The sequence below is a fragment of the Nelusetta ayraudi genome, unplaced genomic scaffold (assembly GCF_046127955.1).
Source record: "Nelusetta ayraudi isolate G7.1 ecotype Tasmania unplaced genomic scaffold, CSIRO-AGI_Nayr_v1 ptg000090l, whole genome shotgun sequence".
NCBI classification, from domain to species: Eukaryota; Metazoa; Chordata; class Actinopteri; order Tetraodontiformes; family Monacanthidae; genus Nelusetta; species Nelusetta ayraudi.
Window position 1 is genome coordinate 1,341,496 of NW_027466140.1, and position 122,638 is coordinate 1,464,133.

Consider the following 122,638-nt stretch of genomic DNA (forward strand, 5'->3'; position numbering starts at 1 on the left):
TCTGGAGCAAAAAAAAATGTTTTGTCAGTTATTTGGGGTGAAAGGTGATACCTTTGAGGAAACTGACCAAAACCTGAATAGAAATTCTACCTGCCAACCCACTGTGGGCTTGCAGATCAGGACTATTACCATGACCATATGCAATGCAGTTTTTGAGGCAAGGGCTTGAAGGGCCTCATCAAACAGCCACAAATGTGCAGCACATGTTGGCTGTCCACCCTGGCACATTTACGAGCCTCTGGGGTCGCTTACTACTAAAGCAGCTGAGCTGTTCTGACAGAGTCCCCTGTCAGTAAACACAGCAATACTTTGCAGTTTTCCTCCCCGGTTTGGGGATGCATTGGGGATGCTGTGGGGATGTCCTTGTGCGATGTGGCCAGCCCTCTAATGAGCTGTCAAATGGTGTGGGATTGCATGGTTAGAGTGCTGCAGGAGGGGCGCGGGGAGCCAGGGGGGGCTTTTTTTTCACCTGCTGACAGACAGATCGACTGTCCGGCTTCAGAACCACACCCCACGGCGACAGGCAAGAGGCTGCTGCTGCTGCTGCCTCTCCCGCTGCTACTGCAGCAACAGCATCCTCCAGCCCCAGAGGTCGGGTGTCCTTGCCCACGCTAATCTGTTGATTATTTCGCTCGTAAACTGCCGTCATGTTGCATCCGCACCATGCAAGCCCTCAAGTCAATATTCCGTCATGACCACTAGCTAGGAAGGAGACGCGGGGAGGGTCCACCGGCAACGGCTCGGATGGAGCGTCGAGAGCTTGGTGTGAGAAGCTGAACATGCATCGCTTCCGTTTTGGGCAGAAGAGAGAACAGGTTGTCGATGCTGAAAATGAAATAACAAGAGAGCAAAAACTACACCGCTGTCTGGCTTCAGCGCGTGCAGCGCCCTCCGTCTCCCCTGATGCTAGCCAACTCACAGCGAGGCTACCGAACCGCTTCGTTAGGGAGGCGAGAGGAGAGCCGAGGGCGTCGAAGCTCGTGTCACTCAGCCCAGTGGGTCTATATGTCCGTCTGGAAATTGTCAGCGTTGACTCTCATTGAGAACGTCGAGCGGGTGTCGAGCTGACGTAGAAACGTACCTGCAGCCGGGAAGCGGAGAGATGTTGAAACGTCGCCGCCTTAAACGTTGCTTCACATCCAGGAAGGGAGGCTGAGCTTCGGCGGCGCTTGGGAGGGTGGGTGGGGGGAGCCGTGAGAACCAGTCTCCTCCAGCGACTAGGAAAAGATGAAGAGCCCCGGCAAACTGGAAGCCGCGTCCCTCTGCTCTACTCAGCCTCGGTCGTTACGCGCATTTTCCGGTAGTTTGAAACAGCGGCTCTGGTCGTGTTTCCGCTCACATTATCCCCCCCACCTGACTGGCGCTACGACCGAAATTCTGCTGCGGGCAAACGCCGCTCTCGCGCCGCACGTTGACACTTTGCTCCACGCACGCACGCACGCAAGCACACACACACACACACACACACACACACACACACACACACACACACACACACACACACACACACACACACACAATCGTGGTGCTCGCGGAGCGACGTCATTCGTTCCTATTCAATTTGTCGTGCTTAATTAAAAAATAAAAAATAAATGTAAGTAAAAGTATTGTTGTGCTTACGTTGGTTCTACTTCATAATTTTTTTAATTATGTATTATATGTCTACATTTTTTGCTTTGGTCGCCGGTGTCATGCCGAAATCTGCATGCATGTCGCGGGAGCGCGCACCGCCTTGGTTTCACTTGGTTTCAAAGACAGATCAGTAAAACACATCACCAAAATACTGTTATAGATATTGTTTTCTTTGTTGGTATCTAAACATTTAACACTCTGTCACAATATTAGGCACCTTAGCTGAACAATGTGAAATGCAGTGACATTTCTGAGGTCGACGTTTCAAACATGATCTGGCATAAAATAAAGCATATGCCGTCTCATCACTGCGTGTCTCTTTGTGTTTTGAAGTGTCCTTAGTGTTGGAATTAAGAAGTTAAGTAGGCCGGTGGGCGTCAAACTTTCTGTGTCCACTCAGAAGTGCACAAAACACTAGCCACAAACAGCTTTTCACGATAAAATACTTCCACTAAACAACAAGGGGTGCATGCATTTCTGCATGTATTTCTGCATGCATTGCATTCATAAGTGATTATGAGTCTGCCAAGAAAAGCATGCACCCCTAACTGGGCTTATGACTCACTAGACACAGAAAGTTTTATGCCTGCCTACCTACCTAATTATTTATTTCTACCATTAACAGTCAGTAAGGACCAAAGGCATCTCAAAGTGCTTTGCCCAAAGAGAAAACCTACTGATCTCTCCAGAGCAAGGATGATGTAACAAGTCAGGAAAAGCTAAAAACCTGGAGCAGACCCCGACTCTGGAGGGCGGCCATCTACTTTGACCGGTTGTGATGGAAAGGAATTACAAAAACAAATTAAGCAACAGAAATAGAAACAGGGAGGGAAATAGTGGCAGAGTGGCAGACCCTAACCCTAAAATCAGCATGTCTTTTTTATGACAGCTCATAACAGATCACATTCAAACATCAAAATCATTGTTGCGTATTGTCGCTCGATGATCGTGATCAACTATGTTTAGTAATTGCCAGCAAAATAAAAGATAAGGTATTCAACTATGTCTGTCCGTAACGTCTCTAAAGGGATACAAAGCCCCAGCGGTGCACGCTCCCGCGAGGTGCATGCGACTTTCGGTAGGGAGGGCAGGATTCAGCGTGACACCGGCAGCGTGATCGAAGCGCGACACCTGACTGCGTGTTCACGGATGACACCGCGCACATCAAATACGTGCGTACGCAGCCGGTGCGGGAGAAGCTTACGTCAGGGCGTACGCCACGGCCAGAGATTAATTAATTAATAAAAAATAAAAATAAATAAAATAAATAAATAAATAAAAAATCTGTAGGATGACGGCTAATTCAAACGTTGTTTGTGGAACATATACATGTAAAAAAAAAAAATAATAATAATAATAATAATAATAATAATAAAATAAAATAAAATAAACAGAAAATAAACATCAACTCGTTCGACGGAGTAGATGAAACAAAAAGTGAAAAGTGAATGAATGAGGTTCTGAGATTTGGTTTTGCATTGATTGTGCGATTTTTCATACGTTCTTCGCAGCAACTCGATAATTGTAACTAAAACTCTCCAATTCATTCACATGTGTAGCCATATGTGACCGGGACAACATGACTCGCCGAATCATCCAGCTAGGTGAGATGATCTGACAACACGAGTGTGTGGCGTGATTGTGACCCAGATTCAGCAAGGACGCATTACTTACGCGCAGCTGCGCGCCGCCGCCTCTCCTCTACTGCGCCTGATTGTCTGACTGGCATCCACAAGCGGCACCACATCCTCGCAGTCGCAGCCCTCCGTGGCTGCAGCATATGCAGCGCATTGCTGCGGGCCAGCGAGAGCCACAGGAAGTGCAAGAGGGGGAGCGGGGTTAGCTTTCCGTTCACTGCCTCATTAAAGTCGTGCGGTTTACTCGCTTATCCAAAATTGGGGGTGGGTATTTTTTCCAAGTTGTGGCCTCAGATGAAGCAGAAAAACAAAGTGGTTCCTGTTTAAGAGCTGTGGCTTTTATTTGGCCTCGTCAGATTCTTTGGGAGGCCAGCAAGGATTTCAAAAAAGTCCCCAGATGAAGTGAAACAATGAAAACGCTTATTATAGAAGCCACTTGGCTGTGAAAGCAGGGAAAGTGTTTGTGTTGCTTTATTGTTTTGGATTTATTGTCATCTGTGTGTCAGCGACTAGTTATTTAGTGCACTTTCTCCCAGTACTATCTGTTCTGATCACTAAAATATTGTGTTTCAAAGAAAGGACTGACTACAGGCGGAACAGGAGAGATATATATGCATCATTTTATGCAAAAAGGAATCTGATTCATTAGCGGTGAAAACAGTAGTTCTTGTCTTTCACCTTGATTGGTTCTCATGCGTCTAACATTAAGTTCACGAATGTCAGGAGGTCCTGTTTATATTAGCATAATTAACTTTGGGTTTTTGCCATGTCTGTGGGTGCTGTCCATAATAAGCTTAACATATCCATGGCAGCAGAGAGATTACATTTATTTAAGTGACAGCCTTTGATATTCCAGGCAGACCAGATAAAGAAAACACCTTTTATTGTATATACAACAGTCGGTTCAAACACAGGCATTGAAAACGTGAAACACCTTTGTAGTTCTAAAACTAGCCATCCAAACTGACCTATTTTCCATTACTTAAACTTAAGTCCCCAGTCTGATGAGCCTTTGGTGATGTAAGACTTTCATATGAAGGCAGTTAAGGTTTCTGGGTATGAGTCACCACTTTTACCCACAAAAAAAGGGGGAAAAAAGAATTCTACGGTGTTCTACGGTCCTTCACAAAAGCTTTTAATGCATAACATGAACGAGACAAGATGATTTAGTGAAAAAATGTGTTTACTTGGTTTCTTTAGTTTTTGGACAGATTTATTCCAGTTCTGGTCTTCTGGTTACATATGAGTTCCTAAATGGAAAGGCTGTTTTTAAATGTTCCATTATATTGTCCAGTGTGTGGACGACCTAATAGAATCACTTCCCACAGCTCTAATACGAGGTGCTCCTTGTATCCACAGAGTAAGTATGACCTAAGGACAGTTAGACCACCTTTCAATGGTTTTCATTGTAGATTTATTACTTTCAATCAGTAGTAGAATTTTCTTTGTAGATATTATGCGTTAACTTATTAGGAAAAATGTATTAGGGGAGATGTAGAAGCTACATTTTTTTACCATATTTGACAATGACAACTTAAAGTATAGTGAACATTTAACAACAACATAGCACGATTCCTGTCCAGACTGCATGTTAAATTCTACATGAGACATTCTAGTTCAAATACTTAGAATTTTCCTCTTTCCCTTCCTCCTCCACTCAGACCTGAAAATAGCAACAAATCAATACAACCATGGTTGACATAATGAAGGGCCATGACCTACAGGAAGGATGGGAGTTTTCCTCATTAGGAAAGTACAAGAAGTGACAATAATGTGAGAATAGAATGGATGCACACGTTTGCAGATCCATCAACCAATGGACCATATTGCAAAATAATTAGTCCGTGGCATAACCTTAAAGCTCATGCATAATAAATTGTTGTAAAATAGAAATAGTAGAAATAGAAATAGACATATTTGCATGGCTACATAAAATTACATATCTTAAACTCATTAAAGTATTGACACAACTGCACAGCTCCCTTCAGAGAGGATCTTCCAAGTTTAGGGAAGTCTTTTAATTGCAGCTGTTCACTTGTTGCTATAGCGACAAACCATAGGTCTGCGCCCCATCCCCATCAAGACCTTTACATGTGAGAAAAGATACTATGTATGTGAAGGAAGACAGTGGACTACCTTCATGCATATGGGTAGAGAGTGTGCTCTGATAACCTTGTGTGACTGAGTTTTAAATGTTTTGACAACGTGGTAAAAAATGTAAACTTTCTAACTACTCTGTAACTCATATGTGGAATGTGACCAATAATTATGCACATTTCATTGGAAATGAAAAAATAAAATGCATTGTAAATAATCATGCCCTTGCAGACAGCTTCTTAAGTGCATGTTCCACAAAGCCTGTTTGAAATACAACTTGCCTAATGTAGATTGAAGGTGCACACGTGCAAGAACAAAACTGGACAAGGCTCCTGCTTATCCTCTCAACTGGATTGAGTTAATCTACTAATCAAGAGCCATTTACATAACTGCTTCAATGCAGCTGCAATTACAGCGTTCACTTCCTTTCCCCCTCACCACAATGTGGTATCCATACAGTTCCATTCCCACATTCACCGACAGTCTTTCTCTTGGGAAATGTTGCTTACTCTTTTCACAAGTTTATAGGCTGCTCTCCTTCCGTTACACCTTGGTCCTTTGTTTCCGATTGTAATATCTGGTTTTGTATGAATTTTTACGTATTTTTATCATTAGAATCTATTCCATTACGATGAACAAATTCAATTCATCTTTGCGCGGTCAAATGGAGATAAAGGTTAATCATATTAGGAGAATTATTTAAAGAGCTCAATGTTGCTTTCAACCCCTCATGTCAGGCAGATTAAATTACCCAAAATCCATTTTCTTTATGTGCTTTGTCAGGTAAATCATGTAATTATGCAGAGCTGTTGAGTAAACATAAAATCCGCAAGAAAATCACATTATGTTGGGATCATGCCCACTGTGCAGGTTTTATCAGCACAAAAGGGCAAGAAAAATGAGTCCGAGTTGGATTGTAATTTTTTTCTTTTTCAGAGCCTTAATGTACCTGATGTTTGATGCATCTCATATGTTTATGTACTCTGTTTTTATTATTTTATTATTTTTTCCCCCGTGTGGTCTAAGTTTATATGATGTGGCCTTGGCCTACTATCTTAGTCTGTGGGGTAGTACTCGCGAGTTAAGCATAAAAGCTTGTTCTGGGGGGGGGGGGGGGGGGGGGGGGGGAGAGAATCTGTACAATTAAACCTGATTTTTAGATTGCAGGATTGTGAAAGACAAATAGAATTCCTGTTCTTAAGGAACAATGTAATTCTTATTCTTAATGAACTAGTTTTTTCGTGATGTGCTACCCTCCCATGGTGAAAGAGATGTATTACAGTGTTCTAAGTTTCTTAAAAAAGAAAAGAAAAAAAAGGGAAATATGACGTAATGTTTAGCCGCTGCTCGGTTTACTTTGAAACGTTTTATTTTAATAATAAAGCTCTATTTTTGAATGTTTATTACATACATGTAATCTGTACATTTATGTTTATTACATACAGTATAGGAACCATGGGTCAATCGCCATCATCTGTTCGACTATTGACTTGTTTTGCCTGAGAGAAGTTATGACAACGTTCTCCTTTTTAACCAATGGAAACACACTTTCACAACCCCGGTGTTCATTTTGTCCAATCGCCACACGACTTCTGGGGGGGTGGGCGTATGCTTCATGTGGACAACACTGTGAGGAAGGTCTGGAATTTGTTCACTCAGAGCCAAGTAACACCGAGCGGTCAGTTAGCTTCGAGAAAAGCAAAAGTGTAGAATGAATATTGACGCCGCAAAACAAAGACACTAAGAGTTGCGTCGATGCACGAGTGAAGTGGATTTTTAAATCCCTTGAAGGTGAGCCGTAAAATAGATGTCTGTGGGGGTCATGCGGGTTAGCATTAGCTGGAAAAACTATGGGTTATTTTTATCGTCATCCATATTGTGTACATAAACACCAGCATTGTGTGATGTTTTCTCCTTTTTTTTTTCCTTCTTTTTTTCCTCCTTTTTTTTTTAAAACCGCTTTCTAGTCTCTGGTTTCAGTTACGTTTGAACTACTGTGTTGTATGTTGTATCTGTGTCATGAGATGCGTATAACGCTGTCAAAGGGGGTTTCCCCTGAATGGCAACACGATCCATCACGATTCTAGAGGGGACACTAAAGATGTGTCCTTCCCAGTTTAGCTGACAGGCTTTACATAGTTTCCAGTGTAGACGGCAGGTCACTAAACACTTTCGCTAATGGAGAAAGGAGGTTACGACAGGACGGCAACGCTTGAACACTTTGTTATCTTTTGACACGGGAGTTCTTGTGGATGACACATGATGATGATGATGATGATGATGATGATGATGATGATGATGATGATGATGACGATGCCTTCGTAGCCGGTCAAGTAAACTTGGACTACAAATTCCCTTAAAAGCTGTCATGTATTTTCTTTTCATGCTTTCCCCCCTTTCAGTTGTCGTGCCTTGAACGTGTTAACATCACAAATTTTTGTACCATTTCAGCAATGGACCGACAGCTGACACCAAAGCCCTCGCCCTCACCATCACCAACCCTGAGGCCTGACCTCTCCCTGCAGGGCTCGCCAGCATCTTCCCGGGTGGCGTCCGGCTCGGACCACTCGAAGCCTAAACTCAAAATGCCGACACCTCCGGCCATGCCGTCGTCTTCTCCCTCCACTGCCTCCCCGCGGACTCCTTCCGCTCTCTTCTCCCGCTCCTCCTCTCTGTCCACGCCGCCTGCCTCCCCTCTCCGGCAGCCCATCAGGACCCCCTCCCAGGTTGGCAGATCTCAGCTGAACGCAGCTCCGGAAAGTCCTTCGTCTGACTTCGCAGCTGCTGCACAGCCTCCTCCCGCACCTCAGCCCGGTGAGAATTTAACTCTTTGCACTTGTGGTCACTAAATCGTCGTGGCAGTCTTTCACTTTCCTTTCCACCAATCACAGCAGCACACCAGTCACCCGGTAGCTACCTTGTTTGCTGCTGCGTCTCCATGGCAGCCATGAACTTTACCACTACATGTAAATCGAGCAGCCCATCCCACTCTGCTGTCTTCACCAGCAAAAGATGACTCAGCCTTATCTCAAGCTAAACCTGCCGCGTAGAGTTTACACACAAGATAAGGACCGGTGGGGATATCAGGTTTTAAATTGTTGCTTGGCTCTGCAGAGCTCCCAGATATTCATCATTGGTGAAACTGGAAAGTGTGAAATATAACACCTCAGCCCTTTTTCCCTCCAGACTCCCATTTCTTTGAGAAGACTTGTGAAAGTCGTTATAACGTAGTTACTTTCGATAAAAGGCTGTGACAGAAGACCCTGAGCATGTGTGTGCACATTTTCAAAGCTAGCAGCTGCTGCTGACTGTGCTAAGCAAACACTTATTTTAGAGGCAGCGGATTGTGGGTGGGATCTAAATTGCAGGAGAATCAAGAGGCATCACGTGGATCAGACTTATCAGCTTCCAGAGGAGTCAGGCCCAGGCAGAGCAGCACATGAAACACCAGTGTCATTTACAGGCTGTGGAGATGCTGAGTGCCAAAAAGTGTTTCCACGATTAAACTCTGAATAATTTCCTTCAATACGTGAACATTTCCTTTTCATCCATTTTATTTTTATTTTTGAGTAAATGCTATGTTTAGATAAGCTTCACCGAGGTCCCTTGAAATTTGAGTGTCAGACTAGTAAGTTGGCATAAGGCAACAGAGCAATCTAAACAACATTTCCATCAGAGCAGAAGCTGTTTCTGGGAAGGGTCTGACTCATGCTCTTACTTTGGATTCCCTTCCTTGACTGTCTGCTCTCTGAACAGGACTTCTTCCATCAGCCTGTGTGCACTTCGACAAACTGTCTGTGCCAGTTTCAGTCAAATAGTATTTGAGGGATAATTCACATTTTCAGCAAACAATCTACTGCATCTTTCGCTGTCATGCTGAACTTAGTTTTTCCCTCTGAAGAGCCCGAGGAGGAGGTCAGCTTCGAGGACATCGAGGAGAGAGCCAAGTCAGGAGATGCAAAATCGCAAACCAAGGTCAGTGTCAGCGAACAGATTGCAAACGCTGTCGACCTGAACAAACATATGGCGGCTCTACAGCGGCCCCCGCTAAATGCTGGCGACTGTCAAACGGGCTTATTGCGGCGAGGGGCAGAAGCAGAGTCAAGCAAGTCTCAGAAGTGCTTCCATTGCAGTCCTGAAGTGTTTGTGCTTGCGTGTGTGTGTGTGTCTAGATGGGGCGTTACTTCCTCGCTCTGGCTAAAGAACAAGACGAGGAGCTAAATAACTGCACGGCGGTCACGTGGCTCATCCAGGCCGCTAAACAGGGACGGAGAGACGGCGTCAAGCTGCTGCAGCAGTGCTTGTCCTCCAGAAAAGGTGCAAGAAGGCCTGCAAGAACTCTCACTTCGGTGTGTTTCTGTTCACAAAGAGCAGCACATAAAATGTTAACGTTCCTGCGTTGCAGGCATCACCCTGGAGAACGTGGAGGAGGTGAAGAAGTTGTGCATGGAGACCACCTTCGAGAGGGGAGTCCGCAAGGCGGCTCTGCTCATGTACTGGAAGTTGAACCCAGAGAGGAAGAAGTCGGTGGCTGTTTCCGAGATGCTGGACAATGTTGAACACGTGCACGCAGAGCCAGGTATCTGAAGGCACACATCTAAAAAATCAACAAAGTCAAACTATCCAACTTAACAATAACTTTGTGTTTTCTTGAACACGTCACAACAGGCAAACCAGCGTCTCCAGGACCTCTGAACAGCTCAGCCAAGAAACAGAGGAGAATCCTGGAGACGATGGTCACCAGTGAAGGTGCGCGTGGCTCAAATCAAGGCCATTTAATCATCCGGTGCTGTGTGTGTGTGTGTGTTTCAAGTTTCTTCTCACTGTCCCGTGCGTCCCTGCAGCCAGCTCCCATGTCGGCCTGGACGACTTCGTGGAGATGACCAAGAAGTACGCGCAGGGCGTCGCGCCCCCGCCAGTCATGGCCACAGCCGGAGACGACGACGACGACGACGACGACGACGTAGTGGTGAAGAACCCCGACGAGCTGCCGCTCCAGCAAAAGGTCGGTGGTGGCGTCTTCGCCCGGCCGCTGGAGTCCCACTGGGTTGAGTCCCACTGGATGACAGATGTCTCGTCTCATGTCTCCGTCCTCCCTCCAGCTGCTCAAGTTCCCTCTGCACGCCCTGCTGGAGATCAAGGAGCACCTCATCGACTGGGCCTCGCGCGCCGGCATGCAGTGGCTCAGCGCCCTCATCCCCACGCACCACGTCAACGCCCTCATCTTCTTCTTCATCATCTCCAACCTCACCATCGAGTTCTTCATCTGCGTCATCCCCCTGCTGGTGTTCTACCTCTCCTTCTTCTCCATGGTCATCTGCACCCTGCGGGTGTTTCAGGCAAGTGCACGTGGAGGCATTTTTCTTTCTCCCTGTTTGCTTTGTTTTGTCTTTCTTTGTGTGTTTTGTATTTGCTGTTGGGCTGGAGACACGCCTGTAAAGTAAATGATCTTTTTCCTGCAGAATTCAAAAGCCTGGGATAATTACCGAGCTCTGACAGACCTGCTGAGCCATTTTGAGCCTAAGTTAGATCTGGAGCAGGCAGAGACTAACTTTGGATGGACGCACCTTGAGCCATATCTGTGAGTACATCTTTATAAAAAAAATATATTCTTTGTAAAAGTCTGCTGTTTAGCGTTTTAGTTTATTGCTGTCTTGTAGATGGGATGTTTGCCTGGTTAGGCACTTTATTAGTAAGTAGAAGTCATATGTTTAATGTTATTATAGTCTAGAAAGGGACAAGTTTTAGTGTAACACCCTCAACCTGTAAGCTGAAGAAAGGGGAGGAGTTAAGTATAGAGTCCAGGCCCCCAGAGTCCAAGATGGCGGTCCATTCATTTCAATGAAGTTCCTCACACAGCACACATGCCAAAATAGTTTTTGACTTCCTTGACTTCAGTAGTGTCACGTCCCATCACGCCTCTCTGTAACTCACATGATGGATTTGGCCAATCAGAACGAGCTGAGACACCAGCAGCACGTACGACGTGGTGATGTCACGCTGGGAATAAACTATTTTCTGGTGATTTTCTGGCCTTTATTTGTTGCCGTCTATGGGGAAAAATGCTTTTTGGGCCCATGGGATTTTCTTTGCTGCAGTACCTCAGGTGGCCACTGGGGAAAATCGGCACGCCGCCATATTGCCAGTCCGGTATCCACTTCTTATAATACATCCATGAGTCAACCCTAACAAGGGATACATGGGACGTTTGAGCTTCCTTCGCGAGACCCAACCCAGCCTGTTCCCTCGTCTCTCCAGCTACTTCCTGCTCTCCGTGGCCTTCGTGGTTTTCTCCTTCCCCGTGGCGGACAAATCCTGGATCCCCTGCGCCGAGTTTGCCGCCGTGGGCGTCTTCTTCACCGTCACCGCCTTCCTCAGCCTCCACGCCACGGCTCAGCTCTTCGCCCGGAAGGCCCTCCTGACGGAGGTCCTCTCGGGGGCGTGCTCCCTCACGCCGCTGCTGCCCGACTCCCTGCGCCTGCTGCGGGTCTTCGGGATGACGTTCGTCACCGTGCCGCTGGGGGACGCGCTGACGCTCAACCTGAGCGTGCCCTGCCTCCTGTACGGCCACCTCTTCTACCTCCTGTTCCGCATGGCCCAGCTGAGGGGCTTCAAGGGGACGTACCTGTGCCTGGTGCCCTACCTGGTCTGCTTCACCTGGTGCGAGCTCACCCTCGTCTTCCTCCACAACTCCTCCGCGATAGGCCTCATCCGCACCTCGGTGGGCTACTTCCTCTTCCTCTTCGCCCTGCCCGTGCTCTCCCTGGGCCTGGCCGCCATCCTCCTCATCCAGCTGCTGCAGTGGTTCGTGGCGCTGGAGGTGACCAAGATGGCGGTGACGCTGACGGTGTGCTTCGTGCCGGTCGTGCTGCGCCTGTGGACCCGCTTCAGCCTCAACCCCGTCGCCGTCTTGCGCTCGCTGTCGCGCAGCAGCGTCGTCAAGCTCATCCTGGTGTGGCTCAGCGTGGTGGCGCTCTTCTGCTGGTTGTACATCTACCGGTCGGAGGGCATGAAGGTGTACAACTCCACCCTGACCTGGCCGCAGTACAGCCAGCTGTGCGGGCCGCAGGCGTGGAAGGAGTCCAACATGGCGCAGACGCAGATCCTGTGCTCGCACCTGGAGGGCCACCGCGTCACCTGGACCGGCCGCTTCAAGTACGTGCGCGTGACCGACATCGAGAACGGGCCGCACTCGGTCATCAACCTGCTGCCCGTGGTGCTGGGCAACTGGATGCGCTGCCTGTACGGCGAGCCGTACCCTCTGTGCCAGGAGGCCGAGGAGGCGGCGGGGGCGGAGCCAGGGCCTCTGCCCGCCCCGGCCCCGCCCCCGCGGGACCCCCTGTGCAAGCTGAAGGAGCTGGCCAAGCACGAGTGCCACATCAAGCGCTTCGACCGCTACAAGTTCGAGGTGACGATGGGCATGCCGCTGGAGAGGAAGAGCCGGAACGGCACGGTGGTGGAGGACGAGGACGCCACCAAGGACATCGTGCTGAGGGCCAGCAACGAGTTCCAGGCGGTGCTGCTGCACCTGCAGACGGGCAGCCTCGTGGAGTTCAGCACCATCCTGGAGGGCCGCCTGGGCTCCAAGTGGCCCGTGTTCGAGCTGAAGGCCATCCACTGCCTGTCGTGCGGCGACGCCCCGGCGCCCAACCGCCGGCAGCACAAGATCGAGCAGGACTGGCGGCTGACCACGCAGCGAGCCCTGCAGTTCAGCTTCGACTTCTTCTTCAACCCCGTCCTCACGGCCCAGCTGGTGCAGCACGAGGAGGCCGAAGTGGCCGAGGTGGCCGAGACGCCGCAGCAGGAAGCGGCATAGAGGGCGACGCTGCCCGACAACACAAGATGCAGTAATAATAATATTATGACTTCTTTTGTTTTTTTTTCTTCATTCGAAGAACGCAAGTTTGCTGAATGTCATTGCAAAACCGACGATCAATTAGTACTGTAGGAGGGCAGGTTTGGAATTCCTGTGGCTAAACTCCTGAGTGTGAGAGTGCGATTTGCATACTTTGCAGCTTTTGTGCCAAAATCTGTCCAAGTCGATCATTTCATGAAGTCTGAACGTGGGAGAAACAATGAGTCATTATTCAGCCTCTGAAACACAAGGAAAGAATTCTGAACTCCTTCAGGAGAGGTCAGCGGTGGTTTTTGCAGTCTGCCACCGATTTCATGTGATTTTGTTTGTGTGGGACATGGTTTTGTAGGAAATATCATTGATATCCTAACTGGACACTGTCTCAGTCAAACTAACTGTGCAACCTGGTCGTGCCTGTTTTCAACCTTTGTACAACGTGAAAGTTTATTGTTTTGAACAAAATGTTGCAATCATGATGTGAACACTAAGGGGTTTGCTTTTCAAGTCAGCGTCCAGCCTTCTATTATACTTTATGTAAGAAGAATTCAATATTTAAATAAGTGCCTAATAAGACATTAATAATATTGATTCATGATATTTCTTCACAGACACTGCAAAAATGCTGTTTTAATTACCTTTACAGAAGAAGAAGAAGGGTACATTTGTGATTTTATTTATTACAGTCCAGTTATTAGCATTACGGGGATTGGTATTTAATATTTGTCCTGCTTTTTTTCACCTCCCTGGTTCATCTCCATCTCTGCTGTGCAGAGATTTAATTATATGGAGTCTCTACAGATCCTGAGTGATAATGTGTTTTAAATTATGGCATCGTTGCTGCTTGACTGTGAACCATAAACGCAGTGAAAACACAAATTTGTTTGTTTGTTTTTTAATTTTATAAACCGTGAAGCACAAAGGAAGTGTTTTTCATTCTTGGCAAATAATTTAAGCTTATTTCCAGCTCCACGTTATTTTCAGTTCTACGTTTCCAATGTTGCGCTTTTGTTGCTACAAGAAGAAAATGATCTTCTGAAAGTGCTTTATGTACATTTACATTTCACCTGTAATTCGAGTGTTGTGTAAATATATATATATACACTACCAGTGAAAAGTTTGGACATGCCCCATGAATTGAATGTCTTTTCTTTCATTATCAACTATTGACTTTGCAGTTTCTCACTGAAGGCATCAAAACTACGTATGAACACACATGGAATTATGTGGGAATCAATAAAATTGTAAAACAACTCAAACGGGTTTTATATTTAAATTCTTCAAAATAGGCGCATTTCATAAAAAGCATATTTAGAGTTATTGAATGTGTTTTTCTTTGATTTGTTAATTACATATATCTTGCTCATATATTTGATGTCTTGTAGAAAGTTGTAAAGATAAAAAAAAAAAAAAAAAGAAATGCCTGAGAAGGTGTCCAAACTTTTGTCTGGTAGAGTATTTTTAAAATTCAATGAACTATTCACAAAGAGAAGATCGGCAGAAAAGCATTTAAGTGCGTTTTGAGTCGTTTTGAGTTGTTTTCAAGGTGCAATAATCGTGATTTAGCAGTAGATGGCGCGTCAGACCACGTAACAGAACTGGGATAACGGAAACGTGAACGACGTGCTTATAACGTGATCCTTCCATGGCACCTGTTCTCACAATCACACTCAAGATTATCACGCCGCAGTAAAAACGTCCAAGATAAACCCTCATTGGATGCAATTTTGTTGAAATCTTTATTCAGAAAAAAACCAAAAACATATGAACATTATTTATAACTGACAATATTGTCAACAAACATGGAAACGTGGAACAGCAGTAAATCAGTGGGGGTGTGTGTGTGAAGAAGTATCTGAGAAATGCTTTCCAAAAAACAGATTAAAAGAATAAACTGTCTCTAAAAAATAAAAGCTTCTGCACATCAGGAGAAACAATTAGTGAGGAAGGCCAGAGAGGCGGCGCCTCTCCGCTGCAGCTTTGGAAACAATCATCAGTACAAATGACTGAGTCCAGGTCGGGTTTTCAAATGTGAAGAAAAACATGTCAAAAAAACAGCTTATATTTACAGACACATTGTAGGCCCTTGGATTTTTTTTTCTTTCTTCTTTTTAGACCATGACACTAACGAAAACTTTCCCCCCCCACCCCCCATTACTTCCTGGTTCTCAGCTGAAGCTGAGCGGAAACTGAATGTTTTTTTGGGGGGGCGGCTTCATTCAAAATGCACATTGAAGTGTATGAACCGAACACTAGTAAACATGCCTCAGCGTCCGCGGACACTGACAAATAAGGGCAGAAGCGCTCGGTCACCTACAAACCGCCGCTGCACGGCCCACCCCCCACTGAGGCCCCTGAAGCCTTTGTACAGCCGGGTCTGAATATATAGGAAGGCAGCCAAGTCAGTCAGTCAGACAGTCGGTCAGTCAGTCAAGTTATAAACATCTATACTAAGTTGGTTTTACATGCAGCATCTTTCTGTGCGAGTCTGGAAAGTATTTCATAGATTCTTTTTTTTTTTTAAATCTATTTCTTTTTGCTTGACTTTTGGAGATGAACTGAATGAACGAAGACGCAGGCGACCTGCCCGGCAATGGGAGACGTGGCGGGTGGAGGTCTGCTGTCGCAGAGGAGCGTGGATGAGGGGCCGATGAGCGATGAGCGTTTGACCTCGTCCGTTCCCAGCGTTCGGTGTCGGGTGAGGAGCTGAAAACATCGCACCTTGCTGTTGCAGAGTCTCCCTTCTGATGACACTTTCCGCAGTTTGCGTCTTTCGACAGGAGGTTAGAGAGCAGACAGGCGGCGGGTTAGCCGATCTCACATCAAACAGCCTGTTACGTAAACGGGGCGCTTTGATAAAAAAGAGCATTTTCAGCAGTGCCGCTGGTTGACAGCCACGGAAGGTTTTCGTTACACAGAACAGTGGGCAGGGAATAAGAATAGACTTTACTCGAGCACACGAACACCGAGGGGAGAGGAGGAGGAGGAGGAGGAGGTGGAAGAAGCTGTGAATGCAAAAAAAAAAAAAAAAAAAGACAATCCAGAGACACTTTGAAAGAAAAAAAACATCATAAGAATGCAAAGGTTTTCAATGTCTGGTACTTTTCCCACTCGAGAGTCAAGCCGAAAGCAATCAAAACACGCTGTGGAGCAAATTCCCCGGGGTTGACAATCAAAAAAATCCACAATTGTACAATCCGTAATCCGTTGTGTAATCCAGCCTGTTCCCTCTCGAAGCCCTTTAAGGTCCTTTCAGTTCTGGATGGCTGGGGAGGAGGTGGTGAAGGAGGAGGAGGAGGAGGAGGAGGTGAAGCAGTGTGTTAAAGATTAGACGGTGCGTGAAGTTTATTAGGCATATTCCTGTGGGTGTGCGTCCTGGAAGAAAAAACAACCAAACAACTAAAAAAAAAAAAAAAAAAGAGTGTACATTCTGCCATAGTGGTGCGACGGGGTGTAAACTCATCGACGTCGGGGGGGGGGGGGCCCTCAGTGCATCTCGGAGTTGAGCTTGTCCTGGAAGATGTACAGGTTGTTGGTGGCGGCGATGGCGATGATGTTCTCGTTGGGGTGCCACGCCGTGTGCAGGATCTTCTTGGCGAAGTCCAGGCTGTCCACGCTGATGTCGTCCTTGCGCCGCTTGCCGCCGGCGGCGCACACCCGGCGCGGCTTCAGCACGGCCCGCGGTTTGCTGCTCTCCCGCGACGCCTCCAGCGTGACGTCGCGCTTGGTGTTGCGGTCGAACATGCGGAAGAAGTTGTTGTAGGCTCCCGTCATGATCACGCTGAGGACGAGGCAAAAAAAAGAACTCACTTAAGTTTCAGCGACTTCGCCCCCGGCTCCGAGCGACTGATGAATGAAATTTGCAGAGGATCAGCAACAACAACATAATTGATTACTAAATTGATTCCAGGGGCCGCTCTCGACATCATGCTGTGTCATCAAAAAAAAGTTGTTTGGAAAAATTAATCCAAGGTGCCCAGAGAAGTAGGAAGCGCCTTCATAGACTCAACACGTTGGGAAAAGCACATTAGCGGTGAAATGTTGAATATTGGATCTAAAAATCAGAATCACTGAGTTTACAGAGACACATTGCACTCAGCAGCCACTTCATCTGCCACACCTTGCTGCTGGGTTGAAGTCCCGTCTGTCTTCCGAACTGCCAGGGTATTTTGTGGCATAAATTCAACAAGATGCTGGAAACACTTCTCAGATATTTTTGGGTCGGTATTGACATGAGTTACTGCAGCTTTGTCGACCATGTGACTCAACCAAGTCCCAAAAGTTGACATATTGTCGACTGTGGAGGTCTTCAAGGTTAGGAGTGCATAATTTGTGCATTTCCAATAAAATATCTGACTAAGTTGGGTTAAAGAAGTATAGCATAAAAACACATTTTTTTTAAAACAGTATATAGCAGAAGGTTAATATTGTTAATATTTGTGTATTTAATTCTTACAAGAAAATTCTTCCACGCAGACACACACACACACACACACACACACACACACACATCAAGCAGAAACTTGTACCTGTCTGAGCCGTTCCAGGCACACTCAAACTTGTCGAAGATGCAGTCGTTTTCATACAGGGAACACAACTTGCTTCGGAGGTAATCGTGTACCTGGAGAGAAAAAAAACCCACCACAAATACAAATACACACAATTAAAACAGAGTCCGCGTCTACTTCGCCCTCAGGTATGAATAGTAAACAGAGAGTTAAACAAGGGAAAACACACGATGCTCCGCTCAGGCATGACCCATTAGCAATACGCAAAGGTCGTCTTCTTCAAGGCGAGTCTAACGAGGGGGGAACAACATTCAGACCTCAGCAGCACAGGAGCCCGGCGTAGATTTTAATCAAAGTGTCTGTTTGGATCTCACTCCACCCAAGAACACCCAGACTCACCCAGGGCACATATTCACTTCCTGACTAATAACTCCCCCCACCCCCGGTTCTACTGCCAGCGCTGCTACCAGGGATGCTTCCCTCTCGGGATGATGCAATGGGTGGTAACCGACCCCTTCCTCCAGCGGCCCTGCTCTGCACTGAGCCGCCCAGCTTTGAGCAGAGTCAGCAGCTGCGCGATCGATAGACGGCGAGGCCGACGCACGGCTGTACGTCAAAGCAGGCCGCATTTCACTTCCTCCTCCCGCTGCTCGGGGTGGAATGATACAAAGCCAGTCGGTGGATGAACCCATAATCTGCTCTTTCTCCCTCTTCAGCGCGCGTTGTTTCTGATTTAGATTACAGTCGCATCGCTTGCGGATGGCTGCATTTACAGACGCAGCGGTTTAGAATCTCTTTTTCCGATGGCAGTTTCTCCAAACCTTCCACAGCGGCTGCATCGCTCAGAAGTGTTTTCACTCATTAGACCAGTGTGTCTCAAAGTCAACTGGCGTCACAGCACCCAGGAGTAATTGATGATCACTGGAATTTTTCTAAGTGATAATTAATGGATTATTACACATGAAGTACAAAGACTTGTTGAGACATTCATTAACCAAACTAGATGGATTGCCTTGCTACATGTCTCAGGGGAAATAAATAGACCGGGCAAAACGTGTCGACTCTAGTCTGGGGTTGGAGGAACCTGGAGAAGCGTTTGATTTATTCCTTTTTTTTTCTTTTTTTTTATAGTTTTGCTACTTCATAAAACAGGCACGCCAATAGCAGTGCCTTGCCGCTGACATGTCTTCCCCTCTGAGCAAGACGCAGGAGCACAATGAGCGCTCAATCAATGTTTACATGTAATAGTGTTAGGACAGTGATAGAAGGGAGGGATATACAAAACAGCCACATGTAAGAGTAAATTATGTCATAAATAGAAGCTGAGGAGAGTTCAAAATTTTAAAAACGTACTTTAGGGGTGCCACAAATAACAAAAATCTATAAGGGTCTTGATCCATAAAAGTTGTAGAACCACCAACCACTGGATTCCCCAACTACCACCCTGTTTCCTCAAGACCAGACCAACATTGGAGTGGAATCTCTCCTGCAAGACTCCAAAAAACAGGAAAGCAGCCGAGACTCCAGAGGAGTGAAGACTGAAGGAAACCCTGGACAGGAAGCAGAGGACAGTCTAGCAGACGCTGCTGTCGAGAAACTCTTCTCTGGACATTTCATAACCAGTCTGACTGCACCAATAAGGAGCCTTGAGCTGCGGCCACCTGCTTAAACTGCCAGTGAAACGTGGCCCACTTGAGTTTGACGGACAGGAGCTGTTCGTACAGAACACTTTCTGCCGACTCTTCACCAGATGGCTGTGGGAGACGTGTCCAAACTACGTCGAAGGCGTTTCATCTGGCGTGCCAGGTTACGCTTCTCCATATCTGATCTCTCTCACTGTCTTTCTCTCTCCTCCACTAATCCCTCCATCCACACAGCCCCATCCTAAACCCTCCCTCACCTCTCTCTCTCCCTCTCTGCCTCCCTCACTCCTGCATTGCAGGTCTGGTGTCGGCATATGTGTGTGTGTGTGTGTGTGTGTGTGTGTGTGTGTGTGTAAGGTATCCCCTCCTTCCCCTTCCTTCTTGTGAGTGGAGGCTCAGCAGCCTATAAATAGCTCCAGTGCATCTTCAGCCGCCCACTGCCGGCTGCCTCATGGGTGCTCTCATGTCAAACACACATGTTCACCCACATGCCCACGGCAGGAATACTGAACACATACTGCAGGGCGGACGGACGGACGGTCGGACGGCGTCGACAAACCTGTGCACGGAGGCATAAACACAATCTCACCTGTTGTAAACACCTCAAGGTGACACAACAGACAAAGTGAGTGTGAATGTCTGAAATAAACAGCTTGAAGCTGCTTCAGCTGGTAAAGTACTTCTATTTGTTTCCATGTTTACACAGTGCTTACTTTATTTATATCCTTCTGACACAGTGTTATGATACTTCACTGCTTCTCTGTTTCATGTATTAATCTGCCAAACACAGAGCTGCCTCTAAAGACTGCATTATGAAATCTGGAAAAAAAAAAAAAAACACAGCAAGAGGTTTCCAGAAATTCAGCAAAAATGAATGTAAGCGCATCTTTGTTGTCAAAATAATCAGCAAGTACAATGACAAACAACGTTTTAAAAGTAAACTGTCTATTGACTAATAATTAATTCAAAGCAAGATTACACTGGACTTGCCTTGAACACCTTGCAACGATTGTATTACCACATTATGCAAATATCACTTCACTGCTGATTTAGAATAATAATATGGGCCTGTAGAATGTCATTAAACTCCCTGGGAATAAAAAAAAAATTCCCCCTTTACTCATTTTTCTTTCTGCTCCACTCGGAGAATTTCTGGAACTCGGGCTCCTGCGGAGTCTCTGCAGGCAGCAATGCCTCTCTCAGGATGGTGACAACACAGGTGTTTATTCTGCCGTCTCCGGCGGCCACGCAGTCGTCTCATTTTTTTATGCTCCTGCCAGCACAGCTCCAGCAAAACAAATACACGGAAGGTACAACAAAGCATCGGTTCTCCGAGGAAGCTACGAGGGAGCGTCAAGGGTGGAATATTACTGTGGTTTGAGTTTGAGGGGGTGTGAAAATGAAATAGATTGATAGAAAGATAGATCGTTTTTTGACAGAAAATGTAATATTTAGCTGTCGGGGTAAAAATCAAGTTGCTACAGAAGGCAAATTTTGATATCATCATTATGTAAACTGATAAAAATCAGAATTTAAAAAAACAAAACAAGAGTCAAGTCTTTGATGGTTGAAGCGAGAACAAACCAAACAGCTAACAGCACCTCACACGCAGCCCCATGTTTCCCCCAAGTTGGGAAACATCTGAGCAGCTGAGCACCTGTGAATGACTATGATTTAGCGAAGGGTCGCCGCACGCTGGTGGGACACACACCTGGTACGTCTCCAGGGGTTTGCTCTCCATGTTGAGGTCCCACACTTTGGCGGTCAGGTAGTCTCTGGTGAGCAGGTAACGGCCACTGTGGCTGAACTTGACGTCCGACACCGAGGAGATGATCTCGGAGAAGAAGGAGCGAGCGCTGGGGTCCTCGGGCTCCTCGAACACTGGAGGAGGGTGCGAGAGGGAGGGAGGCAGAGGAGAGCGACAGCCGTTTTAGCCCAGCGGTGGCACACAGGAACAGAGCCTCCGAGACGACGGGGGTGCAACTCACATTTGGAGTGTCTGTCACACAGCGCCGCCTCCCTCATGTCACAGAGGCGCAGGGTGCCTTTGCTGCTACTATAGACAAACAGGTTGCAGTGGTGGGGGTGGAACTCGGCCGCTGTGATCACCTCCGTCAGGTCCTCCATGTTGGTCGGCTTGATGTCCACGATGTCTGGGAGGGAGGCAGCCGCTCAGGCAAACAACAAAAAGCTCAGAGGTTTACCTGCTGGGACTCTGAAATACAGTGCTGTACATATGAATCCAGTTAGCGGCGTCGCTGATCATCGACTGTATGGTGAAACTAATGAGAATGGCCAGCGAAAATCCCAACGGAAAAGCCCCCACGGATCCCCGTGTAAAATCAGATTTAAGCAAATGTAAATGTGACACAATCTAAATAATTTACAGAAGAAATAAAGCCGACCAATCTAAATGCATCCCGCGGGGATTGTTGGAGACTAAAGTAATTCCACATTCAAATAAATTGTAATATCATAAATCCAGTTCAGGGTCAAAGCTATGACTGTACTGCGTCCTATTGAGTGGGATTATAACTCAGAGAAGGGCTGAAAATTTTATGCAGCCTTTGAATTATTCATTAAGCTACATTTTCACTCCTCAAGAATAATATCCCCCTCCCCCAACGCCGGGTCTTTACACAACAAGATGGGATTGGCATTGTGTGTGTGTGTATGCGCGTGTAGGCAGAGACTGATTACGGAGCATGTGCACGCATCCTTATTCCAATGCGTGCATTTATTACAACTATCCTAAGGCTTCAATAAATCTCCTCCTGCTTTAAGGCGCCAACACAGCGTGCAGGTTCTCTCTGCGCCGGCTCGCAAATAGATCTGTGAGAGGATACTGAAGCTGCGGTCGGTGATGTCCAGGTGCCAGAGGTTGATCCGAAGGTCGTCAGCCGACATGTAGGTCTCGTAGTCCGAGTTGACGGAGATGGAGTTGACGTGGTAGGTGTGGGCGTTGGCGAACACTCGGCGTGGGCTCACCTCCACCATCAGGTCCATCGGTTTCAGCACGGGCACCTGGGAAACGGCAGATCAGTTGATAAGAAGGCTGATAACTCGCTTTCTACTGAGTCCGAAATCATTTGTATTATGTCATAAACGCATATCTAATACATCCATTGAGAATGATTATACAGTACAGGAGAACTCTGCACTTGAAGATCAGCCCTGCGCCTCGACTTACAGCTTGTTCAGCTGTATTTTCATATTTTGACATTTGCATCGACTCTGGATTTTATTGTCGGTGCCTGATTTACATTTCTTTACGGGGCTTAAATGTGTGTAATCATTTGCATAGTGCGCAGTCGGGGCTCCATTACCATACACTGTCCTCCGCAGAGAAAGACATACCAGGTCAGACAAATGTACCACAGTGTGCTGCTGCCGCTGCTGCATTTAGATTAGCAATTAAATGACCAACAATAATATTCTAACTAATTTGGATTTTGTGCAGATGTTGTGCATCTGCTGTGCAGCGCTGGGAGATTTCTCCACACACACACACACACACACACACACACACACACACACACACACACACACACACACACACACTGGCACATGTGCTGTTGTGCCAGTGACCCATTTTTGCACACGCAAACACATCTCTGCACCTACTGACCCACTTCTGTAGCGCTCGTGACAGCATGAATGATGTAGTAAGTGAGATAAGAGAAGATAGCAGAGGGTTGCAAGATAGATAGATAGACAGACAGACAGATAGATAGACAGATAGATAGATAGATAGATAGATAGATAGATAGATAGATAGATAGATAGATAGACATATAGATAGATAGATAGATAGATGGATAGATAGACAGAGTACCTGTAGGGAGGTGACAGTGGAGATGTCCTTGATGCGACCCTCCTCATCCTTCAGGTTGTATCCTTCTGGCCGTTTGTCTCTTTCACTCACCTTCCACAATTTGATTGTTTTATCTGAGCGGAAAAGCAGAGAGAAAATTGAAGCGTTAGACAGAAAATGAAAAATATAGACAAAGAAGGAAGGCACTTGCAGAGGGGGTATCTGGTAAACTAAATAAGCAGTACATTCAAAACACCATTTGCACAGCTTGGAGACGCATACAAAATAAAATCCATTCCAAAAATGGTGCTGAAGCATCAAAAATAAAATCAATTTAGAAAATGTGCTATGTTAGACTTTTACCATTAAGACAAAACAAACTGAGAAGCACATAAAGAAATAATGGGAGGGATTAACAGTCACACGTTGGTTTATTACCACTGGAAGAAATGGGCTAAATGGAGTGGACTAAAACACACAATAAGCAATCAGTGGGGTTTTTGTTGCAGCGGCACAGACAAAGTCAGCCTCTGTGACGGCGACGAAGCAAATAACGGCGAGCGCTGCAGAGGCAGCGGCGCCCAACTGCTTGAGGCGCATCCTCCATTTTTTATACACCTCTGTCATAAATAATAAAGCATTTAAATAAATCAATAGTGGCGCGCACGTGGAAAATCTATAGGTCTTCCAATTTAGCTGTTAAACTGATGATGGCACCTCTTATCTAAGACTGAGTAAGTCCTCCGGCACTTCCTCTTCACGGCCGAGAAGAAATCTGCTAATTTGATTTAGCATTTCAGTCGTGCCTTGTAATAAACAGAAGAAATTGTAAAAGTGTAATAATCTAAAACGTGTCCAGCAGAGTGTTTTGTGTTTTGTGTGTGTGTGTGTGCGTGGACTCGAGAGCCCTCACCATTGGTGGAGAGGAGGAAGTGTGCAGCGTTCTGCTGAGGCAGCCATCGGATCTTATTGATCTTCTCCTCAATCTCCAGACTCTTAAGGTAGTCAAACTCGGGCTCGTGGCTCTGGAATGTGCTGTAGACATTGTACTCTCCCTGAGCGAAAGGCTCAGTCTTGCTCTGCGGGGAGGGAAAAGAAGAGAGTAGACTGAGGAGAGAATGACAGACTCATCTACATCTGAAATATTATACTGAGAGATCTAGCAGGCGGCTAGTGTGGCTAGTGTGCCAAGAATCACCAAGAATCGGAGCAACAATAAAGACAGATTATGTGTGTGTGTGTGTGTGTGTGTGTGTGTGTGTGTATGGGGACATGGGGGGTGGTGGTGCTGTGTGTTTACCTCAGGCTCCCGCTGAAAGATGACCACTCGGCCTCCTTTGTCCCCTGTGGCCAGGAGCTCGCCAGTGTGGTTGAACTCAACAGTGGAGATTATATCAGCTGAGGAGGAGAGAAGGGCACAGATGGGGCCAGAGAGAGAGAGAGAGAGAGAGGGAGAGGGAGAGAGAGGGGGAGAGAGAGAGAGACAGAGAGAGAGAGAGAGAGAGAGAGAGACAGAATTGATCCGTTAGGTAACTGACCGCATCAGTCATCCGGCATAATCTGTTTATCCGCCACTAAATAATAAACAGTCGCCGGTCGAAAAAAACGGTAACACAATTAGGAGGATTGCATTTGCATACGGTTGCGAGGAATAAGTGATATGAATTGCGAGCTCAAAATGTTGCCAGCGCTGCACCAGTGTGCGACCCACCAGAGGAAATGCAAACCCAGTGCGGCCGCGCTGCAACCAAAGACAAAACGTACACGTGTGCCGCACACAGCCGCGGGCGTCATCCGAGCTTCGGCTTGACACACACGCACGCGCGCGCGCATGCAGTGACGCACACTATGACACTGCGCTGCGTTGACACTCGAGTCCATTGTGCGCACTCACACTTGTTTTCTAATTTCTAATTAGTGAATGGGAATTATGCCAATATTGTTTTTTTCTGACAATCTTTTGCGCGTTTGCATCAGCGTCCTCCTCACGAGGCCTCGTGTGACACCAAACAGCGTCGCCGTCTGACTCAGTGGCAGGGTCTGACACAGAGAGTGAGCGCACGTGCACTGCCCCGCTGCTCCCAGGGGATCCTCCTACACCAAATCATATGCGATATGTGAAACATTAAGCGCTTGTTGGAAATGACAGAGAGCCGGTGTGGCAGATAAAGCATGAGTTTGATTTAATGTGGCACATTATCGCTCCCTCCTCCCGTCCCTTTGTCACTGTATTACAGAGTGGCTCTACTCTGGTAGGTTTGCACTGAAAGAGATGCTCAGTTTATCTCAGCGCTGAGGCTTTATTTTTTACCTTTTTGATGGTTAAAAAAACAAAATACAAAAGGTTGAAAACTCTTTCCATCACTCGCTTTGTTTGGTTTAAATAAACACTCATGTTTAAATCTCATCTCTTCACTTGGAGACAGAGCCAAGTGTCAGAGGCATGTGCTGAAAAACATGTATGTAGGTGTGTTTGCTGGCTAGTAGTTAAATGAACATTACAAATTTCTTTCAAGACATTTCAAACAAGCGAGTTTTAAAGCACAAGACAACAACAAAGTTCAATTGAACTTGGTTCTTCTTATTATTATTACAGCTAACACCGGACGCATTGAGCCCCGACCCAAACTAGAACATTTTCATGAAGTAAAACTGATTTAATTCTGCCAATTTTGTTTTTTCATTTCCTATTTTGCGGCGGCCAGCGGGGGGACAGAGATTTTTATGATGAGGGGAGACAGGGACCGCCATCCTCCGGCAGCACAACCTTAATCACTCTGATCCCGACATGTCGCCTGTTGTATATATGAAGTGTGTTTTTGCCGCCACCGCTGTGCCTCAACAGCAACAGTTTCATTATAATTTCCGGTTCAATTCTTCTCTCATCTCCCTCTCAGCTTGGTTTCACGGTTTCTCTTTGCCCCATTTCACTCGTTTCCCATGTCGTTCATTTCACTCTCCCATTTCCTTTTCTTGGTTGTCGGCGCACATTTAGCTCAGCCTCTCATCCCCACCCCCAACCCCTCCCCCTCTCGGCGGGCGCCCCGTCGCCTGGCTGCAGGTTTGGCGCGCACACGGCGACGCTCGTGTTTGGAGGGAAGTAGGTGGAGGCGAGGGATGCCGGGGCGGAGGCGGTGGGGTCCCTCGGCAAGCAAGGGGGGGTTGCCATGGTAACAGGCCGAGCCAACCAGTGGCAGCGGTACTCATTAGCCGCGAGTCGCACGAGGCATCCTGGCGAAGGTGGGGGGGGGGTAAGATTCATCGACGCGACCCTGGCGGGCAGGAAGGAACGAATGGTGGCCAAACAAGTGGAGCGCTGCATTTTTTTGGGGGGGGCCCAAATGATACTCAGGGAGACGAGGAAGCCGCCAAAGCCCAAATTAAAAAAGTGCACAAAACACACAACTCAATTTCAGACACACGGTCACGTCACAATGTGCGGCAAACGTGCATTTGGGTTTGATGCCACGTTTTCAAGCGACCGTGTCGACACTCAGGATGCAGGAAGAGCAAAAAAAGGAAGATAGCTGAGTAAAACGCAGCATTGCTGAATAAAATATGGAGCCCACACTCTCTCATCTCCTGCTCTCAACCAGAGGCCCCTTTATCTCTCTGTGATTCTCTTGTTCTGTCTTACCAATAGACACACACACACACACGCGCGCGCGCGCACGGCCCACCACCATCTGGCTCTCCAACGCCCTTCAAGCGCGGCTCCACCAGAACACAAACAACTGCAGGAGAACCGCAGGAGGAACCGTTGCGAGGCGGCGCTGCCGCAGCAGCTCCTGTGCCCCCCGGAGGAACCTCTGGGCCGTTGCGTAACGCGGGTGACTGTCTCGTAGCTCCCCGCGCTGCGAGTCCGTCTCTTATTGTGTGTAACAGTATAGCGAGCTGGCTGTGCGTGTCTCCCACAGACCGGTCCATTAGCATCAGCGGGGCCGATCTGACTCATCGCCACACGCTACAGGAGGAGGCCGGGGAGGGTAACGCACGGTGGCTGCGAGTGCCCACACACACGCACACTGAACAACTGCCACGACGCACACTGAATGAACCCTTTGACGCAGAGAGGCGATGAAATCGAGCGCTCGAGATACATAAAGGCCGAGCGCTCTAACACACACAACATAATACGACGGGCCGTGACAGTGACAGTGACAGAAGCCACTGGATGATCAAACCGGGAAGTGCAGGAAACAAACCGGTTGACCCACGACAAGTAAAACCGCGACTTTAAACAGCTTTCCAAATCGCTGCTGTCCTGTGTGTTGCACTCATGAATCAATGCGATCTGTAAAAATGAAAGGAGCAGGGAGAGGAGGTGGAGAGCAGACGTCCTATAGTCCCAATTATAGATATCTTATGTCTGGGTAAACACTCGCCATTAAAGCCCAGCCAAAAACACACACTGCCTAAAAGCAAGGACAAGGGACCACTCAGCGGGAGACCAGTGTGTGTGTGTGTGTGTGTGTGTGTGTTGTGCGCGCATGCTGAGGCTCAAGTGTTCCGCATTTCCTGTGTCCGTGCTCACGGGTGTGTGTATACAATTACCCCGTAGAGAAATAAATGGGCTGGAGGCAGAGAGGGAGAGTGAGAGGAGAGGGGGAGGGAGGCAGGAGGGGGGGTGAGCAACAGCCGGGGGGGGGGGGGGTGTTAAATTGATCTGTGTCCTGCAGTTTGGGAGTTATCCTGGGATGAAGTAAGGAAGAAAAAAAAACAACCTTGTGTGTGTGTCGGTGTGAGCCACACACATGTTGAGAGGAACTGTTTCTGTGCTGCACAGCGGGGAACCTGCCATTTGTCCAAAACACACATCAGCTCGGTGGAGCAGAGCTGCTTTGAGGGGGACGGTCGAGAGCGCAAACAAGTCGCACACTGAGCCGGCGTTCGATCCGTGTTTTACAAACCCTCTGACCCTAGGACAACAATCCACTAGAACAAAGCCTAATGACTTTTTTTTTTTTAAAGCATTGATAGGAGATGGGATGTCGCCTGGTCAAACTATTTAGAGAAGTCAGTCACACACTCAGCCAGACTTCAGCAGGCACGCCGGGATGAAAATAAAGAGGCAGGGGCTAAAAATAGAAGTAGAAAAAAAAGGAGGAGGCAGACGGCTCGAGACAAAGCGACTTTTTGAGATATTTTTAACACCCAGACTCGCACAGACATTCACCTCACTCCAACATCTCAGCCACTCACAGTCGATGACGCGCGAGGTCTCTCGCATCCGACGTACAATCAGGTTGCGTACACACACACAGGCATGCACACCTCACGCTGGGGGGGGGGGGTCATGTGGCACAACTGTGTGAGACAGACGTGTCCCCGGTGCGAGACGAGATGAGAGAGAGCAGCACACACCTTCGGTGTAAGAGGCAAACGGCTCGGGCTCCAGAGAAAGGGTAGTGATGTCGGAGCACAGGACCTGGATGGGGCTCAACATCATGGGAGAGGACTCCAGGGTGGAGAGGGGTGGACAGGATGGGCGGAGCTCTTCAGGCTATAGCCAGGAGCAGCCCTGCAAGAGGAGCAAGGATGGAGAGGAGGGGAGGGGGGCAACAAAAGGGAGCAGAGGGGGAGGAAAGAATGTACTGGGTGAAAAGGTGGTGGTGGTGGTGGTGGTGGGGGGTTGTTCATGAAAAGGGACCGATTTACTGTACCAACACATGAGGCTAGTGAGCGCGACGGCAGAGAAAACAGCAGCACTGTTCACATTTGGAGTGTTGGAGTCTCACTGGGTGGAGGACACTGACAACTGGGGCTGAGAGACTTTAACTGCTAACACACGCAGATGTGGTGACTAAATTAGTTCCTATTGATTTCGCTGTCACTTCCGCATGACGCTGTAGTTGTCTACACCCAAATCCATCCCTTTAAAGTTGGTGGCAGCGGTCCAACAACGACTCCCAACACAGGCTGCTGAGGTGATGGCAAAGAAGGACAAGCGTGTAAGTGACGGACGGTGAATTTACAACTATATTTCTTTCTAATATGATCCAGCTTTCACTTAATGGCATCGAGTTCTTGACGTATATGGTGCAAGCAGGACGCTGGAGCTTCCTAAATCCTAAATTCCAATCTTGAACAGAGAGTGCAAAATTCTCAGGGGGCTAAAAAATGAATAATTTCAGAACAATGTGTTATATTTATACACTGCCACGCCCGTCTCTGGCTTAAAAAAAACAAGCTATTGTTGGAGTTGCAAGGTTGCAGTGAGGGATAAAGCTAAAGGGGGCAAGAGGTCAGAGAGGAAGGAAGTGAAGGCTGCTGCTGGGGCCAGGTGGTGGTGGTGGGGGTGGGGGTGTAAAGGTTGAGGTAGGTTAAGCATTTCTCCTCTGTGGAGTGAAAGGGCAGGGGAATCCCTAGAGGAGGCTCTACAGACACACTGTAATGTATGCACATACACAGACTCACAGACGCTCACGCGCATTATTAATAACACGCAAGACACCTGCAGACACACGGGATGCGCACACACAGGCGGAGCTGAAGTAAACAAAGACGTGCTCGGGGATGAAGGTGTGCATGTAAATGAAAAATAGAGCAAAAAAAAAAAGAAGAAGATGGCAACGCACTTGTTCAAACAAAATACACACAAAAAAACAAGAACTACGCGCGCGCACACACACACACGCACACACACACAAACACACACAGACACACATACAGAGGCACATTGTGCTTGAGCAGCCTTTAGAGCACTGTTGGATAATTGTTTGGCAGTCGTGCCTCTTCAGCACTGGGCAAGTGCTGCAAGTTGCATTATGGGACCTGCGGGGAAAGGGGAGGGGTTGGGGGGGAGGTGGGGGTAGTAGTGGTGGATTGGTGGGTGGGGGTGGGGACGGGAGGGGCATGGAGGAGCGGCAGAGGGGGGTTGCAGGGACACGGCAGTGGAGGAGCAATAAGGCCATTGAATCCTGTTGATTTGCGATCAATAGAATCTCATACATTTGATATGAGTGACTTTGGAGCGCCGCACTGCACTTTTCACTCTTCAACTCTCCATTTTTTTTTGCCTCCCTACCGGCTCGGCAACCTTTTCAGACCAGATGTGTTCCATCGAGTGTCCACTGTGGCGTGAGCTCATCAGCTATTCACCCGGAATGATGCCTCTGTCTGCCTGGGATGTGCGTAATAATTAATACCGCCATCATTGGTGGGCGGAGATGACCTGTCAATCACACTGACCGACAATGGAAGGCAGCACGTTTATATCATGGGCTGTTGCCATGGTAATTAGGCATGTGTGTGGCGAGGGGTGCTGATTGATTTCTGCCACAGCGTCAAAATCCCTTTTTTTTTTTTTTTTTTTAAAAAGTACACAATAAAGCCCCAGAAATGTGTGTTTCAGTAAGGAGTAACAAACTCCCACACACAGACAAAGAAAGAAAGAGGGAGACACACACACACACACACACACACACACACACATATATATTCTTCAACCGAAATGTAGACAAGCAACAGGCAGTAATTCAGTTGTGTGGTGATGACAGCAGCAGGGGCGTCTGTGTGCGGGGAAATGATATTACAGCACGGATACAGGAAGCCTCATTTTCCTTCCAGAGCAAAATGAGAATAGCAAATGAGCTCCCAGCACAAGTAATGACCCCCAAATCATAACCCACTGCTCTGGTCTGAGAGGTGCAGCAAACAATGAGTGCAGAACCAGGATCGGGTTCAGGCAGAGAGGCAGCCAGCGAGCTCGTAGGTGAGATTAGTGGTGTGACTGAGATTAGGAGGAGAGGCGGGGTCATAATCCGTCATCTGTGTTTAGAAACAACTGTGAGGGATTGGGAAAGGGATTAACAACTGTTGGAAATGTTTTATACATTCCGCTCACACTCTAAAGGACGAAGTGTAACAGATAACGTGATAATGAGAGACGACCTGCATTGCAATGAGAACAAAGGCCTCTACGGCTGTTTAACTGATATTAAGAAAATAAATCTGGTACTGTTTGTCTAAAAAAAAAAGAGGCAAAGACACATTTCGTTTCATGGTAAATGAATGCGGTACCAACGGTACAGGGGGGTTGTTCTAAAAAGAGAAGTGTGGATGATGTTTGAGGAGAAAATCCAATTTAAGCAGGTTTAATTTTGCAGACAGGAGAGCGCTTTGCGACTTAGTTCACGTTGCTCCGTCTGAAACTCTGTCTGAACACTGATCCGCACTGGGTGCTTCGAAGATTAGGGAGCTGCACAGAGCTTGTATTGCCAAACAGAGACGTGTTCATTCACGCGTGCACAAACACACACACACAACACAAACACACACACACACACACACTCCAACATCCAGGCACGGCTGCGTGGCGCCACCCTGACACGCCGGCGTCGTCGTTCTTTGACGCCGTCTTACCTTCAGTCACATAGTTGTGGTCGGGGAGGAAGCCGTGGTGGTCGAGCGTCGAGGTGGTGGTGTCAGTGTCTTCGCCCATCGGCGGCGCTGGGGGGGGCGCCCGTCTCGCTGGGGCAGTGTGGTGGCGGCGGAGGCAGCAGATCTACGGCGGAGGGGGTGGTGGGGGTACCGGCCAACGCAGCGCCCATACTGCTGCGCGCCAATGCCTCCTCAGCACAGGGGCGCAGAGCCGGGCATCCTATCCTTATTGAATGAGGATGAGGAGCCACGTATATGGAGTGGGGTGCGGGGGTGGGGGGGTGGGAGGCTGGTCCCGAGGGTGGGATTAGGATGGAAAATACGCCGTCAGGATTCCCCACACACACAAGCTCGAAGCCGACCTGCAGGAGAGGATCATTTAGAATCAGCAGTGAGCTCCGTCTCTGGCAGATCACACAGCACAAGTGAGGCAGGAACACACTCCAGCACACCTCCTGTTTTCCAACGGCTGGTTCCAGGTGTGGCCAAACCGTCCACCACCCAACCATCCACCCACCCACAGAAGCACACATAGCAATTTCAGTTCTGTACGCTCGCACAGGCAGGGCTTTGGTTCCATACTTGCTAATGGACATTCCAAGAGAAACAGGAAGAAGAAGAAGAAGAAGAAGATGAGGGGGCGGACGGTGGGGGGAGGGGACAGAGGATGAGCAGACCCTGTGGTGTCTGCAGTGCTGCTGCTCCTGCAGTGGATTCACATGACGGATTCAAGAATACAGGCACATACGGTTGAGAGCAGGCACTCACCTCCACGCGAGGCTTCTCGTGGGTTCAGGTGCACTTGAGCAGATCTCCGCCGCCGGCGATATCTCTCGCCTCCTTGGCGTATGTGACTCTTTAAAGCTTCTGCTCCGGTACAGCGAGGGAAGAAAAAAATCCTACTGGCCCTGCGCCTCTGCTGCAGTCTGTGCTCTGCTGCATGTTATGAGAGGCAGAGTGGAGAGGCAGTGAGTGGGGGAGGGAGGGAGGGAGAGTGAGTGAGCGAGAGAGAGAGAGAGAGAGAGCGAGAGAGGCTCTGCACTGCTCCTCTGGAACGTGCGCGACGCATCGGAGTAGGCACCGCCCACTCGCCCCGACGCAGCCAATCGCCGCGGAGCCGGGATGAGTTTGACCACTGACAGCAGGTGATTAAAAATGGTAGTGATGGATGGAGGAGTGGGCGGCAGAGCGGAAGTGGCACAGACTCTTATAAGGTTGTAACTGATGGGGTGGAGAACACAAGAGCAGGGGGCGGGGGAGATGAGAGCAGCTCTGTTTCAGCTGACTGAGTGACGAGTATGAAGCACCACGCAACAATAGGATTAACCTGCACACGTTTTACACCGCTTCCTCAAGGATTTCTATTTAGTAAAGGACGCAATAGTATTATATATTTAAAGGGTGAAGTAAACTGCTCTTGTTTATGTTCCCTGGTGAGAACTTATACATTAGTAATGAATAAAGGATATGGTAAATGTCATTTATTGCATAGTAAAGTAAGTAAGCCACACTTTGGAGTTGCTATGCCTAGAGTAGGATATTGAAGGTATGGAAAAATAAATAATTAGCACGGAAAAAGTTTAAATTCATTAAGGATGAAAACACACTTATTTGGTATGGGCTGAAGTGACTGTGTGACATTCAGAATTAAAACATGAGGAAAAATTAAGAACTTTGAATTAGATGTTACAGTAAACCAGATAATTGAGTAAAGGTCCAGAGAGAAGATAGGTCTCATTTGTCCAGTGATATAGTATCATTGGTTATGGTCCGATGTCGCAGGACAGGAAGGCAATACAAAAATATGTTAATGCCTCCAATTAATCGCTGCCTATCAAAATGCTTACTATCAACTGAGTTCCTTTTATATGACACAAATTTCATCCCGTAAAAAATGGCCATAAAGTTAAATTATGTTTTCACTGTGTGCCTGGAATTACAGAGAAAAAAAATATAGCATATAAATGCTGGAATTTGCACACTACTAGCAGAAAAACAAAAAAGTACGACTCAGTCAGTGTGGCGGAGGGGTGTGAGACGCTGCCAGTGACAGTTGGTGCCATCACTGGGGCTGGCTGTCTGCCACCAGGCTTTAAACCCCTCCACAGCAGGGAACAAGACGAGCTGTTTATCTGACTTACTGTAAATGTGCCAGCCTCGTCCCCACACCCCCACCCAAGACTTACCGATGATGGGCAAGGCTCCACACACCATTGCCATATCTGCCCTTCTAACTGCCCCCCACTGGCCTTACATCCATCACAAAGCTGTCCTAAGCCCACCCACTGTTTGGCAACTTGAACAGCTCCACATTTTTACCTCAACCATCATCCCCCTGCCACCCACCCACATGTTAAAGCTGTGAAAATTTTGGACAGGTTTTTTTTTTCTCCCTCTAGATTTATGGAAAAATCTTCAAATTTGAACAAAACATGCATAGTTTGAATCATAAGTTCAATCGATCAAATACGTTCACTATGTATTCAAGAACACGATAGTTTGCTTCTATAAAAAAACAAAAAAACAAAGTTATGAATTATTATATAAGACACTCATTTAAAACGACATTGGTGAGTCCAGAAGCTAACCCGCTGTTGTGACGTCACATTAGCGTTTAGTTGGATTTTTTTTTTTTACAGTAAACCACAATGTACCCTTTTTCGGTTAATTGTGTAAAAGACATTTCACAGAAACATCACAGGACATTATAAATACATTTAAAAAATATATTGTAACGTTTCATCTTCATTGCGAAGTCGTAGCTAGTTTGGCTCGTTTGCTGACGGTCTTACTAGCTGAAGCTAAAACATGACCTCGGATGTTTTTGTTGCTTTTTTCTTAAATTGGAATGGCTTTAAGTTCAGATATCACAGTTCAACCTACCTAATAATTCAGCTCTCTGCAGTAGAACATAAGCGCAAGTTTCTAAATACCCGTGTACGACGCTAATAGCTATTAGTATCTTGTTTGCCTTGCATAGGGCGTTACCCTGCTCAGTCCATAGGAAAGCTAGAGCAGTAGATCACATGAGCAGGCAGGAACAGGTGTATAAGTACATAAAGACTCCTAACAGTCCCAAGGGTCCTGTATTTCAGAATAGACTTTGGTAAAGGGAAAACGAACGTCCGCAAATTCCGCAAATACACAGGTGTGGAAAAATTAATAACAAAAGGAAATAGGAAATGAATCAAACCAGCGTAGTTCCTTATGGGCAAGCCTTATTATCATAGGGCAACGGTTCAATATACAGAATCTGCTTTTGGCGATTTCGGCTGCACTTTTTATACGAAAGGGGAGCCTGTTCCTTGAAATATTTTTTTTTAAAAAAAGTAACTATAGCAAAACGAAAATATACAGGTTTTTTTTTTCTTCAAAACATAAGCCATGATTTGAGGTTTAAATGGTAATTTGAGAATCAGAGACATATAGTTTGTCTAAAAAAGTCATTGCTAAAGTCCTAATTATTATCATTAAACTCCTCATAATCATCAAATTCTCATTTTTGCGTGTAGAAGCTTTGTGCAGGTACAGTCGAGCCGATTCAAATTTCTCCTTTTAACCTCCCATGCCTGACCCCTAGCCTCTGCCTCTGCCTCAGCAGACTCTGGTTCATCCCTGGCGTCATTCAGCCGTGAAGGCTTGGCCCCAGTCTGGTCGTTACCTTGGTGACAGAGGAGCGTGACCGGCCAACATCCCCGGCGTCTCTTGGACCCGTTGTCCTTGAGTAAAATTGAGCTGTGGGATGTCCTTGCATCATCATTTTCAGAGAGAATAATGGACACTGTGAGGAAATCTATGTTTGAGAGTCTGTCTATTTAAGTTACTCTGATAAAAGGTATCAACAAATCTCAAGAAAGGTCAAAAAACAGTTTAATATGAACAACAATAACACTAATCATTAAAATTGCAAAGAGTATAAAATAAGTTTTACATATTGTATGTATTGTACAACATATAAAACACACATATGCATACTGTATATTGGACACACCCTGTTGTTTCCCTCGCAGTGGTCAAACAAAGAAGCCAATAATTTTTAAGGACCATCTTTGAGGACAAAAATCAATCAAAAACATTCACATTCCTCTTTTGATATGAGAGAGACACAGTTCGCACACAGACTGAAACTGACTCCTGTTGAGTGCAGGAATGGACCTTAAGACTAACAATTAATATCAACAGTCAGTCACAGTGATAATGGCCAGCCCCATTCATCAGGAGCACTGGTGTGTTCAATCAGATGCAGTAATGCGTGTGAGCGTCTGTCTCCGTTGACCCAGTGCTTCCCTTCCCTTTTCCACCCCCACTTGAGTGTGCAGACACAAGGTTGCTTAGCAACGCAAGGGAAGACTGTGGACAAACACCCAGTTTTACACACATACAGGCATAAAGACATACTTAGAAAGTACTCTGAAGGAAAAAAGATAATGCACTTGCTCTTTAGCCCACCATTATCTGTGACTCTCCCCAAAATTGTGAGGAGAGACAGAAAACCCCGCTGTCTGGAGGAGATGCTAACCGCTAACCCCAATGACTGCTTCTTGCTGGACACACATGAAGTCCACCGCCACAAGAACATTATTTAATATGCGGTGAATCTGAGTGATTAGCGACGGTTTTAAGCCGGCAGCCATGAAATCAGCATTTCCAACGGACAAATAGCTTTAGAAGATGAAAGTTAAAAGCTCTGCAGTGCCTGCCCAGTCTAACACTATTAGCACATTAAGTGAGTGCTTAAATACAACCAGCAGACGATGGATCAACTCCAGTGCCTTGAGCAGGAGACAGCGCTGTAATCCCCTTAAGGGGGTTTCACTACAGTAATGGCAGCCACACCACAACCCCTGGGGAGGTGGTGGGACTGGGTAGATTAGAAGCAGCCTTGGGGCAGCGCTCAACTGCCTTACAGTCCGGTCATGCACGCACAGTGAGAAAAGTGTGCATTTACATTAATAGACTCATAACATGCATGAACACACAAACTTGAAAATGAGATAAACAAAGAAATGTGTGCGCACAAACAAACAACAATGTATCCAGGAGTTACAGTGTTCCCTCTCCTTCAATGTGCATATCATTTTTGGGGAAATGGCAGCCATAACTGCTGTTAAGGGAATAATTTCACTCCTGGGGGATTATTGGATGGTGATGGGATGACTCTTTGGGCTGGGGGCAAAGCAATAGCATGAGGTTAAAAGAATGTCGTTGTTGTTGTTGCTGCTGCTGCTTTTTTTTGCTCAGCAATTTGAGGCAGGAGCCCCGAGGCCAGAAGGGAACAAACTGCAACATGGTGACATAAAAGTAAAGAGCACATTATGGCCTGATCCCTGCTGGCAAGCAGAAACACCACACTATGGCCTGGTGATAAACATTCCCTCGCACATGCACCTATAGTTCCTATTACAACCAGGAGGTTTATATGACTTTAAGCCACACCGGGACTGGGGATCTATTTGTCTTCACAGTCACGGGGAAAGCAGTTATTGTTTCCGAGAGGCACGCTGATAAATTCTTATTTTATGCAATGGATTCGTGAATTTAAAGCACTTGGGGTTGTTTCACTCCCTCCCCACCAGCCTGGTCAACTGCTCATTTGTTGCCCGTTGCCCTAGGGATAAGACTGCTTAGGGTATAAAGAAGATTATGAATGGCCACATATACACAAACATAAAACACTGTAAAGCCTATGACCTCTGCGTATGCACATGCACACACATATAAGTGCAGACGCACGCAAACACACTATGAATCATCACCACATAAATCACATAAATACAACACTAATACAGAGGACCTAATTGCTATCACCGTCAACTCGCTCATCAACCGGATGTGACTCATTAATCCATTGGTACAGATCTTAATATACTACAGTTGACATCCTTCCTGTCCTTTACCAGGTCAGCAGCGGAGGTAGCAATTTGTCGTGCACTCCTTGAATGTGAACATGGAGAGGGGAGGTCACTGAGAAAAGGGTCAGTGTCTCAACAGGCAAACACAGGACTCAGCAGCCTGGGGAATACACAAGCGCACCATTGGCTTAGCCTCACTCGGCAGTTCATTCTGCGTTTTAAGAAGGAGCGTGAGCCAGAGGGCTCGCAATACAGATTCAAATCAGCTCAAAATCAACAGGCACAACCACCATCGCTTCCCATCCGTGCAAGCACAAACATACTGTACATTCAATTAATTCTGGCACAAATCTCTCAGAATCTGAACTCAGAACATTGTGCTTGCTAGACAAGCCTGATAACCTCCATGTTTTTATTCTAAGCTTGGACCTTACACCTATGTCAGTTGATGTCGAGCAATTTTGAAAGGATGTTGAACCACACCAGCACCACACATTTAATACATATATATCTATTTATAGATACATATATGTCTGTATATAATATTATATTATGTGGGCAAACAGTGTCCCATGAGCTAACATGTATGCAATATATGAGCGTGTCGTCACAGACAACGGCCATTAGAATGATGGCACGATGACACAAGTGCTGACATCAGGAGTACCATATAAAATGTGCTAAGGACAACGTTTCACATAAAAAGAAAACATACCTGTTTTGGAAGGTTGACACTGCCCCCTCGTGTCAGAGAACGCACATTGCAGCAACATTACCTTCTAACGTACAATTGATATCGACATTTGAAACTGGATTGAATAATCCGGGCAAGAGTATTAATATTTTATTATCAAGCACGTGTTCATAATGATGGTAAAATAATGGAAAAAATGTCAAGAGGACAAGGGCAGCACATGAGCACAAACGTCAATGAAGAAATGCGTTTTCGTATTTGCATGCCATGTCTATGTCTAATACACTTTGCCTTGTTGAATGACACAACTTTGGGGGCTTCTTACACTCTAAAAAAAAGACAATGAGTTTTTATCAGTAGGATGAAAAACGTTGCTGAAGCACATCCCAAAAAAGAGAACGTTGCCCCCAATAGTGTCAATATTTGTCTACAGTTGAACATCGTTTTAGAACACAAAACAAGCTCCTCGATGTAAAACAAAAAGAAAGCCCTTGACTGACTTTTCCTGTCTCTAAATTGCATTGGGGGCACCGTCAGGCTCCTGCTGATCATCTATGTAGTAGGGATCTCCTTGATGGACTCTGTGATTGTGCACCCTGAGGTTACCCCTGTGGGCAAACCTCTTCCCGCACTCGTTGCAGGCGAAAGGCCTTTTCCCCATGTGAACGTCCCGCTGGTGAGCCCTCAGGTTCCCGCTGCGGGCAAAACGTTTGCCACACTGGGTGCAGCCGAAAGGCCGCTCCCCCGTGTGCGTGCGGGTGTGTACGGTGAGCTCGGAGGGAGTGAGGAAGCTCTTGTCGCAGAACTGGCAGGGATGCAGTCGGACTCCGGTGTGACGCAGGAGGTGTCTGCGCTGGTGAGACGGGTAGGTGAAACACTTGGTGCAGTACGGGCACGAATAAGGCCGTCCACTGCCCCCACCAGAGGCCGCGAGGTGGCCCAGGTTGTTAGCGTGTCGCAGGGAGAGCGACTGCAAAGTGGACTGAGGTCTGAGGGTATCTCTGCCGCCAAACGAAGCGACGCGCTGTATGTTACTGACCAAGACTTTCCCACCGCGGTCGTCTCTGGGCCTCCATTGCGTTTCGCCCGAAGAGGCTTGTGCTTCAACCTGTCGAGGCTGTCTCTCCCCCAGGCCCTGTCCCTGCACCGAGTTCTCATCGGAGTTTTGGTTCTCCGTCTCCTGCTCCAGGAACGGGAAAGAGACTTCATCTTCTTCGTTGGCATTTTCGTCAGATCCAAAACCGGGCTGAAAGCAGGAGGCTTCTGTGTTGCTACTTTTGTTAGCTGGAGCTGAGCAGCTGGTGCCGTCCGCCTGCAGGTTTTCCAGTCCAGGGACCCGGCGCTGGGTGGCTTCCAGCCTTGGTATCCATTCCCCTGGCTGAACAAGGTTTGGATCAGGTCTGGGGGAGCATCTCCCACTCTGGGCAATGGACAGAAAAGAGGTAGGGCCTTGGCCCTGGAGATGTCTGTTGTCCACACTGTGGCTACCTTGTTCCCAGTGAGACACTGCGGAGAAATTAGGGGAATTAGATTGGAAGTGTGTCTATATATGTAAACACATTTTGCTTTCTACATTCAAGAAAGCAGCATGAAACATTAATAAAAGTAATCACATGCACATTTATGCATAATTACATCTAGCCTTGGCTTGTGTGGATGACTGGGCATCGCCGTGCCTCAGCTCTCCTGGAAGGTTTCCGGCTGTGGGTGGGATAGAATCCAGGTTCGGCCGCGATCCGACATGCTGTAGGAAAGGCATATAGCTCTTTTAGTTTACATTGCTGCCACCTGTTTAAAAAAATTTGAGACAAAAGAAGGTGTAATATTTTACTGAAGAGCCATCCTGGCCTGTGACTTCCTCTTTCAGACCCCTGAGTCCCTTCCCTGAAAGGGACTGAGAGGGAATGTCTTTTTCCACATTCTGCCCTGAAAAAAGGAAATGCATTTTGTCAGAATCAGTAACCATATACAGTGCCACTCCAATGATGAAAATGTGAGTAGGAAAAAACGATTTCCCTACAAGAGACACAGAAAAAACAAGACAACTTTGTAAGTCTAGGTATATTATTATCATTAGCCTTCATGAGCCTTAAATCACAGACAGATGCTCTCAAACCTGATGGTGTCTGTCTGTGCTGCTTCCCTCGTCCCTCTCTGTCTCCAGATGACACCTCTCCTTGATCACCGGCTCCAACCTTTGCCCTGTGTTTCTTCTCGGCCTTCTCCAGCCTGCCACGCAGAACCGAGATCTCCTCGCTTTTCTGGACGAGCTCCTCCTGCTGCTCCCGCAGGCTGCCCTCGAAGATCTTGGCGATCTCGCACACGGCGGCTGCCAGCAACGAGTCCATGACGGTGGCCAGCTGCGCGTGGAAGGCGCTCCTAGCGGACTCCATTGCGATTTCGGTGGATTTTGATTTGTAATTGACGGGTTATTGACGTCGCCTTTTCCTAGCGCTGCTGGCTGGCTCACCAATTTGCTTGAGAGATTGTGGGCGTTCTCACTGCGCGCACCTACGCCGCGGCATCTTCAGACTACTGAGACGTTGCCATGTCATGCACCAATAGTGTCACACACCTACTCCAACATCCGACTGATGCAGCAAGTTACTATACGAGCACAGTCCCCGTTTTTGTATATTGATTCGACCTCTCTGTTTAATGTACAATCAACGGCGGTCATGGTGTCAAGACATACGCCTCCGACATTAGTGTTATGCTATCGCTGCCGTTTAAAAAAAAAAAAAAAAACACCCCCAGTTTTAAAACAACGCGCAAATTAACAACCCGTAGTTATATAAAAACGTAATAACAGGCGATACGATGGTTCTATCGTAGTGCGACGACGTTAGCTCGGCGTATAAACAAAGCTACGGTCTAACCAGCGCTAGCTTAGCTCGTTCCCGCGAACAATCGAGGAAAAGTGCAAAGCCAAAGACGATAATTACAGAAGGAGCAGGTCGAGTAGGTCTATCGACGTGCGTTCGCTAGATGTTAACAGACTCGCACTGAATCTGTCGACAACACTTGGCTCCCAGTCAACATTGTTGGATGCAGAGTCGCCGACCGTGTTTGTTGTCATTGGTTCGTATTTGGGATGCGTGACTCGCTGGAAGTATCGCGATAGGCAGGACACGACCAAAACGGGCTGAATTCATTGTAAACGCTGATTATTACAACGAAATGAATACACTTGTATTTTATGGTAGGGCAGATAACAGTCTTCCATAATTTCACACATTTTTGAGTATTTGAGAGAAAATAAAATTTACAAAACCAAAAGATAGGTATAAAAGTTACATTTTATTGTATTACAATGTTCCAAACAGAGATCATTAGAATGACACGGTATAAGAATTTAACAGAATGCAAATGCAAAAGAAAATGGAAAAAAAAAATAAAAAGACAAACAATGGCCTTCATGGAGTTTCGAACTTACAAAATATTTTTCCTTTTTTTTTTTGGCACATTTTAATTTGGGTATACAATTACGGCCAGATCTATAATAGTATCTAACGGCTGAATTCATTTTTATGCATTTCCAACCATTTGCATGCGATGCTCCAAACAACATACTCAGCCGAAACATACTTTTCAAAAATTGATTTACCAAACCTTTGTACTTTTCACTATCACGTTGTAATTAGACAGGCTAATCCTATTATCTCAACAGCTGATTAGACAGTCAACCATGACAGAAAATAAGATCATCCAGTGGTGAGCAAGTACCAGGTAGGCAGGTAAAGTAAAAAGTAAAAGAAATATATATTTTTTCACTATTTTTCTGTTTTGGCTTTACAGAAGGAATCTTTCAGAGGAAAAAAGATCAGGAGAGAGAGTGGGTGTGACGTACGGAAACACAATGGTTAAAATGCGACACTTGTCACAGAGAAAGTGTGTCTGTCAGCTCCAATGGCATGGTCCAAGAAGAATCTTCATTTGTGTTACTAAGATTCTTTTTCTTCATGTGTATTCTTGTCATGTGTAATTTGAGATGCTTATTGAGTTGAAATGCCCTTGGGCACAAGCTGCATTTAATTGTTTTTTCATTAACCTGACATTGCATGTAATGCTTCTTATGCGACACACTTGGCATGCAAGAGGAAGATACAGTTTCCTTCTGTTTCAAAGGCCGACCTCTTTTCCTCATCAACTTCTTGTATTTTTGACATGTTGATTTATGGGAATTGAATACAATCTTGGAAGGGAAGACCTTGTTGCATCCTTTGCAACTTTTATGTGCCCTCACGTGAACTTTTAGACCAGAAGTCGAATTAAAGTCTTTGTGACAAATCCTACAAGAGTACACTTTTTCAGTTTTCTTTTTTCTATTCACGGTGTGTTTTTGCTCTCTTGTCGCACTTCTTATTGGGTCGATACAGTCTCCTGAATTGTCTTGAACCAGTCTTTCCATCTCTTTTCGGCGTCGTTTGGATTTGAAAGGTCCTCGGTCAAGAGTGTGGCGGAGTTCTGCTTTTAATGTTTTGTCAAGTGAGAAAAAACAATATAAATAAATGGGCAATCCAAAAAAAATAAACACTAAGTTTGCTGAAAATGTCTTCCTCTTCTTTTTTTTTTTTTTTAACCATTTACCACTTGATCTAATGTCAAAGAAGGAAATCTTACCACTCCTACTTCTGCCTCTCCTTAGATGTTGATGGGTCTCAATGGGATGTCCGTCAACCTGAAAATAGAGATGTCTAAATTACATCTTCAATCATTACACATAGAAACATACAAAGACATTAAAAAAGGCTCAGAACTGTGAGTACCAATAAAGTGAATTGCACAGTTGCCTCATTTTCGACAGAGTCAAGTGGCAAGAGACATTTATGCTACCAATAAAATGCTGCAGCGTTTGATAGTTCTGAAAGATGTGAAATACAAATGAGAAATTCAGCCACATATAGGCCTTTCCATTACATACCTCCTGCTTAACAACTGGAACATGCCATAGAGGAATATACAACTTCCGCAGTCTGACACTTGGACACTCATTGTTATCTTTCTTGGGCAGTACCTCAGAACCAAGGGGCGCACACCAGTCGTCGGGTACTGTACAAAAACACAGAGACATATACGTATGACTGAACTGCAAATCAACACAGCACACTTCATTATCTCAAGTTTTATAGATGCCAATGTTTAGCTATTACTGTATTTTAATATTTCAATGTTTTTAATCAACTTCACATTAAAGCAGTTTTTTCACAAATGTATTTATTCAAGTCTTGCCTTCAAAATCAAACTCTGGAACAACGGAAGGTTGCTCAGAGAGATGGGGGACCTTGTCTGGATCTTTGTCCAACTGATTCTTACGACTTGTATTCCTCTCTTCTGCTTTGTCGTCACTGCATTTGACATCTTTCAGCCTGACCTCAGCTTTCTGCAACTTGACTTTAAGATGAGCTATCTCCTCTCCCTTCTGAACCAACTCCAACTTAAAATCACTCAAGCTGTTGTCAAAGATCTTCATCACTTCAAACATAGTTCTCCTCATGATCGAATCCATGGCTGTGGTCAGCTGGGCCCTAAATTCTCTTGTTACATGGTCAGACATTTTCCAAGATGGCAGCAGTTGGCAGACGTCCTCAAACCGATGACTTGCTTGGTTGCTTTGCTGCTTCTTTAAATTTCCACCTTTACTTTCTCTGTCAACAAGCAGATCAGAAAACGGGTTAGAGTCAACCAAGTTAACAACTCTGGGTAGTCTGGTTGTTTGAAGATTGCTACAAAGGTTCCAGGATTCAAGCAAAGTTTAAGTCTGTCTTCCAATTATTTAACCAAACAAAGACTGTCTCATAAAGCAGTTGCACTGAAATTCTAGAGATGCAATAATGTCTTGAGGATGATGTTACTTCAAGGCAGGGAAGGAATATACTTCAAAGAATGTTATTAATCTATTTTTTTTTTTTTTTAAATCACGGCTTCTCCTGAACTCAGGGTCGCAGGGGTAATGAAGCCTAGCTAAGGTGTCAAGGGTGGAAGGTGGGTAACACCACCAACAAATTAATCACAGGCCCACATAGACAAACAACCATTGACACCGACAGTCATTCAAGCCTGTTTGTGAGTCAAATGCTGTAGTATCCCATTATAAACGTTAAGGTGAAATATATTGCCGTGTTTATACAAACTTTTTTTTTTTTTAACTTCGGTTTAGTACGTGAGGTTATACATTCAAAATAAATGTCTCCAATAATAGTTTTTATATAGAAAAATAAGTAAAAAAAAAAAAAAAAAAAAAAAAAGGTAAAGAAAAAACGAACACAAATAACGTGTGTATAAAGGAATGTAACAGAGGCTACAAAAATACATATATTAAGATAGAATTATGAGGTTTCTTGGCGTAGGGATTTTCGATTTTCTTCACACATTTGCATAGAAAAGAAATTTTATTTTAAAGGTACTCCACCCTTAATGTATATAGCATTTGGTAATGAGGATGCTGTTATCAACTAGAAATTCGATCTGCTTGTTCTCCAGGGGTTACATCCACCTAGGTAGTTACGAAATAAAATAAATCTAAATCTGTCGATTTGGAGTTTAGCTATTGTTTACACATACTGACCGTTCGCACACGGAGCACCCTCTTCCTTTTCCCTTCACAAAGGATGGTCGACCCTCACCTAACAGCGGGACGTTATTCTTAATGAATAAAAACACTGGTTTTCAATTCAGTCACGACATAATCAATTTCGTACACACAATGTAGCCACACGTCGCTAGCGTTACCAACATTCCGCCATTTTCCGGAGGGAAATGAAGTAAATCCGTAGTTTCGTCATTTCCGCCCTTGCGTCCAGCTTTTCTTTTCGGCAACGAACACAGCGATTACCCGCTCCTATCTTCTGTTCATTGGTCACGCCAATCACTCTGATCGGCTACTGCTCGTTGTAGAAATACCCTGTGATGGAATATTTATTTATTTATTTTAATACTAATGCTAAGGTAAAATGATAACACTGGGTTACAAATTTAGTTTTTTGTAAATTGTCTATGTTTTTTCAGATGAATTAGGACCATTTTGCACTGCTGAAAATAACATCCATTTTTTCTCAATCAGGTCAGGTTTTTATGCTGATTTGATTTTGAAAAATCAGATTTTCTGGTTAAATTGATTAGATTTTTGTGCCATTATCGTTTTATAACAGAATGTATTAATTAAATGTTACAACATTCAATTTCTGTAAATTTAATAATCGATAACATTGATTAAGGTAAGTACATGTAAATTGAATGTCACATTGTCATTGTGCAAATTCATTTTTCAGGCAGCTGTGGCTCAGTTGGTAGAGCAGGCTGCGAATAAATGATCATTGGGTTGGTGGTTCAAAACCCAGCTTCAACTGTCCACATGCTGAAGTGTCCTTGGGCAAGACACTGAACCCTAATTGCCCCCAAGGGGGCGAGGCATCACCTTGCATGGCAGCAGCCACCCATTGGTAGATGAATGTGTGCGTGAATGGGTGAATGAGAGGTCAATGTAAAGCGCTTTGGGGTACCGTGAAGGTGCTGGGAAAAGCGCTATATAAGTGCAGTCCATTTACCATTTCTTCTGGAACAGTGGAGGAATCGTTGTCACTGATGTTAGGAAGTTCTCCAAAGACAGGTACTGGAATTTCATCAAAGTGAGCAACAGGATAACTTGCTGATTCAAGATCAGGATACTTGAGGCTGCTTTGGTTCTTTCTGGTGATCCCAGTCACATTAATAGTGCAGAAGTAGCAGTCAGTGACATGGTTTGTCGGCTCCCTCCAAACATGGGAATTACAGACTTCATGACTTGCATACTGTGTGTGGCGCCCAACCAAATTTAATACCATAGATACAATAGATAGTTCTTGTGTCTATTATAACCACACAACAAATAAACAGATTTGTTTATAATTTGCAAGATTTTCTTTATTTCATTGAGATTACATGATAAGTGCAATGCTAAAGGGGTCAAAAGGTGCTTCTGAGAAAGTCTACAGTGCTTTTGCTGATGAGACACAGCCTACATTTCATCGGCGTTAACATAGGTTGAAATTTTCAGGGACAATCTCCACTTTGTATATCTTTTTCTCAGCCAAAGGTATCGCTGTTGTGTGCCACGTTGACTGCTTCCATGTCGAAAAAGTTGATGTACATTCTAAAATAGAAAAAAAGAGAAACAGGTTGATAAGACCAGGTCAAACTGCTATTTTTCCCTAGAACTGTCACCACATTTCACCTCACCATGTAAATATTTGCGATCGACTGAATGTTCATTACCTCTCAGGCGAGATGCCAAGGTGTTTGTTGAGCAGTCCACACAGGAGTTTGGAGTATTGCTTGTTTTGTGCACCGCTGATCTTTCCAATACTGTGCAGAGAGCAGAGCGCACAAGGATCTCCCTTTCCACCGAACATCATCATTTGATCAGGGTTGATTTGCACAGACATGTACTGCAAGACAAAGATAACCCAGCGATGTTTTAAAAACAAATGTAATGGTACAAAAACGTTGGGAAAGGGGAAACTCGGAATTGAACTTTAACCTGGACAATCATTTACCCTTCTGTTAGCTCTACTAGTCTAAAGTGATGTTTACATAGTTACGCAACAAATTCCCTGATGCGGTGGCATCGAGCAAAACTGAATACCCGGCTTTCGGACGCATTCGTCGAGGTTTTAGGGACGTTAATGCGGATCTGCACATGCAATGCACAGTGTGGAGATTACAGAAATTCCGGCCTACCTGTACAGGTTTGCCCATCGCTTTGGCCAGCTCTTCGGTGGCTTCAGATAGAAGAGCCATCGGCACATCGCCTTTGGCCACATTTGTGTTCACCACGAACATAGGCATGATGGCTCCCTAAACTGTCCTTCTGCGTGCCCCGAAACACTGACGCTGAAGTCGGACCGAGAGACGGAAGGAGGACACGCTTCTTCTTTTTTTCACATTAATGTGCGAGCACACGACCGCGTTGAAACAGCGCCACCCCTCATGTTTGTGGACACTTCCGCCTCCGCGCATAAACAAAGCGCACGCCAAGTAGTAGGAGGGCGCTGCTTTTAATCGTTCCATCGTTGTTTTCATCGTTCTCATGAACATCGCTACAATAACAGTACCGCAGGTCCACAGTGGTGGCGAGAAGACAGAGATAAAGTGACGCGGGAAAAATTCCTGGTTTGCATTATGAACGGGGTGCGGCAGCTCTTGAGTGTAGGGTAATTACGGTACCACGCATGCGCAGTGCTCTCGGGCAGTGTTGAGCAGCGTTGAAGGAGGCGACGGAGAGCAGTAGCAGCGAGGGGGAGATAGCGAGCGAGAGAGAGAGGGAGAGAGAGAGGGCAGAAGTTGGATGACGCTTTCCTTTGTCGCCGCGCCTCTGTGGTCTCGAACACTCGGCGAGAACCTCTCGGCGAACCCCGAAAATCCGGACGCTTGTGTCCGTCCGACGTCTATGTTCCTCCCTCGGATTTCATCATACCAACGGTGCGTATTGCAAAGCTAGCGTTAAATTAGCCAGGCTGCTAGTAGCACTATCACTTTCCGCCGTTACGGACCGAGGGTGTCCGTGCTCTTCCCGGGTAAATAAACACCATTGACTGTCGGTACAGTTCGGTCACAAGTTATTTAGAACAAGCAGACGTGACGCAGGCTGTGTCTTGGTTCCGAGCTGCAGTGTGGGTTGTTGTAATGTCGGGCTGTATCGAGTTAATCCTCACGGAAGATAGTAACGGCGACGGTGTACACATCAAGAGTCCGTATTGATCCACCGAGACCTGTCACGCTTTAGCTGTCAACATGGTGAAGATCACGCCGGCTAATAATACTCAATAATCCTCGTCGCTGTGAATCGCATTGCAACAGTGTGTGGCCGTGGGGTGCTTTGGACCGAGTCAAACTTTGGCGCCCGGCAGCTCCAGATTTGGGTCCACCACCACCATTGATCGTGGACATGTTGGCTTGACGCGGCGCAAACTGTCTTGTGGCTCATCCTCAGGTGTCGCCCAAGATGATGGAGGAGTCGGTATCCACGTTCGAGACGCACCTGACGGCCGTCATGGACAGCCTGATCCGCGCGTCGGTGTGCGAGATCACCAAACTCTTCCAGGAGACGGTCAACGACTACCTGGTGGAGTTGTCCCTCAACAAAAGGGAGAACGAGTCCCTCAAGCTGCGGCTACGGCTCACCGAGAACAAGCTGAGGGCCGAGCGCAAGTACGGCCTGGGCTGGGCCGCGCACCGCCGCAACGCCGGGCTGGCGGCGGCCGAGGAGGAGGAAGCGGCGGCGGAGGGGGACGGAGTTGGAGTGCGGCACAAGAGAAAAGTTGGGACGACCCGTGAGTATCTCCTGAGATCCGCCCTTTAGTCCCCAGGCAGTGATGTTCTACTCAAACATGCACATTTGCTTTTATCCTACATAAAACACCAGAGGTGTTGCTGCTTTATTTTGAAATTCAACGTCTTAAATTCAAATTATTTTTTTAAAATTATTTTTCATGGGGTTTTTTAGAAGGCGCACTTGTTTTGTTGGAAACCATCTGGCATGAGCTGATCTCTCCCTCCCCTCCTCCTCTTCTTCTTCCTCCTCCTCCCCCTCCTCCTCCTTCCTCCTCCGCCTCCTCCTCCTCCGCCTCCTCTTCATGTTATCTCCCTCTGTCCTTCACCTCCCCCTCTCTCTTCTCTCTCCGCTGCATTCTGTCCCTCCCACTCCTCCGTGCTCATGCACATTCTCTCCCTCCCTCCCTCCCTGCCTGCCTTGCCTTGCTCCTCTCCCTCCCCCACCTCCTTCACCTCCAACTCCACCTCCTCCTCCTCCCCTTCCTCCCGCTCCTCTCTCCCTCACGCCCTCGCCTCCTTCCGCTCTGCCCGCCCCCACTTCCTCCTCCTCCTCCTCCTCCTCCTCCTTCCCCCGCCTCCTCCTGCTCTGCTCTCTCCTTCATCACGTTGCGCACGCTCCCACCCACCCACCCACCATCCCTCCCCCACCTCCTCCTCTTCCTCCTCCTCCTCCTTCTCTCTCTGCTCCTCTCCACCATTACCGTAATTACACTCTCCCTCTTCACTCCCACTTCTCCTCTGTGTTTCCCCCCCTCCTTTTTTTTCCTGTGCAAATTTCTCATGCCGCTCTTTCTCCTTCAACACGTCCTCCTCTTCCCGGCGGCCCCCTCCAACTTTAATACCACCTCCTCCGTGCATCTCTGGCTGCTCCTCCGCCCTCTCACATGTTTACTCTCCCTCCCGCTCCCTCGCCTGTCCTTCTCCGTTGCCCGCTCTCTCTCTCTTCTCCCTCGTCCATCATTCTCACTTCTCCACCTCCTCCTGTCTTCGCCGCTCTTCCTTCCTGACAACCTCCACTCTCGTGCTCCTGCACGCCTTCTCCTCATCTCCCCTGCTTCCTGACTCCTCCCCTTCATCTGTCTGTCTCCCCTGACCTCGCAATCTTCCCCCCTTCCTCCTCCTCCTCCTCCTCCTCTCCTTCCTGTCTCTGTATGCCCTCCCTCCGTCTCCCTCCCTTCTCCACAGGAGGCAAGTCAAAGAAGGGCCCAGCAGCAGCCTATGGTAAAGGCTGGCCTGGAGGTGTGTGGGAGGAGGAAGGAGGGGGCGGCAGTGGCAGCAGCGACGGAGCTGGCGGTGGAGGAGGAGGAGGAGGCGGAGGAGTGGCGGGGGTGCCAGCAGGAGGAAGAGGGGGAAAGGAGGCCAGGGAGATGTACCTCATCCAGTTCCCCGGGGACGAAGAGGATGAGGAGGAGATGGTGGATGACGAGGAAGGGGAGGGCAGCCTCAGCGCTGAGGGGGAGGAGACGGCCAACATCAAAGAGGAGGTGAGGGAGACGAGCTTCCTCAGAGGAAGAGGAGGAGTAGGAGGAGAAAGTGGCAGCAGTATCTCTGCAGCCGTGCGTTGAGCGAGCGAGAAGGAAAAGAAAGAAAGCAAACGCAGAAAGACGAAGGGCTTTTCCGGCGTTCAGCCGCCTTCCGCTCGAAGGGAGGGCGATTGATCCGATCTTTAGCTACCCGAGGAGCCACTGAGTGGCGCTCTCCACATCTAAAGTGCAGCGGCAAGCTGTCGGAAATACTAATACGCACAGGCACTTCTGTAGCTCTGACGTGGACACGAGTGGTAGAGTGGACGTCCACTCTTCACATCTGCATTTGAATATTCAAAGCGCGCAAAGCTTTAGATTATGGCCTCCTTCTTAAATCATGGAAGGCTGCTGGCTACTGCTAATTGTATGAATTTTTAGATAACCAATGTCTAAATTTCTCGGCACTGGTTAGATAAATTCCTAACAAGCATTTTTGTTTCTGGCTGCAGTATCCTCAGACGGAGACCTACCAGCCGGCCTCCCTGCAGCTCATCAAGGACGCCTTGAAGATGCACCCGCACAACAAAAACTTCCATCCTGGATCCAGAGCACAAAGTGAAGGTAAATGCCGACAAGTTGGTGGGTTCAGACCAGGAATGAGTTATGCCGCGATTGAAACCTGGATGGCTCTTTTGTAGTCTGTCACAAATCACATAAAATCCGATTTCTGCAAAACGAATTGAAACCACTTTTGGAAGGTAGTTCCAAATGGCATTTCGACAAATGCGTCTCAGCCAATTTGCCAGACCAGAGAGCGCCATTCCAGGCGAAAAGCTGTAATGTAATGGAGCAGACGGAAGAAGTAGAAAGCAGCAGTCCCAGGACAGAGGAGGAAACTCATTGCCTCATCAGTCTGTGGGGAGATCGCTCCATTCAAGCCAAGCTCCAGGGCATGGATCGCGACAAGTCCGTTGAGTTTTTGCTGCTGTCGCAATTATGTGACGTCACACACTAGACGCGCTGGACGACGCCTCCGCTCCGACGTTGTTGCTACAACAACCTTTCAAATCGGTCAATAATGTGGCCCAGTCTGAACAGAGCCAGATCCCATGTGGACACTTGCTAAGAAACAATGTGGACAGTCAGCCCTAAAAATTTGAGAAGGAATCTGATTTGACTCAATCTGAACGCAACCTCAGTGACGCCAATGCTGACGCGCACCTGGTTCTCTTTCTTCCCGCCACTCCTCAGGCGACCTCTCGGACCACCCGCCGACCCTACACCCGGGGGACAAGGACGAGGAGGACTGGGAAGTGAGCTCGATAGAGCCGTCCGAGGGAGGCATGACGATGGACGAGCTGAGGGGCCTGGAGTCGGCGCTGCGGGCCGAGCGAGGTCGCGAGCAGGCGGCCGCCGTCACGGCCTCCCAGCCCGTGTGCTCCGGCTCGGAGGGAGCCCGCGGCGGGAAGGCCGGCCAGGCACCCAAATACATCGGCCTGGACGGGATGGAGCAGGACGAGGAGCTGGAGCCCTCCCCGCCCACCCTGCAGAGGGAGGAGCAGCCGGGGCAAGGGAGGTCCAAGGACTCTCTGAGGTCGGCGGTCGAGCAGAAGCTGGGCTGCTCCAGGAGGTCGAAGGAGGCCAAGGCGGCGGCGGCGGCGGCCGGTGAGGACGCCATGGAGCTGGGGAGGTCCGAGCTCCTCCCGCCGCTGTCCGTCTCCGGCAGCGTCGGAGACAGCGGCGGCGAGGAGGAGGGCGGCGGCGACCTGCTCCACTTCTGCCCGCAGTGCGGCGGCGGCTTCACCTCCGAGGCAGAGCTGGAGGAGCACCCGTGCCCGCTGGGTGGCTCCCAGCTGCCGGGCGGCGGCAGCGGGTCGGACGACGGCCTCTTCCCCTGCGCCAACTGCGGCAACACGTTCAGCCACGCCTGGGCGCTGAAGAACCACGAGTGTGCCTGCGCCGCCGAGCGGCCCCACTGCTGCGAGATGTGCGGCAAGCGCTTCACGCACCTGCGCTCGCTGGAGCGCCACCACCTGGTGCACACGGGCGAGAGGCCCCACCGGTGCCCGCAGTGCGGCCGCACCTTCAGCCGCCTGGGCAACCTGGAGCGGCACCAGCGCATTCACACGGGCGAGCGGCCGTACGGGTGCGAGGCGTGCGGCAAGCGCTTCAGCCGCGTGGAGTACTTGAAGAGACACCAGCTCATACACAGCAGCGAGAAGTCGGCGCTGCAGTGCTCCAACTGCGGGAGCAGCTTCGGCGACGTGGAGCAGCTGAAGAACCATCAGTGTTTTTAGAGCCATCGCTTGTTTCATAAGTTGTTTCTTTTTTTTTTTTTTTTTTTTGGTGTTTGTTGGCGTTGAATGTGGTAGGATTTGTTTGTTTTTTTTTGGATGATGAATGTCTCAAATCAATTTATTCTCAATTGGTTTTTAGCCTTTGTCCCTCCCCTACATGTTCAGGCAGACGATCAAATCAGCACATGCTTGTTTTCTCCAGCAGAGGGCTTGAAACGGTGGAAGCACAATACTGACAGGAACTAAGGAAAGAGAGCAGAGCGTTCTCAGACATTCAGCCCTTTTAATTTGATTGGTCTGTACAGAGGTAATTCTTATTTATGATTTTCAACCAAATTGTATTTTTTTTTTATCATGGGTTGTTCGACATTGATGCTTTTGACCGTTTCTCATTGTAATTAAGAAAACTTGGTATTTTATATGTTTGTGTTTCAGGACATATTCAGAAATAAATATTTCAGTGAATTTTGTTATATTCGTTCTTTATTAGTGGGGTAGTTTCAGACATCATTGTTCAAAGTGAGGAAACTATATCACTGAAGGCAATATTTTTCAAGGACCACCTTTGCAGAAAAGAGAAACTAAAATGTGTCATTTCATATGACATGGGACAAATCTGAGGTTAATGGTGTTGGCTGGAAGTACAGTTTCAGAAAAGTCTCCCTCAAACTGTAAAACGTTGGTCAAAACAAAAAATACACAGATTGTGGTACAAATATAATGAAATGGCAAATACCAACTACAGGTTAATCAGGTAAAGGTAGAAGAAAGTTGATAGACAGCTGTACTTTTTGAAAGAAAATGAAATAAATGCAACTTAAAATAAACTGTTAGCCAAAGTTTTTTTTAGCTTGAAATTCAAACAAACCTCTTTAGGTTTGGGTTAGGGCAAATAGGAAGACACACACACACACAGATAGAATTAGTAGTAATCTATTTTACATGACTTACAATTTATTTTCTTATTTATATTGTAAAATTCGATCTGACTATACAGAAGAGCTTTGCTTCAGCCTACACAGATATCTTTGCATAAATAATGATTATTTACTCCTGACACTGTTGATCAAACAGTTTGATCATAGGCACACCAAGCCTTTTTTCCAGTATGCGCTCTAGTTCCTCGACTGGCATCTTCCTCACATCGTAGCCCCTCAGCGAGGCCTTCGCCTTGGAGTCAACCGGCACAATGTCCTCGGCACTGTTGCGGTCGTTCCTCCCCACTGCAGCGTATGCAGGGAAGAAGAGCCTCTCAGACGCTGTGAGGTTGTCACTGTACGAGGGACAGCAGTACGCTGACCACAAGTACTCTGGAATTGACACCCTGTTCCTGAGCCACCTCTCTCTGACATACGGCATCGAGCCTGTGATCACATGCATTGTCCCATTGCAGGAGCTGTTGAATCTATCTAGTACCTCCCTCTCAAGTTGGTTCCAGGTCCCAGAGTTGGACTCTTTTCGCTGGGGCACAATGTTTGTCAGGGTAAACGTGGCCTTTCGGTTTTCTATTGTCTTCTGGTGCAGGTTGGGATTGAGGTGTCCTCTGGTGTAGGTGGAGTTCAAGTAATCCTTAAGCACCGCCTGGCTCTCCACAATGTTCTGGTCCACAGTGGTTGGGAACGCTTTCATTTCTGGGCTGGCGCCTGAAAAATACAACTTGACGACATAGAGGGGGACAGGAGGACAGATCTTTGGTGCTGTTTTACAGAACCCAGCCCAGTACTCCCAGGGTTTATCGTGTGTGTACTGACAACACCTTGATGCAATAAATGTTGCTATTCTGTAAATAAATAGAACTTAAACTGCTCCAGCTGAATCTCATTGCAGTGTCTCGTACATGCAATATGTGAAAGTTTGTTGAAAGGTTATCATTTGCCTTATAATTGAACAAAAACAGACAAAACAGCAGGAGACAGAGAGCTAAAAAGAACAAACTTAGAGTAACAAACACAACTTCTAAATCATCCAAATTTGATGACCTGTGAAGGAAATTTGTGAAGATCGCCTAAATACCTGCGGTTCGTATTTCCAGACTTTGGGCCGTTTCCCATGTGCAGGACTGAGTATGTAGGCGGAGTACAAGGGTATGCGGCGCTGCTGATCATACAGACTGGCGAAGTGGTAGAGGTTGTGGTAGCGCTGGCATATGTACCTGCATCCCGATTCGCCGATACCCGTCGGCGGAGTTTGTTTGTAGAAGAAGTTGAGGCACTTGGAGAAGTCCTGACTGACCTCGCAGACGACCAGCCGACCCAACCACAGCAGGAGATGGAGGAGAGCTCGAGAAGGCATCATGTTGGAGAAGAGACGGAGGAGAAGCCAGGAACAAAATTACTAATTTGACAAATGTCCTCTCTGAGCTAGATTGCTGTGTGGACGAGCACGCTGGACTACTAATGTGGGACAGCTGTTACTGAGCGTCCTCTTAAATACTCTACTGTCAACAGGAACCCTGTGGGTGACTTTCTCAACCCACCTCTGCCCCACTTCTTCAAGAACTTCCCCTGTGAACCAGTCAAGCTGTTTTCTGCCGGGAAAAAGGCTTTCTGATACTTTTTTCATGGTCAAACTGATCAAAGGTCAATCTTCCATTAAGTAATTGATAGGGGGGAAAAAAGAATGGAAAATGAAAGGAAAAATGAAACAAAGTAAAGGGAAGCAGTGTAGTATTAGTATTGAGAATCAATGAACATATGTGTAAATAATCGTAGTTTATTTTTCTTGACATGTATATATTTAAATATTTCTCTTTCATCTGCAAATAAACTGATGAGTGAAGTGTTATCCTTGTCTTTAATCTAGGGAATAATATGCATGAGAGATATTAATATGCATGACATACATCTGTCCATTTCTCACTCAGACAAATTTAGTGTGTCTGTATATTGCAAAGCTTTTCTGAGAAGAAAAACTTCAGGAAATGTAGAAACTCAACACAGGAAACCGTCTGCGGTGTGCAGATCTTGCAAGGCGTCTGTAAATATATTTCACACACTTCTTGTTTACGATCATCCTGAGAGACGGCTCTGTTATTGATTGGTGTGGCATGACTGTGAGGCCATCACTTGTTTTGCATTAACTGACCCAAACGGTTTCCAGTGAGCGCAAATTTGTTGGCATCGCCTCACTAGGGAATGCAATTGCACAAGCTGTTGTCTGAGCAAGTCACCAAGTTTCATCTGCAAAGTTTGTTTCATTTTCCTTCTCTCTGTTTCTTTCGTTTTTCATATTTCATTTGTCAGTCATCAACTTTTTTGGACTTTACCAAAACAAATCTTTATGGGAAAGATATAGATGTGGCCTTTCTAAACATTTTGACAGACCACTGTATTGATGCCTCAATTTGAACTTGCCTGTGTGCTAGCACAGTAGATAGTCAATACTGTATTTTAAGATCTCTTCATAGGTTGATGTTGGCACAATGATTCTAACTTCTTCCGCCACTAAGTTCACTAACACGATGTGTTATAAACTTTAAATGAAATATTCAACTTTTGTATAAGTATATATTGGAGTTGATCGTAATCAATATTCATGACTTTTCTGATAAGAAAGAAATGTTTCAATATATTCCTGGGATGAAGAACATGCGACTCACATGTGAATGGTTTTACATGTTACTTACAAGCATTATCATTATTCGGGGCTGAGCCTCATCGAAGTCCTGCTCAGATCTGAGCAGGTCTTCGCAAGGTGAAGACTCGATTGAGCAGGTCTTCGCAAGGCGAAGACTCGATTGTATTTTTGTAATGTTTATTATTATTAATGGTCTGGCTTTGAACCTCATTTTGACCCCCTTACCAGAAAAAAAAGTCAATTAAACCCGCCACATTGGTAGAAACTGGTGAAAAATTGAATAAAATGAAGAGAAAAAGGCAAAATTCAGCGCTCTAGTGCCCCCTACAGGCGTCCAAAAATTAGAAATGGGCCTAGCTTCCACTAGGAAGGTCGAATAAATATGGGGAAAAATTCCACGCTTTCGTCTCGTCAAGCCCGACATTTCGTATGCTCTAACTTATGTCGCCTGACAAACAGGAAGTAAGTTATTTACACTTTTTTGATTTTTTTTTGATTTCACGTTAAAAACTAACTTCTTCTAGGAAGGTTGTAGAGACAAGGGGCTAACACCCACGCGTGCGGTCAATCCAGACCTATTTGCTGATATGCTGACCTTTGACCCCAGACAAACCGGAAGTGAGCTATCGTCACTTGTTTGGAAAAGAGGGAAAATACAAGGCTCAGAAAGTGCAAGTCCGACGGGCTTGAAAATTCAGTATGACATAGACTGTACCTTCATTCCACGGAATCATCAATAAAAAAGTGAAATTTTCAAACCGTTTTCGTGCAATGGCCCTCCAAAGTCGACGCACATTGAAAATTGACCAAAAATTGCTCAAAATCCCGTCTCAAAAATTAAAAAAGCCTCTAGCACCCTCTAGGAAGGTCAAAATACATGGGACAAAAACCCACGCGTTCGTTAGATACAGACCTGCATTCTGACACTCTGACCTTTGACCCCTGACAAACAGGAAGTTAGCTATTTTCACTTGTTTCAAAATCATCCACAGTGACAGAACTCAACAACCGTGAATGCTGCAAGTTTCAAACCTTTTATATTACACAGACTAGACTGCCAGAAGGTCAACATCAAAGGATTGGTCCATACGTGTTGCACCGTTTTCATTTTATAGCTCTTTAAAGTCGATGTATTTCAAAATTGACAAAAAAAAAAAAAAAAAAAAAACACCAGAAAACTAAAAATGCCCATAGCACCCTCTTGGAACATCGAAAATTCATGCTACTCACGCGTTCGTCTCGTCAAGCTCTACGTTGTGTATGTTCTAATTTTTTGATACGACGAACAGGAAGTGACATATTTCAAGTTGTTTAAAATTGACAAAATTCAACAGATGTTGGCGGGCATGGGGGGCCTCGGCAGAGGTCGGGGGTCATCAGCATGGGACGGCAGAGGTCGGAGGCACAGTCCCGCAAACGCTGCTTGCAGCTTTAATTAGATGTTAATTTTGGGGGGAAAATTTCCATTTAAAGCTGTCTTTAAACACATGAATACATATAAAAAAAAAAAACAATCAAATCAATCAGCAGTTCCAGAAATGCAGAGTTTTTTTTTCATAAAATGTGTAATAGGTTAAAGGTTACTTATTAATCCTGAGCATTTACTTTTTATTTGTGGGCGTATTTTTCTCCCTTTTAGATGAAAATTAATCCACCTCTTACAACGAAAAAAATGCATCGTTTTCGACAGTTGAGATGTGGTTTATTATCGCCATCTAGCGAGTGATCAGAGACACTACACTTGGCTGCAGGCAGGCGAACAAGATAGTTCATGTCCGGCTGACTGAAACCTGGCCGGGAAGTGAGTAATAATAACGTTAAGTTTACTGTAACTGATGAGCTGTGACTTATGTTTGACCAGAAATTATATTTCGATTCCCACACTCGGAGCTTTGTGCAAATGTGACCTGACCTATTTTTTTTAAGTCATCATTTAATCACATAGGCTTTCATTTAATTGACCCAACAATAAAAAAAAATAAAAAAAAAAGTTCAACAAACGCCGTATCTCTACATCTTACAATTAAATTCGTGTCCATTCAGCCAACACAAATAGAGGAAGCAAACTCTTCTCCTGTCCTTCAGTGTTTTGCAGCTGTAAACACAACACCTCATCCTACCTGTTAGAGCTCTCTGAAAATAGAATGAACCCTGGAGGGCCCACCATGACACAGTCTTCTGACTGAGACAGAACTCTGACGTGGTTGTGTCTTTGCGTTAATAATACAGGAGTCAGTTAATGGCACCTGGATCCAGTGTATGCTCACACATGCTAGTTAGCTAGACGAGGCGTGGGCAGACTACGGCCCGGGGGCCATATGCGGCCTGGTAAACTTTTTAATCCGGCCTGCCGAACTTTAAGGAATGATATTAATACTCTGTAAATTACAAACTAGCTATATTTAATCAAATGTTCTAGTGTTTTCAAGTAATTTCAATAAAGAGCTAAATACCGTGGAGCTCCAAATACACATTTTGTTGTAACGCTTTTGTTCATTTTCAATAGACATTAAAACACATGTCCATATCCCATGATATTCCCCCCCTATAAAGTGGGTCACCAAAACACTCCATCCTCCGCTCCTGTGTGCGCATGGCGCGCGGTGCCTGTTGCTGCACGCCCTCTTCCGCAAAGCGAACCCTGCGCCGTCTGCCTCAAACCACTCCCTCCCCACTCAGCTCGTCGGCTTCAGACGGAAGAGTTGCTCATTCTTGTCATTCTCAGCCCCAGCCTTGAGCTACCAGACCATCCAGGGACGAAGGAAGAACATGTTCGGAGTCGAGAATGGCGGAGGCGAACGCGCTTGAGGAGCTGCAGTCGGAGCTCACCTGCCCGGTGTGTCTGGAGCTCTTCAGCGACCCGGTGATCCTCGAGTGCGGCCACCACTTCTGCAAAGTGTGCATCGTCCAGTGCTGGGAGGCCAAAGCCGACGAGGTCTCCAGCTGCCCCAAGTGCCGCAAGTCGTGCGAGCGCAAGCTGCGACCCAACTCGCTCCTCTGCAACGTCGTGGAGAGCGTGCGCAAAGCCGGCGCCGCGAGCGGCGAGGCCTCCTTCCACTGCTCGGCGATGAGCGGCTGGCATCTGGAGGGACTGGGGCCGGACGGGGAGCTGGAGGAGCGCGAGCCCGGCTCCAGCATGAGCAGCATGGCCTCGTCCATCGGACACTGGCCGCGGCTCGGCGTCGACATGTGCGAGGAGCACGAAGAGAAGCTGAAGCTGTACTGCGAGGACGACCAGCTGCCCATCTGCCTGGTGTGCGGCATGTCCCGGGACCACAAGACCCACAACGTCATCCCGATCAACGAGGCATTTGAGAACTACAGGGTGAGGAAGACTTGTTTGTTTGTTTTTTTTCACCTTAAGATTTGGGAGTGCCTTTTTTTATTTATGAATTCCACCTTTTAGTTCATGGAAAAAAACGTCAGGACAGGATTCATAAATGACACACCCAACCTGTAAAACTTTTTTTTTTTATGGATTCCCTACCCCCTCCTCATAAATAACAGACGTCAAGGGTCCACAGTGCCTTAAATGGTCGCATTTTGACCCTAAAAGTTTGAGAAAGTGCGAGTAAATTTTCCATCTTCTTGCGCATTGTAAACTAGTAAACCAGTGAAGTTGGCAATTTATCATGACAATAATAAAAATAATAATGTGTTGATGACAGACTTCTGATCTGTTTGCAAATAAGACGTTTGTAATTGTAAAACATGGCAGTTACTGCATTTATTGTCAACGTATTTATCAGTAATACAGTGGAAATGAGATGAATATTTACATTGTAAGTCCATTTACACTGCACCTCCTAGATTTTCTGCTTGTGCCCTTAGAATTTAGGAGCCCCTGTGCTCCCAGTGTAAAAAGTCAGTCTGGGCTCCTGGGTATGTCTTTGAGACACTGTGACATGCCACACATTTTCTCAGGGCTCTTTCTTGTGTTTGTTTTGGCGGCCTTTTCTAGTTCCTGCGTGGCAGGAATTCAGCGAGCCGCCGTGAGCCCTTTCGAGACGGGAGCGCCCTCCGAAAGCGTTCAAACATCGCAGTTTGCTCTAAAAGAGGCCCAAGAGCTTCGTCTGGGGCTTCAACGTGATGTTTTTTTTTCTCGGTTTGACTTGATAAGGACGTCACATGACCCCCTCCGATGTGAGACAATGTCGTGGCTGTTGGCAGCGAGGCACCAATCATGTGAGCTCGGCCTGTAATAATCCTGACACTCGTCCACCTCGCTGTCCCCCCCTCTCACAGGACAAGTTGTCCCTGGCTCTGGAGAGGGTTGAGCTGCAGTCGGAGGAGGCCATGTTCTTCCAGAAGCAGACCAACGACAAGATCCTCCTCATCAAGGTACGAGGGAGAGACTCCGTCCTGTTTTCAGTTCGACATCTGCGGCCGAGATTCCTCGAGGACATCTGGTGCCTGTGCGCGGAAACCAGTCGTTCTGGTTGCTTGGAGACGTCCACCTGCATTCTTCCACCTCTACCTGTCGTGGATGACACGGCGATGACGGATGAGCCTCCCTGTCGTGGCACAAGCAGCTGACACAACTAGTTATTAGTCAGCCCTGTTGAAACATGAGGCTTGACACGTTGTGCACACACACACAAGAAATTATCATTAGATCTTTTTCTCATTCTTCACCAGGACTTACACTGTCGCTGTCTGCTCTTTTGTGGACGGCCTAACCCCAAGTTTGTGCTCTAACCCAACCCGTTAGCCAATCAGCTAATACCCGGTTTCTAAATTTAGGCCTTCAGCCCAAAATTGAATAATAAAGGTGTGAGGAGAAGTTAGGAGTGTCTGAAGAAATGACCTCACTTGATTGTTTGACAACATATTACTGCCCTCACATTATTATATCATTTTACCATTATATTAAACACACACACACAGACACACAGACACACACACAGACACACACACACACACACACACAGACACACACACACACACACACACACACACACACACACACACACACACACAGACACACACAGGAAGAGATAACACGCAGCTGACTGAGTTTTTCTTACACTGAAATTTCACCTCCTTCACTTCCCCTCTCTCAATGTGCGTGTTTTGCGTTTGTGTTTGTGTGCGTCACATAGATTGTACTGCTTTGGTGCATATCTGTTTGACGCACTAGTGTATTCTCACACTCCACCCATATTCCCACGCACGCGTTGCCTCTGCTTAGCAGGCCGCTTCAGAATGCAGCTTAATCTCTGAAAGTATTTCCTGTGCGTCGCGCTCGTTTGACCCAGTTTCTTTTTTTTTTGCTGCACACTCGGAGCAGTTTCGCTTCTTTTTCTCCGTCAGTCTGACAGGATATGGGTCAGCAGGCAGAGAAGGGGAAGTTTCCATTTATTTGCAAGTATGCATATGTGTCATTCAATTATGCAAGATTGTTTTGATGAACACATCTTGTTAGATTATTATGTAATTGTGTTATGAATATGAATGTAGAGATCATTGTGTACACAATAATGTTCATTGTATCAAACGGCAGGATTGATACCAACACAACATGTTATAATGTTCCTTTTTTAACCTATGCACCTATAATTTCCTGCATTTCAGTGCGTTTCCAGCAATAACTTGGCGAGAAAAAGAGATATTCACATTATATAAAGGAAAACAGGAGATTTTGGGGAAAGAGTTAGAACAAAACCAAATAAACAACCTTTAACCGTCACGCTCACGCTGTATTGCTGTCCAGGAGGGGGCCGGAGATCTGGAGGAGCTGGTCTCCGCAGAGTTCGGCCGCCTGAGGGACTTCCTGCTGGAGGAGGAGCAGCGCGTCAAGGGCAAACTGCAGAAGCAGAAAGAGGAGAAGCTCCAGCAGCTGGAGGAGGCACTCACTGAGACCACGGAGCAGATCAGCCGGCTGGAGAGTGCCGCCGACCAGCTCCGCCTCAAACTGAGGGAGGAGGAAAACCCCGAGCAGCTGAAGGTGAGAGAACCGGCAGAGCTCAGGAGGAGCGATGATGCTGATGGTGCTTTTGTGAATAATAAATTTGAATATTAAGTTGTTTCTGACTTTTTTTTTGAAATGTGTTTTGCAGGGTATCAAAGATTTCATCGGAGGGTGAGTAGTAGTACCTTCTTCAACATGTTCAGACGCTCCGCTGCAATGCATTTGATCTTCCTACGTGACTGCTGGCCAGCTTTTACTGTGCCACACAACGGTGGGAACGACTGCGTTTCAGCAAGCCTTTGACTTCAGGTTGTCATGCCAACTAGTGTTTGCAGGCTTAACTATCAAAGATGGCACAGTTAAAAAGAGAAACACAGACAAAAACAAACAAAACTGACTGCACGGAGGTGGAAGAAGCCAGAGCTTCTATTTGAGCATGTTCCCTTCAGCCTTGCTTATATAATGATGGAACATATCATATCATCATTGGAAATTTCCCCACTGTGGGACTAATAAAGGAAATCTTATCTTATCTTATATCTGGATGACTTTTACATGCATTCAGTCAATTGTCCAGTCGGTCATTTTGTATGTAAATATATTCTACAAGTAATCCAACTTTCCAGCCAGACTTCAGACATGACTTGAAGAGGTTTATCTTGATTTGCCACATTTCTTCTTCTTGACTACTATCCTTCAGCTTAACAATAAATTGAAAGATAATTTAATACCATGAAAACATTTTGGTTTGACTTGAGCGACATTATTACAATGCTGTCAATGGAGTCAATCTTTTTTAATGGTGAGCATATATTTAATTAATATTTTTAAGTGAGCGAAATATCCTTTCAGTGATGTTTCATTAAACTAAATTGCATCTCTATGGTTGCCAAATAACCACAGCAATAATTTCTATCGAGGCTTCCGAGTTTTTATCGCAGCCTTTTGATTGAAACAGTTTGATCTCTCCTTTGAAGTGCCCAGAGCTTGTTTGAGCGCCCTCCAGAGGTGGCTGCCAGCCTCCAGTCTGCAGAATTTCTGGGACCGCTGCAGTACAGGACCTGGAGGAAGATGACCTCCATATTTCAGCCAGGTATGAGGGCAAACTGAGCACATCACCTGTTTGTCTCAGAAACGTTCTTGCAGCGGCCTCGGTCGTCCTCATTTTCCCTGTGGCGCTGCAGCAGATACTCGTCTCACTTGCGGATTTGGTTGAGCGCACGTGGTACCTGCAGCACTGGCTCACCGTACCAGGAACATTTTTGTGCCGTGCGCTGCATTCAGTCTTGTATAGACCTGCTCCGTGTGGTGGCGCTGCAAAGTGGACACGTTCATCAAGAATTTTTCCTTGGATTTAAGACCTGACATTTGGAAACACATATTTACAAGGCAGGTAAATGTGGTGCTTTATGTAGACGACCGGAAGATTTACTGGAGGCAGATGCAAGACCTTTTTAAATACGTCTGTGTTTTTCTCCATACTGGAGAACACAGTATTTGCTTTTTTCATTTTAATTTCATTACAGTCAACATCGACAATTTGCACCAAGATTGTTGGACCAAGAATTTGTTTTATTTGCATTAAAAAAAAAAAGAAGATTAAAGACTTTCATATTTCTTGAATAAAGAAATAATCATATAAAGGAATGTTGTATTTTTTAGTGTCATTTGCTGGCCAGTGAGTTACAAGTTAAAATGATTTTTATTTGTCTCAAACAAGCACAAGTGAAACAGCCAATATGTGCAACAAAACACAAATGATTTTGTGCAAGTTTGAGAAGGGGCGGAAATAAGCAAAACTTATCATAGTCAGCCCCCCCTTACATTGTTATATAAGCACATACATAATCAATAAATTGCATTCCAGTTACCTATTTGTTTGTATTCTTCCAGCTAATGAAAAATGGTCTGATGCTTTGTCATTATCTGCACTGTTGCAGCGGTCACGGCCGTGTCCCTGGACCCCGCCACGGCTTACCCCTGCCTGTGGGTTTCCTCCTGCGGCTCCAGCGTCCAGGTGGGGAAAATCCAGCCCAACCTGCCCGACAACCCGGAGCGCTTCACCCTCTACAACATCGTGCTGGGCTCGGAGGCCTACTCCTCCGGCAGACACTACTGGGAGGTGGAGGTGGGCTCCAAGATGGCCTGGGGCCTGGGCGTGGCCCGGGCCTCCGTCAACAGGAAGGAGGAGATCAGCCTCTGCCCCGAGGACGGCTTCTGGACCCTGGGCAAGAGGGACAACGGCAACGGCACCGGCGAGTACGAGGCGTGCACCGACTCGGAGGACAGCTTGATATATCCCTCCAAACCTCCCAGGCGGGTGGGCGTTTACCTGGATTACGGCCGCGGCGAGGTGGCGTTCTACGACGCCGGAGACATGAGCCACCTTTTCACTTTTTACAACGCAAAGTTCCACGAGCCAGTTTACCCCTACTTCAACCCATGGCCGATCATCAACGGGTACAACCGGGAGCCGCTCACCATCGTGACGCCGTACTGGGGATGAGGGGCGTGCGCGCACGGTGGAAGGCTGGAGGGATTCGTGCACCGACACGTTCAGACTGACGCTTTAACTGAACTTTGATGGACTCGACTGACGAGCCGGCGCTGTCGGCCTTCTCACACAAAGCCTGCTGTATTAGTCAGCCGGTGCTGCTGTTGGCCAGGAATGGTGGAAGAAAGAGTAAATAAACCGATTGCTTGAAAATGATGCTGTATCTTTAGATCATTAGTTAAAGGAAAATGACTAATGATAAAAAAATAAATAAAAAAAAGTTTTTTGACGCTATAGACATTTTATCTCACTTTGCCCACAGTTTGACTTTATTTACACCTCACAGAGTATATGCAGTTTATATATATATATATATATTTTGGTACTTTTGTATTGAACCCTATATTTGTGTAGCTTAGGTAAGAAAGGGTTAAAGAGGCGTCAACGTCTCTTGCCAGAGCTGACCTCACCTGCTCTCCAATTCAACACAAAGGGAGCGTTGTAGAGTGTTTTGACTTCCTGGAGACTTCAGAATTTCACTCAAGTGCTTCTCTTTGGTTCGAAAGCTAACATGCCTTGGAGCTGCTTGGCAGTTCTATGCACCTAGTGATGAAATTAATTTGAAGATGAATATATAACTGTGTTCATTTCAGGTAATTTTTTTGTTGTTGTTTGTTGACTTGAAAATTGAAGAAAATTTCAATGCTCATCCCACACGACCAACACACGTGACATGCCATTGAATGCATCACCAAAGAGCAAAGATTCTGACCAATTTAGTTGGGTGATTATATTTACATTTTCCTTTCCAGCTGTTGGTAGAATTGTGTCCACTAGAGGGCGCTCTAACGCATTGAATGCAACGCTCCTCAGACAAAACACAGAGAAAAGTCTTATTTAAATGGGAGAGAAAAATGACCAATCAGGCCAGAGATAAAGAAGATGATTGAATGAATTGAATGACAGGTGCAGCTTTCAGGATGACTGAGGTTCGCTTATTTCGCAAATTAACAAAAAGGGAAAATAAAAAAATACACAAAATACTTTTGTTAGTGTTATTGTAGTGATTATTTTGATAATATCACAAGATGTCACACCAAATTCAACAGCGTATGTGTGAAAATAAAAAAAATCAAGATGATTTACATGCGTTTATAGCTTTTATTTGCTGTGCATTTACGTAATTTTCTAATCTCTGAAACCTTATTGAGCACTTTTTAATCACGCAAAGAACCAACCAGCACGTCACGAATGGAATCATGTCGTGAAAGCTGAATATTTTATTCTTGTGTTGTGTGTTTTCCAGCCATGGGAGCACAAGGTTATGACGTGTGTGTTGTTGTGGAGCTCCGTGTGTGTGCACTGCTTGTGAATACGCTCTGCGTGTTCCTCTCCCAGTGCTCATCTAAGCAGGGCTAATTCCTCCGCCCATGCCAGCTGAGCAATTCGCTCGTCTGTGAGTACTGTTACCATCAAAATAAATAATGAGAATCAGTCTGAGCCCGTTGAAACGCACCCACCCTCCACGTCTGATCAATCCAAGAGCGTTTTCCACCTGCTGGTTCCAGCACCTGAGCTGTGAGCCGTCCCTGACCGCCCGTCTCCTCTTCCTGATCTTGTAATCAGATATTATTGCTGGCTGATCAACGTGCAGTAACACAAGCCCTCAGTTCTTCATTACTGCCGCGCCCACCTCAGCTCGCATTAGTCTGAAAGTTACTTTTCAGACTGTCTTTCCCTTAAGAAGACATCATTTGTACCACCCCCCCCCCCTCCTCCTCCTCACTCATCCCTCATCTTTTTCCTCTCTGACGTGACGGATCTGCTCCCAGAATACAGCCCCTATTTTTAACCCTCAAACGCGCGCAGAGCTCGGCTCCTCTTGTAATGGATCTCTTTTCTGTCGTCGCTCAAGAATTCGCCGTTCCCGCTCTCATCAAAAAGCAATGAGGGAAGGGAACGGTGCCGGAGACTGAAGGGGGACGGAGGCGCAGCCGGGCGGGATGGATGGAAAACCTCATTAGGAACTGGAGAGATGTAACACCACACTCAATACTCACAAGTTTGAATTTGAAATCTTCACTTATCCCAGAATAGGGAGAGGTGAGACACTTTTATCCAAAGATATCTGCCAAATCACCTCTTTTTTTTTTTATCAGAGGGGGACATGCGTGTAAAAATATTACCAAGTTGATGGACTGTGTTAAATTTACAAAGCTGTTGCTGCTGCTGCAGCTGCTTTTAGTGGAATTAGTCGCTTCAGGCAAAAAAAAAAAAAAAAAAAAAAAGGCTTCAAAGCTGAGGGGCTGTTTTTGAAGACCTCTGAAGCACAGTAATATGTTTACACGCACCCGTGGACATGCCTGTTCTAAAATAGGAGCCAGTGGGGACGTTCACCTGTGTGTGCATGTGTGTGTGTGTGCTCAGTCGCGCATGCCAGATGAGATTCGCCATGCTGAGGTGATGTGTTCCAACATAAGAGAAATCTTTCACATCAGCGCGGGGCTGCTGAGCTCCTTGTTTTTGTTTAGTTTTTTTGCATCCTCTACTTGATTAAAGCCTGACCTAGGCACCTCCCCACCCCAAAAAAATCAAAAAAAAAAAAAATCCAATTTTTGTTACAGCAAAGGATAGACAGAGTAGACAGAGTGAGGGACAAGGGATTGAGGGTAGAGGAGAAACGAGGATTACTGACAGAAGGAAAAGGCGAAAAATGGAGGATTGAATACAGCAAAACACAATGGTAATAATAATAATAATGAAGTGTATCAAAGATCCCTTATTGCGCTCATGAGTCTTTATGTTTCATGAGTAGAGCAGCTCCCAAACAACAGCATATTTAGCCCGCTGGTTGCAGCCTCCTTCCAAAATACATGCTTGTTTTGGACAGCTTCCACATGCCAGGATGTTGTCACCAACCTGTAATGGTTTTCAGAGTTGGGATCAGTGCCGTGTATGACATAACACAGGGCTGGTTTCCAGTTCCATTTGTTTTTAGTGCAACCAATACAAGTTATTTCTTTGTTATGTTATTTCTGACGGGTTCACTCAGAGGTCATAGGCACATCAAGTTGGTTAAATGACTTTTTTAATAATGTGAGAGCTTAATGAAAGAAATAAAAGTACATGTAGAGGTGTGTTTACCTGAGCATGGGGGGAAAAGGTGGGAAGAGAAGAAGGCAGAGGAGGAGAAGGGAAGAGCGAGTCGCTATAGGTGGAGGTGCAGGAAGTATAGAGTGACACTTAAAGAGGTGAAAGATAGCGAGCTGAGGGCAGAGGGGCAGGAACTCAATCCCACGGCCGAGACGACAGCCGGCGATAAAACCCTCCACACCTGAACACGGCCAAGACACACGTATGGGCCGCGGGGCCGAGCGGAAAACAGGAGGAGAGTCGACAGCACCGAGACGACCAGAGAAAGATTTTCGGGAAAAGACTTCAACCACCTCTGACGGAAATTCGTTGTGCTGACCTCACGGGCCAGTTTCAGCTTTTGGAGTAAAGAATAAATAGATAAATAAATAAAAACTCCAGAGCTGAAGAGAGACGGACGAGCGAGCCGGTGAGGGAGGGTGAGGGCGAGGGCGAGCGACGGGAGAGAGAGGCAGAGCGAGCGTGAGGCTGCGGCTCCGTCATGTTCATGATCATTCGCGAGTCGTCCGCCGTAGGAGGCGGTGCTGCAGCCATGAGCGTGCCACAGGAGAGGACGCCGAAGCAGGTGCGTGCGTGTCCATGTGCGTCTGTGCACGCATGTGTGTGTGTGTGTGTTTGCCCTGTGAGTGTTATTTTTATTCTGTTACTGACTTTATATAAGAAGAAAATATAACTTGGATTCTTTTCCCTTCAAGGTGGATGAATTTTGTTTGTTTCTGCACGTTGGGTTGTTTGTTAGCTCTGTTTGGTTCTTTTTTCCCTTGTGAGGCATCTTTGAGTTTCAAGAACAGTGATGGTAATGATGATGAAAATGATAATGATGATTGATAAATCTTTACATGCACAGATGGATTTACCATTTTAAAAGCAAACAATAAATGCCGTTATTTGTGCTTGATAACATGTATTGAAGTCTAAACAATGAGCCTGATTAAAAAAATGATGACACTGTTTAAGATAATACATGAAATAAACGATTGTCAGTGTGACTTTAGTGATTGAAAAAAAAAATCACATTTATCAGAATCAGCTTCAGAATGAAAGCTGTGGAGCAGCTAATTGTCTCGCAGTTTTGCTCATGTGAGTTGAATCAGTCCGTGTGCCTGTGCAGGTGCGGGCTTCCATCAAGAAGAAGGTGGAGAAGCAGCGGAGGAGAACCGGGGAGCCGCCGCAGGGGCCCGCAGACATCCAGGTGGCTCTGCATCAGCCTCATCGCCAGCACAAGGCCGGCCAGAACTCACAGCCGCTGCCGCCACCGCCGTCAGCCACCGCCGCTGAGGACCAGACGAGCCTGGAGGAGACGCTGGAGGAGATGATGCAGGGCCCGCAGAGGGGGGAGAAGGAGGCGGGGAGGGCGGAGCCCGTCAACCTGCTGCCCATCGTGGACTCCGTGTTCGGGCAGGTAGGAGTGGCGGCGTGGCGAGGTGTTTTGTGCATGAAAATCTCACCAAGATCTCATCTTAAAACCAAGGAGTCAAGGTGCATAAGTTGACAGCTTGCTGTCAAACACTCTGACTGACAGTTTATGACCTTTTTAATTGCTGGAACCACAATCTACACATGGAAAATCTGTCTGTCTCTGCCTCTAATTGTGCAGATTAGGCAGCTTGCAGAGGTTTTAAAGAAATTCAGCTGTTTTTGCACTCTGTTACTATTTAAGCATGACTCAGGCTTCCTCACAGGGCTGTTTGGTTCTTGCTTCTGTAACTCTGTCTGTACAAAGGTAATAATAATAATAATAATAATAATAATAATAATAATAATAATAATAATAATAATAATAGAAGAACTGACTGATACAAATTGATGGTGCATCCTGCAGGTGCCAACAGGCCAAATTCAACCCAATAACCCAATTTGACGCACTGATAAGAAGTGAAATAATACAACTGGACTCTAATTAGAGCCCCGCTGTGTCCCTCTGGTGGAAACACACCTGTGTTGCGATCCCGTGTTGACCACCAGGTGCCTGCGGACAAACAGTGTTGGCCAGCCAGCGCAGTGCAACCCAGCGCAGCGCAGCGCAGCGGCTAAAAGCCGAGAACAGAGATGGCGTGTGTTTGAAGGGATTTAAACTCCTTTACTTTGGGGAAATGTCGTAATCCGTAACAGACACCACCGCGGCCGGCCAGAGATGTGATGAACACTGGATCTGGGCTCAGTGTCGCCATCACTCAGCAAGCGACACGCGACACGGCCGGGGCGGGCTCCATCATTACAGCATCTGTTGCGACGGGGTCAGATGCGGGAGGGATAGTGGGCGGAGGTGGGGGGGGTGGAGATCATGGTGTGTGAGAAAGTGGTCTGTGTATGAAAATAAAATAAAAAGGGATTAGGTTAAAGCTCCTCTAGCTTCCTCCTGTTGGCTTTCTGACTCACTCAAAAATAAATAAAATAATACATGTTGCAGAGAAAAGTCAGCAGAGGATAGGTGGGGGGGTGGGGGGGGGGTGGCGGCAGGAGGGGGTGGCGGCGAGCGTCTGTCTTTAGAAACGGCGGGAGAAGGCATGTGTGACGTGAGCGCTGATGCAAACCTTCCAAAATAAGAGCGACGGAAGCGCGAGTGGGAGGAGAGATTTACGGTTGCTTCTCGCAGCGATTCACAGCAGGGTCTCCTCGGGGGGCCTGAACCTCACTTTGATAACCAGGCGCTCTGCGGTTTGTGAAACACGGAGGCAAACGAGCGAGACCCTCAGCCCACACACGCACACTGTGAGCGCAGCGTCAGACTGATGGAGCACTCATGGAGTTCTAACAAACACACTCCATGAAAAACTCCATGACGACCTGAGCCCGTCTCTCCTCCGCGGCCTCTAGTGTGTCATGATTGACAGCAGCCGTTACAGTAAACCTGCGCCGTCTCTCAATCTGAAACCAGATCAACACACGATACGTCTGACAGTTCGCCCCAACGCACAAACATGCATGAGCACGCCGAGTTCGGCACCGAAAAGAGTCACGTTACCACCTGCGCCGACCGCAGACAATGTGAGTGATGAGCGTCACAAGTTGGGCTGCTCTAAAAATAATAATCCAAAAACTAATCGTGGACATTGTCCTGCATTATTGATGAGGTCTGTCAGGGTGAACCGGTACACACGCTTACGGGGCGACAACATCTCATCAGTGTGATGAATTGACACCAAGAGTAAGACGGGATCAGCCAGGTAATTAATCGGCTTAATGGAATCACCTGTGCGCTGCTTAATTCATGCAGCCGGCGGTGTCACTTTTCCTGAGCTTTAAGTGAATCATGAGACTCTTTAATCAACATTAATTTGAGCGAGAAAAGTTGCTGTTCTTGCTTAAGATTTTCTCTAACTTATGAAACTTTATTGTTGTTACAGAAATGCTAACTAGACATGCACTACTAACATTACACACCTTGTGTATGTACAATGTGAATTACATTTATGTGGCCCATAAAGTCAGCACGGTCTCAGCAATGTCTATTAATTAGCGATATACGTTGTTTTTTAAACTTTTATTTTCAACTATTTCTTCAACAGTTTCAATGTCGTCTCAGCAGGGATTTTTGTGAAATTATGATGCAACTGAAAATAGATTTTTTTTTTTTAAATGAATATTGTGGGTAAAAAAAATTGACAATTTCAATTAAAATCAAACCCCAATTTCTTCATTGTTGAATCTCTCCGTGAGATCGTACCCTTGCATCTGCTCTGTAGTGTCCCCCTGTGGTGGCTATTTGTCACTGCAACAACACAAGATGCTCTGGCTTTTGAGAGGAGACTTGGGCCCTCTCAAGTTTTAGTGGAAATAGGTGTTTAATAGATGTTCTTGTTTTTGTTTTTTTGGAGCCCTAGTAGTGTAAACAGAAAGAGTCAGACCAGTTGTGTCAAACCGACTCGACAAAATAATTTATCTCAAGATTGTTGTGCATAAAAAAACAGAACTGGAACGAGCACACAGGCAGAGAAACACATAGTCATACGCACGCACGCGCGCGCGCGCACACACACACACACACACACACACACACAGTGGTCTCCGAATGGATGCACAGTAGTAAGCATCTTTCCAAATCGGCCTTTTCAGAGATTTGTGAACAGATGTGTCCTACGTGCGTACGAGGCTCAGCTGATTGTATTTCTTTCTGCACTCGTGACCTAATTTTCGTCAATTTTTTTTGCCTGTTGTGTTGTGCTGTGTTGTGCTCCGTTTAAACCACGTCAGACTTTTGCACTGCGTGACCCCAAGTTGCCGTCAACGAAACCTGCCAACAGCTTGTGAGACGCGCGGCCGCTCTCGTAAGCCTTCATTTACTAAAGTGCCGTCACTCCGCAGAGGCACTTCCTCATTAGTTGGACCGTTCATCCCCTTTTAAACGGCGAAGCGCTATTAATTCTACTTGGAAACTTTTAATCTTAGCGCGAATTCCGTGTTCTCAACAACTGATTCGGAGGAAACGTTCCTCGCTTTTACATTGCGGTTGTGGTTCAGCTCTCAATTTCTCTTTAAGCTCTGGCGAAAATGTTCTCCTGGTTTAAGATTGTAATCTGGATATTGAACATTTATCATTCCGCCTCATGTTGAGACCAACAGATTGAGAAACGGTGATTGTGATGCTCCACAGCTCATCATTCATCATCACAATTTCTTCCAACCTCCCTCACACTGGACAACATTATGCAATTTCCTTGCGTGGCTCCTGTTTCACCCTCTAACACTGTATCCCCTTGTCTTTTCATCACCCTGTCTTGCTCCCTAATCCCGTATGTGAGGCATTAATCCCCCTCTGTTAATGCTCATTCCCCCCTCTAAAACTCCTCGCCGTCGAGATGAAGTCATTTAAACGCTGGTGCAGCATACGAATTAGAAAGGGGAGGAGAGAGAAAGGGGGGAGATTAAAAGCGTTGCTCATTGTGAGGAGGTCGCGAGAAGAGAAGAGAAGAGTGCGCTGCCTGTAGCAGACAGTGGCCTTCATCTGGGTCGGGTTGGGTCTTTTCTTTTTCTTTTTTTTTTGGAAACTCTACATCAGATCAGTAGAAATGGGCGGAGTCGGACACGGGTGTCCCCGCACCGACTAGAGTGATGATTCTCTTCGGTACCAGATGTGATGACTGGCGCCCGGCATGGAATCCTCTCTGAGTCAGGAGCTAGAGGCTGAGCAGGACCTCTGAGAAGTGCAAAGACAGCGGAGCAAATAGATTCATCAGCGGACAGGCGGGACCCGAGAGTCAGGAGGGGAAGGAAAGAAGGCCTGTGAGAGGAGGTTGTGTGTCTGCCAGGACAGGTCAGGTGATGGGAAACTGCACAAAATCTTCGGTCAAAGACAGAATGAGGAAGGTAAGAGAGCCGATCTGATGACGACTGTTCCTGTTCTGAGGCTGATCATGAATCAGAGAAATTTTTAAGATTTGACGTTTGTTCTGGTTTTTCAAGACAGGGAAGCATAATTCACAATTTTGACTTTTTTTTACAGTGGTCGTTAATTGATTCAGAGCATCAAGATTGCATTCTTATAAATAGGGATAAGCACTGTGTAAAAAGCTACACTTGAGTTATGGCTGGGTGTTCATGGAAGATTCTATGCAGGTGTTTGATCCTACAAAGAGTGACTTGAGAGATGTCGAGTGCAGTGGGAGTGACACTCTCCTTCAGTTCTACTTTTAAAATGCCTTCAAATATAATGTCTCCTTTTAGAGGTTTAAAAGACCTTAAATAGTCACAAACAGGTCCTCAAAAAAACATTGCCCTACAAGAACACTAACAACTTGACCAGTGAGATCAAAATAACTCAACTCGCTAATTAATGATGAAAATAATATACTTTCTGTCACTTTTGTCACTTTACTGCTCACCACTTCAAAGCTTGCTTGGCGAAAGAATTAGCGATTCACGCAGAAACTCTTAAACGCGGTCAGAAACGCAAAGTTTCTTACCGTCTTTTGGAATATTTTTGATTTGACAATCTCGATTAAGACCGGCTGGCACACAAACAGAATCACTACAATAAACAAAAGGTAAAAAGGCGTGAAAACTCCTCTATCACACTTATGAATCCCTGCTGACACGCACGATTCCGGGTAATTATCAGAGTGGTCCAGCTGCTGGATCGGCCCCGTCGCGGAGATGAGACGTCGTCCCAGAATGACAGCGGCTTATGTAACCAAGCAGTCTGTCCAACGCTTGCGTGACGGCGAAAGACAAGCGGCAGCTTTGTTCCTTGAGAGACGCGATTACACCTCAATCAGCCGCGAAGTAACAGCTTGCTGTGCCCTCCGAAAGGGGGCGATGGATGGGGGGAGGAGGAGGAAGAGGAGGGCGGCGGCGGGCCTGCAGGGGCCGCGGCCGGAGGAGGGCGAGGACGATCAGGAAGCGGAGGACGGGCTGTTTACCGACCCGTTCAGTGCGCTGGTGAAGAACTGCAACTTGCTGCACATCGTGGGCCCCGCCTGCATTTTCCTAAAGCAGGGCTTCTCGCAGACAGTCGTACGTAGCCGGACGGCAGGCGGTGTGACTCCTCACTATCACCTATATCCCCACCTCCCCGTCCACCCACCAGCGCCCCCTGGCTGTGTTGATCCGTTCCCACCCCTGCATCGTGGCTGGCACCCTTTCTCTTCCATCATGCCAGCGACACCATCAATCCATCTGCCAGAGCAGGTCAGACAATTAAACGCGCCGGCAGTGCACATAAAGAGCGGCCGCACGCGCTGTTCCATGGAAACTATTGACTGACCGGCTGGAAGCTGGAAGAGAGTCTGGATGAATTTCAAAAAGGCCAAAGAGGGTCACTGGCTCTTGTCCCAGTTTGAAGGCGCAGCGATATATTTAGTGTGCTGGAACACAACGCTAGCTCACCCATGACAGTGACAACATCTACAGCCAGGTGTGCCTTCTGCCCCCTCAGACCACCTTGTTTTGCTCCCTTCCAAACATGAGAATGGTGAGACTAAGTTCTAGCAGCGAGCTGGTTTGCTGGAGGCTGTAAACAGAAGGCTAAACAGGCTCTTTTCTAAGGGTCCGGGGAGTTTTTTTCTGGCTGTTAAAATGGGGTCGGAATAAAAAAAGACCCAGATGAAAATATAGGTGCAATTTATATTTATGTATAAATATCACATTTCACTCATTCATAATTCATGCATCTTGGTGGTGGTGAGTTTTTGTGTCTGTGGTCTCGTGTGACAACTTAAATGCTGTTTGCAACGTGCGACATGGTGTGTAACTCCTAACTATGCTATGTGATGATTCTGCACAGAAAACAATATTTACTGGGATCATACTTAGTTATTTAATGGCATTAATAATAGGTGAGCAAATCCCTGTTGTGTATTTGTGCTTTTTATACTCACTATATACTATACCCACACAGCTGAACCGCATAAACCATAAATCATTGACCTCATTCACTCTGATGACTTGATGTTTCTTTCCTCTTCACTGAGTGTTGTTGTGTGAATCTTTTTGTGCCTCTACATTGCCAAACAGACTCTGACAAAGTATTTATTGAGCAATGGCCTCCGGGGAAAACGAGATGTACGCAACTTCTGAATTTTGTCTGCGTCTCCTTCCACAGGACAGAGAGCTGAGACCGGAGGAGATCGACGGTGAGGCCGCTGCCCTTCAATTCACCATCAGTGTTTGACCAGTCAGAGCTCAGGGAGAGTGTTGACGTGACATGTGCATCATGGTGTTTTCTTCCAGAGCTCCGTGAGGCGTTTGTGGAGTTTGACAGGAACAAGAAAGGCTACATCAGTCACAAAGACCTGGGAGAGTGCATGAGGACCATGGGGTACATGCCCACAGAGATGGAGCTCATTGAACTGAGCCAGCAGATCTGTGAGTAGGACTGAATCCTTCCACTCCAGTTCACTCACCCACACCAGAGCACTGACACCATCTGTGTGTGTGTGTGTGTGTGTGTGGGGCCGTTGTAGGTGGAGGAAAAGTGGACTTTGAGGACTTTGTGGAGCTGATGGGACCCAAGATGTTGGCGGAGACAGCGGACATGATCGGGGTCAAAGAACTACGAGACGCCTTCAGAGAGGTCAGCACGTAGTTAACACACTTCTTGGGCCTGATGTGACGGCCGTTGGCCAGCACCAAAGCACAGCGCTGGTCCATAAATAGCCTGAAATAAAATAACTAGTCAGGGGAAGCAGAGAATCTTGAGGCTGGAGTTTAAATACTGGGCTTGATTGGCTGAGGAGCGCTGCAGCTGAGTGTGATTAGGTGAGTGGAGGCAGGTGTGCAGAGTGACCAGCAGGTCACTGAACACTGAGCCCAGGTGAGGAGACGAGCACCTTCTCACACCTGATTAGTTGATTTGTTTTTTTCTATATGCTGCAGTTGTTTTAAAAGCTTTATATATTTTTTTTAGAATATCTATCTGTGTAGTTTTATTGAATGGGAAATGGTCTGCTTTAAAACTGAATTCATACACCTTGACAGTAAAAAGTTTGAATCTTTTTGTTTTGCCAGGAAGACATTTGACATCTTCAACCTTTGAGGTTCCAAAGGTTCCATTAATATCCTGTATATTAGGTTCAGATTAGATTTGAGAAGTCTGATGTTACTTTAACATGTTTGGAAAGGGGAAAAAGTGGTGACCGACGTTTTTGTTTTTTTTTCCATTTCTGGATGGTGAAGTGAATTTAACCTTGCTTGGGTTAAATAAAACTACAGGTTGTGTTATAGTAACAGGACAACACCAGAACCTGTTTTTTTAATCACTGACTGGGGGATTTTTTTTTTTTTTTACGATAACAGTAGACGTGCAGAAGGAGGAAGAAAGAGAAAAATGAGTGAGTCCTTGTGTTGTAAACGATGACTCACTAACAACATCTGACGAGACATCCACATACTGGAAACTGCACCTTCTCGAACCCTGTCAGACAGTCACACCTGTGTGTTTTCCTGCTATGACTGAATGTCGGCCGTGAGTGAGACATGTGGCGAAGTCATGCTGATATTACTCACGTTTTCACTCCCCACTGCTTTCGTTAAAGTTAGCCAAGCTTTGCATTTACTCAACTTAACAGCAACAACAAAAAAAAAACTCTGGGTTTTTTCTTTATTTCCTAATGGGATGTGCGCACCTCTCTTCCTCTTTGCCCAGTTTGACTCCAACGGCGACGGTCAGATCAGCCTGCCGGAGCTGCGCGAGGCCATGAAGAAGCTGATGGGGGAGCAGGTGACCAACAGGGAGATCAACGAGATCCTCCAGGATGCCGACCTCAACGGAGACGGACAGGTGGACTTTGAGGGTGAGAGAAACCTCAGTTTGCGGATCTCACCTTCACCTTCACCTTCAGCTTCCTCACTCTTCCTCACTCTTCCTCTCTTCTCTTCTCAGAGTTCGTACGGATGATGTCCCGCTGAGCGGCACCAGCTGCTGACGGACAAGATGCACTACGCCTCAGTGACCACGGATCTTCTGCTCTTCGGAGTGCTCTTTAAATTTTATTTTTTGTATGTGAAACTAGTCTGACAAATCTAAATCAAACGGCTCATAACGTCTGGACTGAAGTGCAACACAAAACAGTAAACAGCAGTGAAACATATCAAGAGATTTATTAACAACATTTATTACTGTATCTTGTAGCAGTATTTTTTTTTATATATATATATATATATATATAATCACTGTTTGTTCTTTGAGTGTAACATGTTTGTAAAAAAAAAAGGAAAAGACTAACTTTTATAAAATAAAGATGTACATTAAAAAGTGTGGATGTTTCGTCAATAAATTTATGTTTAGAATAAAAGCATTTGATATATTTATATTCATATTTATTTTAATTAAATTAATTTTAGATGACATTTATGGGCCTACTTATGCGGGGGATGCCCAACGACGTGGGCCAGACCTCTAGTGGACTCACCACCAGCAGAGGGAGCTGTCGGGTCCGGTGCAATGTGGCATGAGCAGCAGGCAAGATCGAGGGCCTCGATGACCCAGACCTCGGAAACAGCCTCTAGCTGTAGGCACATGGACTCTCACCTCACTGGAAGGGCAGTGCTGAGTTTGTCGGGGAGGTTGACACTTACTTTCTTCCATACTTACTTGTATGAATGTTTGGAGAATAGACTAAATGTCTCCAGAACATTAAAGCATGTTATGCCATTTACTCATGAATCACAAGGATTTTACTGCGTTTCACGTTTCATTGTCAATTTTGCCCCCCAAAAGAAATAAAACACAGAAGGAAAACAGGTTGAAACTGAGTTTGCCTGATAGTTTTATTAAATCAATTTATCATTTTCAGCAGATAGAGCAGAACTTTGAATATTGTCATTTATTTCGGCCCATAATATTGAATGACAGCCCATCACACATAGAACATAATGGCTCACAATATTTTATCTGGTGTTAAGCAGCTTTAAGCAATTTTCTTTACTTGTCTTTTTTAAATGTTTTATCTATATTTTTTTTCAATGAGTAACAATAACAACAACTTTGAAATCAAGATTTTACTTTTTATTGAAAACTTGGCCAGGATTCTGTACAGCAGAGAGGGTGTGTGCAAGGCACAGAGGCAGGAGGTCGGGGCAGCAAGGGGCAGCGCGGTGGGTGGGTTGGTGAGGGGGGGGCGTGGCCGGGGAGGGGCTAAAAACAGCCAAAGTCGTCACTAACCCCCTCGGGTGTTTCGGCGAAACCGCGGAGGGGGAGTGAAGTGAGGGACTTGGAAAAATCAAAATAAGAAGGTGGGGGAGATAAAACGAGGGGGTGTGGGAGGGAGGGGAAGGGAGCAAAACTCAGCCCGTGGGGGAGAAGGAGAAAAGTAGAGACGGAGAGGAATGGAGGGCGGTCCGGCTGACCCTTCCACTGAGGTCTCTGATGGGTGGGTGGGTGGGGGGTGGGTGGGGGCTCAGGGGGGTCGGGGTCGGGGTCGGGGGTGGCCCAGCTCTAAATCCTCAACCTTCCCCACGTTGCACCTACAGATCTCATACGTCTCTCCCCCTTTCCCTCTTCCTCCGCCCCTCTCCCTCGCTTCCGCTCTTTCTCTTCCTCTCCTTCCCTGAGCCTCACTTGTTGGCCATGGTGTAGCAGCCCTGTTGGTGCCACTGCATGTCGCGGATGCGCCTCACCGACTGGATCTGGGGCTGGCGGGCGCCAAACTCGTTGAAGTGCCTGAACTCGCCCTTCTCCAGCAGGTACTGGCTGCCGCGGTAGCCGGGGAACTGGTAGCCCACGAAGCTGGGGGGAAGAACGGAAGGAGGGTGAGCATGGTGGAAAATATCACTCGGCGGCTCGAAGGCACCCGGAGGTCGTGGCCCAGACTCACGTTCCGCAGCTAACGATGATGCTGCCCACTCTGTCGGTGAAGCCGTGGGAGAAGAGGCTGGGCACGTCGTCGTCCATGATCTCCATCTTGCGGCCCTTGAACTCCTCCACCTCGTACAGGCACATCTTGTGCTTCTCGGGGTCCTGAGGAAGGGAATGCGGAGTGAGGTGAGGTGAGCTGAGGTGAGCTGAGCTGAGCCAAAGTGAGCTGAGCTGAGGTGAGGTGAGGGCTACCGTACCATTCTGACAGGCCTGAAGGACAGCAGGTAGTCGTTCTTCTGGCAGTTGCTCCAGGAGTCCCAGCGAGGGTACTCTCCCTTCTCCAGGATGTACATCTCACCGCACAGGTTCATCTGCTCAAAGCCGACGAAGCTGCAAGATGGGGGAAATCACCAGCGTGAGAAAAGCAAAAGCAAAAATGTAGATATTTTTTTCCTCTCCCCCATTCGGACCCTCGCTTTCACTCACGGTCCGCACTCGACGCGCAGGGAGCGCACGCGGTCCATGCCCAGCTCGCACACGTTCATGCACTCGTTGCTGATCTCGATCATGCGGCCCTGGAAGTTCTCCTGGTCGAACACGTACATCTGGGCGGCGGCAGGAGGAGACATGAGTGGGAGTGAGTAAAGATGAAAGTCCACGATTCCACCGACCGATCGGTTTCAAACTGCACCCACCTTGAAGGACATCATTCCCATCTCGGACTTCTTGCCCTGAGCGGCCTTGCCGTCAGTCTGGGAAGAAGTCTTGGACTTATCACTGGACATGATTACTGTGGAAAAACAGACAGTGTTTTATTTTATGAAAAAGACACTTTTCATTAAGTTTATTTATATGGAAAATAAGTAAATGTCAGCATCGGTTTGCAATGATCTGAGATCTCAGATGTAACAGGATTCTAGATGTCAGAGATGTTACAGATGTACCGTGTGTAATCAGTGTATGAGTGAGTGTGTGTGTGCGCACGCCACCTTACCTGTCTGTGCGTGCGATGCCTGCGCCGAGCCTCACTGAGAGTGTGTGGGGCTCGGAGTTCGCCTCTCCCTTTTATACGCTGGCGTCCATAGGAGAGGGATTATGGGTAGAGAAACAAACCTGCTGAGGTCAGAGGCAGCGGACAAAGGAAAGGCCTGCATCATCACAGAGGGCCGCTGGAGGCGACCAACCGCCGGCAGCAGCCGAGCACTCTGTCTAATTGTGGCCTGACTGAAGGCCTGCTAGTGACACCGCTGGTGTGATGGTGAAAATGAATGTTGAACGTCTCACACATGAAATGAATTCCGCGTGGAATATTTATTCATCCCATGGCCTATATCCTATTTAAAAAATATTTTTGGAAGTAACTTGTAAATCAAAAGTAGAGTCATAGAGATAGAATCTATCTATCTATCTATCTATCTATCTATCTATCTATCTATCAGATTGATTGGTTTTGTTGCTTGGTTCATTAATTGATTGATTGCAACATTCATTATAGGAAACAAGCAGGCCACATATTTGCCTTCTCCACTGTTAATAACAATTAATAACACCATTTAACAGTTGCCCCTCCCCTCTCCGCCCTGGCTCCCCTGAGTCCTCCCCCGCTGGGAGCCTCCCTGCTCCCCCTGTTAATCCCCCACATTCCCTCCTCACCCTCCCACCCGCGGCCGGACCCTTTGTGCCTGGGTGCGCGCCCGGACTGCTGACCGATGGGCCGAACATACCGGAGCGCCTTTGTCTGGGAGCATCAGCGCCACTATGGGATGTGCTGAGCTGGCCACCACCGGGGACAACAGCGTTTTGGCCGCGCCACCGGCAGCGGCAGCGGCGGCGGCGGCGTGAGCGGCGCCCCCGGGGGGGCCGTGAGCGCGCACAGGCGAGCGCGCACTCCGCCCCGAGTCCATATAAAACTGAAGCGCCAGGTTCTCCCAAAGCTCTACGCGAGGCAGGCAGAAGGCGCGTTCCACTCCAAAGTTCTTCTAATAAAGTGCCAAACTAGGTAAGGCTGCATCTCTGCAACAGACGGACGGATAGACAGACAGATAGGTGGACAGACAGACACTCACACATACACTCAAACACACACTGAAAACCCATTAAGCACTCTCTGAGACACCTGTTCAACGTGGTACTTGTTACCAAGTGGTTCATGTTAAATAATTTCTGCTGGACCAAACTGGATTTTTTTGGGGGGGGCTTTGCAACCAGTTCAAATAGTCTTATTAGTCGTCAGTCGTCTGCTATCAGTGCCAGGTAGATGCCACCATGTTTAACATATAGTCATCCTAATGGTTGAGTTTAAATTGTTATGGACCTCGTGTGAATAGTGCCTACAAATACAATCCAATTGACCAAACGAAAACACATATTTTACTTGAATGTGTTTACCAACTGCAAAGGATTGTTTGGACCCACAGCAAAATTCTGACTTGTTTTGTTTTCCTTTCTTCTACTGTTCCTCCTCAGGAGCAAAGATGTACAGAACTTCTAGGTCCCCCATGATGCAGCCACTGGTCAACTCAGGAATGGGCATGGCTCCTTTCTTCAAGGTAAACACACACACAAAGACGTATGTTTTAAGTTGTCATTTTGAGTTGATGTGGGCAGACATCCTGTGAGTGAACCGGACTCCTCGTATCTCCCCAGGTGACCGTGTTCGAGCAGGAGCACTTCCAGGGCAAGTGCTTGGAGTTCACCTCCGAGTGCACCAACATCCAGGACTGCGGACTGGACAACATCCGCTCCATCAGGGTGGAGAGCGGCGCGTAAGTCTCACCCTGGTCAAACAGAGTCTGGAGTGGAGAATTCAGAACGAGGAAGCACAACACTGAGATTCTCTTTACGTCTCTGTGAACAGCTGGGTCGGCTTCGAGCACCACGACTTCCAGGGCCAGCAGTTCATCCTGGAGAGAGGAGAGTACCCCCACTGGGACGCTTACAGCGGCTCCATCTCCTACCACGTGGAGCGCCTCATGTCTCTGCGCCCCATCTACTGCGCTGTGAGTGACACCCTGCGTCTGTAGGGCCGTGAAGCCGCAACCAAACGCTCACCTAGAAGCGAACCGTACTCACCCTCCTCCCTCCCACCCCCTCCCACCCCACTCCAGTCCCACCAGAGCAGCCGCATGATCATCTTCGAGAAGGAGAACTTCATGGGCCGCAGTGTGGAGCTGTCTGATGACTACCCCTCCCTGCAGGCCATGGGCTGGATCCTGCCCGAGGTTGGCTCCATGCACGTGCAGTGCGGCGCGTAAGTACAGTACTTTTGTGATAGCATCCACAAGATGAATTGTATCAAGTTTACCACACAGGCAAAGTAATATATATTTGATCTGATTGATTGATTGATTGATTGATTGATTGAATGAGAAAAAGCTAATTTAATTAAATCATTACTTTTATCTTTTTTTTTTCAAAAAATAAAATAAAATGCAAAATGGAAATACAGTTTTCAATACAATACAATACAGGTGAAAAAAAGACCCTGTCCAAAAAAAGAGCTGGTAGAACTAAAACATACATTACCATGACCCTTTCTTGCTTATTAATAATACAAATTAGCTTTGTAAACCAAATTACAGCCAAATATAAATATAAATTTAAAGATAAACACATTCAAAAATATATCCAACCCTAATATCCACCCATTAAATTAACTGTACAATAGTAACAGATAGTGAGCGACCCAATTTAATAACAGCAGTACAGTATCAGAAATCTTAAAATCTCCTGCTGGTCTGCAAGTTCTTCTCCCCTGTTGCTCCACATTTATCAACACAACCTGAAATCTGAGGCCTCATCTTGCACCAGGTGGTTAACGACCTCGCTCCGTTCTCTCGGCAGCTTCGTGTGCTACCAGCACCCTGGCTACAGGGGCCAGCAGTACATCATGGAGTGTGAGAGGCACAGCGGAGACTACCAGCACTGGAGGAACTGGGGCTCCCACTGCCAGAGCCCCCAGATCCAGTCCATCAGGCGCATCCAGCACTAAGAAGAGGACCGGCCGAGACCGACCATGGACCCCCTTCACTCCTCCTACCCATGATCCTCTCCTTCTTTCTTCCTCTTCATCCCCTTTACATCCTCTTGATCCAAGCTGACCCCTCTTCCTCCTGCCGCAACCCCTCGAAATAGACCCGCTGCCAGAGTGTGATAAGAGACAATATCGCACTGTTGAAGCACCAGGAAGCACCCTCCACACTCATATACACACAGATTTAAGCGATGCTCATAAAGCGTCTTTTTATTTAGGTTCCGCAGCCCCCTACACGCTCTCTTACGAACACACACCTGCGCTGCAGCCTCCGACCCCCATCCCAAAACCCCTCACACCGACCTGGGTGAAGAACCAGACTGGCAGCTGCATGGCAGCGGCTCTGGGAGAGCCTCCCTCCAGCTGCTCTCACCTCGCTGCGGGTCGCCGCAGCTCAGATGTGTGTTGTCGCTGTTGTGTACGAGGTTGATCCACAGGTTGAGAACCAATAAAGTCATTTTCAAGCCACGTCTTCTTGTTTCATTGTCAATCGCACGTGTCAATTAAGGTTTGGTCGAGAGGAAGTGTTTTTATGGTCATGGGATAATTCAGGTTCCAATCCCAAATCAAAGGATTGAAAAAGCACATGAATTTAGCAAACCTTTTTTGGGGAGGGCAATTTTTTTTTTTCTAGCAGTTTTTCAAAGTTGAAATAAAATGATATAAGGCAAGAAATGACTTGTATTTCTAAAGTTTCAACTGGAGGTGAAGGGAGTTGCACAAGTGGAATTAAAGGCAATGTTGCACTTCTCAACAAAAAAACCCCCCAAAAATTATGGGTGAAGTAAACAAGAAGGTATCATAGCAGAAAAATGTGTCAATTTCAAATATTTAGGAGGTCGGGGAAATAAATAATTTAAAATATAAAGAAAAAAAAATTATATAAAGCTTAAATTTAGACACGATTTAAAAGAAAGAAATGTTGAAACAAGTTTTATTAAAGCCGTCCGAGATTCTAAGTGCTTGGGGGAACATGAAATATAACTCGGGCTTTAAATAAAAGGAAGAACATTTACAAACTGTACTGTTGCTGAACAGAGGGTGAGGATAACAACAATATTTACAACAATGCAGTTGTAGTCACATTTACAACTAATAAAACACTCCTGATTTCCTTTTACTGTAAACCTGATTTTTGCCGTTTCAAACACTGAAAGGCTAAAAAAAACAACAACAACAAAAAAAACCCAACAACCCTGAATGAACGTACCTGCATAAAAATCACAAGTTAAACTCAGCAGTAAAAACTTTAGAACTTTTTACAAGATGTAGGATAAGTAATTTCAAGTTAAGGTCCTGAAGGCAGGAGCTCAAACACATTATCTCAAGTTCTCTTATCCTCCGTCTTGGATTTCTTCTCTTTTTTAAAGTCAAATAGCAAAAATGTTGCTACCCATTTCTTTTAAACAAGAATGAAGAAATACATTAAAATGAAAAAAAAGAAGAAAAAAAAAGATAAGAACACAATAAAAGCAGAGGAGAGTGTTCTGCTTCTTGCCTTTCTCCACAGGGCCAGAATGAAAATCATTTCAGTCAGATTTCTCTGAAATTGTCCAAATGAGACCGAGTGAAGCTCACATGATGGAAAAACAAAGATGGCCAAAAACACGAGACGACGTCTTTCCTGGAAACTCATATCAACACAAGATGTGAATTACAGCCGACGAGCTGTACTCTGTCTTTTCTTCCTCAATATCCACCTCCTCCTCCTCTTCCTCCTCCTCTGAAGGCTCTGTCCAGGTGAGCATCACGGGGGCGGGGCAAGGGCTGGACCCACCAATCACGTCGATCTCTGTGTCCTCGGGGCTTCCTGCGGTGGAGCCTGGGTGCGGGGGAGGGGCACCTCCGGTCTGGCCGCAGTCTCCTCCTCCCACGCTGATGACTTCGTCGCTGCTGTTCGCAGCCTCCTCCTCGTCCTTCTCCTCAGTTTCTCCGAGTCCAAAGTTACTCTGTCCTCTGATGACACCTTCTTCCGCACTGCTCAGCGAGAGCGTCTCCACGTCGATGAAGTCGTAATCCTCCGGCGCTGCCCGTTTGGCCCCGACGCAAACCCTCTTGGCCGCGGGGACCTCCTCCGACTCCTCCGCCGTCCTCTTGCTTCCTACTGCGGCTCCGTCCGTCTCCGCGAGCGGCCGGCAGGACACCTCCTCGCCTCCTTCTCCTGTGTCGAGCCGCCGCTCCTTCTCGGCTGGAGTTGGTCGACGTTTTCGGGTGTGAGTATTCAGCAATGGGAGCGGCTGCACCAGGCAAGACTTAGCGTCCTGCAAAAGCAAGGAACCCTGTTAGATAAATGCACCATGGGGACTATTCAGATTTGGTATCTATTGAGATTAACATTAAGATTTCTATCTATCTCTATCTTAGAGTCATGTCAGCAATACAATCAGGAACAAGAGCAACATTATGTATATTTCAACTATTTCAAATAACAGCTTTTAAAAATAATGTAGCCATATAAATTGTTGTATGTATATATGTATACATTAAGACATTATTTTACAAATCCAAATTCATGTATTTGGGCATAATAATAGAAATATTTCTTTCAGTCTGAGAAAAATCTTGGGCTTCATCACTAGGAAGCCGTCAAGATCTTTGCGATCCTTTAAGATTGTCATTCCAAAATATAGTTTTGATACAATACACACACACACACACACAAAAAAAGAAAATCACCAAATGAGCCTCCTTCATCTTGCTCCTGGTCGTGTATGTTTTTGTGGTCCACCAGGCATTCTTCTTTTCTTTGAATGAGCCATTCCTTTGTTTGTTCACTGAGGAAGAAGTGATCTGTGACGCTGGAAGACTCTGCAAAGGAAACAGAAAAGACCACGCTTACATTTGCCCCCTTTCTGACTGACTGTTTCCATTATGTGGACGTTTAGATTTTTTTCCCCAAACTTGCAGCCGCAATGTTGCTGATTTTGCAAAGAGCCTCGAGACGCCTGTGGCTGTGATCACAAATAAAAGTTGATTGATTGAATGTTGCACATTTCTCTGTTGTGGGACAAACATATGATCATCTGAATGTATCTCAACATGGCCTCTCGAGGTGGACTTTGTGTCTTGGTCTTCCAGATGGTTGTGTGAGTCACCTTGCTGTTCAGACTGCTGGGGTCCTGCAGGGTCACCTGGGCTGGCAGGGGGCCCCGCCGCTCCAGTTTCACCACGGGCATCTGCTGAAGCTGCCTGTCGTCCAACTCGGGAAACATTCTTGCCGCCTTGACGCCGGACAGCGGCGGATTTCCGACGTTTGCCCGTTGGTTCTCCGGCGAGGATGTGCGCCGAGTTCTCCTCCTCCCTCTCCTCCTCCCTCTCGGGGTCTTGCGTCTCGAAGTGGCCTTGACGCGCTCCGCCCGCGTGCCGCTTCGAGTCTTGCGTGGCTGTAAATCGTTGGCCGGCGGTTCGGCGACGTCCTGCTGTTGTCGCGTGTGAGCGGCTTCGGCGGAGCTCTGAGCGTCCGCCTCCTCCCTGGCGCCGCTGTTGTCGATGTGCTGCTCGAAGGACATGAGGAAGTGGTCCAGGATGTCATTCATCTCTCCTCCTTCCCCCTGCTGCTGCAGGACCAGCGTCTCGCCGCTCGCAGCGCCGCAACTCCCGCCTCCCCTGAGGACATTAGCCGCCAGAGTTTGGGTGTGCGTGCTCTTTGTTGGTATGATATTGAGGCCCATCATCACTTCTTCCAGGAGATGATCTATGTGGCGCTCTTCGCCGGGCGGCGGCGTGCTGGGAGGGGCGGGCGTGCCGTAGAGAGCGGAGGAGGCCGAAGACGCCAGGCTGGGTGAGAGGAGCGCTTGCAAGGACGAGCTGGAGGACGACGAGGGGTGAACGTTGCGGGAATGCGTGGGAGGAGTGAAGAAGGGATGCGAAGCCGCTGACCTCAACTCCATCCCGTGAGGCCGGATGAAAGGCAGCTTGTCCTGCACACGGGACAGAACAGAGGCATAAACATAAACACGTTTCCCGTCGTTGACCAGTTGTCCCAACTGTGTCTCAAAGCATTGCTGTGTGTAAAAAAGAAAAATAACAATAAACCGAAGCGCTGATTTCATACAAAATGCAGGCAGACAAACAGTCAGTCTGTTAATAAACAATTGTAAACTACGTTAGTCAAGTTTCAACTCTTAGGAAGAAAGAAGAAATGTCAAACACACAAAAAGGAAAAATAAGCAACAGCATTTCTAAATTTAAAATACTTTTTTAACAAGAGAAACCATCAACTTCGTGTCGTTGGGCAGTCCGAGCAGCTTCCTCACCTGATTGGTCGGCTTGGTTGTGCTTCTCCTTGCGTAACTCGTGCCCGCCGACACGTCCTGCTTGTACGGCGGGCCGTCTCTGCTCGGGCGGAACGTCCACATCTTGCCCTCAGCTCTCCTGCTCCTGGCTGACTTCAGAACCTCTCTGGACTTGAGGCAGAGCTTCCGGCCCGCCGCTCCGCCCCCCTGACCCGTCCTGGACGGCCTAGTGCTCCACCTCTGCAGGAACAACTTGTGCAGCTTGCTCACTCCCACATCCTGCACGTCCACTGTCTGCGTCAGCCCCCCTCTGCCTCTCCTCCCTCCCCGGGGGATGCAGGTGCCCCTCTCAAGCGCCCCGGCCGTCCTGGCACCCCCGCCAGCAGCCTGCCTCCTCCCCCTGCAGGACTTCTTTTTTGAATCCATCTTCTGAGGTTCGTTCAGGAAGTAGTTGATGTAGCCTGGGATGTTGCCCTGAAACTCCTCCAGTTGCAAGCTGTTCCACTGCTCAGCTGGCGCGACGTCTCTCAGTGCTTCCTGGCTGGGAAGAGGTGAAAGAGGTGAAAGAGGTGAAAGAGGCGGAAGCGGCGGAAACGGCGGTAGCAACGTGGGCGGCGCCGCCAGAACGGAGGCGGACCTGTGTCCAGACACTGTGGATTCTTGCAGGAAATGCACGGGCGCAGAGGACACCTGATGCGTTTGGTGTTCCTCTGGTGTGTAGAAAACAGAGAGAGGGATGTATGGAATTTGCTCGGGGAGAAGGTTGGAGTGCGGAGTCTGGGCTAAACTCTGGAAGGAGGTCATGTCGATGGTCTCAAAGGAGGTGGACGGCTCGGGGGGAGGCGCCGCGTTCACGTGCTTCTCCTCGGTCTGCGTCCACGTGTCTCTCTTGCCGCCCGATGCCGCGTCCCTCCACAGCAGGGTGCAGCCGTCCCTGACTTCTCTCCTCCACCAGGCCCTCCCCCCTCGCTCCTCGGCCGGCGACGGCTCCGTTTGCACCCCCACCTCCGCCTGTTGGCCCCGGCGACAGCTCCTCGGGACCTCCACCAGACCGTGTATGCCCAGCTGGGCTGCAGCAGAGATGGCCTCCTGCCTCTCGCTCTCGCCCTCTCCCACCATCTCCCCGGAGTACAAGAGGCGCGTCAGGCGGAGAAGCGTGCAGCCGCCGAGGGTGCGGAACTCCAGGAGACGGCTCTGGCCCGCCGGGGGCGCCGGCGAGGAGGACAGCGCAGAGGAGATTTGGGGACTGATGGCGGACAGGATGCAACTGTGTGCTGGCACCGAGACACCTGGATGCGAGACAACGGCGATGATACGGGACGCAGGTGAGGAATATTTGGAAATGTTACCACTAATGCTAATTGTATTGTGTAATGCCTCTGTTTGGGTGTGTCAGTACCTTCTGTTTTGAGCAGAGTGTCGCAGAACTGCTGGCGCTGCTGCTGCCTCTGCAGCTCGGTGACGAGCTGGGCTTCAAAGTCCGGCTTTTGGTAGCGCCACATCTCGCCATCCACCTCTGGGGAGCAGCAGCGTGGCAGAGAACCGGGGTCACCTGATGAAATTGAACCTGCCTGTGAATCTTTGTTTGTTACTTTTATTTAATCTTATTAATGTGCAGATGATGAAAGCGCACGCACAAAATCTGTATATCTTCATTAACAGTACAACAATTAACACCAACTTTGACTATCGCACGGAGGCAAATACACTGTACTGTGGCTCAAATAATTAGGTTGTAATAGAATAGTTTTCGACGTTTAAAGTGTCCGCTCTTGAAATTTACCGTTAAACTAAGATGTAAAGCAACTAAAGACGGTGTAGTTTTTGGCCTAGGCCTTGGTTTAGGATCACTGCATGTACAAATGAAGACAGTTGTATTTGTGCTTGACGTCACGTTAAGTACTTGTTCATTTAATTCCTTCAAATATTTATTTAACGGCAACACATTTACACCTTTAGTGTACTCAAAATATGTCTTACGTCAACTGCGCAGTGCAAGTTAGCGCGTATTTCCATACTACGATTTTTTTTTCTTCTTTTTTTTCTTTTTTCTGATGGCATATAAACAACTTAAAGTTCAATTGGCGCTCGAGCTCGTCAATGACCGTAGCGGCGCACCTGCACATTAGCCTGCCACCCTAAAACTAGCATCCAGCTAGCGAAGCCCAGTCGGCCGACGGCAGCCAGATACAACTCAGTAAAAACTCCTACCTGGTTGACATTTCACTACCGACACTTTTCTATGTCTGCCAACAAGTATTTGGTGGAAGAAAAAAAACAGTCAACTTTTGCTCTACTTCTTTTTATTTTTCCTTTTTTTTATTGCACTATGACGTCGGTGTTCACGGGCGCGGGTCGGTCTGCTTTGACTCACCTTTTGCCGCTTTCGAAGCTCTCTTTAAATTTGTCCCCGCCCCCCCACGGCTAAGAAATGGTATTGCTAACTTTTTCCATAGCTGACCGACAAAAGTGTCACAAACACGCAGTGTATCCTTTAGCTTCAAGCTGCATTTCTGTGTTTTTTCCGCGAGGTCAGGTACAGGTCGGCGTGGTCAGAAAATGCTGCACATTGTTAATGCGCAGTACCTGGTGTGGACGCCAGAGGGCAGTATGCTCAGCTAGCCTCCGTGGCAGAGAGAGTAGTCATTAGACCACAGGAAGAGATCGATCATTTGTAGATTTTTTATTTATTTATTATTAAATAAATTGATTTTATATTATATAAGTTCAATGATTTCGGATTTTCCTTTTCACAACTCCAGGACTTTAGTGGAGCTCTGACTCAAACTGACAAGTTCTGAAATACAGTTTAAATTAAATATTCCAGCATTATTTTTGAACCGCTGTATCTGTATGGTCTTCCTCTAAAATGTCCATAGAATCTTCTTAAGGACAATAGTCATAGCAACATGGGCCCCCAATAATCCAAATATTCAATTTAATGCAAGCATTTTATTATTTTTTTGCTGGTGGTTTTTGGATCAGAAAAAGCCTGTCTGAAACCCAAAACAAATAGACAAATACTGCCAGAGTATTAAAAAAAGAAAGACATAAACCAACCATATGGGGAAGTCAAAACAGCCTGCGCTCTTTTGCAGTCCAGAAATAAGATGCAATTGCTGGTTGTCCTTGTCACCAAATGAAAAGCCTCGCAACAATTCATATCGTCTCATTGTCTCCGTGCAGTTCAAGTAGGAGTTCATCAAAGGACGAGGACGAAGCTGCACCAGCAAACGCCTCGGTGGGCGTGGGAGCGTTGGGGACAGGACGAGGCCAACGCTGGTTGAACTTGACGAAGAAGAGCGGGTCCTTGAAGGGCCCCCCGTAGACAATGGTTTTCATCAGGTAGACGAGGGCCACGACCATGAAGCTGATGAGGAAGAAGGGGATGAACGGCCTCAGGTGGTTCCATCCTACCATGAAGCCATAGCCCAGGCCGCCGAGCCCACTCTGCCGCCCGGTGTGGGAGGTGTGACGGGACGAATCCGGTACCGGAGTGCGATCGTGGGACTCGTGGTCAACGTTTGCCGAGGACAGACTGGGCACGCCAAGTGAATCCATTAATTCCGAGGTGAGACTTGGAGAGCTTTGGCCTGCCGCACTTCAGAAGGCTTCAGGAATGACAGAGAAGAAGAGCCAAGCGTAAAGGAGAAGCCTCCCATCGTAAAGTTCCCACCCCTGGGGGCGTGCAAATCTCCATTAAGCTGCTTCCATGAATCAGTTCTTGCCTGGTGTATCCAGTATTCCTGCTATATTAACCACCCACGGCGCTTCTTCCGAGCCCGTCTGCTGCGCTTCAATGTCGCTGCTTGTATTAGCAAGCGTTAACGAGGAAATCAGCAGGGCAGCTGTAAATAGACATGACATTATATGATAGGACGCAGAGAGGGAGGCAGAATCTGCTTGTCTCAGGTTTTAGTCAAGGGTGTGTGTGTGTGTGGCAGCTGCAGAGCTAACCGTCATCACACAAATACACACGCACACACTTAGACTTGTCACTCAGATATCGTCATGTAGCTGCCCAAGTACCAAACAGTCATAGGATATTCTTTTCCTGTCAGATGTCTTACACTAGTTCTCTGTTTGAAGCTGACCGAATCCAAACACTTCCCCACATAAACAGACAATTTGGACAGTGACAAGAGTGGAAGAAAATTCTGCAGCCAATTATAATTTATAAATTAGTCAAGAGAATCATTTTTCTTTCAAACTTAACATGAGAAATACACTACTAAACTGAACTTTGAACTGTATATACTATATTTTTTTTCTAATACTAACTTTCTGTATGTAGACCTGATTAAGTTGTTTGAATGTTGAGGTCCCCAGGAAGAATAGCTGGTTTTGCCAAGCTAATGAGTATCCCAATAAAACTTAACTTTTCAACAGGTCCCATCTTACATTTGAAATGACAAAAAGAGCGACATTGTGAACATCTGTGACTTTGCATGTTGACACACAGGCACCATAACATGACTAATATTAAAAACTTTCACACCGAGATGCAGCTGAAGCCGGCCACGTCCTGCCAGCAGCTCTCTGGGCTGCGAGGGATTCATTTCAAACGGGAACCACATTCTGGAAACGGCAGGACAGTTTTGCATCCCTGCAAACCCCCCCTGCATGTCTGAAGACTCACAAACACACGTGGCGGCTATAACCCTGTCAGCACGTGCAACTGGAGACACGAACAAATGTGAGAACGTCAACACTCCTGGACCTGTGATGTTTCCGTTTCACTGGATTTATGTGCCCACAGTGGAAGGAATATATTTACAATACAGTTCCATAATGAGGGATTCAAAATAAACATGAATAAACAAAGCACAGTGTTCATTTCGTTTGCCTCTTTGCCTTCACAAGAGCGAGGGGGCTGCGGCGAGCTCAAGAATACCTCTGTTTATTAAGACAGCTTGTTCACATGCTGCTGCAGTCCATCATTACCGCAACACATGCACACGTCAATCACACGCAGCAAGATCTTGTCTAGGAAAAGAATCTTTATTTATAAAAAAACAGAACAAGAACACGACAGTATTACCAGATACATACTGAAAAAAGCAAATTTTTAGATCCAAGGCAGGTATGAATGTAACATTATAATTTTACATGAATAGGCAACTTTACAAATATACTGTGCGCCCCCGGGGAGGGGGAACGATAACAAAAACAGTTGGTCTCGTTTGTTTTAAATATACCTCGGCAGTAACACAGATGAAAAAATAAAAACAAATTGCATTTCATCCACCACTCCCTGACACACCACCTTCAAAATCAAAATGCAAAAGTGTGAAAAGAATTAAAAGACAAAAAAAGCAAAAATCAAATGGATCAGAGACCTTGTAATTAAAATGTCTTTTCACTCAATCCGTTTTAAAACTCGAGTCCTCTCTGAGTAAAGACGCAAGATTAAGAAAAATAACAAGTCAAGAATTTGTAGATCAACGGAAAGATTTACCACAGAGTTGCTCATAGTGTTGCTCCATTAAAAACAGCTAAGAAGAATGTTCGGCCAACGGGAAAGTGACAAGTTTCAGCAGGTTAGTAGTGTACGTTGCATTCTCCACGTTAAAAAGTACACAAGTTGATGTGCTGTGCCAACTGCTCTGGGTGACGATACCAGTCCAACCACAGTGGAAGAAAGCTAAGAAATGCAGCAGCTTGCACTATTTAACATCAGTTTTCATTTAATCGAGGGGGAAGATGGAAATGAAGGTGTAAAGCAAAAAAAAAAAAAGAGGCAGTTGGTTCATTAAAAACTTGACAAAAACTTTGTTGAAGTGTCAACAAGAATGGATAAAATAACCAACACAGGGTCGTACAGGTGTAGTCAACACACACGCACGAGGTCCATAGTCATATTCTCTCTCTCTCTCTCTCACATACATACACAATATGCACACCTGTCTGATGTGCTTCCGCTTGTGCTCATCCCAACCGAGAAGAAACAAAACTTTACTGTAGCCTGGAAAACTCCTATCAACAACCTTCTCAATCTAAAGGGCGGCCGCCGCTCCCGAGGCTCTTCTCAACCCAACTGTCCCCTACATGGGCGCTTTAAATTAATGAGCCAAAACTAATGCAGTCATCCCATCGCTCTTTTTTTTTATTTACAGTATATATCCTACACACAAGTCTACGTACAAATTGGTCTTTTGGATGCGAGGGAGTTGGCAGCAACATGTTGACCAAGACAAAAAAAAAAAAGAAGAAAACAATACAAAATAAAACTTACCAAAAATACTGACAGCAGCCAAAAAGAAAGAAAGAAAGCAAGCAAGAGGACAACACCAGAGTTAAAAATGATTGTCAAAAGAGGGTGATTGCCTTTACAGAACAATTATAATTTAAAAAAACAAAAACAAAAAAAAACAAAAACGGTATATATTTATGTTGCTACAACTGAAGAAACTCCCAGGTTGGTAACATTTCTGTTTGTGTGCAGGGCAGGTTTTTGGCCTGTGACACAACCACTTTCTTTGGATACCAGGCAGTTCTCATCTTCCCATTTTGAGTGGTGATGATGGAGGAGAAGAGTGTGTGTGTGTGTGTGTGTGTGTGTGTGTGTGTGTGTGTGTGTGTGTGTGTGTGTGTGTCTCCTTTCCTCAGTAGCAGTTGTAGGGCAGTGTCGGGCCCGTTTGGGTGATGCACACGATCAGTTTTTCTGGGGGAAGAGAAGGAACACCAAAACACGAATTAGAGGAAAAAGCAACAGGGGAGACTTGAACAGGAGTAAATTCACACAACACAAGGCAACGCAATCTATGCGTGTTGTTATGCGGTATAAGTATGGCTGACTGAACAGGAGTGACATCACAATAACAAGAAGGTCAATGAGCAGAATATTGACTGGTTTAAAATGCTGACTGGAAAAAAATCTGCATGCACATATACACATTTAAAAATACACTAAAAGACAAATACTACGCAAACCATACACTGTTATTATGTTATTCATGTAGGGTATATTCATATCTCACGCAGACAAAAAAAAGACAACTATCTGTTTCATCTGGTCTACTCTGCGTGCAGTTTTTCAATAGGAGGGCACCCAACAATTTTCTCTGACATTAAAACTAGAAGAAAATCAACAGTTTTTGGTTTTTAAGCTGCACAACAAGCAAAAGTCTAGTATTGTGGCAACATTACACACACTGCACAAATCTGAGGATTATTACTGAATAATGGTTGATGGTTTCATCTGTGCACTGACAGACTTGCAGCATACTATACCAGCATCTAAACACACATTACGTCAGGGCATCAAGTCATTTAATCTCAGGGGAGAAGACAGAGAGCGGGTTCCACTGAGAGGTTTTCAGGTTATTATAAGAGACAAAAGGATCTCAAGTCAGTTCCATGCAGGACAGTCGGTGAGTCGGACATACCATGCTGTTACATGCAGAGGTAGGAGAGGGGGGTGGGGGAGGGGCTAACCATCGTAGGAGTCCAACAGGGGCAAGGACCCCTTCCTGCCCCCGTACACCCCTCGCTGAGAAACGACCAGAAGAGAAAGAGGCGGTGAGTGCACAAAGAAGAAAAGAAGTTAATTGAGAAGCTGTGAGGGGTTTCAAAAAGGCGACAATTAGTGGAGGTGAGGAAGCAACCCAAGTGGTGCAGGAAGTTCAGGCTTAGTGCTGCCGACTGAGCATAGAGGAGTGGTGAAGTACCGGTAAAGTGTCTGCAGTCTCGTCCAGAGTGTGTCTCCTCTCCCTCTGGTCCAGTGTAGAGTAGGCTTCTGCTCCACAAGAGACAAACAAGGTGAGCAAAAACAGGGAAAAAACATTTTATAGTAAAAGTCTCCCCCGCTAAAGACCGAAAACAAACTGACCAGGGCCCATATCGTTCAGTGGAATCATGTCCCTCTTTTCTCCTGGGAAATAAAAAGTCACAAAGTTGACAACTGTCATTCTACACGTTTGGCATCAACCATTTCACACCAGGGCTGGTGTCCCGTCTCGCTCACCTCTGTCCAGCAGCGGGGTGGTGGTGTCCTCGTAGGTGCCGTTGGTCCGGGTGCTCGGCCCATTGGCGGCGATGCTGTTGAGGTTGACCATGAAGTCCGTCTTCTTCCAGCCGTCTTTCTCCAGCGGCCGGCGCAGCTCTTTGTGGGCCCAGACCAGCTGCAGCACCTGGCCGGCGCCGCGCACCTCTCGGTCCGAGCGCTTGCTGCACGATACGAGGCACGGACGAGGCGTTTTTAGATGCCGACATCGCTAGAGTGGTGACTGCTTGCGGATTGGTTGCTCGACCGTCGGTACTCACCCGTCCTTGTTGATGAGCACCAGCCTCTCGATGCCCTGCGAGGCTCGGAGGGTCTTGGCTGCCTCCAAGCTGGTCCCCAGGACCTCGGCCAGCGTGCTCAGCACGGACACGACCGTCTCCTCAGAGAGAGCTCGGCCAGACTGGCTCTGGCCTCCAGGCAGGTTGGCCACGAGGTGAGGCACTGCGTGCAAACCTGCAGGGGGAGAAGTGAGGCACAGAGATAGAATGATACATGTGTAAACATTTAAGAATACCAAAAAGCCATTCATTTTCGATCCTTTTGGTGAGGCTTAATCTCAGCAATCCGGTGAACTCACCGAGAAGTTCGCAGTTGCGGTTGTCGATGGCGAGGTTCCTCAAGGCTCCAGACATGGCTCGGACCACGCGGTCGTTGCCGTGAGCCAGCAGCTCTGCCATCATTGGGAGACCCTTCTCCAGTCGCACCGTGGCCCGGATATACCGACCATACTGGGCAACACAGACAAGAGACAGTTCACGGTTTGTTTCAAGTTGGTTTGTGCCAAGACAGCGGACAAAGGTCCTAGTTACATTCCACCAAAAGCACTCTCCAATTTAAGATAGGGATGCAAATTATCAACTCATTAATCGTTGGTTGATTTACCGATCAATTACCAATTAATTGATAAGTGGCAACTTTTCCTGACAACCTACATTTCACAATGAAAAATTCGTAAGGAACACATTATTTAACCCTTAAATAATGTTGCGGGTCCAATGTGACCCATTTTTGCATTACAGAACAGTAAAACCACCCGTGTAAAAAAATGTTAAATTGATTGTGACTAATTTAATCGATTAAATTCTTAAAGGACAATCAATAACCAATGAATTGCTAACATCGCTAGTTTAAGATACGAAGTGTACAATATTGACCATAGACACATTTTTTTGTGCTTCACCAGCAGTTTGTCAGTTTGACAACGAGCTCACACTCACAGTCCATCTTCCAGCACACAGGTTCTGAATGGCACCAGCAGCGGCCTCCAGCACCGAGGGGTTCTTGCTTTCTCTGAGCAGTGACGTGTAAATGCGAACAACTTCTGGCTGGAACAACAGTTCGTAGCCTGAAGGCGACACACAGGAGGAGGGTTAGTTTTACAAACTCAGAAATCCAAATACTCAAACTGGGAGGCCAAATAACATTTAGATTTTAACAAACAAGTGAATAATTTGAAGTTTGTTTTCATCAAATCTTCCTTGTGGGGTCACTTTGCATGTTGTCAGTACCTTTGGCAGGTGTTGTTCTCTTTGGAATGTCAATATGATCCCCACTTCCATCATCTACATCCTTCTTTCCTGTAGGAAATCCGATAGGAAAAAAAGATGGTTAAAGAACGGCCGATGAAGATCTTCACGGCTTCCTTTTTAGAGGAGTCAGTAATCCTCAGTCCACTTCTACAGTACAAACCTAGAAAATCAGGATGCTGTGTTAACAGTTTAATGGTTTCCACATCAATTTGAAATGTTTTAATCGGGGCGGAAAACCCCTGTGTGAGATGTGGACATGCAAACCAAAAGGACGAGCACTTTCTGTGGACATGCAATGTTGTTCATGCGTCGAAATGTGACATGAATTCAGGTCTCTTGTCTCTCTGGTGAATTTATCGTCCTATGTTAGTATAGCATGAGATAACAAGACTGGTCGCCGTTTTCTCAGAGTTCACAGGAGAATCTTACCTTTGGAAAACCACTCATCTAAACACAGCAGAGAGAAAGGAGGAAGTGAACGAGGGTGGGATGAAAGATGGGAGGGAGGCGAGAGGGAGGAGAGAGAGCAGGAAAGAGGAGGGAAAGAGTGGTAAAGCGTGAAAAAAAGAGCAACAAGTGCCTCGGCCACCAACAAGCTCAAACCGCCCAGCATCCACAACCTTTTTTCTTTTTTTTTTCTTTTAGAAAAAAAAACAAACACCTCGGTGATGTAGAGTTGAAACAGGGGATCTATTCTTCCCTCACCAAAAAAAAAAAAGGAAATCAGCACATTTAGCGAAGCCATTGCAGAAGAAGCCAAGAAAGCAGTGTCTATGCTTACAGCTTAACCCCAAAGCCATTTATCACCCCCTATTGTCCAAGTCTAGTATTACCAATAGCATGTAAATGAATACAAATGGGCATCGGAACGCCCTGAAAGAGCCGCTTTTAAACCTGCGAAACTCAAGTTGACATCCGACACTGACCTTTGCCCTTTCGAGAGCCAAAGCAGCCGCCTTTGTTTGCTGGGGGCGGGCCCTGGTTGAGGGCCATGGCCTCCATGTAACGTTCACTGCCGGGGATCTCACGGTGGACCTGGTAGGACAGGTTCCTCAGCAGACACATGCAGTTCTCCACCAGCTGCACCGAGACCAGTTACAGGGTTATTATATATAATATATATATATATTATTATTATAATATTATAACAGGGGGTAAAATACATCTTAGTTCAATGAAAAAAAAAAGGCGAAAGCGCACCTTATTGTCCACGTCTTTGCGGTTGATCTGCGATTGGACAATGTACATGAGCGAATCCACCAATCCAGCGCACTCCCTCAGCTTCCGCCTGGCCTCGCTACGTTCCGAGCTCACATTCCTTTGGGCGACACAAAGAATTTAAAGCACATAATTGCATGTTTCTTTCCTCTGCTCCTCCTCAGAGCCTCTCTACTGCTCCAAACTATTATCCCTTTTGTTTACCTAAGGCAGCCGGCAGTGTTGGTCAAGGCAGTCTCCCACTCCAAGTGGCGCGGTTTGCAGCTTTCGTCTGCTCCGTTGCTCCCTCGGTCCCAGCCGGAGTGAGGAACGATCACCTCGTCGACGAGCGCGTGCAGGGCGTGGTCCACGATCTCCATCTTCACCGAGTCGTGGGACGAAAGGTTCCACAATGTGCCTGGGACAAAACGGAAAAAGCTTTTACGCTCTAGGGAGGGTTCGCTCAAACACTCCATCCCGCCACTGAAGCGCTGCGGGAGCTTTGCGTTACCTGTGATGGTGTCTGTGAGGTCCTGGTTGTGGGTTTTTCTCAGTAACCTGATCAGAGCCGGCACCCCGTCACAGTTCTTGATGGCAATTTTGTTGTCATGGTCACGTCCATATGAAATGTTTTTCAGCGCCCCGCAGGCAGAGTGGTGCACGTCTTTGCTGGGGTGGTCCAGCAGAGACACCAGGGATGGGATTCCCTTCAGACGACGCACCTCTGACTTCACCTGGACACACACACACACAGGTTACAATGACTGAGCCAGCTCCAGCAAAACAGCAAAAACTCATCACGGTTAATGATTGCGCTTTTCTTTTGATGTTTACCTTGTCGTTTTTGAAGGTGAGATGCTGGAGGAACGCGGCAGCGTTGGTCTTGACAGGGTCCAGACGGTAGTTCAACATGGCGATGACCTCTGGTAGCTCGGGCTGCCTCCACGAAGTTGGCGGGCCTTTCCTCAGCGTGCTGTCCAGTGAGGCCATGCTCCCACGCTCCATCGTCATGGGGACGCCCCAGGCGTACGGGTCCACCCCTCCCATGTCGGCGTCCAGGGTGTCCTCGCAGCTCCTGCACGGCAAGGGCACCAGTCAGCACGCTGTCCCAACAACAACAACAACAACACTAAAGTATGAACAGATGATGTGCGTGTTTCACCTCAGTCTCCGTCTGTCCATCCCGCCGGGCCCCCCGCCGAGGCGAGGCATGGTGCCGTAACCTCCGGGGTGCATGGGTGGAGGCCCCATGGGTGGAGGCCCCATGCCGTAATCGTCGTATCCCACGCTGCGCTGGTCGTCCTCCAGGCCGTACAGGCCCTGGCCGTAACGCATCTCCAGTGCAGAGCCCAGGGCCCTCATTCCCCGGCTCACCTGGGGCTGCGCCGCGTATGGGTCGAGCTGCTGCCGGCTTGGGGCCCGGTACCCAGAGTCCAGGGTCCTGTAGCCGTCGACCGGTCTGGGGGAACAAGAGAGTGAATGTTAAACATTTAAAAAGACACCGGTTCAGTGACTACGGACACAGTTATGTTGGGTTCAGCTGCACAGCATTGAGTTAGAAGTGAAGAAATAATTTAAAAACAGAATCAAAATATCTATCAGTAATTCATCCATTCTGAGATGCCAAAACTTGATGTAATGATAATCAGCGAGCCATAAATTGTATTTCATCAATTCATTTCAGTGTCTTAAGAGTAATTTCAATAAAGCCCTAAATACAGTGGGGCTTCATAGACACATTTTGTTGCAACTTCGCTTTTGTTCATTTTATTGACAACAAAGCACATGTTTTCTACACCACATCCCATAATATATTTTTTCTCCTATGAGGTTGGTCAACGAAAACTCCATCCATCTGCTCAGGCCCCTCTGTCAAATTTGAGAACCCATTGTGTGGCACACCAGCCAAAAAGTTTGCCTGCCCCTGGTTCGGACTAAACTGCCGAAAACGCTGCAGTACTATATCAGGCCTTGTGTGGCGCTGTGAGTGCACTTCCCGAAGGCGTAAAAAGAAGACGACGTGGACCGTTTTCACTGAAAACTGAAAACGGCCACACTGTGTAAACGGAGCCTAACGTTCCATTTCATCAGCGCCAAAGCTCCGTTTTGTTTAACGGACGATTTGTTGCACCCGATTCATGCTTGGGTGTCGACAAAACCGAGGCAGCGGTTATAGCGGGCAGAACAACAGAACAAACCGCTCGCGGTATTGGGGTCCTTCGTGACGTCACAAAGACCTGATTTGTGCGTTTTGGTATAAACTATCCGATATGGGTGGGGGGGGGGGGGGGACAACAAGTAAAACTTTTTCTAATTTCTGAATCCACATTTAATTCCCAAGAAACATTAAAGTAAATCAAACATCGTTTCCGCTGTGTTGCAGTACCTGTAGCGCTCGTCCATGTGAGAGCCTCGGCTCAGGCTGGTGTACGCCTCCGACGGCGGACCCCCCCTGTAGTCATCATAGCCTCCCACCGGCGCGTAGTGGTAGTTCCTGGGCACGGTGGCTGTCGGGTAGTCCATAGCTCCGGGCTGCCTGTAGGGTCTGTCCAGTGTGGCGCTGTAGCCGCCCATGCCGGACACCGACAGTCCTCCGCCGATGGACATGGAGTCGGAGGGCATCACCGTGCGGGACATGGGCTTCTTCATCTGAAATGACAGCAGCTCCTTGTAGGATTCGGCGCGGACGCGATGCATAGAGTAGTCGGGTGCGCGCACGCAGGAAGAGGCCATCGCGATTCGTCAAGCTTTAAGTGACTCCTGGTCCAAAGTGTGAACTGAGGCCGTGTTCCACAGGTTGTCTTTATATTGTCAGGGACTAAGGTGATCTGCAGAACGTTGCGTCAGAACCGTTTGCTTTAAAGTCGCGAACGTTCCAAAAGCCGACCAGTCACGGCGCTGCATTTATCTTTAAAGTCAATAGCATTCCGAAACCTGACCAATCATATCATGGGATGTAGACTGTATTTTTATTCGTTTTTTTTGTTTTTGTTTTTGTTTTTTTTACCCCATTGACGTCTAGCCGCCGTGTGGTTCCCTCTTCGGAAAAGACCGAGTGGACTTCCTGAGAGTCGTCCTCTGGCGTGTAGCTCTCGTCCAGAACTCCGTGTGCAGGGTCCACCATTCTGTACTGTGGCACAACACAACAACACACATGAATCAGACACACTGGTTTGTAAACGAGGTCGCACAACTGTTTATTCTTTTTTTTGCCTGAAAACACCAACCTGTGCGCCGTTTATGTACGAGTCGGTCAATTTCAGTCGCTCTATGTCTGCATCCCCTAAACGCCCGTTCTGTGGCACAAAAGGAGAAATAATCTTACAAAGTGCAAACCGACTGCACGGTTTCTGCTGAAACGCACATGAAAGTTAGAGACAAGGTCACCATCACTGCAGAAAGCTTTAATAACTAAAATCAAACAGGAGGACATCTTCTGTTCCGGTCAGTCATTGATAGCGAAAGGGAGGAAAACTGACGAGTGCTCACTTTGAGGGAAACGAGCCAAAAATAATCTGAGTTTGTGAGTCACGTGGCAGCTTGAGAAACATTTTGTCAGGCATCGAATTATCAACATTTGTTACAATTCTAAAGCACTTCCGCCAAACTACTGAATACAGCTTAGTGTAATCCTTTTCAAGAGCTGGAATTCATCAGCGCTGTGCTGTGCTGTGCTGTGTTGAACTGCACTTCTCACTGTGTCCATGGGAGGTCAGGATTGTTTGGAAAAAGTAAGGGGCTGAAAAAAACAAAAAAAAAGCCCAAACTTCCTCTACAGCTGGTTCCTCCACCAGCGCTATCTGTTCCGCGAATAGCGCTGACAAGGGTTTTTCCGGAATGTGTACATCATTTGTCAAAATTAATAGTATCAAATTAAATGTATCCAGATGGCAGAAGGCCAAAGGAGAGATGCCTGCTTGTTTCTTGGCCTTCACAGAGGATTTCCCACAGGAATGAAAACAGTTGTAACGATTCAAAGACACAAAGGAAAGAGACGCCTTCTTCAAAAGAGAGAAATAAAGAGGAAAAGGGAACATGCTACACTGGCCTGAACAGTTAATGTTTCACTCTGATAACAGAACTAGCTGATCTTTAGATATCATTTTTTATCTCAAAGCAAAGCAGTTGTTTGCTGACAAAATTTCCAATTTGGCATTAGTCATACAATGCGGATAATAAGGCAAAGCAAAAGAAAAGTTGCAATGAAAACCAAAACCAAAGATTCTGGGAAATTCTCACAATTTTCTCGTTCTTTTTTCATAGATGGTGTTTTACGGTGACACTCCAATGACAAAATAATGCAGAAGAGAGAACAAAACAATATAAGATCACAGGTTCACTGTCAATGTTGAACATGTAAAGTAGTAATTGCATGCTAAAATATGTTAAAGGTTCTGTAAAGGGTAGCGATGAGGAGGGAACCACACTGGACTCAAGACAAAGTGACACATTCATGAAAGATGACATTTTGCAACGCGACATGCTGGGACAGACGGGAAAATAACTGGGATTCCAAAGCGGGGACCAATGTTGAAAGCGTGAGATGACGACCGTTTCTGGCATGTTAAAAGTCCATTTAGTCACGGGCTGGGTTAGAAGATGTAGCTGCTGGAGAAACACCAATCTTGCGTACTCGACTGGTGCTTGCACACAAGGCTACTACGCCATACTTTTTTTTTTTTGAAAAATATTCAGTGAAGCCCGTGCAAATACTCTCAGCTTTGTGCAGGGCGAGGGCGCATTGTATTTTATGCAGCACAAAATGTGGTCACGTCTCGACTGAGCTGACATGACACGCAACAGAACTGTGCTCAGTTCCACTGATCTGAACAGAGGGAAATACATTTAGGGTGCAGCTGCGATTCTTAAAATCATTAACATTTCAGTAGCTGCTCCCGTATCTGCGTTTACCTTGCAAAGTGTTTTATTCCCTGCCTAACAACAGCAAATGGCCGCATTATCGTCTAAATAAAACAATCAGAGCGCACCAATGAAAGGCACGACAGAACAACTTGGCATCTCGCAGTGCAATAGCCTGCCGTCATTAGTGGAGTGGAGTGATATCAGCACAGCGCTCATCTTACATCACAAAAAAATAATCCTTTCAGCCTGCAAGATTTATGATTACTGGTTTGAGATTTGCAGCCGAGTTACCAGCAGGCCGTCCTGCAGCCTGGCTGCCGTTGACCTGCAGAAGCGTGGTGGCTGCAGCTCTTATCGCTCTTTGAGATAAAGAAACGCAATTAAATGAGCTGGTTTTTCCTTCAGTCTTCAAATCCTTTGGATTAAAAGACGTCTTAAACAAGTCTTTTAATCCAAACGCAGCACTCAACATTTCTTTCTTATTAAAAATCCCTTATTCATTTACATATTTAACTTACAAAAAAAAAAAGAGAGAGGCATTAAATTCACAGCGCATTAAAACTAATTGCGCTGTGAATTACAAGAAACTGACTGGATACTAGACTGCATGCTGCAGTGTGTGACTTGTAGTGGCCCTGGTAAACCTGATGGGAGGAGTCTGCCATGTGTGGTCAAGATGGGCAGTTGTGCCATTTTAAAGGAGCAGTTTGTGTAGAACACAGTGGAGCTGACGTGTTAGCAAATGAGGGTTTCAAACTGGGAGGATGAACTGACAGACATTTAATGAATGATGCAAAAAAAAAAAAAAAAAAAAAAAAAAAAAACGAAACACGGACACAGGGACACAGAGTGGCCGAGCGCCGGTGGAGAAGCGGCGGTGCTAGAGCAGGGATGGATGATGGATGGATCCAGCCTGAACGGTGAGTGGCAGGCATGCAGTCAATGCCTTTCAGAGCATCTGGATGGGGACTGGGTGGGGTTGGCGGTGGGGGTGGGGGGGGTTGTTGGGGAGTGTTACCTGCATGTGGGGAAGGGGGCGACCCAGGGCCGAGGGGCTGGTGGCGGGGAGGCCCACTCTCCTCCTCTCCTCCTCCAGGGCCCGGGTCAGCTGTTCAAACTGCACCTCCTGCTCCCTGACTGACTCCAGCAGAGCCGCCGCGCTCTCACACTGCTCCATACACACTACACGAGCCCCAGAGGGAAAAGGGTGGTGGTGGGGGGGTGGGGTCGGGGTCGGGGTTGGGTGAGGTGGAGGGGGGGAGGTGAGGGTTGTTACACACACGCATCCATGTCACCCGCAAGAACACAAGAGTGGGTGTGCAACGAAAGCATCGACTCTCCACCGGGATTTTATCTGCCAACGACTTTCTCAGTGCTGCGATGGCAAACACTGATCGTGGCATTGCTGTGATATTTAGCACTGCATTACATGTGTCAAAATCTCCAACCATCCCGATCAATGAATCACTTCACTCATCACGCGCAACAATGAGTATTTTGCCGGTACAAAAAGGTCCTCCGATTATGGATTCCGCTCCTTAATAAAGTCTTTTTGCAAAGCAAGAGGTGATTGGAGCCACTTAGACGGACGTGTTTACCCACTGGAAATCAATCCACCGTAAAAGACGAATGCACACCGACGCTTGAAGAGCTTTATTTGGCACAAAACCACAACACATAAAGGTCAAAGGCTGCCACCAACGCAGAACAGACTCCACTAAGAAACTTACAGTTACCGTTGTTTGAAAAAGGTCCCATATAGGGATGCAAATTACCGATCAATACATTAAAGGTTAGTTGATTGACCTTATCAATCAATTAACGTTCATGATATGCTGCAATTTTTCCTGAGAACCTAAATTTCACAGCGAAAAATGTGTGAGGACCACATTTATCTCACCCCGCAATAATGTTGAGGGAGGAGGAACACACGGACGCTGCTTGTCTCACCTGTGGGCGTGGTTTGGAAGTAGAGGTGAGAGATCACGCCAAGGTCAGAGGTCTACTTGCTCATGGGGGAGAAGGTCATGGAACTAGCGAGCCCAGAGACAGAGGAACAGACTGCAGAGGGGGCAGGAAGGGTCACAGACAGAAGAGGGGAAAAGATTAATTTCAGCAGAGAGAGGAAGAAGCCACGCGCTTGCAAAACAGCAACACGACTGCGGCGCTCGTGTGTTTTTCTTTGCCGGGAGAAAACAGCGGAGACGTGCACAGTAGCTGCAGCCCTCAGACACACCCTGTATTTACTCAACGTTTGGCCCGCAGGAGGCGGCTCGCCGTGCGAGGCTGACCAACGCACAGCTTTCTCTGGGCTGCAGAGCACAGCAGGCCCTCGGCGGAGACGAGGGACAAAGGCGCACAACATTCGTTCTCTTAACACCTCCCTTCCGCTAAACCACACTTTCTTTAAATCCGCCTTCAACCCTTTCCTCTCCAATCAGCCTCCATTTAGAATGCAATTCCACTTCCCTTGTTCTCTCTCGCTCTCTCTCTTTGCTCACAGCCACTGCCTTTCATCCTCCTCCACCCCCCCTCCTTTGTTTTTTTTTTCTTTTTGGGCTCCACTCTGAGAGAAAGACACTGTTATATCAGAGGCAAACAAGTGGAGACCCAGATCTCTTATCTGCTGATACGGCCCTGGCTGCAAGCAGCTAAGCTCCCATCAGCCCCCGCTTAAAAAAAAGAAAAAAAGAAAGGTGAATAAACGGAGGCATTGTGACACATGAACGCACCTGCCGGACCGGTCGGACAAGGTGAGGGTGAGGGTGGGAGGGGCCAGCGAATTTCAGCGTCTCAGGCTCTCCCTGTCACATCAACATGCGCAGGCACAGTCCGCTTCAAGCAAGCGGCTTTCAATGGGCTTCCGGCGACGCGTCTGTCATCGCACGGCCGCTAAACTGTTAACTTTGTGTTCATGTTTAAAAGAAAGAAGCAAAGTCAGAGAGAGCAGCCAGGCAGAGGAGGAGTTCAGGGAGTGAAATCACCAGAACAGCGCGTGACTCACCGACTCACAGTTTCACCTACATTTGATTAAGCAAACAGAGAATAAAAAAAAAAAAGCAGGAGGCATGATGAGGTCACCGTTTGGGAGACAGACTGATGACACCGTTCAGACCCTGCTCCTGAACGAGTGTGAAAATTCAGACCGGCGTCCAAATTAGACTTGCTTACTGGACGAGGAGGAGTTGTCGGGGGAGCAGAGCAGACGGAGGAGCCCTGATGAGGGCGAGGAGTGGCTGAGGCGCATTTCTCAAGACAAAGGAATTTGTGTGAAAAACTAAAAGCAGGAGTTGCATGCTGGCGGACACACACACACACACACACACACACACACACACACACACACACACACACACACACACACACACACACACACACACACACACACACACACACACACACACACACACACACACACACAGTAACCTCCCACCTGAGCAAATCACACACTACTGTCCTGGACCACACATGTCTATATATGGTCATTGCCAGGACAAGGGGCTGATATTATCCTCCGCCGACAGACTGGGGTGAGGTTGGGGGGGGGGCAGGGAGGTGTAAGGTAGTCAGAGGAGGAGCAGGAGGTTGAGGTGGAGATGCACAAAGGAGCGCCGATGACGGATAAAACAAAAAGAAAAACTCGTCTGGCATTCCTGAAGTTCCCTTCCTGCCAGCTGAATACAGAAGCCCACCCAGCCACTCACCGAGAAACCTTAACTTGACACCGGCAAAACATTTCCGAGGGATCTGCATAACTGTACTCGGCCAGACGGAGAGAAAAACAAAAATAATCACTTCCTCATTAAGTGTCTTTTGACAGTCTGAGCCCTACATATAAACACTGTGGCGCTTATCTTATCTCGGACGCAGAAAATAGAGTCGGGCAATATCGCTTTTCACTAATGAGCCAAGCCACGTCATGACAGAAGAGAAATTATAAACTGTGATTGATAATTTCTTGGCAAGTGTTGGGTGTTGGGATTGTTCGTGTGTGTGTGTGTGTGTGTGTGTGTGTGTGTGTGTGCATGAGTGAGGGGGTGTGTTAAACCCCAGCCAGCAGAGGGAATTTGCAGCTGTCAGTCCAGGAGGTTCGGAGAACAAAAACTATTTGTGAAACTGAAGAAGAGCATGAAACAAGGCATGTGTTGAGTGGGGGGTGGTGGTGGGTTATAATCTGTACTCGCTTGCATCTGGGGGAGGTGGGCTGGGGATCGTGACAGCAATACACTCCAACGACTTTTGTCCTCCTTTTTGTCTTAGAATTTCACAGCTGTTAGTTTTGGCCCTGAAAAGTCGCTGGTGTTTCGCTGAACAATGAAAACGCTCCACACCGCCCCGCCGTCGCTCCCCGAGCCTTTCCCACTTCCCAACTAACAGGATGTTGTGGATTCAATATCAGATCGGAGGTGAGTTGAAAGGGACAGGGTGGCTTCTGAAGGTCATCTCAAGAAAAAAAACAAACTCAGACATAAAGGGTGAAGACTTCACCAAATCGCCGACAGGCAGTTTGCCCTCAACGCCACGAGAGCGTGTTTTTGTGTTAAAGCAGGCCACAATCAATATGCTGATCATGAGACCAACAGGCCACTTCCTTTTCTTGCTACACTGTTCTGCTTTCAGTTTTTACAAGGGAATTAATGTGAACCTACATGACAGCGCTGTCACACCAATAGGGTTCTTTGAGTTTGACCCAGCGGAGGTTTGTGTTTAAGCACATGACCCTTTATGGACTGACACCGTGCAGCTGAGGGCTAAAAAGAACAAAACCGCATAGTTATAAATACAGAGGTGCCGGAAAAACTGTGAAGCCACTTGTGGCAAAAACATAAAAATAATTTGAGAGGTCTTTTTTTTTTTGTCAAGTCAGACCAAACGTATTTTTGGTCTTCTCGCGGAGCTTTTATCGACTTGTTTGCGGTGCATGTGTCAAAACGTGTCTCAGGAGTGTAGAGGGAACAATGTTAAAATGTCCCGTCCTAATCAGCCGCAGAACAGCGACAGACGGTCAAAAGCCAAACATGGTCCCTGTGGCCGATGGATGAACACACACCCCCCCTCACCATCTCCCCAAACATATGATCGAGGCTAAACGTTGGAGTCACATATGTCTGATTCTGCAGCCAGTCAGCGTGACTCACGCCGCCCTGTCAGAAGTCATCTGCGCTCTTACGCTCATGCGACTGACAACACAGCTCTTTGTGTCGAGCCTTAATGAAACATTGCCTGAGACAGGGAGCGATCGCGGCACTCGCCAGCTGCGAGCGCGGGCCTGCGCCGAGACAGACAGGCCCCGGCCTCTGTCAGAGCGCACATCTGTTGGTGCACCTTGACGTAACTGGCGCTGCTGCCGCCGCCGTCCCGGTGCGACGCCCGCAGAGGCTGCTTTTAAGCCGAGTGTGGCTTGTAATGGGATTGAAGCTTCAGCCCCTCTAATCCACTTAGCTCCCAACCCGTAAGCATGATGTTGACATGCACGCACATACCTGGACACACACACACACACACATATGCACGCACAGGTTAGACCAGGCATGGGCAAACTACGGCCTGGGGGGTATAAGCGGCCCATTTAGCTTTTTAATCCGGCCCGTCAAACTTGAAGAAATTATATTAGCAGTCAGGAAGTCATAAAATAGCTGTATTTCATTCATTTTTTCAGTGTTTGAAGAATAACACTTTTGGTCATTTTCATTATCCATTAAAGCACATGTTTTCAACATATCCCATGATATATTTTTTCTCCGATGGAGGTGGGTCACCAAAACACTCCATCCATCTCCTCCTGCTCTGGCCCCCCTGTGTCAAATTGTAGAACCCATTGTGGACCACCGAGCAAAAAGTTTGCCCACCTCTGGGTTTGACCCTTTCCAGATTAACCTTGCACCCCTTCAAGAAGTGCAGGAACAACTGCAGCTGGCGCCCGGAGCTCGCATCAACAATCACACACGCCCAACACAACTTTGAGGCAACAAGCGGCAGTCACTCCCGTTTGATGTATGAGCGTCGTTTAGCGGCCAGAGGGTTCCCATCATGAGTCACAACTCTGACCCATTAATTATTAAAGCATAGCATATAGACATAAACCAACAATCATCAAGCCCACACAGGAGAGGCTTGAGCCTTATGCAGCACGATGAAACGAATGTTTACATGGGAGACTCCTGCTTTTATTTGATCTCTTCTCTTCTCACACACAGGCTGACAGTTATCCCCACCCAGTTTTCCTAACCAAAACAAGTTCACACAGGACCCACCCAACAGGTTAAGGAGCCAACGACCGAACTTTTAAGATCCCACACGAACTGGACGACCACCACCCTGACTGAAATACACAAAAACAAGTCTTGGGAGTCGGAGAAATTTCCATATTTACCGCAAAACCACGCACGTCGGAGCCAACAGAAACCGCCGGGAAGATTGTTTGAAAAAAAAAATTAAAAAAATAAAAATACACAATTCATCAGATGTCAAATCTAACCACCAGCATGTGACGTATAACGAGCCAACGCGAACGCTGACTCCCAGACGCGCTGGCAGACACAACGCTACGTTACGAGGGGGAAAAATAACCCATTTCCACCATGACGTCTGACCGTCATGTTATCGAGTCGCTTCGCATTCAGCTATTCTCGCCAACCTCCGCGATCCATATGGGAGCCGTTGACGTCGTCCCCCTCCGCCCCCCCACTTGATTTAGCTAAAACCCCAATCGACTGACATGAATTGATCTGCTAACGTAATTCAGCAATGTGGGGCAGAAGCCACGGGGAAAGACCCTTGGCTGTGGGGCTCAAATTGCACAGAGGCAGCAACGTTTGGAAAAGATGAGGGAATTACGTCTCTTACGAACAAAAGGCTCCGGTTGCGTTAAGTGGCGATGGTGCTAACGCTCCATCTCGCATAAAATGACAACGCTCGTTGGAAATCAAATCAACTGTAGTGTGCGAAGAAAAGAAATGTTCGCTCGGCGCCCCTGTGACCTGGTTTGGCTGTCTTGCTACGTTAGCATCACAATAAGCCCCCGTAGCCTCAAAGCAACACTGCCAGCGACCAGCCGAGCGCTAGCATCGCAAACACAGTTAGCACGGAGCTGGGGGTCGCGTTTGTTTTAGCCGAGCGACGATACCGAAAATTATGAGCAACGTTTCGTGTTTCTGGGGTGGTAATTTCGGGGATATATTTGGCTGAGTAACATTAAGCATACTCTGTGAACAAACGAACAACTGGTCGCGCTTTGAACTTTAAACGTGAGCTAGGCTAGCGTTAGCCTGGGAGAGTCGTGCTGCTGATTCTGTCGATGATGTGACCACTCCTTGCCAACGCTGCAGTGCACCCTCTATCTATCGGGGGAAAACGCACTCAGCACCCGCAAAGTGAACCGTTCGAAAACTCGAATGAATTAACTCACCTTCTGATAAAAAATATCCGCCCTGGCCCCTTTCACACTTTTCCTTCGCGAGTGCGTTTTCTTCCCTGTTTTTTCCCCCCTCGCTCGCCTGGGTTCTGGGTCAAGCTCGTTAGAGTAGCGACATCACCGAGTTTTGTATCAACGAGAGGGCGGGATCAACAAGCGGCTTTTACCGTAAAGACGGCGCACACCCAACTCGCTATTTAGCTCACAGGTGTTAAAGCAACAATTTTTTTTAGACTACGCACAGTCTGTTGGTGGGGAAATCCACACTGATGATACAGCCCGTGTGTGAAATAACCTTCAAATAGGAGAAAGATTTGCAAATGTTGCAGATTTAAATTCTGTGGTCAGGCTGGTAATAAAAGGCAACCTCCCACTGCCTCCCCATTCTCTCCTCCCACTGGTCTTCCTCCCCCGACGTTCCCATTGCCCTGATGTCATTTCATTGATTGCCCAAGAACAATGACCTGAGAGGAAGCGGCACTTCTTTGAGGGGAAGTACCGCTGCATTCCGCGGCATCGCCACAAAACTGCTCGCCGATCATCGCCAGTGACCAACACATCCCACGTCTGTGAAACTGACTAACGGCACAGGGGCAAAGAGCTTCTGACAGGCTTATATGTGACTCATAACGTGGCTGGTATAACTTCTCCCCCCCCCCCCCCCCCCACTCTTTGGAATATTAATTTTGAATTTTCAGTATTAAATGTAAGATGTATTTTTCGTTTTGTTTTTACATTTTGATGAGTTTCTCACTTTAATATGGTGGTGGTGTAATCGCACCCAAACAAACATCGACGATAAGAAAAACTTAAGAGTGGGCGGGGTGGAAAAAGGAACAATGAGAGGAATTTCCCCCCCAGTTTCCTCGAGTTCCCCCGCAACGCTCCGGTATGAGTAAAACTGAGTGCCAACAACAATCACAGGGAACAGAGACAATGCTGCACCCTAGAGGTGAGGGGAAATGTTCCCAAACGTCAAAAGCATTTTCTTCATTTATTTATATTCCTCATTTTAAGTACAAAAAAAAAATTACAATAGCACTGATACAACCAATATAAAGTAAACCTTTTCTATTAGTTTACAGTTATTTGAACCCATCACAGGACATAAAAATATAATTGCAAAAAATAAAAACATTGGAGTTGTCATTTTCATAAAACAATCCTACACAAGCTGGTGACACTACCACAAATTTCCTTGAACTTATGTTGAACCATGATGAAACCCTTCCTCCCTGAAAAAGTGCCCATTGCTCTGCTAAAACTTGGCTATGTCTGATGAGGCGCTGCTGTTCCTCATATGTGTCAACATTGAATGTGAATGTCTTGTGAATTACTGGCGGCGCCGCCAGCATCATCATCACATGCTTTTGCAATTGTTTAATTACATCACAGCCATTTGCAAGTCATCTCATAACTGCCATGTTTTTAAACGTTTGCATTAGACACATGCAAACCTAAACAATTAACATCACTGGTATGTCCCAGTATTAGACTATTTGTGAGAGACACACTTCCTCTTTTATACTTAATGACACATTAAATTGAGTGACACTGTCTAAATCTGGGTCACGCTTAGCAGCAGGATCCGTCACTACTTCTTGCTAGGCGTGACTTGCACAGTCCCTCCACTCTTACTGCCGTACAAGTCAAAATGGCAACAGCAATGATTTCTTATAATGACTCTCTTGTTTGGCACAATTGTACAGTTATGTAATATGTCCAGTTAAAAAAAAAAATCATATCAAGGAGTGTGAAGATTTAAATGTGTTTTTTTTGGTTTAAAGAACATTTCTCTGCATTTCACCCATCCTATCCATAGACAATGATATTCACACTATTGGCCCAACTATATTCATCCTTTAAGGCTGGAAGGCTAAAAAAAAAACAACCAAAAAACACCCCAAAACAAAGAACATTAGCTTTGTATATAGTTCAATTTCCGTCTTTTAAAAGGAAACACACAAACAGTAATAAGAGCTTTACATCCTTATTTGAACCCTACAAGTTCTCTAATTTAAAAAAAAAATAATCAGGATGTAAATTTGTTCACGGTCGAATTCAGACGTTATTTGGACAAAAACAGAAGACACCACCACAGGTAAATGACAATGCAGCAAACATGTCACTGAAGGCAGCACGCCAAAGAAACTTCGACCACCCCTGCGTCAGAGCGTGGCGTGGCTGCTGCCATCACCGCCACCGCCACCACTGCTGCTGCCATCGCCGCCGCTGTGCGTGATCATGTGCCTGCGCAGGTTGCTCGGGTTGTTGAAGCTCGCGCTGCACTGCTCGCACTTGAACGGCTTCTCGCCCGAGTGGGTCCTCAGGTGGATCTTCAGGCTGCCGTTCTGCGTGAAGCACCTCCCGCACTGGCCGCACACGTACGGCTTCTCGCCCGTGTGGATGCGCTGGTGGATGGTCAGCGTGGCCTTGCTGACAAAGGTCTTGGTGCAGTAGGGGCAGCGGAGGGACGACTTCCTGCTGTGCGTCGCCCGATGTAAGCTCAGGTCCCGGTGGCTCCGGAAACTCTGGCCGCAGATGTTACAGTCCAGGGATTTGGTGATGGCCCAGGTCTCCAGTGCAGGAATGAGCACCGCAGAGGTAAAATTGGCCGACTGATTTCCCTCCAGTTGACCGTTTCCCGCTGTGCAGGCATCGGAGTCTTGCAGGCTGCTTATTTGCCCTTGGTTGGGCAAATTTAGAAGGCTGTCGTGGGAGATGCTGTGGTCTGTGGACAGAGAGCTGAAAGCCTGAAGCTCAGATTCACTGAAGAGGGTGTCACCCGCCTCCTGCAGGGGGCCTTCACCTCGTCCGTGGACACTCAATATTCTCAGCTCCCCGTCAGTGCACGTCAGGTTCCCTAGGTTGCTCGTGGTTCCAGTGTCACTCTGGCCTAAGAGAGCTAACACAAAGAGGCAACTTTCACTGTGAAAACATGCATTTTGGAACCAACAATATGTACAGAAGAAGAAGCAAACAGGCGCTTCATCACTATTCTTGTTCAGGCAAAGTATCATCATCATCATCGTCATCACGGCACAACATACACTACACACGTTCAATATTGTTGACAAAAAGTAATCTACACATGTCTCACCTTCAGCTGCTCCGCACCCTCTAATGTCGTCCTCATCTTTGATCAGTATGACGTCTGCAGCCTCCACATCAGCACACTGGAGGAATGTGTACGTTAGCAAGGGAAACGTTGCAGAAGACTAATATTGAAGGTAGGCAGACGTTCAAGATGTCACCTACCGCTCCCTGTAGACCTGTGTTCTCTGACTGGAGAGAGTTAGAGGCGTCTTTCTTGGAGTCATTTTGAGTCAGTGGAGGTGTGACGACAACTAGGAAGGAAAAGACAGACGTTTAAAGGTATGATGACAGGCACAGGAGGAGGACTAGTCACCTTGAAAAGTGAGTCAAATCAAAAATATCTTGGTAATACCACATGACATGTAGAAGACTCATCGAAGGAAATTACAGAGGAAAATTATGTTCATTACTAATGTGTCAGTTCCTGCAAAAGATAATGGGTTTAGCTTCTTGGTAATACAGATACTTTGTTGTCCCTTTGGTTTCTTCAGTACCACGGAGCGTGGATTGGCTACAAAACACAGACATGTTGGATACATCCCTTTCTATTTTTGATTTGATTTGATCTGAATACTTTATTTCAGTCATGTAAATTATAACAAAAAAACAGCTAAAATAAATAAATAAATAAATACAACTAACAGTATCCAAAGTCTATCCGAAGACATCGTTTTCAATATCAGTTCAACCTTGTATAATCGCAGTGACCGAGGCAATTCCGCCCCCCTCGACATTTACTGTCTCACAATTCTCAGATTTTTCCAACGTGTGTGTGTGTGTGTGTGTGTGTGTGTGTGTGTGTGTGTGTGTGTGTGTGTGTGTGTGTGTTGCAGCTAAAACGTCCCGAAAAGTGGAACAAGAAACATAATAATAGAGGGAGTAACTTTTCTCCTCTCGAGGGAGCTGTCAGTCAGTCAGTGTTCTTCAAAATAAAAGCACTCACCACTGGCCTGTGTTTTGACTCGTGCTTTAGGGACGTGTCCCCTGATCGGAGAGAAGCGACTGGCCGGCCGGCTCGTCCTAGTTTGCAGGCGGAGGGAAAAGAGCTCACTCCGCATAGTCTTCAGCCTCATCCTGAGGTTTTCGTTGTCTTTCAGGCTCTGATTCAGCTGGAGACAGAGGGACGCCGAGCTCTCCGACACGAGCTGACCGATTTCCGTCACCGCAGCCCTCACTAAGACGTCCATGATGGACAAAAGCTGCGACTCCAGTTCCAGTCGCTCCGGAGGCACGTCCACCGACATGCTGGACTCCAACGCCGCCGACGTTTATGATGTAAACAAGCGCAAACACACTCGGAAACTCGGTGGGGTTAGCCTACAGAGACGGCTACACAATGGCTGCCGTCGTGTTAGCATGATGACGCGGTTTACCGTAAGTGCAAGAAAACGGGGGGCGGGTCCGTTTTCGAAGGAGGCCTGGAGGGGAAGGCAACAATTCTGTATAGAGGTAGGGTTACTTATAGTTTAGGCAGGCTGGGCTATCCCATGGTCGGCAGCAACACTGGTTAAAATGCATTATCAACGTATATTTGCACCAGCCTGATACACACTTTTCATCAGTTGCGCATAAAATGCAAAAACTGTAAATCAAACTGTTAAATATTACACATTGATTCACTCTTCTACTATTCAACGCTAGTCATTAATATCAAATACTAATTCATTTTACACTTTAAACCCTTCAAATGCCACAAATTTGTTACTTCATTCTTCCAATAAACCTCCCCCCCCACAATTAATAGACTATAAATCTGTATATAGCTTTAAGGTTTCAGTATGGGTGGGTCAGTGAGGTGCTGGGAGACATTAAAGCAGTCCAAAGGTTTTGTTGAGTTCTAGTTTAATCTTTCACACACAGCAACTGAGTAACAACAAAACTTCCATTCTTGCTTCATGTGCACACAACACAGCGATATAAAACAACACATCAGTGCAGGGATCTATATATATGTATATATATGTATATATATATGTAAATATGTACATATATATATATATGTGCACTCACAGCTTATTTGTAACATCACGTTGCCATCATTTGAACTGAGCCCTGATTCTGTTCCAGTTGCCAGTCTCACACTAAACTAAGACTTACTAACCATCAGCAATCTCTTTGGTCTTTAACTGTTGTTCTGCTCACTGAATCAGTAATTTTTTTTTTAGGACTCCGTCTCAACTAACCCTTCATCTTGCCCAGTCTCATTGCTGCAGGGTGTTTTGTGTGTCTCTCCAGTTTCTCTTGTCTCTGAAACAACTTCTTGTGTCTCTTCTTCTTGGCTCTCTGTTGTCCCAGACTCAGCAGGCCCCTCCTGGTCTTTCTCCTCCGGCACCTCAGCAGCTTTATCCTCGCCTTGCTCTCCCTCATCGCCATCCTTCTCCTTCTCCTCATCCTTCTCCTTGTCCTTCCTCTCTTTCTCTATTTTGGAGAGGCTGTGGCAGAGGGACTGGACGTATGTAAACACACACATTGGGTCTGGGTTTTTGCCCATCATGAGCATGTCTTCCACTTCCAGCAGAGGGCAGCAGTCAGCGAGGGATCTGTGAAAGGGACATGAAATGTAAAGTTTTAGTAGAGGTCCTGCTTTTGTTTTCCATGTTTTTGTGTGGATTGTCCTCTACGTCTAGTTCTGTATTAAAATTGAAGCTAACCAAGAAGAAGAGATTAAAAACAGTTGTAAAATATTTCATACTCTGCTGTTTGAAAGGCGAGGGTGAAGTTTTTCTCCCTCTCCTTTGGATTCAAGGAGCTGTAGTCAAAAGCATCTGGGAAGAATCGATGGATCAGGGCGCAGAATGCCAGACCATTTGACCAGGACGAAGAGAAGTTTTCTATGTTGAGGCCCTGACAGGTCAGGGGACAGAATACTTTAGAGGAGAGCATGTTGGTCACAAGGCTCAGACGTTTTTAAAACCCTTATATTACAGACAAGCAGCCGGACTAACCTCGTATTTGCGAGTCTTGTTCTGACACCAGTTTAGAATCTTCTGTTTGATTGAAGCTCCAGTGGCCGAGGCTGTTGCCGACCTCTGAATCTTGAAATTGCGAGGCAGCGGAGTCCTAAAAAGGTTTCAGTGTTGTTTAGTGTCTGCTATCGCTTTCCAGACTTATTTCATCAAACTGTGGTGACTTACTCTGGTGCGCCTTGTTGGAACTTGGCAATGATGTCGTTCCTGGCGGCTGCTCTGATGGAGCGGGCAGAGGGTCTCGGCCGAGGGACCGAGGAGGAGGCAGTCCCGCCTTTTCTTTTGGGTTTTGCTTTTTTTTCAGCCTCCCCACTCTTCTCTTTGTCTTTTGCATCTACATTAACCTCCTTTGTCTGTTTTTTCATGTTGGCCCCTTTTGATGTTTTATCAGCTGCATCTTTGACTTCTCCTTCTTTTGTCTGACCCTCTGGTTTGGTCAGCTCGGTCTGACTCTTCTCCTCTTTTGGCGTCTCGCCATCACTCTTCACCCCACCATTCTTAACCTCTTCCAGTCTGTTATCTTCCTCTCCTTCCCTACTTTTTTCTTCACTCTTCCCTTCACCCTCCACAGTATCGGTGGCAGCGGTGGTTTTGTCTTCGCCACAAACACGCTTCTCTTGCTCTCCAATACTCTCACGTTGTTCTTCTTCATGTGGTTCCTCATCTCTCTTACTCCCATCCAAATTACCATCTATCTCCTGGACAGATGGATCTCTCACAGGGTCTTTGACACCCTCCACCTCTGCCTCTTCTGTCTGGATTGAACAGTGACAAGTAAAGATAATAAAGCACAAATACCTTGCATTAAAAAAAAAAAAACTTCAATATCTTTGTATAATATACATCAACATGTTTATTTAAGTCATTTTTTTAAAGCGTTTTCTCATTGTGCTTTTACTGTTTGCTTTGTAGTTGTTTTACATTTATTTAATTGATTACATTGTTCTGATCTAAACATCTTCACTTTTTTGTGTTTTAGCAATTTTACTTCATCAAATACAGATCTTAATCTCTTGTCAATATTAATTAAAAGACAGATAATTGAGTGAAAATGTAAGGGGCAAGCCCTCTATCCAGAAGTTAATGCTGGGCAAGATACTAAAATTAGTGTCCATGCTGCTATACTCCAGAGACTGCAGGCATCTTCTAGCCAAACAGCATCGTAACGTGAGAACAGAAGCTCTACGCTGGGATTTGTTGAGTATCTCACTTATTCGTACACAGACGAGCACACTGGAGACCTTATGCAATGTTAATTTTAAAAGTGTTCCACAGGTCTCACTTAATCTTCGGACACAAGCTCACTACACTCTATTTAAACACTTTGAAAAGCCCCAAGTTACTTTTAACCAAATCCCTTTGCTTTTTTCTACATTAGGCACAGAAATATGTCTCTAATATCATGAGTACTTGAATAAATCTGAGGTTGAGATCAAGTGTCAGATGTCAAGTGCGTCAAACACACCTCTTTCAATTTAGTTATTGACAATATTTTAAAATATCTCTACATTTTACCTGGATTGAATCAGGCATTGAATAGCAACTCTGCAAGAGAAGAGTGTCAGTGTCTCTGCACACACAAAGGTGATTGTTATGTGTCAGTATTTGTGTGTTCTGTTCTTCAGGATGGTTGAGAACAGGTGACGCCCAGCCCTCTGTGCGCCTCAGTGTACCACAGCACCTGACACGGCTACAAATATTCTTCCTGCCAATTCCTGCTAACACTCCATAACACCAATACCAGTTTTCTGAAACATTTCGCCAATAAGCTTGAAGTTAGAGCAGAAACCTAAGAATGATAAATAGCAGGACAAGAACTCAAACCTGGTTGTTGTTGGTGTCGGTCTGACTAGTTGTCTCCAACAGCTCCGTGTTGGCTGATTCTCCGTCCATGACGCTCTCAAATGAACTCAAACCAAATCTGGCAGCGTTTTAACTTCTGCCCTCAGATCCTTCCTGTCTTCCCCAGAGAGTCTTCATGCGCCCAGGGACAAATCCACAGGCTTCGGTCGCCCTCTGACTCCTGCTCTATGTCCTTCTCTGTCTGCTGCTCTGTCTTTGAGATGTTGTGTGTCACTTTGGGGATATCTGACTTTAACCTCCTTCACCCGACAGCCCCTCCTTCTGGTTTGTGAGGACCCCTGTGCTTCTTTATCTGACCTTTCGAACAACACATGCTCCTGAAATAGAGTCACAGTGACATAGACGCAGTCGAATGGGCCAGACAGCTGCGTCTGTTGTGGAAACCACGGCTGTACACGCACATACACACACACACACACTTGCCTGTGGTGACAGATTCAGAATCTGCCTAAATCTTTTTGATTTAAGATTGAATATCAAGTGATGTTGGTTGCATTTAGGGAAGCCTTGATGTGATATAACACTATTTTATATTACATAAAGCTTGTTAAAAAAAAATACACTGTGTAGAACAAGCTAAATTTCTCAAGTTATTCTTGTTACTATTAGAAGCTTTGTATCTTTTTATGAATGAAGGGTTTGATGTGCAATGTTATGGTAACACTGAGCATTTGACATGCTGAATCCTAATTTCCAGATAGATTAATTCCCAAGTGTTTTGTCAAAGCAACCACAAGACTTTTGAAGGACTGAACTGATTGGCAATTGTCACTGATCTCCACATTGCAGCTTAAAGAGGAGTTTTATGTCCTTTTTGCTTTGCCTACGACCATGTGACTGTAGCTTTTGAACTGTATTATTAGAGCAGCATTGTTCTCTCCACAAACTCGGGGCCAAAGAATGAACTGAAACAACCTTTAAAATGCAATTAATTCAATTTGCTGATAAGTTATTTGTCGGTCATAGTTGACCAAGCCAACAGATTGGGGGAGGCGAGTGGGGTCACTGCGTAGAGATGGTTCTAAATGTCTTTTGTTTTTCTGTCCACTCTCATTTAATTTTTTTTACTACTGGTCATGGCTGATGGTTCACAACAAAACAGGTTTAAAAATAATTATTCCTTATCCATTGTTATCACCCAACAGTCCCACTCAGGGCCTGGTCACTAAAGCATATCTGCTGCACTTTGTTTGCAATACAGAGGGGTCCAACACCGAGCCATGTGTATGCATGTGCGTCTTTAGAGAGCAAGACAAAGGGGGAAACATTCATATGAAGGCTAGTAACTGGCTGTACACCTCTGCTCCTTTGTCACTTGAACAGGAATTAGAGCTTTTAGACATCAGAACTTCGAATTGCAGATGGGAACATTACCACTCATATGGCTCATGATTGAGCTTCTGTCTGCATTTGTCAGAATGACTGATCCTCGCATGACTCAAACAACCCCTGATCGAGTAATTTGAGTCACATTTTTTAATGTGTACTATGTAAACAAATCACATAAGGACAAAGTAGATCACAAAGGCAACGCCATCCAGGGGGATAAATCAGCTACTTGTCTTTCAGACCCTTTGAAGAAATACATTGTCGAGAATGCAAATTGTTCTTCACGTCTAGATGTGGTGCAACATGAGTTTACAACTTTTGGAGTTCAAAACCAGATTTTGGACACTGGACTGAAAATTGTCTTTAATAAAGTACAGGTTTGGAATGCATTGTTTGCCATTTGGCCACCGACTGGTCACTTTGGTTATGCAGAAAACAGTTCAGGCACTCAAATCCACCTCTGCTGTCACAGCCATTAAGTGGGCCAGTGTTGTGCCCATTAGACTCAGCTGTATAAAAAGCTCAGAATAGTGGCTATAAACACCAATCTGCTTGATATTAACCTCATCAAGCCAGTCAACAGCCAAGGCTACAAAGTCTATTGTCACGCAACACTGAGCACAATCTGTTCCCAAAGTTCCGTTAATAAAGCTATTTTAGTACACAAGTCCTACAAAAGACCCAACCCTGGAGAAGCTTCAAGCCCCCCCAATGACATCCACACAATACAAACGACCAACACAACTGCAAACTAGGATTATTCATGTTTATTCAATTGGAATCAGTTGCACTGCTGGGCTGCATTAAACCTGAAAAATATGGAGAAACATTAGCAAGGGTGTCAGATTTGGCAAACGATGATCAAGAGTTAGAAGTCATACCTTCCCCATGCCTTGAACTTGGCCAGGTGTCTGCACATACCAGCCCTGTTGCACAAAATTTCCATGGTGGGGGAGCTGTTCTCTTGCAGGGCCATGATAAACCACAGCATTCTGTTGTGGCCCAGTAGTCGCAATTTTCTGAGGGACTGCAGGGTCACTGGCGGTCTGAGGTGGTCTTTCAGGACGGGGTCCATAAGGAACGTAGTCTCGAACATAGTGGGCATCATTCCAGTTGTTGAGCCCATGCGAGTGGCTGATGCTGCTGTGAGTGTACGTTCCTTTGGGATACAAGCCTTTCAGGAACCTGTAGTCATAGTAGTAAGGCAGATAAACACCAAAGTCTGGCCTTTGCTGACTGGTGTAACCTCCTGCAGCAAACGTGGCAGGAAGAGGCTGCGGCCTGACTCCCTCCTCTTCAGTTTCGCTTTGGTAGTGGCCATGGTCAAAAGATCCATCTTGTTCGAACATCTGTCCTCCTCTGAAGCCCGCAAAACCAGGGCCCGCAAAACCAGGGCCCGCAAAACCAGGGCCCGCAAAACCAGGGCCCGCAAAACCAGGGCCCGCAAAACCAGGGCCCTGGTCTTGCGGGCCAAATCCTGAGGCCCTGGAACCATGACTGGGCGAGCTGCTAAACAGTGCGCCACCAGTGTGAGGGAAGGCACCAGTATTGGAACCACTCCAGCCGAGAGCTAAACAAGAAAAAAGGAATGCATTAGCGCAACGAGTGAATGCCAGTTATTGTCAAATCAGTTGATGTGCACAAGTCCTACCTTGCGCATTAGACCCCACCCCTTGCTGTTGGGTCCCAGCTGGGTTGTCATTTGCATTACCGAGCCTGGAGTCCATCTGATTAGAAGCAGAACCAGCTGGCCCCACTTGTTTAGCATCAGATTGATAGAACACGTCGCCATACTGGACACCTTGACCTGCAACCAGTGGGTTTTTTTGCTGGCCAGATGTCAGTGAGGCATCATAACTGCCACCTTTTTGCAGTCCGGGAGTATTCCCTGTATACACAATGAAGTTGTAAGACCAGCTCAGACAAGCCCCAGCATTCAATTACCCCAACAAATGATGGCGATTTACCTGTCTTGATGGTGTAACCGCAAACACCCACAAAAAGGGCAAAGCGCAAAGTCCTAGAGCCAATTAAATCAAGACGTCACTACTTGGTTCAATAAGTAAAAACAAGTTACTACAAGTAACAAAGACACTTACCAGGTAAAGAATTGTGCTGCCATCATGAGGACCTCCCACACTGCACAAGCTTCTGACCAGAGAGCTGCTGCTGCTGTAGTAGTACCTGAGACCTCTGGAGTCTTTTAAATGCTGACACAAACCAACACAGACCAATCGGGGAGCAGCCACTTAATGCCATTCAGCTGGTGGCTATTAACTCACAGGTTCAATTAAATCTATAGGCACTTAGTCGAACAAGTTGCAGGTGTGTGAGGCTGATGATTTTCCCCGTTGCTTGTGTCACTTTGTACAGATGATCTTGGTTTTTTTTTTCTTCCTGCTGGCTTTACCTCTCTCTGAGCTTCTACCACCATGTACAGTCCGATTTCCTCGGCTGTTCATCTTTTTGGTTTCTCCAACATTGTCATTCTCAGGGCTTCAGTTCCAATGTTCTGAACTGTGTAAATCTGCACATGATAAGATTGCATTTTATTTCAAACATTTTGAGATACATTGAACATTTTTCACATTTTCATTTCGAAAGTAAAGCATTTGGGTAAACAGAACTGTTGTAATTAAATTGGCCGCTTGTTACATTTCTTAATAAAACAAATAAAAGACTGAAAGAGAAGGCAAAACAACACTGATAGTTTCAATAGAGTAGTTTTTAAGTCAACTTTGTGCACTTTATTCATTCATTCATCGTCCATACCCGCTTATTCCCGAGCTCTGGGTCGCGAAAAATAAATTGAAACAAAATTTGGAAACCAAATAGATACAATTCTATTAACTGGCCACATGATGGCATCATCCTACCTAACAGTTCTGCAAAGGACGCAACGGTACCATCCATCCTGAAGATGTCTTAGTGACTCTATCCTTCCATCCTTATCAAGGCTGAGGTGGCAATCTCTAGTTGTAATATTATAATTAGAGGCTGAGGTGACAATCTCTAATTATAATATTAGAATATAATATTACAATACAATATCATTTATTTGATTTTGTGATTTCGACTTTGGGATAAAATGCTCCAGTACTTCCAAGTGACGGATTAATAAGATTCCTTAATGATCTACTACAGATGGATGTTCCCTGCAGGAATGGGCGAGACTTCTTATTACATTCGGATCCGGCGCTGCAGGCAGTGATGCAAGTGGCAGAGCAGATGGAGCAGGTGGGTTGTGGACCCCGCCCACCGTCGCTGCCGTGTCACCAGCAAGCGTCGGTTGGTCCCGGCAGTTCGTCCGTTGCACGGGGCGAACAATATGTGGATGGGACCGCCGTAGGAGGCCATAACCTCTCGTGAGTACATACATCCTGACATGAATAGACAGCTATATAGGACGAAAGAGATGAAACGAGGTTATTGTTTGTTGGCGACTTTGCTCCCCCAGACGGCGTCTGCCTCGCGCGTCACCCATCGCGAGCAGTCTTGGGTTGTGTGGCTGCAAGTGAAAACACCGCACCACGTTGTAATGACGCAACCAAGCCCG

The 122,638-nt window shown here is 46.6% G+C and overlaps 15 protein-coding genes and 3 long non-coding RNA genes across 25 annotated transcripts in view; 6 read left to right on the plus strand and 12 right to left on the minus strand.

Annotated features, from left to right (window-relative positions):
• jakmip1 (janus kinase and microtubule interacting protein 1) overlaps positions 1-1,817 on the minus strand; it is an 18,103-nt gene extending 16,286 nt beyond the window's left edge. Inside the window, exon 1 of the mRNA XM_076046436.1 lies at positions 1,082-1,817. The gene's annotated coding sequence lies outside the window, so the exon portion shown is untranslated. The remainder of the gene's footprint in view (positions 1-1,081) is intronic.
• A 5,199-nt stretch (positions 1,818-7,016) lies between these two features.
• On the plus strand, positions 7,017-14,097 carry wfs1b (Wolfram syndrome 1b (wolframin)). The gene is made up of 10 exons (XM_076046739.1): positions 7,017-7,157; positions 7,818-8,180; positions 9,268-9,341; positions 9,539-9,683; positions 9,772-9,945; positions 10,035-10,115; positions 10,211-10,371; positions 10,469-10,705; positions 10,829-10,947; positions 11,625-14,097. The coding sequence occupies exons 2-10, from the start codon at positions 7,820-7,822 to the stop codon at positions 13,180-13,182; spliced, it is 2,910 nt and encodes a 969-aa protein (XP_075902854.1). The 5' UTR covers positions 7,017-7,157; positions 7,818-7,819; the 3' UTR covers positions 13,183-14,097.
• Positions 14,098-14,933: 836 nt separating this feature from the next.
• LOC142901987 (serine/threonine-protein phosphatase 2A 55 kDa regulatory subunit B gamma isoform) lies at positions 14,934-34,661 on the minus strand. Of its 2 annotated transcripts, XM_076046741.1 has the most exons (12): positions 34,449-34,661; positions 32,334-32,501; positions 31,548-31,927; positions 28,548-28,704; positions 24,484-24,581; positions 24,097-24,262; positions 23,205-23,317; positions 22,216-22,393; positions 21,358-21,522; positions 21,081-21,250; positions 17,748-17,839; positions 14,934-16,999 (listed from the first exon to the last, which is right to left on the minus strand). In XM_076046741.1, exons 4-12 carry the CDS (start codon positions 28,630-28,632, stop codon positions 16,705-16,707), a joined length of 1,362 nt encoding a protein of 453 aa, XP_075902856.1. In that variant the 5' UTR covers positions 28,633-28,704; positions 31,548-31,927; positions 32,334-32,501; positions 34,449-34,661; the 3' UTR covers positions 14,934-16,704. The 2 variants fall into 2 exon arrangements, with proteins under 2 accessions (XP_075902856.1, XP_075902857.1); XM_076046742.1 differs by lacking the exons at positions 28,548-28,704; positions 34,449-34,661 and having other exon boundaries at positions 32,334-33,048.
• A 3,564-nt stretch (positions 34,662-38,225) lies between these two features.
• LOC142901953 (uncharacterized) lies at positions 38,226-41,209 on the minus strand. Its single transcript, XM_076046703.1, has 4 exons — positions 40,228-41,209; positions 39,943-40,037; positions 39,747-39,855; positions 38,226-39,617 (listed from the first exon to the last, which is right to left on the minus strand). The coding sequence occupies exons 1-4, from the start codon at positions 40,502-40,504 to the stop codon at positions 38,623-38,625; spliced, it is 1,476 nt and encodes a 491-aa protein (XP_075902818.1). The 5' UTR covers positions 40,505-41,209; the 3' UTR covers positions 38,226-38,622.
• A 1,525-nt stretch (positions 41,210-42,734) lies between these two features.
• LOC142901965 (uncharacterized) lies at positions 42,735-44,890 on the minus strand. Its single transcript, XR_012929014.1, has 3 exons — positions 44,680-44,890; positions 43,036-43,759; positions 42,735-42,792 (listed from the first exon to the last, which is right to left on the minus strand). It is a non-coding gene; the product is annotated as an uncharacterized LOC142901965 (long non-coding RNA).
• Positions 44,891-45,987: 1,097 nt separating this feature from the next.
• mif (macrophage migration inhibitory factor) lies at positions 45,988-47,055 on the minus strand. Its single transcript, XM_076046716.1, has 3 exons — positions 46,830-47,055; positions 46,365-46,537; positions 45,988-46,242 (listed from the first exon to the last, which is right to left on the minus strand). The coding sequence occupies exons 1-3, from the start codon at positions 46,935-46,937 to the stop codon at positions 46,176-46,178; spliced, it is 348 nt and encodes a 115-aa protein (XP_075902831.1). The 5' UTR covers positions 46,938-47,055; the 3' UTR covers positions 45,988-46,175.
• Positions 47,056-47,196: 141 nt separating this feature from the next.
• Positions 47,197-52,650, plus strand: LOC142901951 (uncharacterized). Of its 2 annotated transcripts, none has more exons than XM_076046700.1 (5): positions 47,197-47,570; positions 48,082-48,421; positions 49,608-49,906; positions 50,398-50,509; positions 51,140-52,650. In XM_076046700.1, exons 2-5 carry the CDS (start codon positions 48,094-48,096, stop codon positions 52,183-52,185), a joined length of 1,785 nt encoding a protein of 594 aa, XP_075902815.1. In that variant the 5' UTR covers positions 47,197-47,570; positions 48,082-48,093; the 3' UTR covers positions 52,186-52,650. The 2 variants fall into 2 exon arrangements, with proteins under 2 accessions (XP_075902815.1, XP_075902816.1); XM_076046701.1 differs by having other exon boundaries at positions 49,611-49,906.
• Positions 52,651-54,861, minus strand: LOC142901958 (endonuclease domain-containing 1 protein-like). 2 transcript variants are annotated; one of them, XR_012929012.1, is made up of 3 exons: positions 54,199-54,861; positions 53,088-53,841; positions 52,651-53,053 (listed from the first exon to the last, which is right to left on the minus strand). XR_012929012.1 is itself a non-coding variant. In XM_076046709.1 (2 exons), the coding sequence occupies exons 1-2, from the start codon at positions 54,478-54,480 to the stop codon at positions 53,233-53,235; spliced, it is 891 nt and encodes a 296-aa protein (XP_075902824.1). In that variant the 5' UTR covers positions 54,481-54,861; the 3' UTR covers positions 52,651-53,232. The 2 variants fall into 2 exon arrangements, 1 of the variants encoding a protein (XP_075902824.1); XM_076046709.1 differs by having other exon boundaries at positions 52,651-53,841.
• A 3,555-nt stretch (positions 54,862-58,416) lies between these two features.
• LOC142901952 (zinc-binding protein A33-like) lies at positions 58,417-64,821 on the plus strand. Its single transcript, XM_076046702.1, has 6 exons — positions 58,417-59,086; positions 60,007-60,102; positions 61,475-61,708; positions 61,821-61,843; positions 62,650-62,765; positions 63,613-64,821. The coding sequence occupies exons 1-6, from the start codon at positions 58,547-58,549 to the stop codon at positions 64,176-64,178; spliced, it is 1,575 nt and encodes a 524-aa protein (XP_075902817.1). The 5' UTR covers positions 58,417-58,546; the 3' UTR covers positions 64,179-64,821.
• A 2,474-nt stretch (positions 64,822-67,295) lies between these two features.
• Positions 67,296-77,004, plus strand: cabp2b (calcium binding protein 2b). Of its 2 annotated transcripts, XM_076046710.1 has the most exons (7): positions 67,296-67,884; positions 68,431-68,721; positions 74,860-74,890; positions 74,988-75,122; positions 75,221-75,330; positions 76,402-76,549; positions 76,639-77,004. In XM_076046710.1, the coding sequence occupies exons 1-7, from the start codon at positions 67,801-67,803 to the stop codon at positions 76,662-76,664; spliced, it is 825 nt and encodes a 274-aa protein (XP_075902825.1). In that variant the 5' UTR covers positions 67,296-67,800; the 3' UTR covers positions 76,665-77,004. The 2 variants fall into 2 exon arrangements, with proteins under 2 accessions (XP_075902825.1, XP_075902826.1); XM_076046711.1 differs by lacking the exons at positions 67,296-67,884; positions 68,431-68,721 and adding an exon at positions 72,294-72,626.
• Positions 77,005-77,741: 737 nt separating this feature from the next.
• On the minus strand, positions 77,742-79,587 carry crybb1l1 (crystallin, beta B1, like 1). The gene is made up of 6 exons (XM_076046712.1): positions 79,547-79,587; positions 79,248-79,342; positions 79,039-79,157; positions 78,810-78,942; positions 78,572-78,714; positions 77,742-78,483 (listed from the first exon to the last, which is right to left on the minus strand). Exons 2-6 carry the CDS (start codon positions 79,335-79,337, stop codon positions 78,312-78,314), a joined length of 657 nt encoding a protein of 218 aa, XP_075902827.1. The 5' UTR covers positions 79,338-79,342; positions 79,547-79,587; the 3' UTR covers positions 77,742-78,311.
• Positions 79,588-80,326: 739 nt separating this feature from the next.
• cryba1l1 (crystallin, beta A1, like 1) lies at positions 80,327-82,543 on the plus strand. Its single transcript, XM_076046715.1, has 6 exons — positions 80,327-80,551; positions 81,019-81,101; positions 81,199-81,317; positions 81,410-81,551; positions 81,660-81,802; positions 82,396-82,543. The coding sequence occupies exons 2-6, from the start codon at positions 81,027-81,029 to the stop codon at positions 82,541-82,543; spliced, it is 627 nt and encodes a 208-aa protein (XP_075902830.1). The 5' UTR covers positions 80,327-80,551; positions 81,019-81,026.
• Positions 82,544-83,363: 820 nt separating this feature from the next.
• LOC142901956 (uncharacterized) lies at positions 83,364-86,140 on the minus strand. The gene is made up of 3 exons (XM_076046707.1): positions 85,681-86,140; positions 85,262-85,393; positions 83,364-84,846 (listed from the first exon to the last, which is right to left on the minus strand). The coding sequence occupies exons 1-3, from the start codon at positions 86,119-86,121 to the stop codon at positions 84,223-84,225; spliced, it is 1,197 nt and encodes a 398-aa protein (XP_075902822.1). The 5' UTR covers positions 86,122-86,140; the 3' UTR covers positions 83,364-84,222.
• A 5,660-nt stretch (positions 86,141-91,800) lies between these two features.
• On the minus strand, positions 91,801-110,088 carry LOC142901947 (catenin delta-1-like). 4 transcript variants are annotated; one of them, XM_076046693.1, is made up of 21 exons: positions 109,823-110,088; positions 104,365-104,475; positions 100,779-100,847; positions 100,559-100,681; positions 99,938-100,200; positions 98,714-99,010; positions 98,386-98,626; positions 98,063-98,285; positions 97,777-97,969; positions 97,555-97,672; positions 97,281-97,434; positions 96,784-96,801; positions 96,334-96,402; positions 96,043-96,170; positions 95,403-95,553; positions 95,086-95,278; positions 94,787-94,989; positions 94,652-94,693; positions 94,491-94,558; positions 94,209-94,312; positions 91,801-93,484 (listed from the first exon to the last, which is right to left on the minus strand). In XM_076046693.1, exons 4-20 carry the CDS (start codon positions 100,673-100,675, stop codon positions 94,253-94,255), a joined length of 2,538 nt encoding a protein of 845 aa, XP_075902808.1. In that variant the 5' UTR covers positions 100,676-100,681; positions 100,779-100,847; positions 104,365-104,475; positions 109,823-110,088; the 3' UTR covers positions 91,801-93,484; positions 94,209-94,252. The 4 variants fall into 4 exon arrangements, with proteins under 4 accessions (XP_075902808.1, XP_075902805.1, XP_075902807.1 ...); XM_076046690.1 differs by lacking the exon at positions 109,823-110,088 and adding an exon at positions 103,433-103,596 and having other exon boundaries at positions 104,365-104,930; XM_076046692.1 differs by lacking the exons at positions 94,209-94,312; positions 109,823-110,088 and adding an exon at positions 103,433-103,596 and having other exon boundaries at positions 104,365-104,923.
• Positions 110,089-111,445: 1,357 nt separating this feature from the next.
• On the plus strand, positions 111,446-111,839 carry LOC142901966 (uncharacterized). The gene is made up of 2 exons (XR_012929015.1): positions 111,446-111,553; positions 111,704-111,839. It is a non-coding gene; the product is annotated as an uncharacterized LOC142901966 (long non-coding RNA).
• On the minus strand, positions 111,715-114,300 carry LOC142901955 (uncharacterized). The gene is made up of 4 exons (XM_076046706.1): positions 113,868-114,300; positions 113,087-113,175; positions 112,929-113,004; positions 111,715-112,733 (listed from the first exon to the last, which is right to left on the minus strand). Exons 1-4 carry the CDS (start codon positions 114,166-114,168, stop codon positions 111,997-111,999), a joined length of 1,203 nt encoding a protein of 400 aa, XP_075902821.1. The 5' UTR covers positions 114,169-114,300; the 3' UTR covers positions 111,715-111,996.
• A 600-nt stretch (positions 114,301-114,900) lies between these two features.
• smtnl1 (smoothelin-like 1) lies at positions 114,901-117,957 on the minus strand. Its single transcript, XM_076046718.1, has 5 exons — positions 117,715-117,957; positions 116,059-116,645; positions 115,870-115,984; positions 115,617-115,768; positions 114,901-115,464 (listed from the first exon to the last, which is right to left on the minus strand). Exons 1-5 carry the CDS (start codon positions 117,781-117,783, stop codon positions 115,086-115,088), a joined length of 1,302 nt encoding a protein of 433 aa, XP_075902833.1. The 5' UTR covers positions 117,784-117,957; the 3' UTR covers positions 114,901-115,085.
• Positions 117,958-120,547: 2,590 nt separating this feature from the next.
• Positions 120,548-121,275, minus strand: LOC142901999 (uncharacterized). The gene is made up of 4 exons (XR_012929025.1): positions 121,182-121,275; positions 121,050-121,102; positions 120,734-120,970; positions 120,548-120,652 (listed from the first exon to the last, which is right to left on the minus strand). It is a non-coding gene; the product is annotated as an uncharacterized LOC142901999 (long non-coding RNA).
• Between the last annotated feature and the right edge of the window lie 1,363 nt (positions 121,276-122,638).

Excerpts from the sequence above, each read along its gene's own strand:
- wfs1b (XM_076046739.1), top strand. The coding sequence starts at position 7,820 with ATGGACCGACAGCTGACACCAAAGCCCTCGCCCTCACCATCACCAACC. Across the intron at positions 9,684-9,771 it reads GTGCTTGTCCTCCAGAAAAG|GCATCACCCTGGAGAACGTG; the intron begins GTGCAAGAAGGC and ends CCTGCGTTGCAG. Across the intron at positions 9,946-10,034 it reads ACACGTGCACGCAGAGCCAG|GCAAACCAGCGTCTCCAGGA; the intron begins GTATCTGAAGGC and ends ACGTCACAACAG.
- LOC142901987 (XM_076046741.1), bottom strand. The coding sequence starts at position 28,632 with ATGATGTTGAGCCCCATCCAGGTCCTGTGCTCCGACATCACTACCCTT. Across the intron at positions 23,318-24,096 it reads CTTCCTCCTCTCCACCAATG|ATAAAACAATCAAATTGTGG; the intron begins GTGAGGGCTCTC and ends TTTTCCGCTCAG. Across the intron at positions 22,394-23,204 it reads CCACTGTCACCTCCCTACAG|GTGCCCGTGCTGAAACCGAT; the intron begins GTACTCTGTCTA and ends GCCGTTTCCCAG.
- LOC142901953 (XM_076046703.1), bottom strand. The coding sequence starts at position 40,504 with ATGGAGTCCGCTAGGAGCGCCTTCCACGCGCAGCTGGCCACCGTCATG. Across the intron at positions 39,856-39,942 it reads CAGGCCAGGATGGCTCTTCA|CATGTCGGATCGCGGCCGAA; the intron begins GTAAAATATTAC and ends CCTTTCCTACAG. Across the intron at positions 39,618-39,746 it reads CACACAAGCCAAGGCTAGAT|TGTCTCACTGGGAACAAGGT; the intron begins GTAATTATGCAT and ends ATTTCTCCGCAG.
- mif (XM_076046716.1), bottom strand. The coding sequence starts at position 46,937 with ATGCCTATGTTCGTGGTGAACACAAATGTGGCCAAAGGCGATGTGCCG. Across the intron at positions 46,538-46,829 it reads CGATGGGCAAACCTGTACAG|TACATGTCTGTGCAAATCAA; the intron begins GTAGGCCGGAAT and ends TTTGTCTTGCAG. Across the intron at positions 46,243-46,364 it reads CTTGGCATCTCGCCTGAGAG|AATGTACATCAACTTTTTCG; the intron begins GTAATGAACATT and ends TTTCTATTTTAG.
- LOC142901951 (XM_076046700.1), top strand. The coding sequence starts at position 48,094 with ATGATGGAGGAGTCGGTATCCACGTTCGAGACGCACCTGACGGCCGTC. Across the intron at positions 48,422-49,607 it reads GAGAAAAGTTGGGACGACCC|GAGGCAAGTCAAAGAAGGGC; the intron begins GTGAGTATCTCC and ends CCTTCTCCACAG. Across the intron at positions 49,907-50,397 it reads CGGCCAACATCAAAGAGGAG|TATCCTCAGACGGAGACCTA; the intron begins GTGAGGGAGACG and ends TTCTGGCTGCAG.
- LOC142901958 (XM_076046709.1), bottom strand. The coding sequence starts at position 54,480 with ATGATGCCTTCTCGAGCTCTCCTCCATCTCCTGCTGTGGTTGGGTCGG. Across the intron at positions 53,842-54,198 it reads TCTGGAAATACGAACCGCAG|TTGTATTTTTCAGGCGCCAG; the intron begins GTATTTAGGCGA and ends TATGTCGTCAAG.
- LOC142901952 (XM_076046702.1), top strand. The coding sequence starts at position 58,547 with ATGGCGGAGGCGAACGCGCTTGAGGAGCTGCAGTCGGAGCTCACCTGC. Across the intron at positions 59,087-60,006 it reads AGGCATTTGAGAACTACAGG|GACAAGTTGTCCCTGGCTCT; the intron begins GTGAGGAAGACT and ends CCCCTCTCACAG. Across the intron at positions 61,709-61,820 it reads AAAACCCCGAGCAGCTGAAG|GGTATCAAAGATTTCATCGG; the intron begins GTGAGAGAACCG and ends TGTGTTTTGCAG.
- cabp2b (XM_076046710.1), top strand. The coding sequence starts at position 67,801 with ATGTTCATGATCATTCGCGAGTCGTCCGCCGTAGGAGGCGGTGCTGCA. Across the intron at positions 68,722-74,859 it reads TGGACTCCGTGTTCGGGCAG|GACAGAGAGCTGAGACCGGA; the intron begins GTAGGAGTGGCG and ends CTCCTTCCACAG. Across the intron at positions 76,550-76,638 it reads CGGACAGGTGGACTTTGAGG|AGTTCGTACGGATGATGTCC; the intron begins GTGAGAGAAACC and ends TTCTCTTCTCAG.
- crybb1l1 (XM_076046712.1), bottom strand. The coding sequence starts at position 79,337 with ATGTCCAGTGATAAGTCCAAGACTTCTTCCCAGACTGACGGCAAGGCC. Across the intron at positions 78,943-79,038 it reads CTGCGCGTCGAGTGCGGACC|CTTCGTCGGCTTTGAGCAGA; the intron begins GTGAGTGAAAGC and ends CCCATCTTGCAG. Across the intron at positions 78,715-78,809 it reads CCTTCAGGCCTGTCAGAATG|GACCCCGAGAAGCACAAGAT; the intron begins GTACGGTAGCCC and ends TCCCTTCCTCAG.
- cryba1l1 (XM_076046715.1), top strand. The coding sequence starts at position 81,027 with ATGTACAGAACTTCTAGGTCCCCCATGATGCAGCCACTGGTCAACTCA. Across the intron at positions 81,552-81,659 it reads TGCGCCCCATCTACTGCGCT|TCCCACCAGAGCAGCCGCAT; the intron begins GTGAGTGACACC and ends ACCCCACTCCAG. Across the intron at positions 81,803-82,395 it reads ATGCACGTGCAGTGCGGCGC|CTTCGTGTGCTACCAGCACC; the intron begins GTAAGTACAGTA and ends TTCTCTCGGCAG.
- LOC142901956 (XM_076046707.1), bottom strand. The coding sequence starts at position 86,121 with ATGAATGACATCCTGGACCACTTCCTCATGTCCTTCGAGCAGCACATC. Across the intron at positions 85,394-85,680 it reads CCAGCAGTCTGAACAGCAAG|AGTCTTCCAGCGTCACAGAT; the intron begins GTGACTCACACA and ends TTTCCTTTGCAG. Across the intron at positions 84,847-85,261 it reads AGATGAAGGAGGCTCATTTG|GACGCTAAGTCTTGCCTGGT; the intron begins GTGATTTTCTTT and ends TTGCTTTTGCAG.
- LOC142901947 (XM_076046690.1), bottom strand. The coding sequence starts at position 103,591 with ATGGAGCAGTGTGAGAGCGCGGCGGCTCTGCTGGAGTCAGTCAGGGAG. Across the intron at positions 100,682-100,778 it reads CGTACATAAACGGCGCACAG|TACAGAATGGTGGACCCTGC; the intron begins GTTGGTGTTTTC and ends GTTGTGCCACAG. Across the intron at positions 96,171-96,333 it reads GAGAACAACACCTGCCAAAG|GCTACGAACTGTTGTTCCAG; the intron begins GTACTGACAACA and ends TGTCGCCTTCAG.
- LOC142901955 (XM_076046706.1), bottom strand. The coding sequence starts at position 114,168 with ATGTCGGTGGACGTGCCTCCGGAGCGACTGGAACTGGAGTCGCAGCTT. Across the intron at positions 113,005-113,086 it reads ACACAGGTCTACAGGGAGCG|TGTGCTGATGTGGAGGCTGC; the intron begins GTAGGTGACATC and ends ACATTCCTCCAG. Across the intron at positions 112,734-112,928 it reads AGGGTGCGGAGCAGCTGAAG|CTCTCTTAGGCCAGAGTGAC; the intron begins GTGAGACATGTG and ends TCTTTGTGTTAG.
- smtnl1 (XM_076046718.1), bottom strand. The coding sequence starts at position 117,783 with ATGGACGGAGAATCAGCCAACACGGAGCTGTTGGAGACAACTAGTCAG. Across the intron at positions 116,646-117,714 it reads CCGACACCAACAACAACCAG|ACAGAAGAGGCAGAGGTGGA; the intron begins GTTTGAGTTCTT and ends TGTTCAATCCAG. Across the intron at positions 115,465-115,616 it reads CTCGCCTTTCAAACAGCAGA|ATCCCTCGCTGACTGCTGCC; the intron begins GTATGAAATATT and ends TCCCTTTCACAG.